The sequence below is a fragment of the Schistocerca nitens genome, chromosome 6 (assembly GCF_023898315.1).
Source record: "Schistocerca nitens isolate TAMUIC-IGC-003100 chromosome 6, iqSchNite1.1, whole genome shotgun sequence".
NCBI classification, from domain to species: domain Eukaryota; kingdom Metazoa; phylum Arthropoda; class Insecta; order Orthoptera; family Acrididae; genus Schistocerca; species Schistocerca nitens.
In genome coordinates this window covers 679,466,488-679,610,666 of record NC_064619.1, presented here as the reverse complement: position 1 = coordinate 679,610,666, position 144,179 = coordinate 679,466,488, and the positions used below count along the sequence as shown (strand labels likewise).

At 45.1% G+C, this 144,179-nt stretch overlaps 1 protein-coding gene across 1 annotated transcript; it reads right to left on the bottom strand.

Moving 5' to 3' along the window:
- Positions 1 to 25,403: 25,403 nt before the first annotated feature.
- On the bottom strand, positions 25,404 to 140,638 carry LOC126262414 (UDP-glycosyltransferase UGT5-like). Its single transcript, XM_049959042.1, has 7 exons — positions 140,604 to 140,638; positions 127,978 to 128,291; positions 97,650 to 97,901; positions 83,274 to 83,594; positions 78,268 to 78,490; positions 47,763 to 47,982; positions 25,404 to 26,054 (listed from the first exon to the last, which is right to left on the bottom strand). The coding sequence occupies exons 2-7, from the start codon at positions 128,248 to 128,250 to the stop codon at positions 25,763 to 25,765; spliced, it is 1,581 nt and encodes a 526-aa protein (XP_049814999.1). The 5' UTR covers positions 128,251 to 128,291; positions 140,604 to 140,638; the 3' UTR covers positions 25,404 to 25,762.
- Between the last annotated feature and the right edge of the window lie 3,541 nt (positions 140,639 to 144,179).

Sequence of the window (144,179 nt, the reverse complement as noted above, 5' to 3'; positions counted from 1 at the left end):
TGCACATTAATGTACTGCATTACTTAGGAAGAGTTTACAGGTCTGTAGGCTGTGTTGCATGTGTCAGATCACGTGTTTTGTATCAGTGTGATGAATATACTATCTAAAATCTATCTCTAAATAAATTATTCCAAAATAAATAACCTACACTTCTTCTTCTCTCCAGCAGTGCAGTGCAGGCTGAGTCATTTTCCTCTCCAGACAGCCATCTTGGGTTATGTCACAGAACGGATGACATTGCCCTCTGGTGGTAGCACTGTGTACTAGATCGGTAGGACTCCAGACCCCATAGTGACCAGTTTCCCTCCATTTTCCTCACCATCTACGATTATGTTTCTGAACGGACAACAGTCCCTCTGGTGGCAGTACTGTGTACTAGGTCATTTTGACTCTGGAACCCATGGCAACCAGACTTAATGGTGGTACTACCTCTAATTGTTTAAATAAATGGTGCATGCAAAATGAAGACTTATGTCCAGCACATGTCGAGTCGTCCTCCTGCCAATCCCTAGGAGACGTTGCCTTTCTTTACCACCAAAATTCGAACTTCCCACCAGTTCCTTGGAAGAGGTGGAGGTTGGATGACTTATTTTAGTGGAGGTAGCCCCAGTGACCTGTCTTCCCACCATTTTCTTATGTTAGTAGAGGTGTGTTGCATTGCCCTGATGGAATTTGAACTTCCCACCATTTTCGGTGGAGGGAAGGGGAGGTGGTGTTACATTAGTGGAGGTAGCCCAATTGACCTATCTTCCCACAAAAAGCCGCTATCTTGGATGTCACAGCCGCTATCTTGGATGGCGTCATTGCCGCCACCTTGGATACATCTGCAACATTGGAGAGTAGGGTAGGATATACTTTGTCCTTCTACTTGCACTGCCCATAAGCCACGGGCCTGCAGTCGGTGTGGTGGCTGGAGTGAATCAGTGATATTGATAACAGTACTGCAGGTGCAACAACAATGTAGGGGTATCTGTTGAGAGGCCAGACAAACTTGTGATTCTTAATGAGGGGCAGCTGCCTTCTCAATGGTTACGGGAGCAAAATTGTGAATGATTGACCGTTGTGGCATTGTATCATAAACCGAAACGGCTTTGCTGTGCTGGTATTATGAAGTGCTGAAAACAAGGGGAAACTGTTATTTTTCCTGAGGACCTGCTGCTCTACTATATGGTTATATGAGGATGGCATCCTCTTGAGTAAAATCTTCCGGAGGTAAAATAGTCCCCCATTTGGGTATCTGGGAAGGGACTACCCAGGAGAATATCGTCATCAGGAGAAAAAAAAAAAAAACTGGATCAGAGTGTGGAATGTTAGATCCCTTAATCGTGCAGGTAGGTTAGCAGATTTAAAAAGGGAAATGGGTAGGTTGAAGTCTGATACAGTGGCAGAACAAACAGGACTTCTGGTTAGATGAATATGGGGTTATAAATACAAAGTCAAATAGGGACAATGCAGGAGTGTAATAATCAATAAGAAAATAGGAATGCAGGTAAGCTACTATGAACAGCATAGTGAACGCATTATCATAGCCAGGATAGACACGGACCCAGCACATACTGTAATAGTACGAGTTTATATGCCACTAGCTCAGCAGATGATTAAGAGTTCGTAGAAGCATATGATGAAATAAAATATATTTTGAGATAGTTAAGGGAGATGAAAATTTAATTGTGACGGGAGACTAGAACCCGATACTAAGAATAGGAAGAGAAGTAAAAATAGTAGGTGAATATGGACTGGTGGAAAGAAATTAAAGAGCAAGCTGCCAGGTAAAATTCTGCACAGAGCACAATTTAATCATAGCTAATACTTTGTTTAAGAATCAGAGAAAAGGTTTTATACTTGGAAGATACCTGGAGACACCGGAACGTTTCAGATTGATTATATAACGGTAAGACACAGATTTCGGAACCAGATTTTAAATTGTAAGACATTTCCAAGGGCAGATGTGGACTCTGATGGCATTTTATTGGTTATGAACTGCAAATTAAAACTGAATAAACTGCAAAAATGTAGGAAATTAAAGAGATAGGATCTGTATAAGTTGGAGACAGAGCATTAGGCAATGGTTGACTAGAACAGGGGAAAGGAATATTGTAGCAGACGAATGGGTAGATTTAAGAGATGTAATAATGAATGCATCGGAGAATGAAATAGGTAGAAAGACTTATCTTAGAAGATAAGTTAAGGAATGGCAAGCCTACGTTTATATCATTTGCAGACTTAGAGAAAAGTTTTGACAATACTGTCTGGAATACTCTCTTTGAAATTCTGAAGGTATCAGGGGTAAAATACAGTTAGCGAAAGGCTATTTACAATTCGTACAGAAACCAGATGGCAGTTATAAGAGTCGAAAGCGACGAAAGGGAATCAGTGGTTGGTAGCATATCCCCTATATTCTTCAATCTGTACGCTGAGCAATCAGTAAAGGAAAGCAAAGCAATATTTTGAGTAGAAATTAAGGTTTGGGGCGAAGAAATAAAAACTTCACCAATGACACTGTAGACGGCAAATGACATGGAAGAGCAGTTGAACGGAATGGACAATGTCTTGAAAGGATGATATGAGATGAACATCAACGAAAGCAAAACAAGAATAATGGAATCTAGTCAATCGAATTAAATCATGTGATACTGAGGGAATTAGATTAGGAAACGGGACGAAGTAGTACATGAGTTTTTCTATTTGAGCAGCAAAGTAACTGATGATGGCCAAAGTAGAGACGATGTGAAATTTAGACTGAGAACGAGAAGAAAAGCGTTTCTGAAGAACAGAAATTAGTGAACATCGAATACAGACATTCGTGTTAGGAAGTATTTTCTGGAGTTATTTGTCTGGAATGTATGAAGATGAAACATGGACGATAAACAGTTTAGAGAAGAATAGAATAGACGCCTTTGAAATGTGATGCTAGAGGAGAATGCTGAAGTTTGGATGGGTAGATCATGTAATTAATGAGGAGATACTAAACAGAACTGGGAAGAAAAGAAAACTGTTGCACAACCTGACCAGAAGGATGAATCTGTAGTACTGGAGGGCAGTGTGGGGGGTAAAAATCGTAGAGGGAGACCAAGAGATGAATATAGTAAGCAGATTAATAAGGATGTATGTTGCAGGAGTTATTTTGAGATGAAGAGGCTTGCACAGGATAGAGCAGTATGGTGGGCTGCATCAAACCAGTCTTCGAACTGAAGACAACATCATCAGCAACAACAACATGTAATTGCGTGGACATGGACGGTCGGAAGATGGTTTTACTACACGATGGAACTGCGCTCTACGACCAATGTGATGAAACAGAGCAAATGGGCAGGTACTAATAATCGCCATCAGAGAGCAGCAGCTGGACCAGAGAGATTTAATGTTCCAAACGGAATCCGAAAGGCCGCTGTAATAATTGTCAACTACCAGGGATCGTGCTTTAGTCGTCTGTTTACTCGCAAGAAGCGTTTGCTGTTATATCTGTGTCCATTCGTCGGTATCTAACAGTCACAAGACGGGTGTTCACACTTCTCTTTGTAGTACCGATGTAAACCTGTCCACAACTACAAGGAATTTTATATCCCCCCGGTGTAGCCAAAGGGTGCCGTGCATCTTTTGCCGACCTTAAAAATTCTTTTATTTTCCTAGTAGGTCTGAAAATAGTTTCCACCCCATACTTGCCTAAAACTTTCCGTCTTGTCGAACATAAGAGGAATTGCCGCCTAGGTCACACGGATAAATCGGCCGTAGCGGAACATGTTTACCAGGAAGGTGATCATGAAATAAAATTCAGCGAGACGAGCGTCATATCAAAAACCTCGTATTACTATGCACGCTTGTATAGAGAGGCTATCGAGATTGATAAACATCGTAATAATTTTAACAGGAAAGACGAAGGTGTTAAACTGGATAAAATTTGGATGTCAGCGTTGTACCGCAAGCGTGACGATCGATTGCTTTCAATCGAGAATGTTGGCATTACCAGAGACAATCTCATAGCCGACGCCACGTGATCGACAGTGGCGCCCTCTGTACTGCCTATATAATCAGCGCCTCCTCGAGTCCTCTTCGCAGTTCGCCGCTTTACCTCCGAAGATGTCTCCCGCAGTCGGAGACGACACGTTAGGAGACAGTTTTATACTTCGACCACGGCCTATCAGCCCGGAGGTTTTAAGTGATAACAGGAACGAAGAAAGGGAGATTGACATCGAGCTCATTAGAGGCAGAGCAAAAGCTTGTATTGTGTCAAGAGCTGGGAACGATACTGGTAGTGCCCTTTCAAAGGAACTATCGCGACATTTGCCTCGAGCGGTTTATGAAAAGCACGGAAAACCTAAATGTGGATGGTTTGAACCGTCGTCCTCCCGAATGCGAGTCCAGTGTGCTAACCACTGCGCCACCTCGCTCAGTGGCTGTGAATAAAGAAGGTTCACATTGCACGTCCGTCAGCGAGTATTTGAAACAGATCCTAGTGCAGCTGTGGTTTCACACAGCGCTCGTGCAAATAGGGACAGTATTGACTTGGTGTCTACATCTAGCTGCGGAGCCCTGTGAATAAAGAAGGTTCACATTGCACGTCCGTCAGCGAGTATTTGAAACAGATCCTAGTGCAGCTGTGGTTTCACACAGCGCTCGTGCAAATAGGGACAGTATTGACTTGGTGTCTACATCTAGCTGCGGAGCCCAGACGTCACAGAATCTCGGTAACAGGCGCATTACCTACCAACTCCATATGAATTTATCATGTTTACTGCAGAGACGTAATATAGTATCTAAAAAGAGGTTACAGAATATTACTGAAATGTCTGTCTGATTATTTGGTTTGGTAGAAAAGGATCTGGCCACTAGTTAATGTTGCCCTAGTTGTAGCCCACACTACTGTGTTTACAAGGTGCACAGACTCTTTATGTAACTGATGAGGATTCTCAGATCAGAAACTTCGATTGTTATCCAAGTTCACATATACTGATAGATACATCTGCGCTGCATCACCGAGGTAGAACGTTAGGATAAAGGTCTCCATCATGCACGGCACGCAACATCCATCTGCAGTTCGTCGAGCAACGACACAGCGATAGACGAACAGATCAGTCGGTAACCTAACGGATTTTATAACGTTTCAATATGCGTCCGTGCGCGGCAGAAGCTGCTGACACACCATGAGTAGGAAACGCCTCACTGATTTTCTCTGACTTCTTTCCAAGGTTGCTTCTAACTCGTTAAGGCTTATACGTTACTTGCTGCATCATTATCCCAGCAATGGCCGCTGCGGCATGTGGGAATGGACTGGGGCTACAGGGATAACTGATTGCCACGCAGCGCCACAGATTACTTGGGACTGTATGAAAATCTCTTTCCGAATACGCCTCCTACGTTTCTTTTCTTTTGGGATGGGGGTAGGCTGAGCGGGAGGGGGGGTCGAGATTTTCACACTTCTGATTGGTTTGTTGTGGCCTAACAAGAATCCCTCTCAGGCGCCAGACTCTTCGTCTAAGAGTAGCACTTGCACCCAACGCGCTCTGTTGTTTGCTGAACGTATTATAATCTCTGTCTTCCACCACACTTTTTAACCTTTACATCTCATTCTAGCACCATGCAGGTTCTTCCGTCATGTCTTAACACATGTTCTATCATCGTACGAACGTACATTCTCAGAAATTTCTCCCTCAATGTACGGTCGAAATTTATTACCAGGAGATTTCTCTTGACCATGAACGCCCTTTTCACTCTGCTGGTCTGCTTTTTATGTCCTTGCTCTGTCCGTCATGGGTTATTTTTCTGCCTAGGAACGAGTTTTTCAAAAAATGGTTCAAATGTCTCTGAGCACTATGGGACTTAACTTCTGAGGTTATCAGTCCCCTAGAACTTAGAACTACTTAAACCTAACTAACCTAAGGACATCAGGACATCACACATATCCATGTCCGAGGCAGGATTCGAACCTGCGACCATAGCGGTCTCGCGGTTCCAGACGGTAGCGCCTACAACCGCTCAGCCACCGCGGCCTGCGAACGAGTTTTTCGCTGCTCTCATTTGTGTTACTTCATTTTACTTTTCTCTTTTTTCGGGTTACCGTCAATCGATATTCTGTACACATTAGACTTAATTCCATTCAAGAGATACTATAAATATTCTTCACTTTCAGTCAGTGTAGCAGTCTCTGAAAGGCTTTCACTATCATACACTCCTGTGCTCCAGAGGTGCATTTTCAGAAATTTCTCCGTCAAATTGAGGCCAAGGTTTGCTACTAGTGCGCTCCTGTTGTCCATCAGTGCCCTGTTTGCCTGTCCTTGTCTGCTTTCTATGTTCCGCTTTACTTCGTCTGGCATGCGTTACTGTCCATTCAAGGTAGCAGAATCCTTCACTTCGCCGTCAGCTATTTTGATCTTAGTTTTGTAGCTAATTTGATTTCTGCCACATCTTATTATTTTCGTATTTGTTAGGTTTATTATCAATGCACACTGCGCATGCATTGGCTGAGAATTCCATCGAGAATATCTCGTAATTCTTCTTCACTTTCACTAAGAATGGGAGTGTCATCAGCATTCCTTATCACCGATATCCTTTCACCCTGAATTTTAATCCCAGTTCTCAATCTACACTCCTGGAAATTGAAATAAGAACACCGTGAATTCATTGTCCCAGGAAGGGGAAACTTTATTGACACATTCCTGGGGTCAGATACATCACATGATCACACTGACAGAACCACAGGCACATAGACACAGGCAACAGAGCATGCACAATGTCGGCACTAGTACAGTGTATATCCACCTTTCGCAGCAATGCTGGCTGCTATTCTCCCATGGAGACGATCGTAGAGATGCTGGATGTAGTCCTGTGGAACGGCTTGCCATGCCATTTCCACCTGGCGCCTCAGTTGCACCAGCGTTCGTGCTGGACGTGCAGACCGCGTGAGACGACGCTTCATCCAGTCCCAAACATTCTCAATGGGGGACAGATCCGGAGATCTTGCTGGCCAGGGTGGTTGACTTACACCTTCTAGAGCACGTTGGGTGGCACGGAATACATGCGGACGTGCATTGTCCTGTTGGAACAGCAAGTTCCCTTGCCGGTCTGGGAATGGTAGAACGATGGGTTCGGTGACGGTTTGGATGTACCGTGCACTATTCAGTGTCCCCTCGACGATCACCAGTGGTGTACGGCCAGTGTAGGAGATCGCTCCCCACACCATGATGCCGGGTGTTGGCCCTGTGTGCCTCGGTCGTATGCAGTCCTGATTGTGGCGCTCACCTGCACGGCGCCAAACACGCATACGACCATCATTGGCACCAAGGCAGAAGCGACTCTCATCGCTGAAGACGACACGTCTCCATTCGTCCCTCCATTCACGCCTGTCGCGACACCACTGGAGGCGGGCTGCACGATGTTGGGGCGTGAGCGGAAGACGGCCTAACGGTGTGCGGGACCGTAGCCCAGCTTCATGGAGACGGTTGCGAATGGTCCTCGCCAATACCCCAGGAGCAACAGTGTCCCTAATTTGCTGGGAAGTGGCGGTGCGGTCCCCTACGGCACTGCGTAGGGTCCTACGGTCTTGGCGTGCATCCGTGCGTCGCTGCGGTCCGGTCCCAGGTCGACGGGCACGTGCACCTTCCGCCGACCACTGGCGACAACATCGATGTACTGTGGAGACCTCACGCCCCACGTGTTGAGCAATTCGGCGGTACGTCCACCCGGCCTCCCGCATGCCCACTATACGCCCTCGCACAAAGTCCGTCAACTGCACATACGGTTCACGTCCACGCTGTCGTGGCATGCTACCAGTGTTAAAGACTGCGATGGAGCTCCGTATGCCACGGCAAACTGGCTGACACTGACGGCGGCGGTGCACAAATGCTGCGCAGCTAGCGCCATTCGACGGCCAACACCGCGGTTCCTGGTGTGTCCGCTGTGCCGTGCGTGTGATCATTGCTTGTACAGCCCTCTCGCAGTGTCCGGAGCAAGTATGGTGGGTCTGACACACCGGTGTCAATGTGTTCTTTTTTCCATTTCCAGGAGTGTATATTTTACTACTCTCACGCCTTCTTTGATCTACGGATCGATCAGCAGGGCGAACAACAGCATCTATCTTACAGAGTTCTTGATATTCCATCCTTATTGTTCCTTCTAGTTTCCTACACATGTTGCTTATTCTAAGTTTGTTGAGAATTTCGAACATCTTGCACCATTTTTCATTATCGAACGGTTTTCCTAGGTAAACAACTCCTATGAAGGTGCCTAGATTTTACTTAAGACTTGGTGGTGGTAAGTTCGTATGGGACCAAACTCTGACCTAAACTAACTTATGCTAAGGACAAGACACACAAGCATGCCCGAGGGAAGACTCGAACCTCCGACGGAGGGAGCCTTGGGAACCGTTGCAGCTACCCCGCGCTTTTATTTTCCTAAAGCCAAACTGACCGACATCTAACAGATCCCCAATTTTCAACTCTTCGGTGCATTTTTCTTGGCAGCATTTTTAGTGCAACAGCTGCTGTACTGGTTCAACACAAACTTGAACAGTGGTTTGGTTGCCATTTCCCCCTAAGTTTTTAGAGATTCCGAAGGAATGCTATCAATGCTTTCTGTCTTCAACGCAGTATCCGAAGCTATTTTAAGCTGTGTCTCTAATATAGGATCACCTGTATTATCCATGTTGAGTCCCACTTCTTGTTGTGTGTCTCAGTTAAGATGTACGATTACTGTGCAAATAATCCCTCGCTTTGGCCCTTTGCCCCCACAGTTTTCCTTGCAGAGTAGCGATGCGCCACTTGCACCTCCTCCCGGCAGGCTGTGCTGAGGGAGGCGTTCCTGTTTACACGGCGTCTCCTGCCGAGACAGCAGCAGGGGGAGGCAGGGCGCCGCTTGCTGGTCACGTGCTGGGACAATGGGCCGCCCTTCCACCTCCACCCGCCCCGCATCGCTATGGAAATGCGCCTCTGCCGGACAGCGGCCGGCGGTAAAAGTCCAGCGCCCAACTTTACGCCTCCCCTAAAAACTCTGGATTTATTGTTTTCCAGCTGCTCCGAGGCGGAATCGGGCGCTGCTGTCAATAGCCGTAACCCTTGAGCCTCGCCCCCAACAACTCATTCTGTCCACGCATCCACTGTCACCGTCAACAGACGCTTATCACGTGTCTGGCTCCATGAGTGCTTCTCAGTGCAATACGCTAATCCTTGTCGTCTATCTTTAATGACTTTAAGAACACGTTTAATAACGGTGAAGAAAAGAGGACACATAATGCCCTGACCCATTCCCATGAGAAATAACGGAACAACATACTGTTTCCTATCTTTGGTGGCACGGTTGGTACTAAAACAATATTAAAAAATTACCTCCTCAGAGAAAATGGCTTTTCTCAATTTAAAAACCACCTGTGACGAAGGTACATCTTTCTATCTTTACTTTCTCTTACTAAATGTAGAAAGAGAGAAGGGAGACCGTGAAAAATTTGAACACGTCATACTCAAAGTTATAGTTTTTGTAAATGCTACAAGCCTTTACCAGAGAAAAAGAGAATCAAAGCATTTGTGATGTGGTGCTATGGCAGGATTATCAAAATTAAGCGGATGAGAAGTGAGAAGCTTCTCAACGGAATCTTCAAGTAAAATAATATGTGAAAATACAAACTAGAATAAGGAACAAGATTAACAGTACACTTTCAAGACTTTGGTGCATAACTTCCGTGGTACTACAGCAGGGGTCTCCAAACTACGGCCCGCGGGCCGAAACCGACCCGCGAGTCGGCAAACCGGCCCGCGTTAGCTGGCCGGACATCCCCGGTATCCGGCCCGCCAAATATTTGAGGTGGTACCTATACTGCCAACAATTGAGTTTCGAAGCCTATCGCGACCAATACACCGCGACATTGGCTCTGCTACTCGCTACAAGACTACATAACTAAACTTATTGTTGCGCCGCTTGAAATAACAATGCGTTGACATACTCTACCTCTGTTACGTCTTGCAGTAATAGTGTTGCTAACAATGATTTTGACATTTCGTTAACTTTGCAGGACGCTTTCGTGAAGAATGTGCAGTGACATACTTTTTTGTTGGTGAAATTCGCCAGAATAAAATACGCCAGGATTTCGGTCAGTAACGTCCACCAATCAAAATTATGTAATTAAATATCGTAGTTCGTTTCAGTGCTAGCTACTCCCACAACCTTAGATTTTGCGATTTCATCTTTCCTTTAGCCTTACATTACGGTGATCATGGAGTTCTAGGGTGCTTTAATCCCACTAGGTAGATCTTGGACCTTATGACTTCGTGGAGGAGTCAATGTGGCCCGCTGACTAAAAAGTTTGGAGTCCCCTGTACCAGAGGAAAATGTAGAAGTAAATTATTACAGGGAAAGTCAGACATTAAAATTTACACACTAAATACTGGAACACACTCTTTCAGCATCTGAAAGCAGAAGGAGTAAAATTGAGGAAGCGAAAATTATGCATTCATAGGAGCCGAAGGATATAGTTGGGAATCAGTACCTGAGAAAGAAGTGAGATGGGGTTGTAGCCTCTATGTTATATTATTCAATCCACACATTCACCAAACAGTATAGGATACTGTGGAGGAATTTGGTGAGGGAATTAATATTCAGGGAGAAGGAATAGAAACTTCGAAATTTTGCTGATGACATAATTTTGTCAGAGGCAGCAAGGGCCTTGAAAGATCGGTCGAACGTAAGGAAGAATGATTTGACAAAAGATTTAAGATCAATAAAAGTAAAGGAATGGCGGTGGAATGTTGTCGAATTAAACATGATGATGCTGATACAACTAGATAATAAAGTGAGACAGTAACGGCGTTCGGTGGTCTATGCTACGTATTTGGCAGTTTGACCAGCAAAACAGCAAAATAATTAACAATGGGCATATCTGGCTATCATGTTTGCCTGGAGATGTGTACAGCATACAAGTCCGGCGCAGTGGCCGTCACGGCTTCGCCCCACCCCCACCCCCCTCCCCCTGCTCTGGCCCCACAGATTTCACTGCATGACACATTTCTCTAGTGTGGCCCTGCGACAGTGGCCTTGTCTGCGAGTGAGGAAGATCAGAAAAGTTGCATATCTCAGGGAACGGATATTTTGACGCTTGCGCTCTCATTCCGGTACATGTGTTGTAGGAAGTCCATGAGCAGTGGGTGAAGCGGATAATAACAAACCTGCGGCAGCACAGCTCACCATTGGGGTACAAACGTCCTACCACGGGAAGGACCTGATCAGAGAAAATGCTCACATAGCCCTTGGCAGTAATGCAGAGCAACCAGGGAGCCCGTGGAGTACCACGATATCGCAGACCAATCATTACAGAACCCCCACATCTTTCACTCGAGGAATATGAACTCAGATAGAAGTTGGAATCAGAGTGAAACGAGACACATCGGACAAAATTACTTTCTTCCATTGCTCCATAGTCCAGGTTTTATAGCTTCAGCATTATGTTTTCCTGTTACGTTTGCATTACTTACAAGTGTGAAAGGTCGACATTAGAATGGTCATTTATCCTCGGATAGTTTCAGAATGAGTGGAAATTTTATGTTTCGAGAGCGAAGCAGTCCTATATGACATCTCTGGAATAGCTGGCTTACAGCAGTGAGAATAGTATCTCTGAACTTGTGTATCTTTGGCTCTGTTGTAGAGCGGAGAGTAGTCTAGTATCGGACATGGAGTTAGCTGGCAGAACTTTGAGCGTAGTGCACATTGGAGCAAGACTTACTGAAGAATTATTAATCTGTTGGAAGGACTTAAAGACGCGACATTTATGGAACAGAGAGAATGGATTTGCATAGTAGATATGTTTTTAAGGTAACAATTTTTGCTGGCGAGTACTGATAATGTCAGCGATTCTTGCAACAGAATAGTCCACATCCCAGGCTCAGCTTAAGTCATTTCAGTTTAATTCATTTCAGTTCGCATAGTCGTGAAAGTATCGCCTTGTAAGACTTTTCTAAAGAATGTAAAGTTTTTGGTTTTCTGTGAGTCTTATCCTCTTGTGAAATAAGAGTTTAGCATACAGCGTTGTCATTATAATAAACGGACTACTATTTTCGTTTCACTTAACAAGTCTTTTTTATGAGAAAATCATCTCAATCTTTCTCCCAGTACTTTAGTTTTACCTTAGCATATTTAAGCTGGCGCGATTTCTTCATGCTGTACTGCTACTGCTGATTTTGCTGTAATTTTTCTAGGGAGATTATTTTCATATTTTGCCGGTTCTTTCATTTCTCATATCGCGTTTCCATTGCTCAAATTATAAGAATTTTCCTTGTAATTCAGTTTTTTAATGAGCCAGTGAACAGTGAATGTTTAATAGTGTTGCTACGTAATTTCAGTGTTTCAATTTTTCTTCGCAGTGCACAATTTGATTGTGGTAATGGTTTTTGTGTAACAGTTTTGAATTAATTTCCTACACACTGAACACCAGTTAGTTTTGTCTTTATGTGAGTGCCTGCAATGAGACGCGCTGTTCGCAATAACAAATTCAGTTCAGTTTATAACAGAGGACAGTACATTCAGTTTCTAGTAGAAAGCAGGCAAACAGTTTAATGGTCATGAATGAGCAAACGATCGAGTCAGAGCAAGTAGCTTTCACTTGTCTACCGCTGCTTCGGATTGTCCGCTGGCTCTTTTGAAAAGCAGTCAGATAATTTTTTCCTTTTGCTGCAGCACACGGAACAGCGCATGTTCATGTACTAATAATTTCATGTTTATTTACCTGAAATAGAATAAAATTCCGAAAAGAGATATTGCTGTCAAACCTAACAGGAATCGTTAGACGATTTGTAACACAGAAACCGGACCACAAACAGTGAATAACACAGATAGGGATATGCAATTGAATAACACAGATACAGATTTTGAATAGTTTGTTTCCGTTAGATCGGCCCCTGTCACTATGTGGAAATATACGAATTCAGATCGAAACGCAACATTGATGTTTCAAACGCTACTTGAACAGCTTAAGCAGTCGCAACTGCTACACGAGCGATCAAGCGAACAGATGAAACAGACGCAAGACAAGAAAGTAATGCACAATTCCAATATCTGAGAGAAGACTGTAAGCAGTCACAAGAACAAACTAATGTGCAGTTTAAACAGACACAAGAAAAGATACAACACTTATCAGGCGAACTCCCGGAAGAAATAAAGAAAAATTTCCAGCTAATGTCTCACGGTATTACTAAGCGATTACAAGTTTTGGAAACCGACATTGAGACAGTTAAAAACACACAAAAAACCGGCCGCACAGAAATAATGGCAAAAAATTTGCGAGGTCTTCTCCAACGAAGTAATTACCGAGGTAAAAGAGCAGTCCGCATTATTACAAGAGAATGTCAAAGAAATTACCAAAAAATACGGTACCTTAGACTCACAACGAGAAGTATGGAAAGAACAAATAAGTACCATCTGTGAATGAATAGATGAACTATGCACAAAATGGCGAATTTGCCTGCCAACAATACTCGTGATTCCGATTAAACACTGCCCGTGCACTTCACAGACATAGTCGAATATAAATGTTTGAAATATTTAAGAGAAAATCGGATGTTGTTGTTGTTGTGGTCTTCAATCCTGAGACTGGTTTGATGCAGCTCTCCATGCTACTCTATCCTGTGCAAGCTTCTTCATCTCCCAGTACCTACTGCAGCCTACATCCTTCTGAATCTGCTTAGTGTATTCATCTCTTGGTCTCCCTCTACGATTTTTGCCCTACATGCTGCCCTCAAAAACTAAATTGGTGATCCCTTAATACCTCAGAACATGTCCTACCAACCAATCCCTTCTTCTAGTCAAGTTGTGCCACAGACTCCTCTTCTCCCCAATTCTATTCAATGCCTCCTCATTAGTTATGTGATCTTCCCATCTAATCTTCAGCTTTCTTCTGTAGCACCACATTTCGAAAGCTTCTATTGTCTTCTTATCCAAACTATTTATCGTCCATGTTTCACTTCCATACATGGCTACACTCCAAATACTTTTACAAACGACTTCCTGACACTTAAATCTATACTCGATGTTAACAAATTTCTCTTCTTCAGAAACGCTTTCCTTGCCATTGCCAGTCTACATTTTATATCTTCTCTACTCCGACCATCATCAGTTATTTTGCTCCCCAAATAGCAAAACTTCTTTACTATTTTAAGTGTCTCATTTCCTAATCTATTTCCCGCAGCATCACCCGACTTAATTCTACTACAGTCCATTGTCCTCGTTTTGCTTTTGTTGATGTTCGTCTTATGCCCTCCTTTCAAGACACCGTCCACTCCTTTCAACTGCTCTTCCAAGTCCTTTGCTGTCTCTGACAGAATTACAATGTCATCGGCGAACCTCAAAGTTTTTATTTCTTCTCCATGGATTTTAATACCTACTCCTACGGAATCCAAACTGACCTTCCCCTAGGTCGGCTCCTACCAGTTTTTCCATTCGTCTGTAAAGAATTCGCGTTAGTATTTTGCAGCTGTGACTTATTAAACTGATAGTTCGGTAACTTTCACATCTGTCAACGCCTGCTTTCTTTGGGATTGGAATTATTATATTCTTCTTGAAGTCTGAGGGAATTTTGCCTGTCTCATACATCTTGCTCTCCAGATGGTAGAGTTTTGTGATGACTGGCTCTCCCAAGGCTGTCAGTAGTTCCAATGGAATGATGTCTACTCCAAGGGCCTTGTTTCGACTTAGGTCTTTCAGTGCTCTGTCAAACTCTTCACGCAGTATCATATCTCCCATATCATCTTCATCTACCTCCTCTTCGCTTTCCATAATATTGTCCTCAAGAACAACGGATAAATCGGATAAAAATCAATAAACAACAAAAGAATGACATGGCAACGGTACAGTCACAACTTAAATGCATTTTAGAAAAACTGAATAATAATAATAACTGACGACCGGAGTTTATACCTAGTAAAACAAGTCTTCACTGTAAAAACCTAGACGCCAATAGTAACTTACGGCGTTTGGGAGATTACCAACGTGGACCGTCGAGACGTGACAGCGAGTCGAGCTCTTGGCGCTACCGCGAAATCGCCGCGCCAAGGCGCAAAGACACGTTTGATTATAGACACTTCCTCACTGTACGAAAGTTCAAAGTTTTTTGAAATTTCGCAAACAAAATTCATCCTAAGGCATGGCTTTATTAATTTATCTATGCTTTACCACCAAACTGACCCCTTGAACAACCCCTTGAACACAAGCTAGATTTCATGCGCGGATACCTAGAAAATAAACCATCAGTCACAATGTGGTCGATTATAAGAGACTCTCAGTCAAAAGAGGACTTTTACAAGGTATTTTTAACTGCACACTGGTCTCCATCAAAGCAGGATACAATGAAGAACAGTATAATCATGTTGAACAGCTTTGAACAATCGGAATTCTCAAATCCAGTACAGTATATTGACGACATGATACGGAGGAACGAATACATGTACCATCTGTCCAGCCCCTCACGAAATTACATACCCATTTACTTCAAATAATCTTGGCAAACAGGTGTAAGGATGATTTAGAATAATTTTTGCGTCTTTTGCAAGAGCTCGAGTTATGTAGTGATCATGCTCTAACAGGAAAATGAGTTGATCCCAAGTTTGATAACCACAATTGCTCATTCTCACGACATGACAATGGGAGCAATGGTATATCATGTAATAAACCTCATGGTAGAAACAATCACAATCGCGATCATAGACACCATCCTTGCGACGCGTAAGTCTGGCACCAAAACAACTACAAAGACAGGGGCGATTTCAGAAGCCACGATTCATATTCTAATTCCGGAAATAAACATCGTTTTGGAGACAATCATAAATAAAAAACAACCACAATAATAATCACGGACATTCATGTAATCAGCAATGTAATGAGTGGGGTCAAACCAACACCTTGCATAACCATGGAAATTCAGGCAACAAAAAATATCAGACTAACACTCAGCAAAACAAGTCTATATGGCAAAACTCTGGCAAATCGTCATCACAACGGCAGGTAGAGATGGTCGAAGTTACATCACCGACCCCTAATTACAGTCAGCGATAGGGTAAAATGAATAAACGATGACTTCGGGTCCCTGCAGCTGAAGCGAAAAGACAACGAAGAGATAACTCTGTTGCCGTAACTATTAACTTTATGCAACTGGAAAATATTAGGGACATTCTGCTCCAAGAAAACTAAGTTAGACCTAAACAAATTGTGACGTGTGCGAATAACAATGTTAACGCAGTTTTGGATTCAGGTAGCGCAATATCAGTTATTAGCGAGCCAGCATATAACAAATGTACTATAACAATACTTCGTCCGACACTCCCTCATTGAAAAATTAAAATACAAGGTGCCATTTCGGGAAGACCGGTTGATGTTAAACATGCGACGTTTCTGGAGTTTACTTGTCAGGGACATAGTTTTGCTATGAACTTCCTCATTGTCCCGTTGCCCTCTACTCAAATAATTTTAGGTATTAATTTCTTTGATCATTATAAAGCAGTAATCAACTTTTTTTACTTTTTTATGTAATGAACGTTTGAGTTTGACAGAGCACTGAAAGACCTGAGTCGAAGCAAGGTCCCCGGGAGTAGATAACATTCCATTACAACTACTGACAGCCTTGGGAGAGCCAGTCCTCACAAAACTCTACCATCTGGTGAGCAAGATGTATGAGACAGGCGAAATACCCTCAGACTTCAAGAAGAATATAATAATTCCAATCCCAAAGAAAGCAGGTGTTGACAGATTTGAAAATTACCGAAGTATCAGTTTAATAAGTCACTGCTGCAAAATACTAACGCGAATTCTTTACAGACGAATGGAAAAACTGGTAGAGGCCAACCTCTTGGGAGATCAGTTTGGATTCCGTAGAAATATTGGAACACGTGAGGCAATACTGACCCTACGACTTATCTTAGGAAATAGATTAAGAAAAGGCAAACCTACGTTTCTAGCATTTGTAGACTTAGAGAAAGCTTTTGACAATGTTGACTGGAATACTCTCTTTCAAATTCTGAAGGAGGCAGGGGCAAAATACAGGGAGCGAAAAGCTATTTACAATTTGTACAGAAAGCAGATGGCAGTTACAAGAGTTGAGGAGCATGAAAGTGAAGCAGTGGGTGGGAAGGGAGTGAGACAGGGTTGTAGCCTCTCCCCGATGCTATTCAATCTGTATATTGAGCAAGCACTCAAAGAAACGAAAGAAAAGTTCGGAGTAGTTATTAAAATCCATGGAGAAGAAATAAAAACTTTGAGGTTCGCCGATGACATTGTAATTCTGTCAGAGTCAGAAAAGGACTTGGAAGAGCAGTTGAACGGAATGGACAGTGTCTTGAAAGGAGGATATAAGCTGAACATCAACAAAAGCAAAACGAGGATAATGGAATGTAGTCGAATTAAGTCGGGTGATGCTGAGGGAATTAGATTAGAAAGTTAGACACTTAAAGTAGTAAATGTGTTTTGTTATTTGGGGAGCAAAATAACTGATGATGGTCGAAGTAGAGAGGATATAAAATGTAGACTGGCAATGGCAAGGAAAGCGTTTCTGAAGAAGAGAAATTTGTTAACAACGAGTATAGATTTAAGTGTCAGGAAGTCGTTTCTGAGAGTATTTGTATGGAGTGTAGCCTTGTATGGAAGAGAAAAATGGAGGATAAATAGTTTGGACAAGAAAAGAATAGAAGCTTTCGAAATGTAGTGCTACAGAAGAATGCTGAAGGTTAGATGGGTAGATCACATAACTAATGAGGAGGTATTGAATAGGAGAGGAGTTTGTGGGACAACTTGACTAGAAGAAGGGCTCAGTTGGTAGGACATGTTCTGAGGCATCAAGGGATCACCAATTTAGTACTGGAGGGCATCGTGGAGGGTAAAAATCGTGGTGGGAGACCAAGAGATGAATACACTAAGCAGATTCAGAAGTATGTAGGCTGCAGTAAGTACTGGGAGATGAAGAAGCTTGCATAGGATAGAGCAGCATGGAGAGCTGCATCAAACCAGTCTCAGGACTGAAGACCACAACAACAACAACAACAACAACAAACATGAATTTTTATAATGCAGCAATTAATCTAACAATTTTGTTTCTACATGTCGTTCTAAAATTTGAAGATTGGTTAAGTTGACAAGAATAAATCAATAGCCTACGTTTCCTGTATAATTATACACTGAGTCATCAAAAGAGCGAGGAAGGAGAGGATTGTAATGAACAAGACAGGAAAGAACTTGCGAAATTGTACAAGAACATGCGGTAGCTTTAACACATAGACTCAATACCAGTTTCAGGTTCGGGAGCACATCAATTTCTGTGTACAGTCTTATGTAATACCGGTTCATTTCCGAGAAAAGGTGAAAGCTGAGATACAGTCGACGTCAGAAAACTGCGTTATTGAGCCAGCTGTCAGTTCCTACAAAAGTCCATTGTGCGTTGTTAAAAAAAAAAAAAAGAAATGGTTCAATTAGTTTGGTCTTGGACTCACCTCAGATCAATATATTCATTCTTCTGGGAACAGTCAGCCCCCAAACACTTGACGAATGTTATAAAATTTCTATGTCATACAATTATTCCAGTTTTTGGAAGACAGAGTTACATTCTGACTGCAAGAAGTATACAGCTTTTTTATCCTTTGGTACATACTCTGTAAATTGCCTTTTCGTTTGAACATTTCATCAGCAGCATTACTTCCTGGACTACACACTATTCTTCCAGACCATCTAATGAGACACATCACCACCTACAGCGACGATACGTATTTCGGTAGCAGAACCAAGGTGGCCAATAAATAACAAAATCTTAGACATTTTTGGGATATTTTAGAAGATTCGAGCTTGACACTAAACAAAGGAAAAATCACATTTTGGTAAGACGAGTGTAAAATTTTTAGGCCATCTCATTTCAACAGAAGGTATTGCATCCGAACCTGAACAACTAGATGCAATCACAGAAATCCCATAACCTACTACTAAACGACAAGTCAGAAGCTTTTTAGAAGTAGTAAATTTTTACTGTAGATGTTTGAGATTGAAAATTTTGACCACACCAACATTATGTCCTTTGACAGGCAAAAACACCTTTTGGCCCTGGAATGATCAAGCAGAGTTCGATACGCTGAAAGAGGCAGTGCTAACCGCACCTATTTAGCTCATCCTGCTCTCTCTGATAAGATTTCTGCTTATCTACAAATTCTTCCAAAACAGGAGTCGGAGCTCAACTGTCTCAAGAGCACACTGAGAATGGAATCATTGTCCAAAATAGTGTTACGTTTGCCAGTTAGTGTTAAGTGAATCAGAAAGAAATTACTCAATCACAGAAGTAGAGCCTCAGCCCTTGTCCTGGCGTTTACTAAATTTATGTGCTATTTATTTGGCAAGCATACAGAAGTTTATTCAGACAACAAAGCTTACAGACTCTAATGACCTCCAAGTTAAACTACAAAGGTTACGTCGTTGGGTACTGATTTTGCAGGAATATAATTTTATTATCTGTTACATTAGAGAAAACGACTACATTATTGTTGATGCTTTATCTCATACCCCATTGGCTTAGCTGATAACAAAACATATACTTTACAGTACACAAGTTTTAGCATGCTTTACCTACAAAGAAACAGCTTTCGAAAACTTTACGTCAAATTCATTACTCGACATAGCAGAAGAACAAAATAAAGATCCAGTTTGGAATGACATTAAAGGTAAATGGAAAGATAGGAGAAATACAGCTATCAGATAGTTTTATTTGGTCAGAAACGGTATCCTCTTCAAACGTAGTTCTGTAAATGGTACACTTTGGGTGGTGTATATTCCAGAGGAATTTGTCAATAACCTGATATGGAACACGTACTTATGCACCGCGCATTTCGGTCCATGGAAGTGTTTCTACAAATTACGGACCACGTGCTGTTTTAACACCTTGGAGAAAAGCATACGAAAAGTACTTGGGATGTGTAAACTCTGTCAAAAAGCCAAACATTTCACCATCTGACATTGTATCCTACTGTTTCCAGTCTTACCATCCAAGCTAAAGGAATTAACAGGCATAGATTTAATAAGACCACTAGTTAAATCCAGAAATGGCTTTTCTTGTGTTTGCATCGCAGTGGTGTTGACGTCTAAATTTGAATCACTCACCCCTTTACCTAAGACTACAGTTGAAACAGTGTCCAAAGCTTTCACTAAGAAGTTGTATGACATGTTGACAAGGTCATATCAGATAACGGTCCTTAGTTTCGATCCAATGTTTGGCTACGTGCATTAAAGAGGTACAAGATCCAGTCAATATTTATTTCATTATAGTCTGCACATTCAGATCCATCAGAACGTATAATGAAAGAGATTAACAGGTTGTGTAGACTCTGTTCCACAGTCGTCAGTTAGCTGGTACTGCAAAACTGATGCTGTTATTCATACTTCATTTTTTGCAAAGCGGGAACATGGTACATAATTTTGCCACCTATTTCATTCTCATGCAAATCAACAACATTGTGTGTATTTTTGGTATTCATATATTTGAGTTGTTTTAAACCTACATGCAACCCACTGTAATTGCTTTTGTTGCGTCCATTGCATCAGAATAATAACGTCTTAGCTGCCGCGTGAATGCACAGGTCGCACGTTTCTTTCTGGTGACACAGCGTAACCTTTGCGTGCAGTGACTCTACAATCTCTGTTTTCCCAGTCACACGACGAATTTGATTAAACAATACCTGTACGTTTACTGATGTCGTTCGTCACAGTTTCGATTAGTATTCCGGCAAATTTCCTTACTTTTTCCTCAGTGTCTCTCAAATTGACTTGAATCAAACTGAAAAGTTTACATTGCTCCTCAGGGACTAACACAATGCTACTGCACTTACTTTGATTATTTGTAATTCAAAGTTTACTGACCTGACTTGCCGTCCCAGCAATTTAATTAGCCTTACAATGTAATGGCCCAAAGTCAGCGTGAATTACCTTCATACCATCTTTACTAACTGATTCTATGTTAGCAACGTTAGAGTTAATATCACGTTGTTTGTCAGACACTGAAGCAGGTTGTGTCTAGTTCCGTGTGTAGTCTGCGTTACAGATCTCATTGACATTACTTTGTAAATCAACAACACTGCCAATTTCAGAATCTAACTGATTCCTGCGAGCTGCATTGCTCATTACAGCTGTTTATTAGAAATCTTAGTTTGATTATTTATCTTATCCTGCTTTTTATCCTGACATTAGGTGACATTTTCTATCAGCTCTTTCCTCTCTGGCGACAGATTTTGGTTTTGTTTTACTACAGTATTATTTTACACGCAACTACTCTCATTTTGCAAAGTGTCAACAAACTCATCATCATGGCTTAATCTGTATTACAATCCTCTCGGTTCATTTGAAATGTCGAAGTCACAAAAAAATGTTCAAATGTGTGTGAAATCTTACGGGACTTAACTGCTAAGGTCATCAGTACCTAAGCTTACACACTACTTAACCTAAATTATCCTAAGGACAAACACACACACACACCCATGCCCGAGGGAGGACTAGAACTTCCGCCTGGACCAGCTGCACAGTCAATGACTGCAGCGCCTCAGACCGCTCGGCTAATCCCACGCTCGAAGTCACATTCAGCGTCTCTGGCGCCATGATTCAAATCTTCAACACAGTCATTTGCTACAGACCCCGCACTTCCAAGCACATTATCCCTAATTATACCACCTGTGGCTTGTAGCTGATGTACGTTACAAATATTACCGAATGGTAACTGCAGGTGAGTGCACAGTAAAAAGTGTCCGATGGGTCCATCGTTCGGTTTCGTCCCATATCGGATATGTCGGGAACACTTCATGTAGACTTCCCTGCTTTTTTTTTTATCTGCGCAAATGCCAGCAGTTGTAGTGTCAAAATTGCGTGGCTAAGCTAAATTTTGGTTGTTGGTTGTTGATAGCGCCGGGCGCCGGTTACGTCAGCACTTCCCTTCACACGTCGCCGCCCACCGCAAAGACCAGTCTCGTCACTTACAAGGGAACCTCCCCATCGCACCCCCCTCAGATTTAGTTATAAGTTCGCACAGTGGATAGGCCTTGAAAAACTGAACACAGATCAATCGAGAAAACAAGAAGAAGTTGTGTGGAACTATGAAAAAAGTAAGCAAAATATACAAACTTAGTAGTCCATGTGCAAGATAGGCAACATCAAGGGCTCTGGGAGTGCAAGAGCGCCGTGGTCCCGTGGTCAGCGTGACCCACTGTAGAACTAGAGGTCCTTGGTTCAAGTCTTCCCTCGAGTGAAAATTTTACTTTCTTTATTTTCGCAAAGTTATGATCTGTCCGTTCGTTCACTGACGTCACTGTTCACTGTAATAAGCTTAGCGCCTGTGTTTTGCGAACGCATCGCAAAACCGTGCGATTGTTATTGAAGGCCCGAGCTATATTTGCTGGATTCATATTGCCCACGGAATACATATCACGTATTTAATGCACACTCGTCCAAAGTAGTGAACAGTAAACTGCCAACCAGGGAATACTCTCTTCCGTGCGCTGTAGTCGACTGACGTGTGTTTCGATGTTTGTTGTAGGTGTGGCGTCCCCATACTACGGCGCAGTTACCTTGCATCGGACGGACGGACGGATAATGATTGTCTGAAAATAAAAAAATTAAACTTTTGAGTCGATGGACGACTTGAACCAAGGACTCCTCATTCCGCAGCCGCTCACGCTAACCACGGGACCACGGCGCTCTTGAGCTCAAATTCTCCTTGATGTTGCCTATGTTGCCCATTGACTACTCAGTTTGTATATTTTGCTTATTTTTTCATAGTTCCACACAACTTCTTCCTGTTTTCTCGATTGATCTGGATCCAGTTTTTCAAGGCCTATCCACTGTGCCAACTTATAACTAAATCTGAGGAGGGTGCGATGGGGAGGTTCCCTTGTTAGATCTTTGTTCGTCAGTTTCAGCAACTGTTTGTGAAGAATGCCGATGTGAAGAACTAGCACACTAGTTGCGTTAATAGTTGTTTTTTTAACGCAAGTGGTTCGCTGTTTCTTCACATCGGATATCTTGTTATTCCACTCACACCGCCGCCGCCGACTGCAGTCGGACTTCTCCTTTGTACCTTCTATACTTGCTTCACACAGTCAAAGAAAAGACCGGACGTGACGAGAGCTCAAAAGGTAGTAAGATCTCTTCACACAGTGAAACCAAATTATGTTCTACTACAATTTCAAAAGAACAACTTCAAATATTTATCGATAACTGCGAAAAAAATGTAATACAAGATAAAAATATCGGCACTCGGTGTTCCCATATCGATATCGATAGATCGTTATGTCAGAGAAGGGAATCTGCAGCGTCCATGCCCTGCTGAGTCATGAGCGAACCTCTCGGATAACTCAGATTTCTATACCAGAAACCTCATACTAGCTGTTGTTTCCACACCAGACGGTCACAGGCAGCGGTGTTTAGTGACTTCCGAAAATATCAGCCAAATGTTGATGTGTCATCATGGGCTCCTACCACAAGCAGGTGGATAACAAACCTCTTCAGTAATCTTTCCTTACAAAAGGAATGTAGATGGTCTCGCTAGTACCAACTTCAAGTTGCTGCGCTGAAACGGTAATCACTTGTCTAAGCAAACATGACGTACACATGTCGCCAATTTTGAGTTTTCTGTATTCCGTATTCATGATGTTTCAGTTTTAATGTGTATCTCTGCACTTTTTGCTAGGACATTTAATCAAGCCCGTATGCTAATGGCGAAAACGGGTCTCTGGACGATTTACCCGAAATAATGTTGGGGCACAAAGTGCCAGAGCACACTGCACGTGTACAGTAAACTAAATACACTCCTGGAAATGGAAAAAAGAACACATTGACACCGGTGTGTCAGACCCACCATACTTGCTCCGGACACTGCGAGAGGGCTGTACAAGCAATGATCACACGCACGGCACAGCGGACACACCAGGAACCGCGGTGTTGGCCGTCGAATGGCGCTAGCTGCGCAGCATTTGTGCACCGCCGCCGTCAGTGTCAGCCAGTTTGCCGTGGCATACGGAGCTCCATCGCAGTCTTTAACACTGGTAGCATGCCGCGACAGCGTGGACGTGAACCGTATGTGCAGTTGACGGACTTTGAGCGAGGGCGTATAGTGGGCATGCGGGAGGCCGGGTGGACGTACCGCCGAATTGCTCAACACGTGGGGCGTGAGGTCTCCACAGTACATCGATGTTGTCGCCAGTGGTCGGCGGAAGGTGCACGTGCCCGTCGACCTGGGACCGGACCGCAGCGACGCACGGATGCATGCCAAGACCGTAGGATCCTACGCAGTGCCGTAGGGGACCGCACCGCCACTTCCCAGCAAATTAGGGACACTGTTGCTCCTGGGGTATCGGCGAGGACCATTCGCAACCGTCTCCATGAAGCTGGGCTACGGTCCCGCACACCGTTAGGCCGTCTTCCGCTCACGCCCCAACATCGTGCAGCCCGCCTCCAGTGGTGTCGCGACAGGCGTGAATGGAGGGACGAATGGAGACGTGTCGTCTTCAGCGATGAGAGTCGCTTCTGCCTTGGTGCCAATGATGGTCGTATGCGTGTTTGGCGCCGTGCAGGTGAGCGCCACAATCAGGACTGCATACGACCGAGGCTCACAGGGCCAACACCCAGCATCATGGTGTGGGGAGCGATCTCCTACACTGGCCGTACACCACTGGTGATCGTCGAGGGGACACTGAATAGTGCACGGTACATCCAAACCGTCATCGAACCCATCGTTCTACCATTCCTAGACCGGCAAGGGAACTTGCTGTTCCAACAGGACAATGCACGTCCGCATGTATCCCGTGCCACCTAACGTGCTCTAGAAGGTGTAAGTCAACTACCCTGGCCAGGAAGATCTCCGGATCTGTCCCCCATTGAGCATGTTTGGGACTGGATGAAGCGTCGTCTCACGCGGTCTGCACGTCCAGCACGAACGCTGGTCCAACTGAGGCGCCAGGTGGAAATGGCATGGCAAGCCGTTCCACAGGACTACATCCAGCATCTCTACGATCGTCTCCATGGGAGAATAGCAGCCTGCATTGCTGCGAAAGGTGGATATACACTGTACTAGTGCCGACATTGTGCATGCTCTGTTGCCTGTGTCTATGTGCCTGTGGTTCTGTCAGTGTGATCATGTGATGTATCTGACCCCAGGGATGTGTCAATAAAGTTTCCCCTTCCTGGGACAATGAATTCACGGTGTTCTTATTTCAATTTCCAGTAGTGTATTAAAGTTTCGTAAACGAGTAGAGTTACAGTATTAAACGACTCACGCAGTGCCTCAGAGATGGTCAACTTTCATTAAGGATATCATAGAACAAGGCAAAGATAAATGGTATGAAGCAGTCGGCAACTGATGAACTACGACTATCACACCATTAGTCGTCCGAGCAGGGCTATTATTTTTGTGTCGAGAATTATACAACAGATCATTTCAGTGCAAGTGGCGCTGTATCTGACCGACACATACGACTCTTACTGTAAGTACGCTTTATTTGTTCTACTCGTGAAAGTGTTTTAATACCAGAGTGCGCGGGAATAGTAAGTCAGTCCATCTGCACTGTGAGATGTTAGACCCACTGTCACACGCTAGCACCAAGTATTTTACAGGCAATCTCATAATATTATTGGCGGTGCTCCAGAATGTCATCGGCAACTGGTTCAAATAAATTAGCACAGTTCTTTTTGGCCGATCTTCTATCTACATCAGTCCCAAATACAGCCTCCTCGAAGATGCGACTGTGGATGGCACATTTAACTGTTATCGTGGCTTGTGGTGTGGATCGTCTCAGTTCCTCTTCTTCCCCTTCGGCACGGGGCGAGAGGTCCCCACGAAGCAGGAGGATATTTTTCGAATGACGAGGTACAGTACGAGCAGCACGGCGACCAGCGTGGCCACCACGAAGGCAGCGACGTCTAGCAGCAGGTACTGGTACCAGGCCAGGTCCAGCGCGGCGGACCTCAGGTGCGGCGCCCCCTGGTGCCTGATGACGTACTCCACCCAGTAGACCGCCTCCTCCAGCGGCGGCCGGGGGCGGTCCCGGAACAGCCGAGACAGCTGCTTGGCGCGCTCGTAATATCTGTAACGACAGGAAGGACAGAGCATAGTTAGAACAACATCTGACAACATAATACTTCGGAGAAATTAACCAATCCCAAGATCCTAAAAACAATGTGTCCTCACTAAGTAAGATGTTGTTGTTGTTGTGGTCTTCAGTAATGAGACTGGATTGATGCAGCTCTCCATGCTACTCTATCCTGTGCAAGCTTCTTCATCTCCCTTTACCTACTGCAACCTACATCCTTCTGAATCTGCTTAGTGTATTCATCTCTTGGACTCCCCCTACGACTTTTACCCTCCACGATGCCCTCCAATACTAAATTGGTGATCCCTTGATACCTCAGAACATGTCCTACCAACCGATCCCTTCCTCTGGTCAAGTTGTGCCACAAACTCCTCTTCTCGCCAATCCTATTAAGTACCTCCTCATTAGTTATGTGATCTACCCATCTAATCTTCAGCATTCTTCTGTAGCACCACATTTCGAAAGCTTCTATTCTCTTCTTGTCCAAACTATTTACCGTCCATGTTTCACTTCCATTCATGGCTACACTCCATACAAATACTTTCAGAAATGACTTCCTCACACTTAAATCTATACTCGATGTTAACAAATTTCTCTTCTTCAGAAACGCTTTCCTTGCCATTGCCAGTCTACATTTTATATCCTCTCTACTTCGACCATCATCGGTTATTTTGCTCCCCAAATAGCAAAACTCCTTTACTACTTTAAGTGTCTCATTTCCTAATCTAACAACCTCAACATCACCCGACTTAATTCGACTACATTCCATTATCCTCGTTTTGCTTTTGTTGATGTTCATCTTATATCCTCCCTTCAAGACACCATCCATTCCGTTCAACTGCTCTTCCAAGTCCTTTGCTGTCTCTGACAGACTTACAATGTCATCGGCGAACCTCAAAGTTTTTATTTCTTTTCCATGGATTTTAATACCTACTCCGAATTTTTCTTTTGTTTCCCTTACTGCTTGCTCAATATAGAGATTGAATAGCATCGGGGAGAGGCTACAACCCTGTCTTACTCCCTTCCCAACCCCTGCTTCCCTTTCATGTCCCTCGACTCTTATAACTACCATCTGGTTTCTGTACAAATTGTAAATAGCCTTTCGCTCCCTGTATTTTACCCCTGCCACCTTTAGAATTTGAAAGAGAGTATTCCAGTCAACATTGTCAAAAGCTTTCAGTAAGTCTACAATTGCTAGAAACGTAGGTTTGCCTTTTCTTAATCTATTTCCTAAGATAAGTCGTAGGGTCAGTATTGCCTCACGTGTTCCAGTATTTCTACGGAATCCAAACTGATCTTCCCCAACGTCGGCTTCTACTAGTTTTTCCATTCGTCTGTAAAGAATTCGTGTTAGTATTTTGCAGCTGACTAAGTAAGATACAGTTGCTAAATTATACGCAGCGGATAACGATACTCATTCAGTATTGAAGCTTGCGATACACCAGATGGCTTACGACTACTCCTGACTTCGTTAGGGTCCTGTATGTAACGAGCAGCTAGGCCACTGAGGTGCAAATAAAACAGGCCTGTTATTTTCAGAAGACAGAAAATAAGGCGATAAGCGTACAGTTATTACATATTTACTTTGTTTTGCTTTGATCTGGATATCTGACTGAAATCGCCGTGTGTGTCTGTACATTTATCCCAGAGTGAGACAAGACGTTCAGTGCCTACAAGGAAAAATGTTTGCAGTTGCCTACGTGAAACATGATTCTACACAGCCGTGCACCTCTTCGTCCGAGGCAAATTGTTGGACACGAATGTCTTTATTCAGGGCTCCAAATGGGGAGAGATCGGGACTGCATAGAGGGTGTGGGCGGACCACGTGTCCCCAAGGTTGTTTTGGCTATGCAACAGAAGTCTCCATGGAAAGCGGGAAAGCCCTTACACATCCTCCATGCGATTTTTATAGTTTTGGAGCCCTGAAGAAAGACAGTGGTGGCCATCGATTTACTTCAGACAAAGAGGTGCACGCCAGGGTGCAATAACTGCTCCGTGAGCCGAAAGGTCAGTTTTCATTACAGATTTTTATTCATTTAGTTATTTAAAGCTTTTTGATCCGGATCTTCTTAACTTCGTTCCACGAACGTTTGTTCACCCGTTTAAATTTCATCAGCCAAAGTAACTAAAAATATTTGCCGTCAGCGCGCCTTCTTGATATACGCTACGTAATGCACAAGAGCTACATCTATTTGCGGAGTACCAAATGGTAGATCTCATAAAAATCAAAATAAAAGTCCGAAACAACATATGCTGATCTTGTAATTATTAATTATTTTTGGCATTAGAAGTCACCCATTTTAGAACCTACAGAGCAGTAAAAGGATGATTGCGACTTAAGTGTTACGGACAAACATATGCTCTCGCGGACTCTTTTGGAGGTCTACATTTCAGTACTAAATCAAATGATTTTGCTGTAATAGTTTAGGCTGCCTTTTGCAAGAGAACGCAATGACACCCCATTTTCTTCCGACCTCATTTCGATTTATCGCTATTTCTTTTATTCGCGTAACCTATATTAGTTAAATATACAGGGTGGTCCATTGATCGTGACCGGGCCAAAGATCTCACGAAATATGCGTCGCCGGCCGCGGTGGTCTCGCGGTTCTAGGCGCGCAGTCCGGAACCGTGGGACTGCTACGGTCGCAGGTTCGAATCCTGCCTCGGGCATGGATGTGAGTGATGTCCTTAGGTTAGTTAGGTTTAAGTAGTTCTAAGTTCTAGGGGACTGATAACCACAGCAGTTGAGTCCCATAGTGCTCAGAGCCATTTGAACCATTTTGAAATATGCGTCAAACTAAAAAACTACAAACGACGAAACTCGTCCAGCATGAAGGGGCAAACCAGATGGCGCTATAGTTGGCCTGCTAGATGGCGCTGCCATATTTCAAACGGGTATCAATTGTGTGTGTGTGTTTTTTTAATAGGAACCCCCATTTTTATTATATATTCGTGTAGTACGTAAAGAAATATGAATGTTTTAGTTGGACCACTTTTCTCGCTTTGTGATAGATGGCGCTGTAATAGTCATAAACAAATGGCTCACAATTTTAGACGAACTGTTGGTAACAGGTAGGTTTTTTAAATTAAAATACAGAACGTAGGTCCGTTTGAACATTTTATTTCTGTTGTTCCAATGTGATAGGCCCACATGTACCTTTGGGAACTTATCATTTCTGAGAACGCATGCTATTATAGCGTGATTACCTGTAAATACCACATTAATGCAATAAACGCTCAAAATGATGTCCGTCAACCTCGATGCATTTGGCAATACGTATAACGACATTCCTCTCAACAGCGAGTAGTTCGCCTTCCGTAATGTTCACACATGCATTAACAATGCGCTGACGCATGCTGTCAGGCGTTGTCGGTGGATCACGATAGCAAATATCCTTCAACTTTCCCCACAGAAAGAAATCCGGGGACATCAGATCCGGTGAACGTGCGGGACATGGTATGGTGCTTCGACGACCAATCCACCTGTCATGAAATATGCTATTCAATACCGTTCCTACTGCACGCAAGCTATGACATCCATCATGTTGGAAGTACATCACCATTCTGTCATGCAGTGAAACATCTTGTAGCAACATCGGTAGAACATTACGTAGGAAATCAGAATACAAGGCACCATTTAGATTGCCATCGATAAAATGGGGGCCAATTATCCTTCCTCCCATAATGCCGCACCATACATTAACCCGCCAAGGTCGCAGCCATCGTGGATTTTCCGTTGCCCAACAGTGCATATTATGCCGGTTTACGTTACCGTTGTTGGTGAATGACGCTTCGTCGCTAAATAGAACGCGTGCAAAAAATCTGTCATCGTTCCGTAATTTCTCTTGTGCCCAGTGGAAGAACTGTACACGACGTTCAGAGTCGTCGCCATGCAATTCCTGGTGCATAGAAATATGGTATGGGTGCAATCGATGTTGATGTAGCATTTTAAACACCGACGCTTTTGAGATTCCCGATTCTCGCGCAATTTGTCTGCTACTGACGTGCGGATTAGCCGCGACAGCAGCTAAAACATCTACTTGGGCATCATCATTTGTTGCAGGTCGTGGTTGACGTTTCACATGTGGCTGAACACTTCCTGTTTCTTTAAATCACGTAACTACCCGGGGAACGATCCGGATACTTGGATTATGTCGTCCAGGATACCGAGCAGCATACATAGCACACGCCCGTTGGGCATTTTGATCACAATAGCAATACATCAACACGATATCGACCTTTTCCGCAGTGGGTAGACGGTCCATTTTAACATGGGTAATGTACACGAAGCAAATAGGATAATGCATCACGAAGCAAATACTGTCCGCACTGGCGGAATGTTACGTGATACCACGTACTTAGACGTTTGTGAATATTACAGCGCCATCTATCACAAAGCGAAAAAAGTGATCCAACCAAAACATTCATATTTCTTTACGCACTACACGAATATGTAACAAAAAATGAGGGTCCCTATTTTTAAAAAATGCAGGTGATATCCGTTTGACCTATGGCAGCGCCATCTAGCGGGCCAACCATAGAGTCATCTGGTTTCCCCCTTCAAGCTAGACGAGTTACGTTCTTTGTAGTTTTTTCGTTTAAGCCAGCCGGAGTGGCCGTGCGGTTCTAGGCGCTACAGTCTGGAACCGAGCGACCGCTACGGTCGCAGGTTCGAATCCTGCCTCGGGCATGGCTGTGTGTGATGTCCTTAGGTTAGTTAGGTTTAATTAGTTCTAAGTTCTAGTCGACTGATGATCTCAGAAGATAAGTCGCATAGTGCTCACAGCCATTTGAACCATGTTTTTCGTTTGATGCTTATTTCGTGAGATATTTGGCCCAGTCACTATCAATGGACCACCCTGTATACTAAAACATAGTCAGTGAATATATGTGTGAATTAGTAAACAAAGAAGCACGTAAAATGCATAAGCAAAAAACATCTATCAGCAGAATTTCCTGTTTTGTCCCAGAAAGTACTGCTATGCATCTAGGGTGTAGTGTCAATCGTACCGTGTATGCTACTAAAATAAGAAGTTCAAAAAGTATGAAATTAAGTAAATAAAGAATACATCTAAAAATGATAAAGGATTAACTTTAAATACAAGTCAGCTGCCTATGAAACGTAGGTAAATCTCAAAACAACAATATCAAATCGTCGAGGCAAAGTCTAAATTAATGTACTCCGGAAAATTCACAGAGACCAGAGGTCTACAAATTCTCCTACCAGCTTGGCTGCCCCTATCTCCGCAGCAACCATTACAGCTGCTCAGCCTGCTGCAATAGACACCAGAATACATGTGTACCGAAGCACAGTGGTTACAGCAGGGCAGCTCGGGCTTCCGTAAGCCTGGCAGGCTTCCTGGGGCCTGTTCGGCCTGCTCCAGTCCAATGAATGTGTCTGCGTACGTATTTTTACTGCGGATCAATTACCACGATGGCGGGAGCAGCATTGCACAAATAACCCTCAAATGAGACTGAGGAGAAATTACGAATTGGGAAAAATATACCAGTCACGGAATAGGGTCCAGCTGGGAAAAAGTTGTGTGTATATCAGTCAGCTTCAAATAAATCAGAAGGTGTTTCGCAATGCAACCTCGAATATGTTACGAATTATTTGTAAAATTAATCATCAGTTTGCTTACTCCATATACATTTTGAAACCAGACAGAGGATTACTGGCTGACAAGTGTGTGGAAATGTGTTCCTAGGACTTGAGGCCATTGACCAGGATATAGGCTTTCTAATTTTAGGGGAGACATTGATTGAGATAAGAATAAAATGGGGCCCAGTGGATATTAAAAACCACATTCTGGTGGTATGCAACGTAGTGCGACGAAAGCATAGTATGAAAGAAAAGGATAGTCTTTCATAAACGTGCTTTTTATATTCGTATAATACGAGAAACGAAGTTAGTCTTTGCTAAAATGCATTGGGAAATTTAGAATGAACTACTTTGCCCAATTTACGGCGTTGAGTGTAGTAGTCTTAAGTGTATAGGATCTCGACATCCGGAGATGGTTCTGCTTACTACGGGGCCATGTATCAGAGGGACCTGATAGCTGTTCGAACTGAGTATAGCCACTACTAGTCGAAAGAGCGTGAAATTAAGAGAGAACCGTTCATATTTAAATAAATACATAACTAAGCCCGAAACACTCCGACAAATAAAACAGGACATATAAAATCCACCGTTATCCGGCCTAAAATGGCTCAGAATGACTATATATTTAATTGAGCCTAGTCTGATGATACTCGGACAAAAAAGTTCAACTTCCAAGCCCTACTCATTACACTAAAATGAAAGCGTGCAGAATAGACGGCTACGTAGCGTAGCACAGCGGGAAGACGGGCGGGCAAGCAATGTTCCTTTGGACTGCTTGGGTGGAGCAAACTTGGCTGGGAGTAAAGCAGGCTGCTCGTTCTGTGACGTAACGTACGGCAGCTTACCAGGCAAGCACGGGCAGGTTAAGAGCGGAGTGTGTAGATAGAGACACGACTGCCCTGCCCTCACGTGACCGCCCGTTCTGGTCGCCGCACTCGGCCACCTCACGACCAGCGCGACGCCGTTGAATGGTGGCTGAGTTGCACGCTAACATCAGACCACTGCAGGACATGGGCCTCCTAAGATAGATTAATGATTGAATGTACGTGATTACTTAAAAATATGATATAAAATGATAAGGTAATCTGTTCTTTACCAATGAGGGGCTAATTAAAGACGGATTGGTTTTCATATCATCTATATTCCACACTTGGTGCCACGTATATATATCCTCTGTGACTGTGACTTCAAATCATTTCCGAGTGCAATATATTTCTTAGTTTATTTGAACCAAATAGCTGTTACATCCTCGAACACTCTCGGACATCCGTATTAACGTCGTTGTCAAGAAACTTTTGCCCGAGTGAGACTTGGGCCGTCTACAAATTGTTAAAGAAGACGTCATGTTTTTACCCAAATCTGCCATCGGCTCCTATCGAGATGACATGACCGAAAGAACAGAGACGACGCATTCATATGACTGAGTCGCCTCCATGGGTTATGAATCCACCACCTCCAGTGTGAATGCACAGCCACGTTCGACTCCCGCGGCAGTCTCAAAGTAAAGAGCATGGAGGACATGGAGAGGTAGTGCGGGTAGGTTGCGCTGTATGGGAATGTGGGTCCGCCGGCCGGGGTGGCCGAGCGGTTCTAGACGCTACAGTCTGGAACCGCGCGACCGCAACGGTCGCAGGTTCGAATCTTCCCTCAGTCACGGATGTGTGTGAAGTCCTTAGGTTAGTTAGGTTTAAGTAGTTCTAAGTTCTAGGGGACTAATGACCTCAGAAGTTAAGGCCCATATTGCTCAGAGCCATTTGAACCATTTGGGAAGTGGGTCCCCGTTATTTCAATAAACATCGTGTCCGGGTGGCACAGTGGTTAACGCAACTATCTATCAAACAGGAGATCCGGGTTAGAATCCTGGTCCAGCACGCATTTTCACTCAGCGCCGCTGATTCCGCTTACAGTCCCGATGCAGCTGACATCATGATTTCCTTCTCTTCCCTTTGTTTCTCCCCCCGTCCCCTTCAATTCACATAATACAAAACACAGGTGTGGATTCCGCGTGGTGTCATTTATTTCAGACATGTACAAAAGAATTCTGGCACTCTGATGGCCAAGTCGGAGCTCTTTCGGCTGATCACGCGGGGTTCTGCCTTTGCATGCTGCGTCCCTTCGAACTTACTTTTGAGGTACCACAACACGTGGTCGTATCTGCCTCTCGATGGTACAGAAAAATCATCAGTCAAGTCGCAGAAAATTGGCAAAACATCGTGACCTACCACATTTTAAATGGCGTGCCTCAGATCAAACTTAAACTGACGAAGCACATTCCTTGTCAATTGATGATTGGCCTCGAACTCGTGCGGGCTGTGGCCGGGAGAGCGACGTCCAGTCGGCTTGCCTCCACAGACACCTGATTCAGACACCTGTAAGAGATGTCGTAGCCCCGTGACACCAAGAGTACCATCCGTCACCTTCGCTGCTCTTGCGGAGGTATCAGATGCACTGATCCAAATTTCTTCCGATCTGCCAGCGTTCCCTTGCACTGACCGGACGGCGAGTCCATCCCCTCAGGAGGGAACAACGTCTTTGGACGCCGTCAGAACCCGAGAAGCAATGTTGTAGTTGCGATGGATATCGACTCAGGCGTCGTACCCACCTCTGATTTCCTTCTGGTTGGGGCGGCGTCAGTTAGTGACCAGTCACACTCCAATACGGAATGAGTTTGGAAGCAGAATTCACCAGCGAAGCGCAAGAAATGCAGTCGTACGCCACCTGGCTATTGTCTCCTCAGGATGGCCACATAGGGTGGTGAACCGCCGTCAGAAAACGCATCTATGTTGCGATTGACTCCTTACCCACCTACGTCAGTGGTTTGTGCTCCACAGCCTGTGACGCTTTCTCCTCCACCGCCTGTGACCTGTGTTGACAAGGCGTGTATGGAGGTCGCTGAAATTTAGTCTTGATGATTCTACCACTCGAAAACGATCTAGTGTTGCTTCTCTTTCTTGAATGGACGACGTAAAGGAGCAATTGGAACAGGCTGTGAATATTGTGGGTGGGTACGTTCCACCAGTATGCTCCCCCCCCCCCTTCCACATAGTAACCACGAAGCCATCGACTGTCTTTTGCGGTCGGCCCCAGCTGGGTGCCACCCATGTCTTGGCAGCAGGAGTGCCAGAACACTCGTGTCGCCTAGCTACGATCAATGCCAGCGCTATCTGTGTTCCACATAGAAATTGGTGATGCTCCACGATACACTTCGAGTGGCAGATTTAGCTGTGGCCCTCTTACGAGAAGTGCATATCGATGGTTTCCTAACCGGTCTGGGTGTATTCCTTTCGTCTTCCACGTGCCAGATACTGGTAACAGGGTGGGGATTCCCATCCATGAAGTATTACCAATTGACAACGTCCAATATCTTCCGGATGTGAGCGACACGGCTCATACGCTCATTGGTGTCTGAATTATTAACATCCATGTTCCTTCAGGATCAGAGAGGAGAAGGAAACGCTCCACCTTCTTTGTGTAGGGGAGACCTTACGCCTTTTCGTTGGGCGGCAGAATGCATTGGTGCTGGACGGTTATTTCAATTCCACCATCCACCCCAAAGATCAGCTGCTGCATCATTCGCCTTGGGCAGTGCTTGCCACGATCTTCGACCATCTCCAACTTGTGGACTCACGAGAACAAGTTTATGACGACCGCCCCAGTTTCACACAGCACACCGTTCCCAGTCGCCTTGATTGCTTTTATATCTCGCGCTCGTTGCTGGAAGGAACCCAACTGGCTGCGATCTGGCCTGTCACTTTTTCCGACCATGCAGCTTATGTGTGCGCAGTCACATTTGACCACCAAAGGTGTAGCATGGAAGGGGTGTTTTTAAATGAATGTGGTTCTACTGGCGTCTCCTGACTGTCGGCATCTTATCAAGGTGACTTGGGATTCATGTCGCCCCTGCCATAGCGCTTGTTCGTCTATGTCGTCATGGTAGCTGTCTGGTGACAAACCTGCCGTCCACTGGGCCTTGATGGTGTATAGCAGAGACTCGGCGGTTTGGAGGAGGCAATCCACGAACTTTTATTAACAAATACTGAGGGACTGCCCTGTGATGCCTCTTTCCCCTTAAAGATGTACAATAGTGAAATTCACCAAGGCACAGATTTCCGCCCACGCATGCCACCACCTTGAATGGAAGGTGATGCTAGCCTGCCTTTGGATGTTCCATTGATGTACTACCTTCTAGCAGACAGGCGACGATATTGCCAGGCCTTGATTCGTACCATCGCTAATGAGGATGGCAGGCAGCACCCAGTGGCATTGGATGCAGCCTCCATGTCCATTATGGTACATTGCAACACTTACATTCACAGCTGTTATTGAAGAAGTGTCTCAGAACATGTTTGGCAGAGTATAAAAAATTCCGACAGTCCTCTGCTACTACACAGACCTGATCGCCCTCACTTTAGATCCGCCTGCAGCTTTGGCATGATTAGCCTTCAGCCAGGCAGTTAATCAGGTCGATCACTCTTTTCTTACAGCTGTCCTCCATCGAGGTGATTACACGTCTCCTGCACAGTGCGACATCCTTGGTGCTGTATAATTGTCGGTTTATACAACAAATTCTTATTGGGCGTCTGGTGCGACAGGTGTGCCCCCTGTCTAAGGTGCTGCACGCCTTCACCCCATAGTTATGTGGACTATGACCACGTGTGATGAGAACGTACATAGTTGGACATCGATGTTGTTGCACCGACTATGCAGACGATTTGATCCTCTGTCTTTGAAGTGCTGAGAATACCCGTGTGGTGCTTGCATGGGTGGGGACCTACAGTGAGGTGTCAGGTAGCTCCCTCAATGTACATTAACTGTGAGCTATGTTTATTGGTACAGACCTGCCTGAGAACCGAGCGTGATTCCCCTAGATCACTTCAAGAAAATGCCGGAAAAGTTCCTTTGAAAGGGCACGGCCGATTTCCTTTCCCATCCTTCCCTAATCCGAACTTGTACTCCGTCTCAAATGACCTCACTGTCGATGGGATATTAAACACTAATCTCCTCCTCCTCCTCCTCCTCCTCCTCCTGCCTGAGAGAAGTGTTGACCCACTCAGTGTTAGCAGTACCTTATGCTGTCCCTGGTATCGGTTTTATGGCTGACATGCGGTGTTCTGGAGCCTTGAATTGCAAATAGCACTGCAACGGACCACGTTTTGACTCACTGAACACCGCCACCACTCCCTTGACTTCCTGCAATGCATGTGCTATGTCACTACCTACATAGCATTGCAGATTCCTTATGTGGAGCAAACTCTTCCGGCCCTGTACACCCTGGTTCGATGCAGGTTAAGTGAGTCCCTTTGTTAACCAGGGGATGACCTACAAGGTTCACTATGTGTTCCTTACCCTTCTCCAGGCTCAATGATGTGTGGGTCTTTACCATGTTCTGGGTAGACTTCGGCCCTTTTGTCAGTTCACGGTCGACGATGTGGTGGTGTTGCCTGACATGTCTTACCAGATTACTGTTTGATGCATGTGCGCCAGCCTCGTTGGTTGTTTCAGCAATGTCTTCCGACATCCCAGCGCCTTTCTATCACATTGGACGCATTTATCTGGAGCACAGCTACCTAACTGCCTCTCTACCGCCAGTGTGTTTGTTGTCGTCGAAGGCAGTCTACACTGGATGCATGTGGCCTACACCGCCATTGTGATCGAACAGAAGTACCTGCGCAACTGGTGGCGGAATGTGTGGCGGGCGGTTAGCGTCCCTTTTTTTGCCACTGCAGCACTTTCTGCGTAGTATGTCACCATCAACTGGATACAATCGAATCATTCTCATCTCGACCAAGTTCACCTCGCCAACTCCCCACTTTGTGCCACATGCGGGGTGCCTGACACGGACGATCATCGCTTGTGGCCTGGCACTAGACGTCTGGTGCTTGGTCCATCGAATTCTGGCATTCCTCACAGAAGTTACTCCCGGCCGAATAACAATGGGATCAGTCACGTTCCTGGATGACATTATCTACCCACAGATGACGGCTCACTCTGTGAATTGGTTCTGTGTCACTGGAATTCGATATTTTTTTGCCACAGGTAAGAATAGTTTCCCGATTTTTGAAATTATGCGAACGAACGACATTGCGCCATTGTCCATAATCCGAAATACAGACAACATTTTTCCATCTTCCTATTCTGTGATGTAGGAATTTCCCTGCAATGAGCGGTTGATCTCATCCACAGTTTTTAATATTTTTTTACACTGTGGTCCCAACGGTGCTCCGTTCTGTTTCGAGGAGACGTGCTTGAATTTCTCCACAGCTACCAGTGGCTTTTATGCAATTCACTGCGCAGGTCCGAAGGAAAAAAAGGAATTCTCTAATTCTCTGGTACATACACGTGTATCGCCTCCATACATTTCTTTCCTCCTTTCTTAGTTTAGGTAGGACTGTTGCGATAGTCGTAGTTAGGGGCCAATGACTGAAGCAATGCAGTTATTTTTGTTTTTAAGTTACAAGTAGCGGTGGCAAATGGACCCCCATTTTTATAGGTTGCTTTATACACAAGAAAGAGATAGAAGAAAAAAAGTGTGTTCTGAAATGACGAAAAAAAAGTAAACAGGAGCCCCAGGTTCAAACCCTAATCTGGCACAAATTTTAAGCTTGCCCCACTGATGTAAATCAATGTACACTACCAGCTAATGTCTCGATTCCTTTGTGTCTTGACTCATTGTGGCTGCAGAGTCAAAATATTGTCACCTCTTTCGAACATGTCCAAAGGAACGTAGTATACCACACACTTTATATGTATTTAGTCCTTCGCGAGCTCGATGCGCTGCCCGTTTTGTAAATCCTCGTCGCCAGTTTTGTAAAGGCCTCGTCGCTTCTGTTGTGGAGGCCGTGTTGCCACTGTTGTTACGGTAGACCGAGTGTGTGAGGTCGTGAAACGGCTTTTAGTGCAGTACAGCGCTAAGACAATTTCTCCCTGCCACTGGATCCAGCAGTCTGCAGTTAGTTCCCATAGGCGGGGCCGAGGTTTAGATGTAGTTAGGATAGCAGCGCCGGAGGAAGGATCAGCTTATTTTTGTTTGATAGAGTCACAAGCGGCGTAGCCCCGTAGGATTTTTATTTCTTCTTTTGTTTTCTTTTGCTAGATGCCCTTAACACACAAATTTTTAAAAAAAAGTGAATAAAAAGGAAGCGAGCAAGACATCAAACTACCAAACCGCTAGTCCAAGTCGTCAGTCTTTTCCTCATTCGCTATTTTTTTCGGTGTATCTGATAACCAGAATACTTTTTTTTGCTTTTTTCTGAAATAAAACTTCGGAAGCTATTTTCGTTGTGATACTTAATACTGTATCATAGAACTTCTGTAGATGAAGGTATTCAATCTATGTGGAAAAGAAAGGTCAGTAGATGACTTGCCCACAAAAAGCAGAAGTCCAGAGTTCCCGTCTCGAATTAGCAAACAGTTTTAGTATGCCACTAAGATTTATATCAGCGCAGAGTCAAAATTTAATTAAATGATTTGCTCACATCGTTTCTTCATCAACAAGAGAATTGTACTAAGTATCTATGAGAGACTATAACTGACTTAAATAGAAACAGTCTTTCTAAAAAGACGTTAGAATCTAGAGTCAATTCTGTAATCTACTTTGGTCGTCCTGGAAATACTTTCCTGTTGACGTAAACTTGGTATTAGTGAAAATGCTAGATAAGTGCTTGTCATGTTGTGAATGTTTGAAACACACAGCATGTATCATAACTGATATTCAACAACGACTTAAGAGAAAATATACGACAGCAGAACTAAAAATGTAGCATTGAACATGGGTCCACAAACAGCCATTTGCATGATAACTGTGAATGTCTAGTTGTGAGTCCCCACTGACTCCAGCATAGGCCATCTGACAAGGAGAGGTAACCCAGTGGTGACCCTTAACAGACTTACAAATGTTATATTAGAGAGATTGGTTGTGTGATTCGCCAAAGCACGAATTCCTTAATTTTAGTTAGTTTAGGAAAATGGACGGTCTCTTTGTCAGAATTTGTCCCTTCCAGAATGCGGTTTTCATTTTAAATACAATCGCACCAGATCAGAAATAAGTTGTTTCTCATCTTGCAGTGCCGTACTGCGGGCAGTGTGCAGTCAAGTTCACCTGAAACATGAGGTCTGTAACCCATTCCGTATCTTCTAATTTTTGTTTTGGGTCTCCTTTTTCCATTGTGACAACAGCGGATTCTAAACCGAAAAATCGTTCCAGGTATGCCCCTTGACTTAATGAGTGCACTTCGCAGTACTATGTCAACTCTCTATATTTTTCATTCACTGTCGTAGAAAACTGTTGTGGACGGCAGTGGAATAATGTGTGCGATTTCAGAATGCTTACTGTTTGCATCACCAATTCCTTCACATGCTTCATGCCTGCAAATTTAGCACAAAGTGCTCATAGATGTACAGAGCAATCAATTCTGTCTGTCATTTATTGTAAATTTTTGCTTTTTCGTCATCAACTAAATCTTAAAATTCTTTTGGCATGGTGTTTTAATGTTATCCCATAGCAAATTTTCAGTGCCTGTCGATTATGCAACTGTGTATCTAACAATAAAAACAGAGAATTCTTGGACTTCTCTTCTGTCACTACTGTTCATTTTTTAAGGTTTTTGACAATAGACAATTTTCTGCAAACAGCCACTTGACCTGTGAACTTCTTTTACATCACGGACAAATAACAAAGGGTAAACGACGCTGGCACCACGAAATGCCGAGCTGAAGAAAGTGTGCCGACAGAGAAATGTCGTAACGCGGTGCTAAGTGAAATGTCACGCTGTACTGGAGACCGCTCCGCCAATCTGCGTGCAGCCCGCGCATCGGCCTCGCGTGTGGTTGGCCACAAAATGACCAATCGTGACCTACTGGATAACGTTGGAGGCCTCATAAGGCTGTTTGCTGAGTGGCAGTCAAGCGTGGAGCATCTGTTCCGCTTACTCTCTTACGTTCAGCCATAGGCCACCGCTTGCACGGGCGTCGAAACAGGAGTCTCTTCCGTCTTTGCTTTTATTAAAGCATTGGCGGGCTCTCACATCGAGGTCTCGGAGCATAGCAAAACGGCACTCGGCAAGTTCTGCACGGCGTCATCCGGCAGCAGAATTGTCGTGTCTTCTCGTTGAGGTGGGATGTCGGGCTTGGATGGTGCCTTGGGGTCGCGGAGGTCTCATTCCGCCGACGACACGAGGCACGTTCACTTGTTGCCACGGGCCGCGCCGCTTGCCTTTTCGAGCATCTCGGCTTCCTCCATCCCCCCCCCCCCCAAAGAATAGGGAAAAAGTAGGCCAGGACCTGGAACCAAAGACAGGTTTACCGCAGCCTCCGTCCAGAACTCCAGGACTCCTATCGTGCTATCAAATAATTACTTTGTCAGTATTTGCGATCCCCTCCCTCCATCCCCTCTCCTGAGTCACCTCCTGCTTGCCAACGCCCAAAGCCGACATGCCCAACCCATCCTCGACCTAAATGATGGCAAGCAGAAGTCCTGTCAACCAACTAAAATCCTCCTCAAAGACACGACACCCAACACCCAACCTGATCCCAATTCCTCAAATCCCCCCAATCAAGTACACATCCACGAAGCAGCGACGTGCAAAGAAGGACAGACAGGACAGACATAAGAAGATCAGGAATCCCACCCCGTCCCCCCAACCCAAATCGCCTCCCCCCCCCCCATACCTGAGAATCCTATTGTTCCTGAACCACTTACAGCACCTTTTGTCGCCCTGGAAGGGAACCAGGAAACCGGTGCCCTGGAAGAGAACCATGAAACCCGGGAGAATTCGGAGGGCTTCGTGCTGGCGAGGAAAACCTTTCACCAGCCGAGACTTCCACGTGTTCGGGGAGTGGAATCCACCCCAAACAGGTTTCAGGCTGTGGCCGATGCATCAGACGAACCACACGAAACAACAGCACAGAATCACACATCGCACCACCTCCCACCGATCATCCCGGAGTTTCCTCCCAATTATGAGGAACTCCACGACATGATCAAAGCACGAGTCAATGAGAAATGGTTCAAATGGCTCTGAGCACTATGGGACTCAACTGCTGTGGTCATCAGTCTCCTAGAACTTAGAACTACTTAAACCTAACTAACCTAAGGACAGCACACACATCCATGCCCGAGGCAGGATTCGAACCTGCGACCGTAGCAGTCGCACGGTTCCAGACTGTGCGCCTAGAACCGCGAGACCACCGCGGCCGGCTACGAGTCAATGAGGACAACTTCAAAGCAAAACCAACGTGGGGGACAAAATAAAGGTGACACTACACGACATAGAAGACTACAACACCATAAAAAATGCCCTCACAGACAAAAATATACCACATTGCACGTTTCCCACCACCAAGACAAGAAACAAAAACATCGTCATTAGGGACCTCCTAAGACGGCTCTCTGCTCAGCAGTCAGACCTTACTGCCCAGGGATTTTTTGGAAAAACTGTCGAGCAGATGGACAAAAATGGGGCAGAGAGTAAGTGACCATTATTTCAAGTCACTCTGGCGGACATACCGCAGAACAAGCGCGAGACCAAAGCTGAACTGGCAGTCCCTGTCACCACGGAGCCGCTCCGCCACAAGAACAAAGTGCCGCAATGCTTCAGGTGTCAGGGACTGGATCACATAGCCGCCAATTGCCATATGCCCGTGCGCTGCAGGAAATGCGCCGAGCTCCACGACACCAGGACTCGCACAATAAAACACATGGACCCACAGATAAGGTACACGCTGTGTGGGAAAAACCACACAGTAGGGTTCCAAGGCTGCAAGGTCCACAAAAAACACACAGAGAAGGCAAAGCGTGCGAAGGCCGTCCCCCACACACGAAATCAAGACACCACCACCCCATCATACCATACAGAGAGACAAAACAAGGAGCACACACACACAAACCTTGAGCAAAAGCCCGCATCTCGTGGTCGTGCGGTAGCGTTCTCGCTTCTCACGCCCGGGTTCCCGGGTTCGATTCCCGGCGGGGTCAGGGATTTTCTCTGCCTCGTGATGGCTGGGTGTTGTGTGCTGTCCTTAGGTTAGTTAGGTTTAACTAGTTCTAAGTTCTAGGGGACTTATGACCACAGCACTTGAGTCCCATAGTGCTCAGAGCCATTTGAACCATTTTGAGCAAAACCACGGCCAGACACACCTAGGGCAACATATGTGGAAGTGGTCTCTCCAGCAAAGAGCCGCGAAAACGTCGAGAAATCGACGCAAGCCCAGTCACCACAACACCAGACCCATATGCAAGAACAACACTGGGAAAAACACAACAATGACCAGGTCCAGCACGACAGAGGAAGTTCTAGGGAACCCCACACTCAGTCCACGCTCTCAGATCAATAGTTGGGCGTTATGGTCCAGACCATGAACCTCGTCATGGAAATGATGAATGAATTCATGGAGGCCCTGAGGCAGAACACTCAGATCCTCGTTGCTCTTCAGGCAGCAGTCCATCAGTCGCTCCCCTCTGAGCTTCCTCAGTAGTTTCAAAACCCCATCATGGTTAGACGACCAAATATCCAAGGCCTGACAATGTGCGTCTTTAACATAGATGGCATTGTTAATCAAGATGTCGAGTTTAGAGAACTCATGAAGGAGTTCTACATCGACATATGCATGATGGGGGAAACACACCTAAAACCAGGAATAAAAGTGGCAGTTCCCAACTACGTTAGGTACTGTAAAGAAAGGCCAACCCAAGCCGGAGGAGTGGCCATATACATAAAAAGTGGGATCTGCCACCACCAGATATTCTTACCACCTACCAATAAGATCAAAGCAGTGGTGGTGGAAATAACCACTGCCACCGGACCCCTAACAATTGTTGCTATCTACCGACCCCCACAAGACGAGACAGACGAGGGAGACATAGCTGCTCTAGGGCACATTGAAGGCAAACACATAATAGGATGCGACTTCAATGCCAAACGCCCCAATTGGAACTCTAGAGTAACCTCCAGAGCAGGCGCCAAACTGCAACAACTAGCGCGCTATCATCACTTCGAAACATGGGGTCCGGTAGAGCCCACACATTTTCCAAAATATGGAGGTAGGCCCGATGTGTTAGACATAGCCCTCACTTGGAGGATCGCAGGGTTTATGGCCACAAGGACAATCAACAGAATGTCCCCCGACCACAACCCAGTGATTGTAGAGGTCGATGTGGAAGAATGGGTAGCACTCACACGGTACCAGACGTCTTACAAACGTACAAACTGGGAGCTATACCGAGAAACTGTCGCCTCTGATATAGCTCGCACTCAGCCATCTACTGCCGAAACAGTAGAACAAGTGCTACAAGACCTAACAGGTACCATCTTACAGGCAGCGGATGATGCCACTCCCCCACAATGGGATGGACCGACCTGTTAGTACAAGTCCCAGAACATTTGTTAGCTCAAATCCGACAGGAGAACAGAGTGGCGAAAGAGTGGAAGATCACCAGAAATCAGGCCACCAGGAGGCTGCTCAATCGTCTACAGAGAGAGCTGAAGGTAGTGCTCAATGAACACAGAAATTAGCAATGGCAAAACCACCTCACAGCTCTCGATCACACGCTAGGGCAAACAACCAAGCAATTCACCAAAAGACGCATTAGGATTCCGCCACTGCACGGCGAGCGGGGTGTGGCCAACAGCCATACTGAAAAGTCCAACGCCCTCACCGACTCCTTCGAGAAGCAGTTTCAAGCGGCAGAACCCCATGATAACGAACTCGAAGAGATAGTCCGTCGTCAAACGGCTGTCTTCCTTAATGCTGAGGAGGACCCAGAGGACGAACCACCACTTTTCACCCCCGAAGACGTGGCAAAAGTAATTAGGTCCTTCCCTATATAAAAGCCGCCTGGACACGACAATGGCCGGCCGCGGTGGTCTAGCGGTTCTAGGCGCGCAGTCCGGAACCGCGCGACTGCTACGGTCGCAGGTTCGAATCCTGCCTCGGGCATGGAAGTGTGTGATGTCCTTAGGTTAGTTAGGTTTAAGTAGTTCTAAGTTCTAGGGGACTGATGACCACAGTAGTTAAGTCCCATAGTGCTCAGAGCCATTTTGACACGACAATATCATCAACCAGCTAGTTAAAAAACTCCCGAACTCAGCTATCGAACACCTCGCGAACGTCTTCTACGAGATTACTCGTACCCGCGAGTTCCCAGCTTACTTGAAACATGCGGAAGTGGTCGCGATACACAAACCAGGGGAAGACCCTTTATTTCCGCAGTAGTACAGGCCGATTAGCCTCTTTCCAACTCTCAGCGAGATCTGTGAGCGCCTCCTGCTTGTTCCCACACGAGACCATATTACCAAAGCGACTTCTGCCGGATTTCCTGTTCGGGTTCCGACAGAAGCACTCTGGCCCACAACAGATCATGAGACTGGTGGGAGCAGCCAAAGAGGGCTTCAACCACAGAGGCTACTGCGGGATAGTGCTACCTGATGCAGCCAAAGCCTTCGACTCAGTATGCCATAAGGGTTGTTATGCAAGTTATATACACAGGGGTTCCGAGGGAGCATAGTCAGGTTAATCTAAAGCTATCTCACGAACTGAACTTTCTCTGTCGAGGTAGAAACAGCTACCTCCACCAAAAGGCGTATTCGTGAAGGGGGTGCCACAGGGATCGGTCCTGGGGCCCATTTTGTACAGTCTGTACACTGCGGACACTCCCACAGACCCCCTGGTGCACACCACACAGTATGCTGACGACACAGCCTTTTACACTCGTAATGGGAACATCGACCTGGCCATTCGTAGGCTACAAAGGGCTTTAGATAACACAGAAACCTGGGCCCATTGCTGGGGCATCACCATCAACCCTGAAAAGGTACAGGCTATGCTGATCACCTGGAGACTCGGGAGACGTGGACCCTTCAATGTCTCTCCCTTCACCTGCACCTACGTGGATCCCGAGTCCCTTGGCGCAGATCTGCCAAGTATCTCGGCGTAACCTTGTACTCGAGAGTAACGTAGAAACCCCACAGACGACGTCCACAGAAAGGTCTGTGACAGAATGTCCATCCTATACCCAGGACTCAACACAACCAACTCCATTCCTTGCTCTGTAGGAGTAAATGTCTATCAGGCCCTTATACGGCCAGTAATGGAATATGCGTGCACTGCCTGGGGATACGTGGCGAAGCAGCATCTGCACAAACTCCAGAGGCTGCAGAACCGCTCCCTCAGGAGGGCACTGCACCTACCCATGGGATTCCCCACCGACGATGTGCACGCCGCAGCCGAAATCCCACTCCTCAAAGAAAGATTCCAAGATCTGGAAAGGGCTTTCTACGAGAGCTCTACCAGATCTGTAAATAACCTCGTCCACTCCCTAGGTCGGTATGACATGTCCCGTGATAAGCACAAACGCCCTATGACGATCTTCGACGACTAAGTCGAAGAGGAAAATCTCAAAATCCACCAGTCCTAACACCAATCCCAGGCTAGTACAAGACACCACCAGAACACCCCCTCAATACACAGACAGCCAAAACAATGAAAGATAGTGTGTTAAAATGTGTGTGAAGTCCTAAGGGACCAAACTGCGGAGGCCATCGGTCCCTAGACTTACACACTACTTAAACTAACTTATGCTAAGAACAAAACACATACACACCCATGCCCAAGGGAGGACTCGAACTTTCGACGGGACGGGACAAGCAATGCGTGACATGGCACCTCAAACCGCACGGCCATTCCGTGCGGCTAATCAACGATAATCACACACACCCAACACACATTGTGGAGTAAAATCTAACAGGCTATAAACTCCTCCATACACTTCCCCAAGGAGGGGAAAGTAAAAGGTGAGAGAGAAGCCGGCCGCAGTGGCCGAGCGGTTCTAGGCGCTTCAGTTTCGAACCGCGCGACCGCTACGGTCGCAGGTTCGAATCCTGCCCCGGGCATGGATGTGTGTGATGTCCTTAGGTTAGTTAGGTTTAAGGAGTTCTAAGTTCTAGGGGACTGATGACCTCAGCTGGTAAGTCCCATAGTGCTCAGAGCCATTTGAACCATTTGAGAGAGAGAGAGAGAGATGTCTGTATCAACGTTGCCCCTCCAGACGTGGCGGGATATAGGAAGACCTGCAGAGCATTGACAGATGGTGCAAGGACTGCCAATTGATGCTGAAGGTAAGTAAATGTAACATTGCGCATAAAAAGACGAATAGATCTTCTGCTGTCCGATTACTCCACCAGCGACGAATCACTGGGAACAGTAACTATCATAAAAATACTGAGGAGTAAGGTTTCGGAGCGATCTGAAGTGAAATGACTACATAAAACAATGTTTTGTAAAGACAAAAAATGGTTCAAATGGCTCTGAGGTCATCAGTCCCCTAGAACTTAGAATTACTTAAACATAACGAACCTAAGGACATCGCACACATCCATGCCCGAGGCAGGATTCGAACCTGCGACCGCAGCGGTCGCCCGATTCCAGACTGTAGCGCCTAGAACCGCTCGGCCACCCCGGCCGGCTTTGTAAAGACAGATGAAGGCTGAGATTCATTGGAAGGATACTGAAGAAAAAGCAGTTTTACCAATGAAGAATTTGCTTACAAAATTCTACCGATTCTTGAGTACTGTTCCTCAGTCTTGGAGGCATACCATGAAGGATTAATAGAGCAGGAGCATTATGGAGATGCTCAAAGAACAGTGGCAGATGCTACAAGAGAGAGATTGTCTAGTTCGGAGAGTTTTATTATTGAAATTCCGAAAGAGTACTACTTCCTCCCACGTACATCTCGTGAAATGATCACGACGTGAATATCAGCCAAATTAGATGTCATATAGGACTGTACCAACAGTCATTCTTCACTAGCAATATTGCCGACTTGTGAACAGGAAAGAGATGAAAAGCGATCAGTAGCAGGAGTGTCCTCCGTCACACACTGTATGGTGGCTTGTGGCGTGTGGACGACTATGTAGATATTCAGAAGATCTCATAATGTTACCGCACCAGGGAGGATGGTCGTCGTTAAGCCCCAGTTCCGTCACTACCTGTTTCTGTGTTCCCTCGGTGTCACTTATTTCGACTTTCGCAACAGGAAACTCGTACAGAATTAGAAAATATTTCGTTACAGAGAAGTGTGAAGGGGTGCCAGATTGGAGGCGGCTCACCTCGGGTCGTTGAGCAGCTGGTTGAGGGCGGCGGCCAGCGTCCCTCGGCTGAGGTCTCGGTAGAGCAGCTTGAGGCCGCTGCCGCCGGCCACGACGCGGTCCGCGTTGAGGAACTGGTCGCCGAACATGGGCATGGCGAGCATGGGCACGCCCGCCGCCACCGCCTCCTGGGTGCCCATCAGGCCGGAGTGCGTGATGAAGACGCGCACGTTCGGGTGGTCTGCAAGCGGGAACACGTTCACTGACCAACTGGAGCAAGTTTCGAGTACTTTTAACAAACACCTGCTACATGTAATAACACAATGTGGTTTTATATTATACAGACTATAGGCCAAGAGAACATATTAAAAATGTTATTCCATAAAGCTTTAAGCAACTAGAACAAGCACCAATGTCCTTCACCGAAATGAAAACATCTCTAAAAAAACCAAAAGCTCGTGTGATGTTGATAGAATTTCGCACAGAATAATGAAAACTTCTTTTGAACTTAATAAATAATGTCCTTAATAATATACGTAATGCATCACTAGCAAAAGGAATTTTTCCAGATACCTTTAGGTATTCCATTTTTAAATCACTTCATAAGAAAGGTGGCAAGAAAGGCAGTTATCGTCCAGTTTTGCCGGCTGGTGTGGCCTTGCGGTTCTAGGCGCTTCAGTCTGGAACCGCGTGATCGCTACGGTCGCAGGTTTGAATCCTGCCTCGGACATGGATGTGTGTGATGTCCTTAGGTTAGTTACGTTTAAGTAGTTTTAAGTTCTAGGGGACTGATGACCACAGATGTTAAGTCCCATAGTGCTCAGAGCCATTTGAACCATTTGAACGTCCAGTTTTCTTACTGGCGTTTTTTCCAAAAATTTGAAAAAATAATTTACTGAAGAGTAGGCTAACAGTTAATTAGAAACAATTTACTTAGCATATCATAGTTTAGATTCCACGGACGTTTCTCGACTGAGAAAGCTATTTATACATTCACTCATCAAATAGTACAAGTCTTAAATAATAAAATATCGTCAGTTGCTATTTTTGTGATCTTTCCAGATATTGATTCAGAGACTGCGGTAATTTGCACTGTACCATGCATCCACAGTTACAGCATGTGTTGAAAATGGTTGCCATGTGCCTCAATGCAGTCACGTACACGCCATAGCATGTTTGGTCTCACACATTCACATCGGCCAGGCTGCATCTGAGCAGTGTAAAAGGCAGCATGAATACGCTGCTCCACATCTGAAATGGGCTCTGCATACACGATACTTTCGAGACAAAGTATGATTCAATAGCATGGAAACCATGCATTTTAGGACATAAGTTCATTAGACTTTTTTTTGTTACGTATCGTCTTATCCATCAATCCCTAGGGTTCTACACAATGGAGAAAATCACACTATATATGTTAATGATCTCCTATCTAACATTAAATATATATTGTTTCCAGACAATACTACTGCTACGATAAACGCCACTGGAGGGACAGCAACAGTGGCATTATTAACCGGTTCTCAGAAAAGATACTCTCTCCAAATCGAAAAAAGAAACACTATATCAGTTCTGCACAGGAAATACAGTCATACAAAAATTGATGACGCATATGAGCAGAAGTCAGTAAATATGGTCGGACGCTCCAAAAGTTTGAGTGTATGTATTTATTCTAGCTTCATCTGGAAGAAGTATGTTACTAAGCTTGTGAAATAGTTCAGCTAGCTGCTTTTGTTGTTTGTACAAAACCTAATCACGGAAACAAACGAATTAATCTCGTGACATAGCTTGCAAGGTACTGATTGCACAAAAGCGAGCAATAGGAATAATATGTGGTATTCACCCATAGACATCATGTAGCTATCTTTTCCAGGATCTAAACATTTTAATTGTGGCTTCACAGCACATACACTCCTGGAAATGGAAAAAAGAACACATTGACACCGGTGTGTCAGACCCACCACACCTGCTCCGGACACTGCGAGAGGGCTGTACTAGCAATGATCTCACGCACGGCACAGCGGACACACCAGGAACCGCGGTGTTGGCCGTCGAATGGCGCTAGCTGCGCAGCATTTGTGCACCGCCGCCGTCAGTGTCAGCCAGTTTGCCGTGGCATACGGAGCTCCATCGCAGTCTAACACTGGTAGCATGCCGCGACAGCGTGGACGTGAACCGTATGTGCAGTTGACGGACTTTGAGCGAGGGCGTATAGTGGGCATGCGGGAGGCCGGGTGGACGTACCGCTGAATTGCTCAACACGTGGGGCGTGAGGTCTCCACAGTACATCGATGTTGTCGCCAGTGGTCGGCGGAAGGTGCACGTGCCGTGCATCGGACCGCAGCGACGCACGGATGCACGCCAAGACCGTAGGATCCTACGCAGTGCCGTAGGGGACCGCACCGCCACTTCCCAGCAAATTAGGGACACTGTTTCTCCTGGGGTATCGGCGAGGACCATTCGCAACCGTCTCCATGAAGCTGGGCTACGGTCCCGCACACCGTTAGGCCGTCTTCCGCTCACGCCCCAACATCGTGCAGCCCGCCTCCAGTGGTGTCGCGACAGGCGTGAATGGAGGGACGAATGGAGACGTGTCGTCTTCAGCGATGAGAGTCGCTTCTGCCTTGGTGCCAATGATGGTCGTATGCGTGTTTGGCGCCGTGCAGGTGAGCGCCACAATCAGGACTGCATACGACCGAGGCACACAGGGCCAACACCCGGCATCATGGTGTGGGGAGCGATCTCCTACACTGGCCGTACACCACTGGTGATCGTCGAGGGGACACTGAATAGTGCACGGTACATCCAAACCGTCATCGAACCCATCGTTCTACCATTCCTAGACCGGCAAGGGAACTTGCTGTTCCAACAGGATAATGCACGTCCGCATGTATCCCGTGCCACCCAACGTGCTCTAGAAGGTGTAAGTCAGCTACCCTGGCCAGCAAGATCTCCGGATCTGTCGCCCATTGAGCATGTTTGGGACTGGATGAAGCGTCGTCTCACGCGGTCTGCACGTCCAGCACGAACGCTGGTCCAACTGAGGCGCCAGGTGGAAATGGCATGGCAAGCCGTTCCACAGGACTACATCCAGCATCTCTACGATCGTCTCCATGGGAGAATAGCAGCCTGCACTGCTGCGAAAGGTGGATATACACTGTACTAGTGCCGACATTGTGCATGCTCTGTTGCCTGTGTCTATGTGCCTGTGGTTCTGTCAGTGTGATCATGTGATGTATCTGACCCCAGGAATGTGTCAATAAAGTTTCCCCTTCCTGGGACAATGAATTCACGGTGTTCTTATTTCAATTTCCAGGAGTGTATATTCCCTAAACATATTCATCATAAATAATCCACCACAATTTAAGAACACCAGTGAGGTACATACCTACAACACTTGATGAAAAGTGACCATTATTATCTGTGTCAGTGGTTCAGAAAGTAGCTCAATGCCCAGCAACGAACATCTTTGCTCACTAACATAAAATTTACAAATGTAACCTTAAAACAGGAAAACGCATATTCTATGGATACACTGTTGTTTAAAAACTGGTAGCTTATGTGGATAAATAACTTTAGGATAGAAATCGATCTGGCTCAAGCCGGTCTGAACTCACATCATGTAAGAATTTAAAGGTCGATCAGAACTAATCACTGGGCTCTTGCACCCAAAATTATTCCTAATCCAAATTCGAGGTCGTAATCTGTTTTGTCAGTATCAGCTCTCGAAAACAATTAGACTGTTACCCTAAGGTAACTTAATCTTATGATCGTAACTTATCGATAATGTTAACAAATATAAATCAATTATTTCATAATGAAGAGTTTATTTATATGCTTGCAGTACTAACAGTTGGATTGAGTAACCCAAAAGTGCTGCTGCCAGTCCCAAGCCTGCATAAAGGAGGAGGATTGACACCCAAATAAGTCGTAAAAAACAAGCCAGGTCGCATCTCAGGGCACCTTTGGGGCTAAGTACCCCATTTGTAACCCTGTCAACGCCTAGGTGTTGACCCCAACACAAATCATTCGATTCAGCATGACGGCAATTTCGCTTATAGAAAGCACTATCCCAGGTGGTAACCAATCCACCGTTGTCAATGACAACGTTAGTGAGCTAATTGATTCTGCGGAGCTCACACCAGCATGTGAGAAACAGAAAAGTAAGAAAGTGTCATACTTTGCTACCTTCAATGTCAACTCACTCTTCAAAACTGGAAAACTGAAACATCTTACTGATACTTTGGCCAAGCAAAGAATCATTGTAACTGCATTACAAGAAACAAGACATACAGATGAAGCAGAATTTGAATCGGAAGGGTATCACATTCTGAAGCGAAAACCCGGCAAGCGAGTAATGAAGAATGTACGTCAACTGGTCACTCGCCTTATAATCAATAAACAAATACTGGGAGCCATCATTGACTTCAGCTCCAGAAACAGTAGACTTTCTATGCTTACCTTTAGGGGAGCAAATAAGATATAGTGCCATGGTCAATGCACATGCTCCCACAAAGGAGACTATTAGAAGCGACGCAGAGAAAGTAGAAGAATTTTGGGAGTAGCTGGAGGAAACACCTTCCAAGATTTGAATTAAGAATGTTATCATACTACTTGGAGATTTCAGTGCTCAGCTAAGGAAAAAGAGAAAGTTCAGAAATATAATTGGGAACTATCCAGTCCAGAAGAGGAGTAACCGGAATGGCGAACGATTAGTGGAAATTTGTAACACCTTTGACCTGATAATGAAATCAACGGTGTTTGAACACAGAAAACATGAGTATCTCCCAATCCATTACTAGGAGAGTTTCTGCTTCACCATGTACCGATATCAAGACATTCAGAGTTGTTGTTGTTGTGGTCTTCAGTCCTGAGACTGGTTTGATGCAGCTCTCCATGCTACTCTATCCTGTGCAAGCTTCTTCATCTCCCAGTACCTACTGCAACCTACATCCTTCTGAATCTGCTTAGTGTCTTCATCTCTTGGTCTCCCTCTACGATTTTTACCCTCCACGCTGCCCTCCAATGCTAAATTTGTGATCCCTTGGTGCCTCAAAACATGTCCTACCAACCGATCCCTTCTTCTAGTTAAGTTGTGCCACAAACTTCTCTTCTCCCCAATCCTATTCAATACCTCCTCATTAGTTACGTGATCTACCCACCTTATCTTCAGCATTCTTCTGTAGCACCACATTTCGAAAGCTTCTATTCTCTTCTTGTCCAAACTAGTTATCGTCCATGTCTCACTTCCGTACATGGCTACACTCCATACAAATACTTTCAGAAACGACTTCCTGACACCTAAATCTATACTCGATGTTAACAAATTTCTCTTCTTCAGAAACGATTTCCTTGCCATTGCCAGTCTACATTTTATATCCTCTCTACTTCGACCATCATCAGTTATTTTACTCCCTAAATAGCAAAACTCCTTTACTGCTTTAAGTGTCTCATTTCCTAATCTAATTCCCTCAGCATCACCCGATTTAATTTGACTACATTCCATTATCCTCGTTTTGCTTTTGTTGATGTTCATCTTATATCCTCCTTTCAAGACACTGTCCATTCCGTTCAACTGCTCTTCCAAGTCCTTTGCTGTCTCTGACAGAGTTACAATGTCATCGGCGAACCTCAAAGTTTTTACTTCTTCTCCATGAATTTTAATACCTATTCCGAATTTTTCTTTTGTTTCCTTTACTGCTTGCTCAATATACAGATTGAATAACATCGGGGAGAGGCTACAACTCTGTCTCACTCCTTTCCCAACCACTGTTTCCCTTTCATGCCCCTCGACTCTTATAACTGCCATCTGGCTTCTGTACAAATTGTAAATAGCCTTTCGCTCCCTGTATTTTACCCCTGCCACCTTCAGAATTTGAAAGAGAGTATTCCAGTTACCGTTGTCAAAAGCTTTCTCTAAGTCTACAAATGCTAGAAACGTAGGTTTGCCTTTTCTTAATCTTTCTTCTAAGATAAGTCGTAAGGTTAGTATTGCCTCACGTGTTCCATCATTTCTACGGAATCCAAACTGATCTTCCCCGAGGTCCGCTTCTACCAGTTTTTCCATTCGTCTGTAAAGAATTCGCGTTAGTATTTTGCAGCTGTGGCTTATTAAACCGATAGTTCGGTAATTTTCACATCTGTCAACACCCTCTTTCATTGGTATTGGAATTATTATATTCTTCTTGAAGTCTGTGGGTATTTCGCCTGTCTCATACATCTTGCTCACCAGATGGTAGAGTTCTGTCATGACTGGCTCTCCCAAGGCCATCAGTAGTTCTAATGGAATGTTATCTACTCCCGGGGCCTTGTTTCGACTCAGGTCTTTCAATGCTCTGTCAAACTCTTCAGGCAGTATCTTATCTCCCATTTCATCTTCATCTACATCCTCTTCCATTTCCATAATACTGTCCTCAAGTACATCGCCATTGTATAAACCCTCTATATACTCCTTCCACCTTTCTGCCTTCCCTTCTTTGCTTAGAACTGGGTTGCCATCTGAGCCTTTGATATTCATACAAATGGTTCTCTTCTCTCCAAAGGTCTCTTTAATTTTCCTGTAGGCAGTATCTATCTTACCCCTAGTGAGACAAGCCTCTACATCCTTACATTTGTCCTCTAGCCATCCCTGCTTAGCCATTTTGCACCTTCAGTCAATCTCATTTTTGAGACGTTTGTATTCCCTTTTGCCTGCTTCATTTACTGCATTTTTATATTTTCTCCTTTCATCAATTAAATTCAATATTTCTTCTGTTACCCAAGGATTTCTATTAGCCCTCGTCTTTTTACCTACTTGATCCTCTGCTGCTCTCACTACTTCATCCCTCAGAGCTATCCATTCTTCTTCTACTGTATTTCTTTCCCCCATTCCTGTCAATTGTTCCCTTATGCTCTCCCTGAAACTCTCTACAACCTCTGGTTCTTTCAGTTTATCCAGGTTCCATCTCCTTAAATTCCCACCTTTTTGCAGTTTCTTCAGTTTCAATCTGCAGTTCATAACCAATAGATTGTGGTCAGAATCCACATCTGCCCCTGGAAATGTCTTACAATTTAAAACCTGGCTCCTAAATCTCTGTCTTACCATTATATAATCTATCTGATACCTATTAGTATCTCCAGGATTCTTCCAGGTATACAACCTTCTTTTATGATTCTTGAACCAAGTGTTAGCTATGATTGAGTTATGCTCTGTGCAAAATTCTACAAGGCGGCTTCCTCTTTCATTTCTTCCCCCCAATCCATATTCACCTACTATGTTTCCTTCTCTCCCTTTTCCTACTGACGAATTCCAGTCACCCATGACTATTAAATTTTCGCCTCCCTTCACTACCTGAATAATTTCTTTCATCTCGTCGTACACTTCATCAATTTCTTCATCATCTGCAGAGCTAGTTGGCATATAAACTTGTACTACTGTAGTAGGCATGGGCTTTGTGCCTATCTTGGCCACAATAATGCGTTCACTATGCTGTTTGTAGTAGCTAACCCGCACTCCTATTTTTTTATTCATTATTAAACCTACTCCTGCATTACCCCTATTTGATTTTGTATTTATAACCCTGTAATCACCTGACCAAAAGTCTTGTTCCTCCTGCCACCGAACTTCACTAATTCCCACTATATCTAACTTTAACGTATCCATTTCCCTTTTTAAATTTTCTAACCTACCTGCCCGATTAAGGGATCTGACATTCCACGCTCCGATCCGTAGAATGCCAGTTTTCTTTCTCCTGATAACGACGTCCTCTTGAGTAGTCCCCGCCCGGAGATCCGATTGGGGGACTATTTTACCTCCGGAATATTTTACCCAAGAGGACGCCATCATCATTTAATCATACAGTAAAGCTGCATGTCCTCGGCTGTAGTTTCCCCTTGCTTTCAGCCGTTCGCAGTACCAGCACAGCAAGGTCGTTTTGGTTAATGTTACAAGGCCAGATCAGTCAATCATCCAGACTGTTGCCCCTGCAACTACTGAAAAGTCTGCTGCCCCTCTTCAGGAACCACATGTTTGTCTGGCCTCTCAACAGATACCCCTCCGTTGTGGTTGCACCTACGGTACGGCCATCTGTATCGTTGAGGCACGCAAGCCTCCCCACCAACGGCAAGGTCCATGGTTCGTGGGGGAAGACATTCAGAGTAGGAATTTCAAAATGTCAAAGTCCTCAGGGGTGCAAATTTAGACTCAGATCACTTACTATCCAAAATAAAAATAAAAATTCTATCAAGAGCCCATCAGACTAAAAACACTACCCATATTGTGAAGTATGATACAGAGGAAATTAGAATTAGCAAATATTTTAATGTGACCTTGAATTAGAAGAACTATCAAGGTTGGGAACAGTTGAAAGATGCACTGATTGACAGCGCGAAGGAAACAGTTTGCCTGGAGGAGAGGAAGAAACATTGCATGGTGCTCGGTAGAAGGAGATAAAGAAATCGAAATGCATCGGAAAGCATGTGTTGGTTGGTGCTCTAATAAAACACCAGAAAATCTAAAGAACTTCCAAGAAGTGAGGAAAACCACTGCTAAAACAATCAGAAGTCTCAAGAGGAAATATTTGCAAGAACGTGTAACTAAAATAGAAGACGACTGCTGGAAGAACAGCACGCGAGACTTCTATAGAACATTCAAGACCAACTTAAGCAGATCTTGGATGAATACTTTGAAGACCTCTTGAATTGTGAAGCCGCATCCGAGACATTCAGTTACGATGAGAAAGAACCAAACCCCGACTCGGAACCACCGACTATAGAGTAGGTAAAGAACATTATAAGAATATTGAAAAATAACAGAGCACCTGGGAATGACGGGATCGTCGGAGGTTAAAGTATGCACATGAGAAAGTGATCATAGAACTAACACAAATTATACGAAAAATCTGGGAAGAAGAGCAGCTTCTATAAGGTTGGACATCGGCACTAATACATTCTATACACAAGAAAGGCGATAAGACGGAACCTGGGAATTACAGGGGAATTTCTTTAATACCTGTGACCTATAATGTATTCTCGAAAGGACTGCTAAATTGAGTGGAAGAACAACTAAATCCACCAATTGATCAGCACCAAGGAGGCTTCAGAAAGGGGAGATTACGCGCAGAACAAATCCTGAATCTAAAACTGATGATCGCTTATCAAAAACAGAGGAGCAAAAAGTTCGTGTTCATAGACTTCAATAAAGTCAATGATTATGTAGGCTGACACACACCGTTCCAAAATTTAGGGGAGATGAGTTTGTATAGAAAATCCAGTGAACTGGTTTAACAGACCCTAGGCAACACAACATCCTAGGTCAAGTTCAGAGAAAGGCTGTCAGAGCCCTTTAAGATTAAAACCAGGATGAGACAGGGAGACGGACGCTCCCCTTTGCTCTTTAATTGTGTCCTCGATACGGTGAACAGAGAGTGGCGACAAGGAATGAAAGGACTGGGTAGAATACGACTGGGTTTTAAGAATAAAGGAGTACAGGTATATTGTCTAGCATTCGCAGATGACACTGTGATCTTGTCCAAATCACTAGACGAGGCAGTTAACCAAACCACAGAACTGCAGAGACAGGCAGCTAAAGCATGCCTATAGATAGATCTCTATCGAGAAGACAGAATATATGAGAAGCATCACGACAGCTCCTAGGTGGATGGCAAGAGAAGGAAGGAAAATGAAGAAGGCGGAGGGATTCAAATACCTACGAGAATGGACAGACATTGGACTGACCGAAAAAGAAACAATGGGAGCACGAATAAACAAAATGAACATAGCAAATAAATTATGAACACCTACAATAAGAAAAATATTTCGACAAATCCAAAACTGAAACGTTACCAAACAATGATCCGCTCTGAAGCTCTATACACCGTAGAAACTCTCAACATAGCAAGAACCGGAGCGATCAAGAGGCTAGAACTGATAGAACGAAAGATTCTCAGGAGAATATTAGGACCTCGAAGAACATAAGGTGGTCAGTTTAGAAATGGAGCCAACCGGGAACTGTATACTAAGATAGAAAAAATTTCTGACGTCATCAGGAAAAGAAGGAGCACGTTCCTCGGACACATCCTCAGAATGGACCAGGGTTCTCATGAACAAGAAAACCAAAATACGATGGATGCAAAAGATACAAAGAGATCTGTGAGAAATGAGAATACAGGAACCAGAGATATACAACAGTGTAATTTTGAAATTAAAAATTCAGGGCTTCAAGGATTTCGAGGACAGAACGAGACCCAGAGCAAAATGATCTTGGACAGAAGAACGAAGAAGGTTGAAAAGTATGAGAATGAAAGAATATTGAGAAAGACTAAAGACCAGTAGAAACGAAGCTGCAGCGAATTAACGTGGTCCAAAGACGGTCAAAACGAAAGAAGAAGAAGAGTTTATTTAATCTTCACCTCAACTGAACAAAACATTATCATTAATATGGAAAGACCAACCAAGAAGTCTATAAAAGTAAAATGTTAAGCTCTACAGGGTCTTCTCGTCCTAATGATAAAATTACGCCCTTTGCCTTAAAAGTTAAACTCAAAAATTTATTAAGAGACAGTTGATTTCTCATCATGCCACTGATTAAGAGACTAATCATTATGCTACCTTTGCATGGTCAAAATACCGTGGCTGTTTAAAAAATTACGAAGTGAGCAGCCTAGAACTCAAAATATTATCAAGAGGACATGATTCTGACAAACAGGCAGAAATCGATGTTACCTAGTTCCTTACAACAAGTTAACAGTAGCAGATATTAAATACAAGTAAATATACTAAAATCATCATTGCTGCAAACATTATTAAATTAAATCTGAAATCTTAACTAAACACCCAAATTTATTATCGAATCAGATTCTAAAACAATGAACTGAAACATAATCTTAAAGATAGCTAGTTTAAAGCTTACTATTATATTCTAAAGTAAGTACGTTATAGGGTAATAATTTGAAAACTTATCCGTTAAAGAATAAATAAGTTAATATTTGTATTTAAATTATTAATTAGGTATAAATATATTAAATTTAAAAAATTAATTTTTTCTTAACAAACTAGATATCTTAGGAAACGATTAACGTATCATTTCTACAAATAACTTAACAATAGTTATGACATATTAACTATAAGTTATTTGTAAATCAACCTAAATCGAGATAAGCAAAATAATTGCTAAAATTTTTATAAAACCCGGTACCAAAGGCACAACAAATGGAGTCTACTTTAACACATTTAATTTAGTATTTCAGAAATCACTTACATCACCAATAAACTATGATGTAAATAAATAATAATACAATATAATACAATGAAATAATTCAATACAATACAGTCTATAATCAAGATGTTCTGATCTAAAAAGAAAAATTTTCAGTGTAACTAAAATAGTTCACTAATATATTATGTCTTGAACCTCTTCCTAGATAAAGTTTCCAATAGCTAGGCCGGTATACCATGGACGTGATGGAAGCTGGTTTTCATGGAACGAGGCAGGAACTGACATTATTCATTGCATGATTTCACTGTGCTTTACACCAAAAGTCATGGGCGGTATAGTTGGTCTTTCCTTGTCGCCCCCTAAGTATAACTCACATAATGGGAGAGGCGTTATTGGTGATTGTTTGCCTACTGGGTTAGTGCATGTGCTGTTGTGCGCGTATGAAGTCCACAAAATAGTGATGTGAAAACTGGGTTATAGTGTATTTCTGATATCAAATCATTTTCACCTAACTGCGGAGTGCTAGCTGTGTCGTTGGACCTCACGCTGATTTTTCTGTATCCTGCTGGGGAGGAGGAACTCTATTGTAGAGTATCTACCTGTTATCCGAGTGGACAATAAACAGAAAGGTCCGAACACGTCACGGCAGCTAGACAAGTGGAAGTGTACCATACGTGATAGAAGATGGTCTTTACATTCTATATTAATGTGCTTTTAAATTTATTATTTTATGAAGATGTAGTTTTGAATTTTAATAATGCTACCGGTGGTTTCAGATTTTAGTAACGCAATTGCTGGTCTTACGTGAAAATTTTCAAATAAGAGTGTAAGGGGCTCCATGTAGAAAATTATAACATTGTGATGTGTGGACATAGAACAACTGCGAGTACCTGAAAGGTTCACATTAAAATATATGTTGGAATAATTCTGATCTGGGTTCGACTTGCAGCCATATTTGTTCTGTCAGTATTAGGTTTTTTTTTTTTTTTTACACACATCAAAAAAAGTTTTGCATCACTTCGGTTCCGAGAGTTCCGGAACCTGTACAGAAAATTGGAATACAGACCTACATAAACATCATTCCCGCTCTTTTTATTGCTCATGAAAACCACACACTGCATGTTGTACCACCATACAGTGAAACTTTCAGAGGTGGTGGTCCAGATTGATGTGCACACCCGTATGTCTGATACCCAGTAACAAGTCGTGTTGCACTGATGCATGCCTGTATTCGTCGTGTCATACTGTCCACAACTTCATCAAGGCACTGTTGGTCCAGATTGTCCTGAACAGCGATTCGGCGTAGGTTGCTCAGAGTGGTTGGTGGGTCACGTCGTCCATAACAGCCCTTGTCAATCTATCCCAGGCATGTTCGATAGGGTTCATGTCTGGAGTACATGCTGGCCACTCTAGTCGAGCGATGTCGTTATCCTGAAGGAAGTCATTCACAAGATGTATACAATGGGGGCGCGAATTGTCGTCGACGAAGACGAATGTCTTGCCAATATGCTGCCGATATGGTTGCACTATCGGACGGAGGATAGCATTCACGTATCGTACAGCCGTTACGGCGCCTTCCATAACCACCAGCGGCGTACGTCAGCCCCACATAATGCCACCCCAAAACAGCATGGAATCCAACCTTGCTGCACTCGCTGGACAGTGTGCCTAAGGCGTTCAGCCTGAACGGGTTGACTCCAAACACGTCTCCGACGATTGTTTGGTTTGGAGGCATATGCGACACTCATCGGTGAAGAGAACGTGATGCCAATTCTGAGCGGTCCATTCTGCATGTTGCTGGGCCAAAACAGCATGGAATCCAACCTTGCTGCACTCGCTGGACAGTGTGTCTAAGGCGTTCAGCCTGAACGGGTTGATTCCAAACACGTCTCCGACGATTGTTTGGTTTGGAGGCATATGCGACACTCATCGGTAAAGAGAACGTGATGCCAATTCTGAGCGGTCCATTCTGCATGTTGCTGGGCCCATCTGTACCGCGCTGCATGGTGTCGTGGTTGCAAAGATAGACCTCGCCATCGACGTCGAGAGTGAAGCTGCACATCATGCAGCTTATTGCGCACAGTTTGAGTCGTAACACGACGTCCTGTGGCTGAACGGAAAGCATTATTCAGCATGGTAGCGTTACTGTCAGGGCTCCTCCGACCCATAATCTGCAGGTAGCGGTCATCCAATGCAGTAGTAGCCCTTGGGCAGCCTGAGCGAGGCATGTCATCGACAATTCCTGTCCGTCTGTATCTCCGCCACGTGCGAACCACATCGGTTTGGTTCACTCCGAGACGCCTGGCGCCTGGACACTTCCCTCGCTGAGAGCCCTTCCTGGCACAAAGTAACAATGCGGACGCGATCGAGCCGTGTGGTACTGACCGTCTAGGCATGGTTGAACTATAGACAACACGACTCTTGTACCTCCTTCCTGGTGGAATGACTGCAACTGATCGGTTATCGGACCCCCTACGTCTAATAGGTGCTGCTCATGCGTGGTTGTTTACATCTTTGGGCGGGTTTACTGACATCTCTGAACAGTCAAAGGAATAGTGTCTGTGATATAATATCCACAGTCAACGCGTATCTTCAGGAGTTCTGGAAACTGGGGTGATGCAAAAGTTTTATTGATGTGTGTATTATCGCTGTGAAACGTGGGATATGTTATATATCTGCAATTAATGTTAGGAAACCCGTGTGGTATTGCTTTCGAAGTGAAGTGGGGCTCAATCACCACGACTTTTCTGTAACATCTTATTGCCTATATATTGATCATGCTCTGTAACCTAATCTTGTCATTTTTTCTATGAAGGTTATGTTATGGGGATTTTGGTAACATACAACATAGCTGTAATGTTAATGTTTTAATAGATGTGACTCTGCAGGCTTTTTTCCGAGTTCAGTTTGAATAACTCAAGTTCCACGGCACAGTACGCAAGTCTCGTAGGGTCGTTATGTTCCTACTTGGCGTTGAGTATGGTCCTACTTATCATCGATTTAACATTTTGTAATTACGATTCCAAAAACGCTGCTAAGTCAGACCGTATTAATCGGTACAACAGTCCTGTGAGCAAATAGTCATCGTCAGGTCATCTGTAAGTAAACGGTACATAATTCCGGTACAATATTTCTAATATTACACGTAAATAATAACTATAAAACATTACTATACTATTTGTTACATACTTGATGTGGCTGTGACATCAATACGTTATAGTGGTTACGTCACTGTGTCTTTATTTTAATTACAATCTATTTGTGTTCTTGGAGTAATAACGGTTGGTTGTACTAAATCTGACTTGTCATCAGATAGAATTTTCAAATTGCCTTTCCTTTCTTTAGAGCAACTATTATGTAATAGTTTATTTGACAGATGTACGGTTGCCATCAGTTTCGCTTATCAAGCTGTAATTTCGGTTGTATTTACGAGTGGTATCGTTGGTGCACAGACATACATTAGTAGGCTGCCAATGGAGCATCTTTTACTGAAACCTCAAGTTTTTCTTTAAGTAAGAGCGCGCCATCAGGAAGTTTGTTTGTGGTACTACTACTATTTTCTGAAACGAAATTACGATGTGAGCTTTACGAGGCGATCTAAATAAATTCCGCAACTGAGTAAATATCTGCGTAACAGTTGATTTTCTTAATACGATTTTATAATGTATGTGTTAAACTCAAGTTACACGTTCACAGGTTTAAATCACACAATAGTTTTCGTAAGAACACTCAAATGAATTAACACACTTGCTATCAACGACAAATAGCACGCTCTGCTTATAGGAGACTGCCATAACGAGCATTCTATTCGAAGAATAGCCGAAGTTAATCAGAACTGGTTAAGAACATATCAATGAGCTACGTTTCTTAAAACCCGTTAAAATGTATAAATTATTTTTTCAACATTGCCGGTATTTCGGATAAGACAAACTGTATTATAATTGTGTTACTTCTGCCAGTACCTCGTCTCCTACCTTCCAAACTTCACAGAAGCTATCCTGTAAACCTTCCAGAACTAGCACTCCTGAAAAGCAAAGGTCTCGAGTTCGAGTCTCAGTCTGGCACACAGTTTTAATCTGCCAGGAAGTTTCGTATCAGCGCACACTCCGCTGCAGTGTGAAAATCTCATTCTGTATTACAATTATTTATGGTTACATACAATACAAAAACAAAAATATGGAACTTGTTTCTAGTTATGCTTACAATGAGACATGTTCCTTCTCTTGTGTCATCCGTCTGCTGTACGAAAAATTACAGCCAAACACGACGCATTTTTCTAGATGTTACGAAACTCGAAAAATGGTTCAAATGGCTCTCAGCACTATGGGACTTAACATCTGAGGCCATCAGTCCCCTAGACTTAGAGTTACTTAAACCTAACTAACGTAAGGACATTACACACACCCATGCCCGAGGCAGGATTCGAACCTGCGACAGTAGCAGCAGCACTGTTCCGGAATGAAGCGCCTAGAACCGCTCTGTCACAGCGGCCGGCAACGAAACTCGAAACGTAACGTAGTTATATCATTTTGTCCCCATTTTGACGACTGTTTTATCAGTAAATAAACAGCCGTTTACACGTTCTTTGTATTGGCCTTCACACGGCAATTCTTCGGTGACACCAGTGGTACTGTATAGGGTAAAGCCTGTATAGTAATGTATGTCTGTGCGTTGGTGGCCTTGCGTAATCTCTGATTGTTTCGTAATATTTTGTGTCTCTATCCGTTTTATTGACTGATAATTTCAATGAAGTCGTCGGATCCCTATAAGCGAGAGCAGCAATATCGCGGAACGATAGATCGTTATCTCAACAGGACCACTTGCTACCACTGCGAAATTCGGACACGTGCTGCTTTACGCATCTCCTTCATACACGAGACGTAACACGAGCTTCTAGCAAGCAAACGACAATCAAAGGGCCTTTCTGAACACGAAAACCGCTGCGTAATGTTCCCTTATATGCAAAATGTAGACAGTGTCACTCGCACCTACTGCGTGCAGTTACTAATCATTTGCATATCAAAACATATAGTACACAAGGTGGTGCCAGTTCGACTTTTCTTGCATAACTCTTTTGTGCTGTAGCAACTGTCTTTGCTAGCTGTGCATACAGATGTAGGGAAGGAGGGGAGAGGGAGAGATGGAGGGAGGGAGGGAGAGAGAGAGAGAGAGAGAGAGAGAGTTAGGCGGGAGGGATGGGGGAAGAGAGTGAGGGATAGAAGTTCTGAAAGAATACTATATGATGATGAATATTAAACACATGTTAGTACTGACCTCCTAATGTACCGTTAACGCGAAAATGACAGCAATAGAATGGAACTGAGCTTTCAACAGTGAAAAAGAGTGTGTTGAACTTAAATCTTCATTCTGTCGATTTTGCTAGGGCAGTCGTCGCCAAACTGCTGCTGGCTAGCCACGTGTAGCTCTCTGGTCCACGGAGAGTGGGTCTTCCACGTGAGGGCGTGCGGCTGAAACTTGGTGGCCCATGTGCATCTACTTTTGCCCATGTGCAAAAGAAGATTTTTCGGCCTGAGCGAGTCCATTTACTTCGTTGTAGACGTTACGTCTAATCTAAATCAGCTTAATAGTAACCCACAGGAGAAAGTAAACACAATTCTGTTGGCTTCTGTCTCGGGCTCTTCGGCCGACGTTTGTTTGACGATTTTTCTTACACTTCGTCTGCAAGAGTGGCTCGCATTTTTAAATTCCACCCGCCATTGCTGGCGAAGAGTGGCTGGCGTTGGTAAAACTTCACCTCCATTGCTGATGGTGGGCTAGTGTCGAGCTCGCGGCCGCAGATTGTGCCAACGCCCAAGGGCTTTTCCGTGGTCATTACTGCTGCGGTTCTCCCCCTCCTACCTTCAACGTTCGTTCGTTGCAGCACTGGAATCAGGTTCTGTTTACCCTGAAGATTTCTTCTTTCTTGTTTGAGGTATTGTCGTGTTTGTGTTTTTGCATAGCTTCCCTGAACAAGCAGGTGTGACAGCTCTTTTCTACACGATGAAATTCCTTGTCGGCGAATTTTACTATGTGGCCAGCCTCACACAGCGCGTGCCCGCTACGGCCGATTTGGCCACCACCTGCAATGCCGCTTACCTTAGGTGATGACTGATCGTCCAGTCATACCAACACAGATTTTTCCACATGTACATGGTACGCGGGATATTCCCGACATCGCAAGTGGGGTCTTCTCTCTTTCCAATCTGAGACACTCTTTGAATTTGTTTATAAATAGCCTTTACGCTGTGTTTCCACAATACATATCCGATTCTGCCGGTCACCCTGGGAATGTACGACAGAAAGGCTGTACCCGACATGTCTTTTTCCGATGTGTCACGTAGCCCAGTTCTTGATTTTATGACGCTTTTTATGTAACGAGTGGTACTCACAGAATTAAACAGGGAAGCAATGCAGATACACAAGCATGACAGTAGCTTCAAGAAGAAGGGAGAAAGCCTCAGGGTGAACGGATCATGGATTCCCACGCTACAGCAAACGTAGCAAGGGGAAACCCGCAGTAGTAATGACTACGGAATAGCCCTTGCACTTTGGCGTGCCAGGTACATACAGTCTGCGGCCGCGAGCTCGACTTCAGTCCACCACCAGCAATGCAGGGTGAAACCTTGACAATGGCAGCCATTAGTGCTGGCTAAACGTCAGGAAAATCTCATCAGACAAACGTCTGCCGAAGAACCCGTGACAAAAGCCAAGTGGCAGTTTTATAACAGGTGGCCACGAACTGTAATTTTGTTGATGTTAGAAATTATTTCATTTGAAAATAAATTATATCTTTTTGTTTAAGGTTTAGAAAGAGAAACTTTGATTCACTTTCTAATTACTTCAGAAGGTCTCCTAGAAAATAATTCTGATACTGAGATTTGCTAATTGAAGCAACACTTTTAACTATGAGTGAAACTTTTCTCATCAACTTTCAAAAATTCAAAATCAGCAAAGTGACAGTCTTTGTTTAAAAACCGATTGATAGTACTGTACCACTATTAAATTTTTATTTCTGTGAAATTGACACTGGAACTTTGAAATGCAGTTGCTGGATTAAAAAAAAAAAGTAATTGTGAAGCTCCAAATTTTGACGTCTGTGCTAATATACACTCCTGGAAATGGAAAAAAGAACACATTGACACCGGTGTGTCAGACCCACCATACATGCTCCGGACACTGCGAGAGGGCTGTACAAGCAATGATCACACGCACGGCACAGCGGACACACCAGGAACCGCGGTGTTGGCCGTCGAATGGCGCTAGCTGCGCAGCATTTGTGCACCGCCGCCGTCAGTGTCAGCCAGTTTGCCGTGGCATACGGAGCTCCATCGCAGTCTTTAACACTGGTAGCATGCCGCGACAGCGTGGACGTGAACCGTATGTGCAGTTGACGGACTTTGAGCGAGGGCGTATAGTGGGCATGCGGGAGGCCGGGTAGACGTACCGCCGAATTGCTCAACACGTGGGGCGTGAGGTCTCCACAGTACATCGATGTTGTCGCCAGTGGTCGGCGGAAGGTGCACGTGCCCGTCGACCTGGGACCGGACCGCAGCGACGCACGGATGCACGCCAAGACCGTAGGATCCTACGCAGTGCCGTAGGGGACCGCACCGCCACTTCCCAGCAAATTAGGGACACTGTTGCTCCTGGGGTATCGGCGAGGACCATTCGCAACCGTCTCCATGAAGCTGGGCTACGGTCCCGCACACCGTTAGGCCGTCTTCCGCTCACGCCCCAACATCGTGCAGCCCGCCTCCAGTGGTGTCGCGACAGGCGTGAATGGAGGGACGAATGGAGACGTGTCGTCTTCAGCGATGAGAGTCGCTTCTGCCTTGGTGCCAATGATGGTCGTATGCGTGTTTGGCGCCGTGCAGGTGAGCGCCACAATCAGGACTGCATACGACCGAGGCACACAGGGACAACACCCGGCATCATGGTGTGGGGAGCGATCTCCTACACTGGCCGTACACCACTGGTGATCGTCGAGGGGACACTGAATAGTGCACGGTACATCCAAACCGTCATCGAACCCATCGTTCTACCATTCCTAGACCGGCAAGGGAACTTGCTGTTCCAACAGGACAATGCACGTCCGCATGTATCCCGTGCCACCCAACGTGCTCTAGAAGGTGTAAGTCAACTACCCTGGCCAGCAAGATCTCCGGATCTGTCCCCCATTGAGCATGTTTGGGACTGGATGAAGCGTCGTCTCACGCGGTCTGCACGTCCAGCACGAACGCTGGTCCAACTGAGGCGCCAGGTGGAAATGGCATGGCAAGCCGTTCCACAGGACTACATCCAGCATCTCTACGATCGTCTCCATGGGAGAATAGCAGCCTGCATTGCTGCGAAAGGTGGATACACACTGTACTAGTGCCGACATTGTGCATGCTCTGTTGCCTGTGTCTATGTGCCTGTGGTTCTGTCAGTGTGATCATGTGATGTATCTGACCCCAGGAATGTGTCAATAAAGTTCCCCTTCCTGGGACAATGAATTCACGGTGTTCTTATTTCAATTTCCAGGAGTGTAGAAGTAGTAGCGAAGCTCAAATGTGAATTTAGTTTACAAATGGTCTGTTTTCAAAGACCTGGAGAAAGAAGACGTGTTCATTTTTAATCTTTGTAGTACTATTCCTGGCACATAATTACAATCAGCTGGAAAAACTAGTGTTTGCTGTTCTTTCCTCATTCCAAACTGCACGTTCATCTGAAGAATCATTTTCAACCATAAACCTAATCATGAGTAAATTGAGAATTCGTATTACGCACGAGGTCCTGGAACCGTGCATAAATTTAAAACCGACAACACTCAATTTAACTTAACCGAAGGAGGAATTTTTAAATTTCACGTTCAAGAAATGTTCAAGCAGGAGAACCGTACAAACATATCGTCATTTGACCGTCGGGTGCGCTCCCGTATGAACGACATAGGAATAAGCATAACTGGCGTAGAGAGGCAACTTAAAGATTTGAAAATAAATAGATCAGCAGGTCCGGATGGAATCCCAGTCCGATTTTACAAAGAGTACTCAGCGACACTGGCCTCATACCTGGCCTGCATTTATCGTGGATCTCTCGCCCTGCACAAGAGGAAAAAGCCTTTGCCCTTAAAAGAAATTTCCGTCCTTGTACTGTTGATATTTGGCGCTGTTAACAAACGAATTTGTCGGACAATGGGCTAAGCCAGCACTATCACGGTAACGATTTACTCTTGGGCTTTTCATTCCGATCAAGCAAAAAATCTGTAGATTACCATCCACGTCGCCGGAAAGACATGGCACGTGTGTGAGACACCGGAGTTGCAGTCGTGCGGGCGGGGGTTCAAATTCACTCCCGGCTATCCAGATTTATATTTTCTGCGATTTCTGTAAATCGCTTAAGGCTAGCCCCTAGGCAGAGTTTCCTTCACACGTATCCCGATCCCGAGTTAGTGTTCCGTCTATAATGACATCATCGTTGACGTCATGTTTAAAGCTGAACTTCTTCCTTGTTTACCATGTACGTCATACACGTTGCAGATTTACCTGTAACAGAGAGAAATTACCTTCGCTTCGCACATTCAAGACAAAAAAAGGTTCCAATAGTGCCGAAACTCTGATCAACCTCTAAATTCGCACACAAAATCGGGAAGTTTCTCGTTTACCGCCTACAGTAACCGCTGAAAAATATTGGTACCAGACCATGAAAATGGGATACTAATTGAGAGATACGTTGGTGGACATAGATAACTTTACAAGATATTTGTCATTAACTATTTTGAAAGACCCCACGAACCATGGGGCGTGCCAAGTTGAGGTGACTTGCGCACTTCAACCATACGCAAGTACACTGAGATGACGAAAGTAATGGGATAGCGATACGCACGTATACAGACGGCAGTAGCATCGCGTACACAAGGTGTAGAAGAGCGGTGCATTTGCGGAGCTGTCATTTGTATTCAGGTGATTCATGTGAAAACATTTCCGGCGTGACTACGGTCGTACTATCGAAATTAACAGACATTGAACGTGGAGTGGTAGGTCGAGCTAGATGCCTGGGACATTCCATTTTGGAAATCGGTAGGAAATTCAATATTCCCGGATCCACAGTTTCAAGAGTGTGCCAAGAACACCAAATTTCAGACATTACCTCTCACCACGGACAACACAGTGGCCGACGGCAGCGACGTTGGCGTAGAATTGTCAGTGCTAACAGACTAGCAACACTGCCTGTAATTACTGCAAATAACAATGTGGAACGTACAACGAACGTATCCGTCAGGAACGTGCGCCGAAATATGGGCTATGGCAGCAGAAGACCGACGCGAGTGCCTTTGCTAACAGCACGATGTCGCCTGCAGCGCCTCTCCTGTGTTCGTGACCATATCGGTTGGACCCTAGACGACTGGAAAACCGTGGCCTGGTCAGATGGATCCCGACTTCGTACGATAAGAACTGATGGTTGGGTTCGAGTGTGGCGAAGAACCGACGGAGCCAAGTTGTCGACAAGGCACTGAGGGAGCTGGTGGTGGGTCCAGAATGCTGTGAGCTGTGTTTGCATGGAATGGACTGGATCCTCCGGTCCAAATGATCTCCCTGATTGGAAACGGTTATGTATGGTTAATAGGAGACCATTTGCAGCAATTCATGGGGTTCATATTCCCAAACAACTATGGAATTCTTACGGATGACAGTGCACCATGTTACCGGGCCACTACTGTTCGCGATTGGTTTGAGGAACATTCTGGACAGTTCGAGCGCATGATTTGGCCACCCAAAACGCCTGACATGAATCCCACAGAACAACCACAGAATCCCACGTGTACAACGACGACATATCTGTGGAGAGGCAGACATTGACGTGTTGTCCTGAACAGGGGAAGCAACCTTTTTAGCAACTGCAGAGGCAACGGCCTCGATGATAGACTGATCTGGCCTTGAAAGATTGGCCGAGAAGGTTTCGCTGTGCCGGTACTGCGAACGGCGGAAAACCAACGGGAAACTTCCCAAGAGCATGCAGCTCTACTATATGGCTAAATGTATTTGGTTCTCAGGACGTCGTTATCAGGAAAGATATTTCTCTGGAGTGTAGCGTTGTATAGCAGTGAAACGCGAACAATAAGCAGTTCAGTCAACAGTGAACAGAAGATTTTGAAATGTGGGGCTACAGAAGAATGATGAAGGTTAAATGGATATACCGAATTAAATGGGAAAAAAGTCAATTTATGGCACATATTGACTATAAGAACGGATTTGTTGACAGGACACACCCTGAGACATCAATGAATTGTCAGTTTGGTAATGGAGGATATCAAATGCCAGCTGCACGACTGAAGGACTGTGACCTTGCGGACGGGAAGCATTGCGAAAGTGCATACCTCCAAGGCGTCGACTCCAAGCACTTCTACATCTACATCTACATTTATACTCCGCAAACCACCCAACGGTGTGTGGCGGAGGGTACTTTACGTGCCCTTTCCTGTTCCAGTCGAGTATAGTTCGCGGGAAGAACGACTGCCGAAAGCCGCCGTGCGCGCTCGAATCTCTCTAATTTTACATTCGTGATCTCCTCGGGAGGTATAAGTAGGGGGAACCAATATATTCGATACCTCATCCAGAAACGCACCCTCTCGAAACCTGGACAGCAAGCTACACCGCGATGCAGGGCGCCTCTCTTGCAGAGTCTGCCACTTGAGTTTGCTAAACATCTCCGTAACGCTATCACGCTTACCAAATAACCCTGCGACGAAACGCGCCGCTCTTCATTGGATCTTCTCTATCTCCTCTGTCAACCTGACCTGGTACGGATCCCACGCTGATGAGCAGTTCTCAAGTATAGGTCGAACGAATGTTTTGTAAGCCAGCTCCTTTGTTGATGGACTACATTTTCTAAGGACTCTCCCAATGAATCTCAACCTGGCACCCGCCTTACCAACAATTAATTTCATATGATCATTCCACTTCAAATCTTTCCGCACGCATACTCCCAGATATTTTACACAAGTAACTGCTACCAGTGGCCGGCCGCGGTGGTCTCGCGGTTCTAGGCGCGCAGTCCGGAACCGTGCGACTGCTACGGTCGCAGGTTCGAATCCTGCCTCGGGCATGGATGTGTGTGATGTCCTTAGGTTAGTTAGGTTTAAGTAGTTCTAAGTTCTAGGGGACTGATGACCACAGCAGTTGAGTCCCATAGTGCTCAGGGCCATTTTTTTTTTTTTTTTTTTTTTTTGCTACCAGTGTTTGTGCTGCTATCAGATAATCATACAATAAAGGATCCTTCTTTCTATGTATTCGCAATACATTACATTTGTATATGTTAAGGGTCAGTTGCCACTCCCTGTGCCAAGTGCCTATCCGCTGCAGATCTTCCTGCATTTCGTTGCAATTTTCTAATGCTGCAACTTCTCTGTATATGACACCATCATCCGCGAAAAGCCGCATGGAACTTCCGACACTATCTACTAGGTCATTTATATATATTGTGAAAAGCAATGGTCCCATAACACCCCTCTGTGGCACGCCAGAGGTTACTTTAACGTCTGTAGACGTCTCTCCATTGAGGACAACATGCTGTGTTCTGTTTGCTGAAAACTCTTCAGTCCAGCCACAGAGCTTGTCTGATATTCCGTAGGCTCTTACTTTGTTTACCAGGCGACAAAATGGTTCAAATGGCTCTGAGTACTATGGGACTCAACATCTGAGGTCATCAGTCCCATAGAACTTAGAACTACTTAAACCGAACTAACCTAACGACATCACACACATCCATGCCCGAGGCAGGATTCTAACCTGCGACCGTAGCGGTCACGCGGTTCCACACTGAAGCGCTTAGAACCGCACGGCCACACCGGCCGGCTATCAGGCGACAGTGCGGAACTGTATCGAACGCCTTCCGGAAGTCAAGGAAAATGGCGTCTACCTGAGAGGCTGATCTAATATCTTTTGGGTCTCATGAACAAATAAAGCGAGTTGGGTCTCACACGATCGCTGTTTCCGGAATCCATGTTGATTCCCACAGAGTAGATTCTGGGTTTCCAGAAATTAGATGATACGCGAGCAGAAAACATGTTCTAAAATTCTACAACAGATCGATGTCAGAGATATAGGTCTATAGTTTTTCGCATCTGCTCGACGACCCTTCTTGAAGACTGGGACTACCTGTGCTCTTTTCCTTTCATTTGGAACCTTCCGTTCCTCTAGAGACTTGCGGTACACGGCTGTTAGAAGGGGGGCAAGTTATTTCGCGTACTATGTGTAGAATCGAATTGGTATCCTGTCAGGTCCAGTGGACTTTCCTCTGTTGAGTGATTTCAGTTGCATTTCTATTCCTTGGACACTTATTTTGATGTTAGCCATTTTTTTCGTTTGTGCGAGAATTTAGAGAAGGAGCTGCAGTGCGGTCTTCCTCTGTGAAACAGCTTTGGAAAAAGGAGTTTAGTATTTCAGCTTTACGCGTGTCATCCTCTGTTTCAATGCCATCATCATCCCAGAGTGTCTGGATATGCTGTTTCGCGCCACTTACTGATTTAACGTAAGACCAGAACTTCCTAGGATTTTATGTCAAGTCGGTACATAGAATTTTACTTTCGAATTCACTGAACACTTCACGCATAGCCCTCCTTACGCTAACTTTGACATCGTTTAGCTTCTGTTTGTCTGACAGGTTTTGGCTGCGTTTGAACTTGCAGTAGTTTCCTAACCTTGTTGTTGAACCACGGAGGGTTTTTCCCGTCCCTCACAGTTTTATCGCCACGTACCTGTCTAAAACGCATTTTACGATTGCCCTGAACTTTTTACATAAACACTCAACATTGTCAGTGTCTATTACTCTTGCTAAACAGATAAACCTTCTTCCCTTTTTTATATTCCTATGTACTTCCATATCAGGGATGCTACAACGGCCTTATGATCACTGATTCCCTGTTTTGCGCTCCCAGAATCGAAAAGTTCGGGTCTGTTTGTTATCAGTAGGTCCAAGATGTTATCTCCACGAGTCGGTTCTCTGTTTAATTGCTCGAGGTAATTTTCGGATAGTGCACTCAGTATAATGTCACTCGATGCTCACCCGTCCTAAACATCTGAGTGTCTCAGTCTATATCTGGTAAATTGAAATCTCCACCTAAGACTATAACATGCTGAGAAAATTTAAGTGAAATGTATTCCAGATTTTCTCTGAGTTGTTCTGCCACTAATGCTGCTGAGTCGGGAGGTCGGTAAAAGGAGCCAATTATTAACTTAGCTCGGTTTTTGAGTGTAACCCCACCCATAATAATTCACAGGAACTATACACTTCTACTTCACTACAGGATAAACTATTACTAACAGCGACAAACACGCCACCACCGGTTGCATGCATCCTTTCTAAACACCGTCTGTGCCTTTGTAAAAAAATTCGGCAGAATTTATCTCTGGCTTCAGCCAGCTTTCCGTACCTATAACGATTTCAGCTTCGGTGCTTTATATCAGCGCTTAAATTTCCGGTACTTTACCAACGCAGCTTCGACAGTTTACAATTACAATACCGATTGCTGCTTGTTCCCTGCATGTCCTGACTTTCCCCCGCACCCTTTGAGGCTGTTGCTCTTTCTGTACCTGCCCGAGGCCATCTAACCTAAAAAACCGCCCAGTCCACGCCACACAAGCCCTGCAAACCGTGTAGCCGCCTGATGGGTGTAGTGGACTCCTGGCCCATCCAGCGGAATCCGAAACACCACCACCCTATGGCGCAAGTCGAGGAATCTGCAGCCCACACGGTAGCAGAACCGTCTCAGCCTCGGATTCAGACCCTCCACTCGGCTCTGTACCAAAGGTCCGCAGTCAGTCCTGTCGACGATGCTGCAGATGGTGAGCTCTGCTTTCATCCCGCTAGCGAAACTGGCAGCCTGCACCAAATCAGACAGCCGCCGGAAGCCAGAGAGTATTTCCTCCGATCCATAGCGACACGCATCATTGGTGCCGACATGAGCGACCACCTGCAGATGGGTGCACCCTGTACCCTCCATGGCATCCGGAAGGACCCTTTCCACATCTGGAATGACTCCTCCCGGTATGCACACGCAGTGCACTTGGGCTGCTAGCGAGGGTCTCATCGCAACCAGAGGTCCTGCTCTCAGCGGATCCAGTTGACGATTTCTTAGTGGAGCAGAATAAGCTTTCTGGGCGTGCGCCTATGCAATGGCTGCTGCAGTTCTATAACAACTGTCTTCCTAAAATCTGGAAGAGGAGAACGATCATCGCCACACTGAAACCCGGCAAGCAGCTGCTATGCCAAGAACTTTCGCCCTATAATGTTCGGAAGAATATTACTTAATCGTCTCGGCCGTGTCACCGAACCACAACTGGTCCCACAATAATCTGAGTTTGGTGCTATAAAAATTGCACAAAATGAGTTAGAGCGCGGTTTGGTCACAAGAGCAGTGTTTGTGGATCCGTCCGCAGCTTACGGTGCTGTGCAGCACAATACCGTGTTCCAAGAACTATATCGATTAATAACGATTTTTGGTACCTGTAACACTTGAAAATCCTCTAAGGCCGAAATCTAGATTGTGGAATAAAACCTGTTGTACAGTCAAACGACGGTTAAATCTGTCAAAGAATTAACGAGAGATTTTGACCTTACCGAATTAATGGGAACTGTCCTTTAGGACCGTAGATTCTACGTCAAACTAGATGGCGAGGAAAGTAGATGGAGAATACAAAAACGCGTTGTACACCAAAGTAGCGTCATAGTACCATCCTTGTCTGAGATGTAAGAGTAACGATTAGCCACAACTTTTTAACACAAAAATCTTCAATTATGCTGCCGATCTGGCGCTAATGCCTCCAGTCAAATATTCCGACTACACACCCTCGCAGGGGGAGTACTAAAATAAATACGCGAAACCGAAACCGGCTAAAACTAAAGTATGCGCTTTTCATCTACGAAAAAAAGACGAAAATAGAAAATTAAAAGATGTATGGGATGGCATGGAGCTGGAGCACTGTCATAATCCAAAATACATGAGGGTGGCTCTGGACCGTGCGCTGACGTTCAGGCAGCAGTGTCCAAACTTTAAACAAAAACTATGCGCCCGCAATAACATAATCAGTAAGTTCACAAGCAGTGGATGAAGTGGCCAACCGACAGAACTCAGAACATCGGCACTTTCATTACGTTACTTTGCCGCTGAATATCCCTGCCGTCTTTGGTACAGTTGTACCATGTGGATGTTGCCGTCAACGAGACATATAGAATGTCTTCAGAATGCTTGAGGGCCGCTGCTACCTACAAACTCTGCAGTCTGGTGGGGATAGCCTCGCCAGATATAAAGACGGTAAGTTACCGCTAACACAGAGAGATGCAAAATGGAACTGAAAGCTGCTCACCCATTGCATGGACACCAATGTCCGCTAAGCAGGCTGAAATCTAGGAAGAGCTTACCAGAAACTTCCGTCCACGAGAGAGCATCACCGTCAATGGCACGACAAAACCTGTGGTCAACCAGAAACGCAGATATCGCATCATGGATCCCAGCTTCGGAGGCCCTACCCTCAGTAGAAAATCCGCAATGTAAAACGTGGAAGTCCCTCAACAGACTGAGAAGAGAGGTGTGTAGAATAAAGGATAATATGGCCAAATGGAACGAAGTGGGGGTGCATAGAACACAGGATAATATGGCCAAATGGAACTGTCTTGGGGACCTGTCAAACCACCTAGCCCCTCTGCAGCTGTGGCAACTTTCCTCTCGGCTGGAGGATTTACTGTGGGCCAGAGAGAATGCCGTCGAAGTCGCTAATTTTTGGTCTGACTACATTTAGAGTTTGTAATGTATTTATTTACAACTATTATTATATGGCTCTAATTGTCTCATAGTATATATACGAGGGTTATTTTTTAAGTAAGGGCCGTTCGCGCGTATAGTCCCGTAGTTCGCGCGGACGCCGCAACAAGCCACCCCGCCACTTGCCGGCATCCCTCCCGTTCACACTGATGCAAGTTGCAGCTCTGTAGCTGACGTGTACGCATCGCTGTGCTACTTTACAATGTTTACGATTACTGAATCGCCCGCCGCGTGTGAGATACGGTCAGTGATACGTTTTTTGACCGCGAGAAGCCTATCAGGTGCAGAAATTCATCGTCAGTTAACAGAAGTTTATGGCTTGAATGCAATGAGTGAAGGTAAAGTGCGTCAATGGGTTAGAGAGTTTAAAAATGGCCGTCAAAACGTCCATGACGAAGAACGCTCAGGCCGGCCCTCTGTGATCACTGATGATTTGGTGGCTGCAGTCGAAACAAAGATTCGTGAGAACAGAAAATTCACAATTTCCACTCTTTCTTTGGAATTTCCACATGGGTATCCCATATCGCTCCCGAAAGCAAGCGACAATCGATGGACTGGCGACACACAAACTCACCCATCAAGGTCAAAGGCAAACAGACGCTGTCAAAGCGCAAGATTATGGCCACTGTGTTCTGGGACCGGCGCGGTGTTTTGCTAGTGGACTTTATGCCACGAGCAACGACAATCAACTCAGATGCCTACTGTGCAACTCTAAAGAAGCTCCGCAGAGCAATTCAAAACAAAAGGCGCGGCATGCTGACAAAAGGAGTTTTGCTCCTGCACGATAACGCTAGGCCTCACACCTCTCAAAAGACTCGGGATTTGATTGTTTCTTTTGGCTGGGAAGTTTTGGACCATGCACCATACAGCCCCGACCTTGCTCCTAGCGATTTTCACCTTTTCCGGTACCTGAAACACCATCTTGGCGGGCAGCGCTTCAATGACGACGATGAAGTGAAAGCGGCCGTGAACTCTTGGCTGTCGGAGCAGGCGGCCGAATTCTTTGAAGAGGGAATTAAAAACTTAGTTGTACGGCATGACAAGCGCTTAAATAAACAAGCCAACTATGTAGAAAAATAGGTAAAAGTGTGTAGAATCAGAAAATAAAAGTTTTTTTACTAAGGTATTTTTATCTTTTTTTAAAAATAAAAACGGCCCTTACTTAAAAAACAACCCTCGTATATATATTCTCTTTATGTATTAATTTTATATATTTAGTCTCTTTTCGTCTTTCTGTCTATTTGGTATGCAACGCTTTTGACACGAATAAAAAATAACTTCCCTCCGCCGTGGAAACAGCTCCAGCAGTATAGCTCCAAGCACGGGCTATTTATAGCGGCGCAGCTACACCCATTGGCAGATTTCCGCCTATGCTATGGGCCAACTAATGTGCCGGCTAATCGTAACCCTTCCGTCAGGGGCCGGTATGAGCCACCGACACAGGACTTTGCACCTATCCAACGTCACCTCCGGGAAGTATCATCGGCCAGTTGCTGCCGAGTACACTCTCCTTCCTTCCAGTGGAGAACTTCGTTGAATTAGTCTTTACTTTCTTAATCTTAACTAACTTTAAGTCATACATGAATGACTGACATTGATTGCGAGTGGGTGTTGATGTAAATCAATGGGGGAAAGATGAAAATGTGTGTCAGACCAGGATTCGAGACCGGGTCTCGTGCTTACCAGACAGTTGCTCTGACCAATAAGCCATCCGGTCACAGTGGTTAGTGCATCTGCACGGCCTACCCTGGTACTCCTCCCGTCAGACCCAAATTTTCAACTTATCCACACACTACGAATACAGTGCCCATTGTCCACTATCCTTATTACTCATGGCATTTCCCTGATTCTCGTAATAGTTGGAGCCTGGTGTGCATCCGAACCGAAGAGATCATTGTCCGTTTCGTCTTAATTATATATATATATATATATATATATATATATATATATATATATATATGTGTGTGTGTGTGTGTGTGTGTGTGTGTGTGTGTGTGTGTGTGTGTGTGTGTGTGTGTCGTCTATCCGAAAGAACAGCCACTAAATATATTTAAGTAACTTTTTAGTTTTCCAGGCGAACGCCTGATAGAAGTCTGTGAGAGTTCGGTATTAAGTATTGTAAGCAAATGTTTTTTTGTTTAGCTGTTATCCTATTGTGTTGTAATAAACATTCCTCTAGTTGACTTGGAACGTGTGGTTTCTCAGGCATCTAACTACGTGAGATTTACCAGACAAAGTGTGGAAAATACATCAGAGTGGGTCCAAGGCTTGAGAACAGAAAACAGATTCAAATGGATGTAGGTTGCGACAGTTACGCAGAGGTGAACGGGTTTGCGCAGGATAGAGCAGCACAGAGAACTGCATCACACTAGTCCTCGGTCTAAAAACCACAACCAAATTTTCAAGGAAGTGGACTACTACTGCAAACCAGCGTTTCTCACGACTGAAAAACATTTCCCAAAAGGGTGAAGCGTATAGCAGCGTAGCAGCTTTCACCGCCCATGGAAGCGGAGTTGAGACAAGCAGGAACGTACTGAGGACGTCGTTCTGCGGCATCCACTTGCTGGCCATCACGTTGGGCGGCAGGCGCGGCACCTTGGCGGGGTCCACCTTCCAGAGCACCCTCTGCGGCAGCTCGGCGAAGACGTCCAGCAGCGCCTGGAGCTTCTCCGGCGCGAACGTGTCTGGCCGCACCATGGTGCCCAGGCTGAAGTACACCACGCCCTGCGGGCTGCCGTCCAGGAACTGCTGCAGCTCCTGTAAACGAGTACCAGCCACGAAGGTGAGTAGGGAAGGCGCCGAGCTCTCGCCAGAGTACAGTGGGTGTTGGCACTTTAGTGGGTCAGTGGTGACTTCATATAAATTACTAACGAACAGAATGGGCGAGCTAGGAAGGTCCCGGAAAGTATTTCATGCACCTTAAGAGAGGCAACCCAACGTACATAATCTGCTCTGGGTTCGGATGATGTCGGTTGGGTCGCCTGTCTTAAGCTGCGTGAAGTATGTTCCGGGACATTTTTATTTTGAGTACCCTGTAGAAAAAACATATTACAGTGCCAAACATAGTGTCATTTAACCAGCTTTGCATTTGAGTCGAACTGAAATATTTGCTTCACGATGATACCATCTGTGTCACATTAGCATGTCACATTGCTTCAGTTTGATTATTAAATTAAAATCGTAATTTCTCATTTCTCTCTCCGATACAACTAAAATTCTACGATACACATTTATTCCGAGCTTGTCTGCAGTAAAGACGATTTACAAGAAATTCTGTTTTCAAACAGTCTCCACATACTTCGAGAATCTCTCTCTCTCTCTCTCTCTCTCTCTCTCTCTCTCTCTCTCACACACACACACTATTGTGAATTTGAGTAGGTTCAAAAAATGTTCAAATGTGTGTGATGTCTTATGGGACTTAACTGCTAAGGTCATCAGTTCCCGAGCTTATACATCACTTAACCTAAATTATCCTAAGGACAAGGACACACCCATCCCCGAGGGAGGACTCGAATCTCCGCCGGGACCAGCCGCACAGTCCATGACTGCAGCGCCCCTGACCGCTCGGCTAATTCCGCGCGGCATTTGAGTAGGTTTTCTATCTACTTGATGTACTGCATGCAATTACAACAAGTAAGTTTAATCCCCTTTTATGTCTGTATGACTTAGGATATTGCACCATACCGCATGTTCTACATCTACACCACACTCCGCCAAGGCACCTAATGGTGTGTGGCGGAGAGAATTTTCGGTACCACTATCTGATCCCTCCACACCTGTTCCACTCGCGGATAGTGCGTGGGAAGTATGATTGTCGGTAAGCCTCTGCATTGGCTGTAACTTCTCAAATTTTCTCCTCGTGGTCAATACGCGAGATGTATGAGGGGGGAAGTAATATGTTGACTGACTCCTCCTGAAAAGTGCTGTCAAGAAATTTCAATAGTAAATCTCTTCGTGATGCACAACGCCTCTCTTGTAACGTCTGCCAGTGGAGTTTGTTGAGCATCTCCGTAACGCTCTCTCGCTAGCTAAACGATCCCGTGACGAAACGCGCCGCTCTTCGTTGGATCTTCTCTATCTCCTCTATCAGTCCTACCTGATGGGGATCGCAGATAGATGAACAATACTCAAGATTCTGGTGAGCAAGCGCCTTATTTCTTTCGTGGAGGAGTTGCATTTCCTTAAGATTCATTCTATGAATCTGAGTGGCCTCTGCTTTTCCCACTATTTGTTTTGTATGGTGATTCCACTTAAGGACACTCTGGATAGTTACGTCTACATATTTTACGGCAGACGTTGTCTAGAGCTGTTTGTGATGAATAATGTAGCTGTACAGTTGTGGATTTGTTTTCCTATGTATGCGCAATATTTTACATTTGTTTTATCGCTAGCTTTTTGGGAGTAGTAATTTTCTTAAGTTCTCAGTTAGATTTGTTTTTGACATATTCCACGTAAAATTTGACAAGTGAACAGTTAAAGTTTTGTATTAGTCTACAAGCAAATACAAGAACTAATTACTTCAGTTAAAAGTCATCCATACTAAAATCGCTATTCAGTATTAAAAGTAACTGAATAAAACAGTGATCATAAAAAGTGGTTATACGACATTAAGTTTAAAGGCCCATGTGATTAATGACCTGTATCACATGTACATAAAAGTGTTTATTTTCATATATTTGTGTTTAAAAAGTGTTTCCATATTCTGTCTAGCCGGCCGGAACCGCGCGACCGCGACGGTCACAGGTTCGAATCCTGCCTCGGGCATGGATGTGTGTGATGTCCTTAGGTTAGTTAGGTTTAAGTAGTTCTAAGTTCTAGGGGACTGATGACCTCAGAAGTTAAGTCCCATACTGCTTAGAGCCATTTGAACCCTTATTCTGTCTTTTCCGAAGTGTTAAGTTCCGATCTCAGTCAACTGATATAGTTTCTGGGTTCCCATACTAAGAGCCAATGTTACTATGATTTCTTATAGTGAAAGTACTTAGGAAGTGCAACAGTTATTTTAACAGATTTTGTGATATTAAAAGATGTGCTGCCCAAGACTGTTCAGTCTGTAACAGATTCAGGCACCTCATGTTTCACTTAATCTCTCTTTAATGCAAAGAAGTATATTGTACCAAACATAACATATAGTAATCGTATCAGTTAACATACCAGTTTAAGGATCTGTTACTTTGTTTTCGCAGAGTTACTAGGCAAAAGCACTTCATGTCCATATTAGTTATGCTGCTCCCTTGTTGAATGATTTTGTGTAACGAGCCTCAGCTTGTTTGAGTTGAATACAGAAAGCAGACGTTAAGGAGAGCCAGTGTATTGCCAGAACCTTTTCAGTTTCAGTCTGTGCTGCTCATAGAAAAATTAATGTTACAAGAATTGCTAGATTGTGGTACTGTTTCGCCTCCTACTTGCAAAACAGAAAAATGGTTCAAATGGCTCTGAGCACTATGGGACTTGACATCTATGGTCATCAGTCCCCTAGAACTTAGAACTACTTAAACCTAACTAACCTAAGGACAGCACACAACACCCAGTCATCACGAGGCAGAGAAAATCCCTGACCCCGCCGGGAATCGAACCCGGGAACCCGGGCGTGCAAAACAGACTCTAGTGCCAAGTAAAGCCATGCACAATGGTCAATTTTCTTAATGAACAGTATAATCTCATGGTACCATTTCGTCTAATTAAGCTGGGAGCAATTTTTCTTTCCCTTAGCTACAGTTTACTTTATGACCACCAGAACCTTGGTCCCATTCCCGTTACTACAAATATGACTCGCTGTCGAAACATAACCTTTTGTATAACGAAGCATAGTCCGATACCTTAACCATCAGCACAGTTACATGGTAACGGGAGTAACATTATTTGTGAATTGCTGTAATAGTAGTAGCCAGCTGTGATATACCGGGTGATCAAAAAGTCAGTATAAATTTGAAAACCTAAGAGTTTTCGGGCGCTGATAACCTCGCTGTTGTGCGCCCTAAAAACGCTAATAATCATCATCATAATAATCATTAATAGAAAACCTAAGAAATCACGGAATAATGTAGAGAGGTAAAAATTGACACACATGCTTGGAATGAAATGGGGTTTTATTAGAACAAAAAAGTATTGCTAGATCTCTTGCGCGCGTCGATTGATGATGATCGAGTACTCAGCCGCCACTTTCGTCATGCTTGGCCTCCCAGGTCCCCAGACCTCAGTCCGTGCGATTATTGGCTTTGTTACCTGAGGTCGCAAGTGTATCGTGATCGACCGACATCTCTAGGTGTGCTGAAAGACAACATCCGACGCCAATGCCTCACCATAGCTCCGGACATGCTTTATAGTGCTGTTCACAACATTATTCCTCGACTACAGCTGTTGTTGAGGATTGATGGTGGGCATATTGGGCATTTGCTGTAAAGGACAGCATCTTTGCTTTGTCTTACTTTGTTATTTAATTATTGCTATTCTGATTAGATGAAGCGCCATCTGTCAGACATTTTTTTAACTTTTGTATATTTTTTTGTTCTAATAAAACACCATGTAATTCCAAGCATGTGTGTCAATTTTTACCTCTCTATCTACATTATTCCGTGATTTATTCAGTTTTCAAATTTATACTGATTTTTTGATCACCCAGTAAATTTTCTCATATAATAATTTTTATATACAATTATCATTGATTTAGGACCTATCAGAGGTTAAAAAGAAAAGAAGAAACTGCCCTCGTGTATTGGAGCACCCACTAAAATGTGTGCTCTTTCAATTACACAATTAGGAGTATGAGGAAGGAGGGAGGAACATACGTGCAAGTACTTCCCATCATGTCACTACTTCAGGTAATATGTGGAACAAGGAGAATAAAGTTTAATATGCAGGTGATATTGGCGAAAAGGTTGCCTTTGGCTGACAATTTCCACAATAGATGCGTTCTTTATCGTCCATTTTCAGTATTGTATCAGTGATGTAGCCCACTATACTATATTTTTAACATATGATTAGTTTTGGTTTTATAAGATTTCCTTCTGATGGTGTGTGGTTCGATTTGTTTTGCCATGGTAAATACTTCGTTTCTATGACTGTCTTTTCTTCGGTACTCTAGTGAGAAACGCCGGCCGCGGTGGTCTCGCGGTTCTAGGCGCGCAGTCCGGAACCGTGCGACTGCTACGGTCGCAGGTTCGAATCCTGCCTCGGGCATGGATGTGTGTGATGTCCTTAGGTTAGTTAGGTTTAAGTAGTTCTAAGTTCTAGGGGACTGATAACCACAGCAGTTGAGTCCCGTAGTGCTCAGAGCCATTTAACCATTTAGTGAGAAACTATTGACATTGGACATCGATATTAGTCGAATTGTTGATCACAGTGCAAATATGACTGTTTGTTGACATGTTAGCAGTAGCTTACATGTTATGCAATATATGAGTGTTGATCTCAGCTGTCAAGCTGCCATTCGCCTGCGGCACGGTGGCCATCCACAGCGGAGCCCCCACCATACCGCCGTCCCCTCCCCTACTGCACTGCCTGTGCCTGTACGCGCCAAGATATTTTGCGCGCCCCATACCTGTGGCAGAGGCCTCGGCTCCTTGACGTGCAGGCCGCCCACCTCGACGAGGCCCGGCACCGTGGGCATAGGGTGGCCGGCGCTCCAGTGGCTGTTGACGAGCAGCAGGCTCGTGTTGCGCACTATGTCCCTGATCGGGGGCACCGCATCGCCGAACACCTCGCCCAGCAGCTGGTCCATCCCTCGCTCTGAGAACCACCAGTCGCAGAAGCGGGCCGCGACGTGCAGGAACGAGTTTTTCACCCTCTGCCAGAAGGTGAAGGGCGCCGAGTTGGGAGAGAAGTACGAGTCCATGTAGGCGGGATGGTCTGGGTTTCCCATCTGTAGCAGAGTAAAAAAAAAGGTTGTAAAATGTATTTCTTTTCATTATTTAAATTAACGTTTACAGTACAAGAAAGGGACTCATTACATCTGGTAATCTACTGGCATCTAATCTAGTCCAGACTCACAATACTGTTCGTTGCATGATGTAACAACATGTATCATGTTGCATCTGCATCACAGAGTCTGCACCGTTTTGATGCTTTAGTTTACGGGTTTTATTTGAACAGAGGTCGCAAGGTGGTCATTAAGCCAAAGAAATAGTTATTTCTCCATATACAGGCAAAGTGCTGCTTTGAAACATGGTTCTGCTGCAACTAGCTTCAACTATTACATCATACGGCAGACTTTAAGCTCACAGTGGTATGCTACTACTACTACTACTACTACTACTACTACTACTACCATGTGATCAGGCCCAGGGGACCGCACGCATCTACAAGTTTCCTCCTCCACTGTATTCTGTCCATTGCTACTATCCGCCATCCGTTCACATCTATTGACACTTGGTTTAAATCTTCATGGAGTCCATCCCTCCAACGCTTCTTGGGTCTCCCTCGCGGTCTCTCTCCTGCAGGTGTGAAATCCAGGAGCTTCCGAGGCCATCTGTGATCCTCCATCCTGGCCACATGGCTGGCTCACTGCATTCGTTAGGCTTTGACAGTTCCTGCTATGTTGGGCTGCTGGTATAGTTCCTCAAGCTCTTGGTTGTATCTGATCCTCCATTCCCCTGTATCTGCATCTTCTGAAGCATGCATCTGTTAATATATGTACCATGCATCATGTGTTAATAACACCAATAACTAACACAGCGCTTTCTTTCTGGGCCAGTTTCCGTTGAAAAAAAGGCGGAATTTGCCGTGGGACATCCATCGTGGAATATAACCGCTTGGGCCACTATAGATTCATGAAGTCCCCGTACGTGGCAGCACTATATGTAGCCTTCAAAATGGCGTCTGTAACGAAGGTGCATTCCAAGCAGACAGCTGTCACTGAGTTCCTTTTGGCGGAAAACCAGAGCATCACAGACAATAATAGAATGTCTACAGAGACCTTACAGTGAAGAAAAGCATGGTTAGTCGTTGGACGACACAGCTGTCATCATCGCGAGGAGGTCCCGTACACTTGTCCAGTCTCCCGTGTGCTGGCCGGCCGCACACTGCTGTGACTCCTGAAATGTTGGAGCGTGCGGACACTCTCATCTGAGATGACCTACAGGTCAAAATCAAACACTCCGCTGCTCAGTTGGACGACTCTGCTGCTAGCACTGACACTCTCTTCCACCTGTTGGGGTACTGAAAGGTGTCTGCTCGCTGGATTCCTCGCCGCAGACCATAAACAGCAGCGAAGGGCCATCTTTGAGGAGTTGCTTGCACGTGTCAAGGCAAATCGTGACAATTTTTTGTCGAATATCTTTACAGGCCATGAAACATGGGTTCATCATTCCGAAACAGAAACAAAACAGCAATCCACATAGTGGTGCCAACTCTCTTCCGAAGAAGGTCAAAGCCGCACCCTCAGCTTGTAAAGTCATGGTGACGGTCTTCTGTGACTACAAAGGGGTCATTCTGTTTTATGTCCTCGTTCATATTGTAATGATCAACTTTGAATTGTACTGTCCTACCCTTAGGAAATCGAAGAAACGATTTCAGCATGTTCGTCGGCACAAAATTGCGAACGAACTTCTCCTTCTGATTGACAACACGATTTCTCACACACGTCTGAGCACCTTATAGGACCTCACAAAACTTCATTGGACTGTTCTTCTTCATCCACCCTACAGCCCCGATCTCGCACCTTTCGACTTCCATGTGTTTGGCCCAATGACGAATGCACTGCGCGGGAAGTAGTACATGAACGATGGGGAGGTTACAGATGCACCAAGACGTTGGCTCTAGCGTCGATCAGTACAGTGGTACGACGCGGGCAGAGATTGTTTTGAAGAATCGGATTTTGTAACCAAAAGAGTGGGGAATTTTGTGGTATATTGGAATCCTGAATGAAACCAACCTTCTTTTTAAAAAAGTGTTGCTTCACTTATTGTACGCCTCTAGTACGTTAAATTTATCGTTAATGCAATGGAAGTGGTCTAGTCTGCGTCATGATCAAGTTCGCATAAAAAATTGTACAAAAAAGATATAAATGTACCTGAGTGATCACTGCTCTGAGCCAACAAGAACCAGCTACAAAGAACCTAAAACATTCATTCTAAAAGCCCAAGCTAGGTCCAGACACAGCACAAACTTCAAATTTTTATCTTCTTCATCTCATCATCGTCTAAAACCCACGGTAGGGCCTCACTTAAATTTGCTTCTATGTTCCCGTGAAAATATAGAAAAAATGGTTCAAATGGTTCTGAGCACTATGGGACTTAACATCTGAGGTCATCAGTCCCCTAGAACTTAGAACTACTTAAACCTAACTAACCTAAGAACATCACACACAGCCATGCCCGAGGCAGGATTCGAACCTGCGACCGTAGCAGTCGCGCGGTTCCGGACTGAAGTGCCTAGAACCGCTCGGCCACCGCGGCCGGCTAAAATATAGAAATACACCCAGTTCATTTGTGTAGCTCAGTGATTTATACAACACTAGCGACATACAAGGCAAAAGGGCAAGTAGGGGTACATGAAGATGGATAGGAAGGAGGAAGGGAGAGAGAGCGTAAAGCTGTGTATTAATGGACAGGGTCCTTACCAGAGGAGTGCCTTCGTGACTTCATCCGGTCGAGTTACTGATATAAGTTAATCCACAGCCCAACAGCTGGCTTCACCGACTGTAGCCGAAGTGGAGAGGATACTAAATTCAGACTGGTAATAGTAATATAATTGAATAAAACGATTTCGGTTTTCAAGCCATCGTCGTCAGGAATTCACTGACTACCGGGGCTGCTATGGTTACTCGCTTATATAGGCATGATGACATCATCAGCAGCCAATCAGATAGACCCAATGTGACGCGCGCGCGTAAGTCGGCCCAGTAAGCTAGCGGAGCTATTGCCCGCGGCAGCACCGGTGACGTCAGGTGGCGGTATGGGCAGGCGCCACGTTTGAAACTGCCGCTCCAGCGTCGCGGATCTGTCTTTGCTTTCTTTCGATGTCCAACGCCCGCCCCCATGCCCTGCTGAGTGTCTACCCCTATGTTGAAATTGCTGTTGTTCAAAAGAAATCTCGGCCGCTTGCTTTATAACTGTGTCCCAAGATCTAGACGCATGAGCCAACATTTTTGTATTTTCGAATATTTTTTTATGTCCGTTTTCGAGGCAGTGCTTCGCTATGGCCGACTTGTCAAGCTCCCTTTGTTTTATATGGCGCTTGTGCTCAGCACAACGTTCAGCAAACGTGCGAATTGTTTGTACGATATACATGCTGCCACATTCACAGGGTACACCATACACGCCAGACACTGGAACAGCAATGTCGTCTTTAACAGGGCGCAACATATCTCGTATACTGGGGGAGGACCGGAACACTAGTCTTAGCCCATGTTTGTGCAGCAGACGTCCTAACTTAGGGACAATTGCTCCACAGTGCAGACACTCTAATTCGACATGATCGACGGCTCACGATCAAACACCATGTCGTTCAACTCGCCGTCTCTGCTGCCAATGTTGACACACTCTTCCACCTGCTGGTGTACTCAACGGTGAAGTAACTCCTTCAATGTTGGAACGTGCGGACACTCTCACGTGAGGTGATAGACGGCTCACGAGCAAAGAACTTGTTGCTCAACTTGCCGTCTCTGCTGGTAGTGTTGGTACACTTGGCCACCAGATGGGGTACTGAAAGGTATATGCCCGCTGAGCAGCATAACACCAGACTATGAAGAGCAATGTGCGTTACAAAGCAAAACGTGACAATTTTTTGTCGAACATCTTCACAGGCTATGAGGCATGGGTTCATCAGTCAAAAACAGAAGCAAAACCGCAATCCAGTGAATGGCGCCACGGAACCTCTCCTCCGAAGGAAAAGTTCAAAGCTGCGCCCTCAGCCGGTATTCTGTTTGATGTGCTCCCTCATGGTGCCACGATCAGCTCTGAAGTGTACAGTGCTACCATCAAGAAACTGATGAAACGATTTGAGCGTGTTCGTCGACACAAAAATGCAAATTAATTTCTCAGTTTCCGTGACACCGGAAGGCCTCGCACAAGTACGCACACACCCGAGAGGAGCTGACAAGGCTTCGTTGGCTTGTTCTTCCTATAGACCGGATATCGCACCTTCCGAATTCTATGTTTTTGGCGCTATGAAGAATTCACTCCACGGCAACCAGTACCTGACTGTTGGGGAGGTTATTAACGCAGCAAGACTTTGGCTCCAATGTCGACCTGCGAGCGTAAAGGGTCTCCCAGTAAGGTGACGAATTGTCGTCGTATTGAACGGAGATTATGTTCACAAATACGGTTTTGTAGCCAGAAGAATGGCGAATGAAAACAACCTGCTTTCAGGGAAACAGTGCTGCATTACTTTTTGACCGCCCTCCGTATTTAAGCGCAAGTCATTCAGTTTCATCTCCCTCCTATTCATCCTTCACCAGTTTTACCTTCGTGTTTAAATGGAACGTTTTCAACGGCTTTCTCACTGGCATATCTTCTGCACTTCCACGTTAGATGCAAGACCTTCTCTGTAACTGGTTACACGATTAAACCACGGTTAACGATATATGAAGTAGAGCTCCGCGTGCTAGCCCTGTTGGCCATTCGGTACCGACCGACCGACTGCAGTGTCATCCCCTGATAAATGCGGCATAGAGGGGCGAGGGTTCAGCACACCGCCCTACCGGCCGCTGTCTGCTCTCTTGGCCCTGGAGAAGCTACTTCTCAATCAATTTCTTCCTTAGTCGTCAACACGGTGCTCACTCCGCGCCGTTCCTGTCCTCTCACAAGGAAAAATCCCCGGTAATACTAGGATTCGAACCCGGGTCTGCCACATAACGGCAGTGCTGATCATTGAGCTGCTACTGAGTTGGACAATAGGGTACGCAATTGTAAGGTGGCTATAATTTCGCACCTTACAAGCACTCATCTACATACTTTGCCGTGATTTACAACCGCAGTTAGGTATCATTTGATAGGTTATATATCGTATATATGAATATTTAAAGAAGACTGACATTGTCCCGTACAGCTTGTAAATAGTTGTTAACGCTTATTGCACGAAAGCTGATGGTGTGTCTTTATTATCAAAACGGCGTCGTGAATGATTGCCTGTACAAGTAGAGGTTGGAACGCCAGTAGAAATGAAATGGCAGGCGTAACTCAAGCTGTGGGTGGAAAATCCCGCACAGGTGTGTTGGTCCTGCTTCACACAGGAAGTTCCAAGACGGACGGTCTGGGCACCTGGGCGCGGAAGCACAATACAGCGGCGGCCGGCTGGTGTTGTAGTAGGGGCGGAAGGATAACTGGATAATACTTCAGAAACTCTGAAAATCTTGGACGCAGCAGAGAGGAACGAGGAAACGTTACCCACCACACTGGGTTATTTCCGAGGATTTTTTACTCTGAGAAGTGTACCATTGTATGAGTATAGGTATTTCCTCGTAACCTTTCCGCGCTCGACGACAAAAGATTAAAATATGGTTGGTCGGCGTTCGAAAGCATCTGTAGAGGGAGAATAATGCGTGGTTTCGAGAGTATGATTCGTCTTCTGAATTACGCGAGAGGGGAGCCGAGCTTTGCTGGGAAGCCAGCAGTGGAGATAAGTGGTCTTACGTTTGGAGCACACAGGTTTGACGGTCGCTCAGTATCAGCTTTTGTTGGTACAGAGGGACTTGTTGTCTTTGCTCTCACTGTACTGTTGCGAACTTATACGATTCTGGACTTCGCCTCCTGGTAGGCAGTCGTCGTTGAATAGGCAGCGTTCAGTGATTGAGAGGCGTTATCTGAACTCCATCCTTGTGGCTCGGAGTTCGCGTTCCTCGTTTGTCGAACACCGAGACGAGAAGACATTATTAGATTATACTAATCAGAGGATCGTCTTCTGCCGTCGTAGTGTTTGAATGAGCGTTTTTGATATTCTGTGGCTGTGGTTCTTCTGTTGTCGCAGAGGTGTACGAGAACCATCACTCCAATGCACCGGACGCATATAGTTAATTGCTTCGGCTTATACGGGCTTTAAACCTAGACAGCTATGATCACGTAAATTATATTTCGACTGAGGTTGCACGCCACTGTAGTTTATCTTACGAAAGTAGGGTCTTCTAGTGTTTGGTATGTAGATGATGTCAGTCATCTCGGGTTATTTATATTAGATCGCGTAGCCATAAAAAGGGGCAGATTTGGGCAATTGATCAATCATATTAGTTACGAAATTCATTTGCATCTCTCTTTATGTCCATTGGACATTGACATATAGACATTTGCAATAAAGGGGTCTTAATCTACAATAGTCCGCCTCCGTAGCGTAGCGGTAGCGTTACCGTCTACCACATAGGAGACCCGGGTTCGATTCCCGGCAGGGGACTGAGTGTTGTGTGTCCTTCATCATCATCTTCATCATCATTGACCCGCACGTCACCGAAGTGGCGTCGCCTGAAAAGGACCTGCAATACGTCGGCCGGACTCCCCCGAATGGGGCCTCCCGGCCAATAACGCCATACGATCATTTCATTGCCGGCCGGAGTGTCGGAGCGGTTCTAGGTGCATCTGGAACCGCGCGATCGCTACAGTCGCAGGTTCGAATGCAGCCTCGGGCATGGATGTGTGTGTGTGTGTGGTGTCCTTAGGTTAGTTAGGTTTAAGTAGTTCTAAGTTCTAGGGGACTGATGACCACAGCAGTTGAGTCCCATAGTGCTCAGAGCCATTTGAACCATCTTTGTCGTATCCCAGACATATTTTTCTTGATTCGGTAGTGCAGCTACCAAATCGCTACAAGTTGAAACGATGTGCGATCTATAGTTCGCGCCGCGTCTCCTGGAACACTGTCTTTTGCGTGAAGGGGGCGTGGCAGGTTTCCTGCGTATGCCGCTGAGGCTGCTTTCCTTGACAGACAGGCAGTGAAACAGTGCAGACAGCGCAGGTCTGCGGGGCAACGGGCCGGCTGTTTGTTGTACCGCACGTGTCAGTTTCAAGCTGGTCTGGCTGAGCATTTTCCGGACATGAGGGACGTGCACCGGACACACTATTCCTTTGAACGACCAGGTCTGGAGGCAAGTGGTCGGTCGCCGTCATTCCCTCATCTCCTGGTAGCTCCAAGTTTTTCCTCTGTTTTTCACTGCACAGCGGCTTTGTGTGATCGGTGATCTACTTTTAGTTCATTGCTTCAGTTCTGAGATCATGTAACATTCATAGAGACTCATCTTGCTCATTACTGTGAGCGTGATAATTATGACTGGTTCACTTCCTGCGCGTGTTTGTGCCCTGATGTTTCTATATCAGACTCAGTTCAGCTACCTGTTGTTGTTGTTGCTGTTCCCTATCACTACGTCTGGCCAGACGATTTGAGAATTACATTACTCGTATCAAAATACTGTGGTAACTGCTATAGAGTTCTCATTTGATTACGTGTTTCAGATTATCTGCGTTTTCTAAATTCCCTTTATGTTCAAAGTGTCATTATTCATGACATCCAAATTATTCTTGTTTTGCATGGTACATTGTGCATTAAATTGCCAAGTCGCTGTCTTTAGTCTTTTAGGGCCACCAAGTTTACGTGCCTTACGGGGGAATGCATGCATTTTGCGGGTTATACTTCCAAGCCAAGCTTCCGTTTACGTAGGCGAGGTTCATAAGCCAACTGTTCGCGTCCTGCTTCCTCATATGTTTTCCGTCCCGCGCAACGTGGCCGGTCGGAGTGGCCGTGCGGTTCTGGGCGCTACAGTCTGGAACCGAGCGACCGCTACGGTCGCAGGTTCGAATCCTGCCTCGGGCATGGATGTGTGTGATGTCCTTAGGTTAGTTAGGTTTAATTAGTTCTAAGTTCTAGGCGACTAATGACCTCAGAAGTTGAGTCGCATAGTGCTCAGAGCCATTTGAACCATTTTGAACCGCGCAACGTTTAAGTACTTGCCGTTTCCGCCTCGGGTCGTGACTTGAAGCCGAATCTTGGCTGCTGTACATCTACATCTACATCCATACTCCACAAGCCACCTGACGGTGTGGCGGAGGGTTCCTTGACTACCTCTATCGGTTCTCCCTTCTATTCCAGTCTCGTTCATGGAAAGAACGATTGTCTGTATGCCTCTGTGTGGGCTCTAATCTCTCTGATTTTATCCTCATGGTCTCTTCGCGAGATATACGTAGGAGGGAGCAATAGCCTGCTTGACTCCTCGGTGAAGGCATGTTCTCGAAACTTCAACAAAAGCCCGTACCGAGCTACTGAGTGTCTCTCTTGCAGAGTCTTCCACTGGAGTTTATCTATCATCTCCGTAACGCTTTCGCGATTACTAAATGATCCTGTAACGAAACGCGCTGCTCTCCGTTGGATTTTGTCTATCTCTTCTATCAACCCTATCTGGTACGGATTCCACACCAGAGAGCAGTATTCAAGCGGTGGGTGAAAAAGTGTACTGTAACCTACTTCCTTTGTTTTCGGACTGCATTTCCTTAGGAACCTTCCAATGAATCTCGGTCTGGTACCTGCTTTACCGACGATTAATTTTATATGGTCATTCCATTTAAAATCACTCCCAATGCCTACTCTTAGATAATTTATGGAATTACCTGCATCCAGTTGCTGACCTACTATATTGTAACTAAATGATAAACGATCTTTCTTTCTATGTATTCGCAGCACATTACACTTGTCAACACTGAGATTCAATTGCCATTCCCTTCACCATCCGTCAATTCGTTGCAGATTCTCCTGCATTTCAGTGCAATTTTCCATTGTTACAACCCCTCGATATATCCAGCATCATCCGCAAAAAGCCTCAGTGAACTTCCAATGTTATCCACAAGGTGATTTATGTATATTGTTAATAGCAACGGTCCTACGCACACCTGAAATCACACTTACATCGGAAGACTTCTCTCCATTGAGAATGACATGCTGTGTTCTGTTATCTAGGAACTCTTCAATCCAATCACACAATTGTTCTGTTAGTCCATATGCTCTTACTTTGTTCATTAAACGACTATGGGGAACTGTATCAAACGCCTTGCGGAAGTCAAGAAACACGGCATCTACCTGGGGACCCGTGTCTGTGGCCCTCTGAGTCTCGTGGACGAATAGCGCGTGCTGGGTTTCACACGACCGTCTTTTTCGAAACCCATGCTGATTCCTACAGTGTAGATTTGTAGTCTCCAGAAAAGTCATTATACTCGAACATAATACGTGTTCCAAAATTCTACAACTGATCGACGTTAGAGATATAGGTCTATAGTTCTGCACATCTGTTCGACGTCCCTTCTTGAAAACGGTGATCACCTGTGCCCTTTTGCAATCTTTTGGAACGTTACGCTCTTCTAGAGACCTACGGTACACCGCTGCAAGAAGGGGCGTAGTCTGTGTAAAATCGAACTCGTATCTCATCAGGTCCAGCGGCCTTTCCTCTTTTGAGCGATTTTAATTGTTTATCTATCCCTCTGTCATCTACACTCCTGGAAATTGAAATAAGAACACCGTGAATTCATTGTCCCAGGAAGGGGAAACTTTATTGACACATTCCTGGGGTCAGATACATTACATGATCACACTGACAGAACCACAGGCACATAGACACAGGCAACAGAGCATGCACAATGTCGGCACTAGTACAGTGTATATCCACCTTTCGCAGCAATGCAAGCTGCTATTCTCCCATGGAGACGATCGTAGAGATGCTGGATGTAGTCCTGTGGAACGGCTTGCCATGCCATTTCCACCTGGCGCCTCAGTTGGACCAGCGTTCGTGCTGGACGTGCAGACCGCATGAGACGACGCTTCATCCAGTCCCAAACATGCTCAATGGGGGATAGATCCGGAGATCTTGCTGGCCAGGGTAGTTGACTTACACCTTCTAGAGCACGTTGGGTGGCACGGGATACATGCGGACGTGCATTGTCCTGTTGGAACAGCAAGTTCCCTTGCCGGTCTAGGAATGGTAGAACGATGGGTTCGATGACGGTTTGGATGTACTGTGCACGTGTCCCCTCGACGATCACCAGTGGTGTACGGCCAGTGTAGGAGATCGCTCCCCACACCATGATGCCGGGTGTTGGCCCTGTGTGCCTTGGTCGTATGCAGTCCTGATTGTGGCGCTCACCTGCACGGCGCCAAACACGCATACGACCATCATTGGCACCAAGGCAGAAGCGACTCTCATCGCTGAAGACGACACATCTCCATTCGTCCCTCCATTCACGCCTGTCGCGACACCACTGGAGGCGGGCTGCACGATGTTGGGGCGTGAGCGGAAGACGGCCTAACGGTGTGCGGGACCGTAGCCCAGCTTCATGGAGACGGTTGCGAATGGTCCTCGCCGATACCCCAGGAGCAACAGTGTCCCTAATTTGCTGGGAAGTGGCGGTGCGGTCCTCTACGGCACTGCGTAGGATCCTACGGTCTTGGCGTGCATCCGTGCGTCGCTGCGGTCCGGTCCCAGGTCGACGGGCACGTGCACCTTCCGCCGACCATTGGCGACAACATCGATGTCCTGTGGAGACCTCACGCCCCACGTGTTGAGCAATTCGGCGGTACGTGCACCCGGCCTCCCGCATGCCCACTATACGCCCTCGCTCAAAGTCCGTCAACTGCACATACGGTTCACGTCCACACTGTCGCGGCATGCTACCATTGTTAAAGACTGCGATGGAGCTCCGTATGCCACGGCAAACTGGCTGACACTGACGGCGGCGGTGCACAAATGCTGCGCAGCTAGCGCCATTCGACGGCCAACACCGCGGTTCCTGGTGTGTCCGCTGTGCCGTGCGTGTGATCATTGCTTGTACAGCCCTCTCGCAGTGTCCGGAGCAAGTATGGTGGGTCTGACAAACCGGTGTCAATGTGTTCTTTTTTCCATTTCCAGGAGTGTATTTCGATATCTACAATTTTGTCATCTGTGCGACAATCTAGAGAAGGAACTACAGTGCAGCCTTCCTCTGTGAAACAGCTTTGGGAAAAGACATTTAGTATTTCGGCCTTTGGTCTGTCATCCTCTGTTTCAGTACCATTTTGGTCTCAGAGCGTCTGGACATTTAGCTTCGTGTAATTTTTGTTTGTCTGCAAGGCTTTGGCTATGTTTATGTTTGCTGTGAAGTTCCCTTTGCTTCCATAGCAGTTTTCTAACTCGGTTGTTGTACCACGGTGGCTCTTTTCCGTCTCTTACGATCTTGCTTGGCACATTCTCATCTAATGCATATGGTACGATGGCTTTGAACTTTGTCGACTGATCATCAACACTATCTGTACTTGAGACAAAACTTTTGTGTTGAGCCGTCAAGTACTCTGAAATCTGCTTTTTGTAACTTTCACTAAACAGAAAAATCTTCCTACCTTTTTTAATATTTCTATTTACGGCTGAAATCATCGAAGCTGTAATCGCTTTATGATCGCTGATTCCCTGTTCTGCGTTAACTGTTTCAAATAGTCAGGGTCTGTTTGTCACCAGAAGGTCTAATATGTTATCGCCACGAGTCGGTTCTCTGTTTAACTGTTCAAGGTAGTTTTCAGATAACGCACTTAAAAAAATTTCACTGGATTCTTTGTCCCTGCCACCCGTTATAAACGTTTGAGTCTCCCAGTCTATATCTGGTAAATTAAAATCTCCACCCAAAACTATAACATGGTCTGGAAATCTACTCGAAATATTTTCCAAATTTTTCTTCAGGTGCTCTGCCACAACAGCTGCTGAGCCAGGGCCCATAGAGACATCCAATTACCAATTCTGAGACTGCTTTAACTGTGTCGGGCCTAGGGAGGGAATTCTCTAATCGAAAACACCCACATGTGCACTCCACACGTACTACGCTACCCTTGTAGCCGCTTCCTGCGTGTAGTGCACACCGGACCTATTCAGGGGGACCCTACATTTCTCCACCCGATTGCGGAGGTCGAGAAATTTGCTCCTCAGATCTCCGCAGAATCGTCTGAGCCTCTGGTTTAAGCCTTCCACTCAGCTCCAAACCAGAGGACCGCGATCGGTTCTGGGTTCGACACTACAAATAGTTAGCTCAGATTCCACCCCGAGAGCGACGCTTTCCGGCTTCACCAACTCCTCCAACCGCCTGTATGAACTGAGGATGACCTCTGAACCCAGACGGTAGGAGTCATTGGTGCCGACATGAGCAACAATTTGCAGTCGGGTGCACGCAGTGCTCTCTATCGCCGCCGGCAGGGCCTTCTCCACATCTCGGATGAGACCCCCCTGCCTAGCAGACAGAGTGAACACTGGCTTCCTTCCCCGACCTTACCGCTATTTCCCTAAGGGGCTCCATCACCCGCCTAACGCTGGAGTTCCCAATCACTAATAAACCCTTCCCCCCCCCCCCCCCCCCCCGTGTGCCTGCTCGGACCTTGCTGTAAGTGGAGGTGGTTATCTTTTAGCAGCTCTTCACAAAGTAATCTGATTTCTTAAGTTTTTAATCGTCTTACTTAAAAATTACTTCTCTGTTCATCAGGCTATCACTGTTTGTTTGTGTCCTGGGGCAAGTTCCCATTGGTTGCCTAGAAAGGAAGGAGTATATAGTGTATCGGGACGACCTAAGTAATTTCTGGTCCATTCGACTGGTCCACACTGCCCGACACACAGTGGTTTCATATCAAGCAGTTTGAATTGTTTTTGCATCCTTTTAATGAATTTAAGGTAAGCCTCAATTATTTTTTGTGTTTTACTCAAACACATTCTTGGATGTTTGTGGACTGCCTCTTTTGAGGTCTGTTTCCTTAGAACCTTTGAAGTGACAATTAGTGAAATATTATCTTGATTCTCTTATTGAAATTTGCTGTAAATATTTCAGCAACAGAAAACAGTGGCGTACTAAGTTTTTATATTTTTGGAAAGAGAATAACATTTGTTGTAAACTTAAACTTTCATACTTTATGGTCCTATGGATGACTTTTGGAGAGTTGAGAGCAAGTATTTGAATTAATACTATAACCTTTTTGTTATTTGGTCTCACTTAAATATTTGGTAACATTGTTGATCGATCGTCAGTAATCGCTCTTCAATGATTCTATCTAACTGCGTAGTTTTATCTTAATGTGTCAAGGTCCTGTAGACCAAAATTGGTAAATTTATTTTTCCTGAGGAGTTTTAATAAAGATCTTGATACAACTGATGTTCAGTCCTTATTTTGCCCAGCCTTCCTAGACAACCTTACGCCAGTTATGCATACCACAAGTAATATCTAATACGTTCTTATTTTATACCTTAGACATATGTACACGGTGTAATGGGCATATATGCAGAAATTTTTATAAGTGGTACCTTAATACGTATATATGTTAGTGTGTTGAAAGTTTTTTCGCTGTATCAAGCTGTCTTCCCACAAATACAACACAAACTTTATGACGTGATATTTTCTGCACAGTCGTAAATGTACCACAAAGTGAACTACACCTGTCAGTATAGATTAACCGTTTCACGTCTGTGCTTCCACACTTCAACACCTGACCTGCTACCCACGGGAAAATAAACATTAATGGCTTGCTCTTGCCACGTGTGCTTGGAGGTACTAACCAACCTAAAAGCATACTACTCCTAACAGATATGATACTGGTTTAATATTGTTCAGTACACTGACTCCAGTCCCTAATAGAAACATCTGCATTTACACTGTTACACACTGTATAAACCATTTAAGCTACTCATACATAGAAATTTGGGAGTGGTAAGTGGTACTTCTATGCTGCTATTTCCAGCGTGAATGTTAAAAAACCTTCAGAATCAGATAACACATGGTCACAGCCTAATTCACATATAAAATAAAAGAAAAATATCGGTTTGACGTGCCTCAGAGATAGAGGGAAGCAACTCATGTGTACTGATATTGCTTCTGATCATTTTCTGGGTAATTATGTCTCTCATTATAAGTAGACTAGAGAGAGAGATGTAAGGCGCCTTGTTGGAAAGTAGCAGGCGTAATTCCATAATACCGGAAAATGTCTCAGAATTTTATCAGTATACTCAGTACTGTACCCTGTCGTAGGCGGTTGGAAAGGCCATGCTAGTAACGATGCCAACAAGAGGAGCGCGGAACTTGTGCGCGAACACGGCCATGCAGTCGACGTAGAAGATCTCCGCGATCACCAGGTCGTAGTGGTCTTGCGAGTGGACCAGCTTCTCCACTTCTGGGTGTTCGTAGACGGTGCGGCAAGCGTCCATACAGAAGTGCCAGTTGTACAGGAGCCCAAACGGGCCGGACACCATCTCCACAAGGTCCATAGTCAGCTAAAACGGCAAAAAAAGAAAACATCGCTATAAAATCGCAGAAACTTCATTGCAGCATTATTTCTTTCAGAGTTACAAATAATTCCATTCGACGTGACGAACAAAAACACAGTGCGTGTTTCTCAAGTGAACATGAAAGTAGAGTGTTCCATACTGGAATCCAATTTGCATGTGCCACACATCTATCACCAGTTTGTTCTCCCCAAGTACCTACAGGACTCTCCCATGTGGGTAAAAAAATGAGATATATGAGTAGCCACTACAGGAGTTCAACGAAAATGTAGGGGGTATGAACAAAATTCGTAATCTGGCAGACCCCTCATGTAAAACGGCTGTACTTTTGTGAAAGTGAAACAGAAACGTCCTATCCAGACGGTGATTAGAAACTGATGCATTGAGTTGTAAGGATGACATAAAGGATCTCCAGAAAGGCATACAACATGAATGCTGCTATCAGTCGATATCTATCTCGATTCTGAAGAATCAGATGAGCCTGGTACATTTTTTTTTTTTTTTTTTTTTGTCATCAGTCTACTGTGCTAACCTCTTCATCTCAGAGTAGCACTTGCAACCTACGTCCTCAATTATTTGCTTGACGTATTCCAATCTCTGTCTTCCTCTACAGTTTTTGCCCTCTACAGCTCCCTCTAGTACCATGGAAGTCATTCCCTCATGTCTTAGCAGATGTCCTGTCATCCTGCCCCTTCTCCTTATCAGTGTTTTCCACATATTCCTTTCCTCTCCGATTCTGCATAGAACCTCCTCATTCCTTACCTTATCAGTCCACCTAATTTTCAACATTCGTCTATAGCACCACATCTCAAATGCTTCGATTCTCTTCTGTTCCGGTTTTCCCACAGTCCATGTTTCACTACCACACAATGCTGTACTCCAGACGTACATCCTCAGAAATTTCTTCCTCAAATTAAGGCCGGTATTTGATATTAGTAGACTTCTCTTGGCCAGAAACGCCTTTTTTGCCATAGCGAGTCTGCTTTTGATGTCCTCCTTGCTCCGTCCGTCATTGGTTATTTTACTGCCTAGGTAGCAGAATTCCTTAACTTCATTGACTTTGTGACCATCAATCCTGATGTTAAGTGTCTCGCTGTTCTCATTTCTACTACTTCTCATTACCTTCGTCTTTCTCCGTTTTACTCTCAAACCATACTGTGTACTCATTAGACTGTTCATTCCGTTCAGCAGATCATTTAATTCTTCTTCACTTTCACTCAGGATAGCAATGTCATCAGCGAATCGTATCATTGATATCCTTTCACCTTGTATTTTAATTCCACTCCTGGGACCTTTCTTTTATTCCCATCATGGCTTCCTCGATGTACAGATTGAAGAGTAGGGGCGAAAGGCTACAGCCTTGTCTTACACCCTTCTTAATACGAGCACATCGTTCTTGATCGCCCACTCTTATTATTCCCTCTTCGTTGTTGTACATATTGTATATGACCCGTCTCTCCCTATAGCTTACCCCTACTTTTTTCAGAATCACGAACAGCTTGCACCATTTTATATTGTCGAACGTTTTTTCCAGGTCGACAAATCCTATGAAAGTGTCTTGATTTTTCTTTAGCCTTGCTCCCATTATTAGCCGTAACGTCAGAATTGCCTCTCTCGTCCCTTTAATTTTCCTAAAGCCAAACTGATCGTCACCTAGCGCATTCTCAATTTTCTTTTCCATTCTTCTGTATATTATTCTTGTAAACAGCTTCGATGCATGAGCTGTTAAGCTGATTGTGCGATAATTCTCGCACTTGTCAGCTCTTGCCGTCTTTGGAATTGTGTGGATGACGCTTTTCCGAAAGTCAGATGGTATGTCGCCAGACTCATGTATTCTACACACCAACGTGAATAGTCGTTTTGTTGCCACTTCCCCCAACGATTTTAGAAATTCTGATGGAATGTTATCTATCCCTTCAGCCTTATTTGACCGTAAGTCCTCCAAAGCTCTTTTAAATCCCGATTCTAATACTGGATCCCCTATCTCTTCTAAATCGACTCCTGTTTCCTCTTCTATCACATCAGACAAATCTTTACCCTCATAGAGGCTTTCAATGTATTCTTTCCACCTATCTGCTCTCTCCTCTGCATTTAACAGTGGAATTCCCGTTGCACTCGTAATGTTACCACCGTTGCTTTTAATGTCACCAAAGGTTGTTTTGACTTTCCTGTATGCTGAGTCTGTCCTTCCGACAATCATATCTTTTTCGATGGCTTCACATTTTTCCTGCAGCCATTTCGTCTTAGCTTCCCTGCACTTCCTATTTATTTCATTCCTCAGCGACTTGTATTTCTGTATTCCTGATTTTCCCGGAACATGTTTGTACTTCCTCCTTTCATCAATCAACTGAAGTATTTCTTCTGTTACCCATGGTTTCTTCGCAGCTACCTTCTTTGTACCTATGTTTTCCTTCCCAACTTCTGTGATGGCCCTTTTTAGAGATGTCCATTCCTCTTCAACTGTACTGCCTACTGCGCTATTCCTTATTGCTGTATCTATAGCGTTAGAGAACTTCAAACGTATCTCGTCATTCCTTAGTACTTCCGTATCCCACTTCTTTGCGTATTGATTCTTCCTGACTAATGTCTTGAACTTCAGCCTACTCGTCATCACTACTATATTATGACCTGAGTCTATATTTGCTCCTGGGTACGCCTTGCAGTCCAGTATCTGATTTCGTAATCTCTGTCTGACCATGATGTAATCTAATTGAAATCTTCCCGTATCTCCCGGCCTTTTCCAAGTATACCTACTCCTCTTGTGATTGTTGAACAGGGTATTCGCTATTACTGGCTGAAACTTGTTACAGAACTCAATTAGTCTTTCTCCTCTTTCATTCCTTGTCCCAAGCCCATATTCTCCTGTAACCTTTTCTTCTACTCCTTTCCCTACAACTGCATTCCAGTCGCCCATGACTATTAGATTTTCGTCCCCCTTTACATACTGCATTACCCTTTCTATATCCTCATAGACTTTCTCTATCTGTTCATCTTTAGCTTGTGACGTCGGCATGTATACGTGTACTATCGTTGTCGGTGTTGGTCTGCTGTCGATTCTGATTAGAACAACTCGGTCACTGAACTGTTCACAGTAACACACCCTCTGCCCTACCTTCCTATTCATAACGAATCCTACACCTGTTATACCATTTTCTGCTGCTGTTGATATTACCCGATACTCATCTGACCAGAAATCCTTGTCTTCCTTCCACTTCACTTCACTGACCCCTACTATATCTAGACTGAGCCTTTGCATTTCCCTTTTCAGATTTTCTAGTTTCCCTACCACGTTCAAGCTTCTGACATTCCACGCCCCGACTCGTAGAACGTTACCCTTTCGTTGATTATTCAATCTTTTTCTCATGGTAACCTCCCCCTTGGCAGTCCCCTCCCTGAGATCCGAATGGGGGACTATTCCGGAATCTTTTGCTAATGGAGAGATCATCATGACACCTCTTCAATTACAGGCCACATGTCCTGTGGATACACGTTACGTGTCTTTAATGCAGTGGTTTCCATTGCCTTCTGCATCCTCATGTCGTTGATCATTGCTAATTCTTCCGCCTTTAGGGGCAATTTCCCACCCCAAGGACAAGAGAGTGCCCTGAACCTCTATCCGCTCCTCCGCCCTCTTTGACAAGATCCTTGGCAGAATGTGGCTTACTTCTTATGCCGGAAGTCTTCGGCCGCCAATGCTGATTACTTATCAAAATTTAGGCAGTGGTGGGGATCGAACCCAGGACCGGTGACGTTTTGATTATGAATCAAAGACGCTACCCCTTCTTCTTTTTTTGTTTTTTGTTCACGTTTTGTTCGTTGCATCTGCTCGGGGCGGACGTCGTAAGAAATCCGTTTAAGTTCGTTGTTGATCGATTAACTCAGTTTTTTTATTACAGAGGGCAGCTAACCCTCTGACCGAACACGCTGAGCTACCATGCCGGCTATCCGTAGACCACGGGTATGGTACATTACTAAGCTTCGTTTAAGCGCCGTTCTCGCAGAGACGATGCGCTACAGGACAGATTTTATTATTATTATTATTATTATTATTATTTTCGATTATTCTCATTTAAGAGAGCGTTTGAACTTGAATTCCTTTATGATGATTGTTTATGTTTCTTCTGAACCCAAATTTTCTTCATGTGTTCACTGTGTTGTTTCTTTCGCTCCGCTGTCCATTTGCATCCTGGTTTCTTCTGTGTTGTGGTGTCAAATTTATGTTTTTTGATGATGTTCCTGAATTCAGTTCTATTTTCTGCATCATTTACTGTTATGTGTGCTTGCCTGAGGTCCTCTTCAACTTCTTTTATCCATTTTTTTTCCCTGCCTGAGTTGATGACTTTAAGAATTCGCTTTGAAATTCTGTTTTCATTCATCCTGTGGATATGTCCGTTGAACTGCAATCTTCTTTTCCTTATTGTATCAGTAATCTTGTCTGTGTATTTATATAATTCTGATGTTGCTCTCTTCTTCCAGATTCCTTGCTCTTGTATCGGGCCAAAAATTTTCCTGAGAATTTTCCTTTCTTGTTTCTCTATTTCTTTGACTTTAGTTTTCCCACCTATTTGTGTTGTTTCAGATGCATACTGTGCCTCCGGAAGTACGACAGTGTTGTAGTGCCTCAATTTTGCGTTAATGGATATGGGCGTTTTGTTATAATAGTTCCACGTGAGTTTATATGCTTTCTGTAGTTCTTTTATTCTTTCCTCACTGGCCTTTAGGTTGATCCCTGATGGCTGGATGATTTCTCCCAGGTACTTAAAATGTGGTACTTGTACGATTTTCCCATGGGTTGTCACAATAGGCAATTTGTCTTGTGGCACTCTATCTATGTACTGGGTTTTCTCTTATGGGATTACGTCTTTATTATTATTATTATTTCATTATTATTATCAGTCTTCTGATTGTTTTGATGTGGCCCGCTATGGAATCGTCTTCTGTGTCAAATTTTTCATCTCAGAGCAGCACTTGCAAGCTACATCTACAATTATTTGCTGGATGTATTCCAGTCTCTGCCTTCCTCTACTTTTTTACCCTCTACATTTTCCTTTACTACCATGGAAGCTACTCCCTGATGTCGTAACAGATGTCTTATCATCCTGTCACCTCATCAGCGTAATCCATACATTGCTATCCTCGCCGATCCTGCTGAGAACCACCTCATTCGTTACCCTATCAGTTACCCAATTTTCAACCTACGTCTGTAACACCACTTCTCAGATGCTTAGATTCTCTTCTATTCCGGTATGCCCACAGTCCATGTTTCACTGCCATATGATGCTGTGCTACAAACGTACATTCTCAGAAATTTCCTCTTCAAATTAAAGCCTAGGTTTGATACCACTGGACTTCTCTTGACCAGGAATGTCCTTTGTGCCAGTACTAGACCGTTTTTAATGTCCTCATTGCATCGTCCATCATGGGTTATTTTACTGCTTGGGTAGCGGAATTACTTAATTTATTTAACTTCTTGATCCTCAGATTTGATGTTAAGTTTCTCGCTGTTCTCTTTTCTGCTACTTCGCATTGCTCTCGTCTTTCTTCGGTTTACTCTAAATCCATATCCTTTACTCATTAGACTGCTTATTTCTTAAAAAACACATCCTGTAATTCTTTTTCACTTTCACTGATGATAGCAATATCATCGGCGAACCTTTTAATTGATGTCCTTTCGCCTTGAATTTTAATTTCACTCCTGAATCTTTCTTTGATTTATGTCATTGCTTCTTTGATATATAGACTGAAAAGTAGGGGTAACGGCTACATCACTGTGTTACATCCTTTTTAATCAGTGCACTTCGGTTTTTTTCACCTTCCAGTCTTGGTGTTGCTTCTCGGATCTTGTATATATTCTTCGTCACCCGCCTTTCCCTACAGCTTACCACGAATTTCCTAAGAATTTCGAACCTCTCATAGCTTTCTACATTGTCTAACGACTTTTGCAGGTCAGCAGATCCTGTGAGAGTATTACGATTGCTTTCACCATCAACCACGACGTCAGAACTTCGTCTCTCTTGCCTTTACCTTTCCTAAAGCCAAACTGGTCGCCCTCTAACAGACCCTTAATTTTCTTTTCCATTCTTGTGTTTCTTGTCATTAACTTGCATGCATGAGCTGTTAAGCTGATTGCCCGATGGTTGTCGAACTTGTCGGCTCTTGTTAACTTCGGAATAGTATGGATAATATTAATCTGAAAGTTTGATGGTATATTTCCAGTCCCATACACTCTAGAGACCAACGTAAATAGTCACTTTGTTGCCCCTTCCCCAGTGAATCTGGAAATGTCGCGTGCTTGTTATCTATCCCTTCTGCCTTCTTTGATCTTACACCGCTAAAGCTCATTTACTTCCTGTGTCTAATACTGGATCCTCTAGCTCTTCCTTGTGTATCTTCTTCCATCGCGACATCACACAACTACTCCCTCACAAAGAGGCCTTCAATGTACTCTTTCCCACCTTCCCCCTTCTCCACCGCATTCAACAGTGGAATTCTCATTGCATTGTTAAGAAGAGGCTACGAGGAACTTAGCTGAACAGGAAAATAATAAATGCACCATTCCAATTGTATGGCTGCACGTATTCAGCTCCCTTTTTTCTTTAATTTTCACAGGCACGAAGCTACTTTGTTTCTCTCAATTAAATTTTACGGCTGAGAAGTAGATTATATTAAGCTTTATTTTCTCATAACAAAACAAAAGACGACAAACTAAAATAAAAGAAGGCAGTTCTTAAAAGAACAAGCGACATTTCCAAACAAATGAAAGCAGCAATATATTATCTTGGAATGAACCAAATTGTGCGGAAATGCGGAAATGTCTGTGATAGGAACTGAATTTAACTATTTGGGAATGTTTTTGATTGGATATGAGAAGATGCAGTGAAAATTTAATAAGAGAAACAATTATGAACAGTGAAAATATTCAAAAATTAAAGCTTAAAATTAATAATGTTTTAATAGTTGCTGTTATCCATCCTCAGTTGGTACTTCAATTAAGTCTGTTAAACAGATAGCACAAAACTATTCGTTTCTTTTTTATCTGAAAGTTGATTTTGCTTTTAGAAAACTTAGTTCCCTGTCCCATATTAAGCGCCCTAGGAGATATAATAATTTAACAACACATAAATTACTTTATTTTTTTTCGGCAAGGAACAATAGCAGTAATGGTGATTATAGTGGTACGTTTATAGAGAGCTACAATACAGATGTAGTAAGTACTCGTGAGAAAATGAATATTTATGTACACGCTCATATGGGAATCAAAATATTGCTGTAGTTAAGTCATTTCGCATACAGTTCTTCGTTAGCTTTTGTAGGCCGTCAGCGTTTTGCGTGGTATCCATCATAAACTCATGATCAAAAGTATCCGGACAGCCCCAAAACATACTTTTTCCATATTAGGGGCACCGTGCTGCCACCTACTGCCAGGTACTCCACATCAGTGACCTCAGTAAACATTGTGAGAGAGCAGAATGGGGCGGTCCGCGGAGTTCACGGACTTCGAACGTGGTCAGGTGATTGGGTGTCACTTGTGTCATACGTCTGTACGCGAGATTCCCACACTCCTAAACATCCCTAGATCCACTGTGATAGTGAAGTGGAAACAGGAAAGGACACGTACATCGCAAAAGCGTACAGGCCGACCTCGTCTGTTGACTGACAGAGACCGCCGACAGTTGAAGAGGGTCGTAATGTGTAATAGGCAGACATCTATCCAGACCATCACACAGGAGTTCCAAACCGCATCAGGACCCACTGCAAGTACTATGACAGTTAGGTGGAAGGTGAGAAAACTTGGATTTCATGGTCGAGTGGCTGCTCATACACCATACATCAAGCCGGTAAATGCCAAACGGCGCCTCGCTTGGTGTATGGAGCGCAAACACAACGATTGAACAGTAGAAAAGCATTGTGTGCAGTGACGAATCTCGCTACATAATGTGGCGATCCTATGGCAGGGTGTGGGTATGGCGAATGCCCGGTGAACGTCATCTGCCAGCATGTGTAGTGCCAGCGGTAAAATTCGGATGCGGTAGTGTTATGGTGTGGTCGTGGAGGCTTGCACCCCTCGCTGTTTTGCGTGGCACTATCACAGCATAGCCCTACATTGATGTTTTAAACACCTTCTTGCTTCCCTCTATTGAAGAGCAATTCAGGGATGGCTACTGCATCTTTCAACATGGTCGAGCACCTGTTCATAACGCAAGGCCTGTGGCGGAGTGTTTACACGACAATAACATCCCTGTAAGGGATTGGCCTGCACAGACTCCTGACCTGAATCTTATAGAACACCTTTGCGATGTTTTGGAACATCGACTTCTTTCCAGGCATGACCGACCGACATCGATACTTCTCCTCAGTGCAGCACTACGTGAAGAATGGCCTGCCATTCCCCAAGAAACCTTCCAGCGACTGACTGAACGTATGCCTGCAAGTGTGGAAGCTGTGATCAAGGCTAAGGGTAGACCAACACCATACTAAATTCAAGCATTACCGACGGAGGGTGCCACGAACTTGTAAGTCATTTTCATTTTCAGCCAAGTGACCGGATACGTTTGATCACTTGTATAATGCAGACTTACACAAAGTACATTTATTGATGTCACTTATCGCCACGAACACTTTATTTTTAATAATGTTACCAGAAAACACATCTCATTAACATTCTGAAATAATTTTTGACGTAAAACACGCGTATGTCACCATAGATATAGGCAATTCATCCTAAATAATGAAAAGTGTGAGGTCGTCCACATGAATGCTAAAAGAAATCCGTTAAACTTCTGTTACACGATAAATCAGTCAAATCTAAAGGCTGTAAATTCAAATGAATACCCAGGGGTTATAGTTACGAGCAACTTAAATTGAAAGGCACACATACAAACTCTTCTGGGGCAGGCTAACCAAAGACTGCGTTTTATGGGCAGGACACTTATAAAATGTAACAGATCTACTAAAGAGACTGCGTACACTAGGCCTGTCCGTCCTGTTTTGGAGTACTGCTACGCTGTCTGGGATACTTACCAGATTGGATTAGCGGAGTGTATCGAAAAAGCTCAAAGAGGATCAGCACGTTTTGTATTATCGAGAAATATGGGAGATAGTGCCACTGACATGATAAAGGTTTTGAGGTGGACATCATTGAAAGAAAGGCGTTTTTCGTTGCGGCGGAATCTTCTTACGAAATTTCAAATACCAACTTTCTCCTTTAAATGCAAAAATATTTTGTTGACGTCGAGCTACATAGAGGGAAATGATCATCATCATAACATGAGGGAAATCAGAGCTCGTACGGAAAAATACGGGTGTTCGTTTTTACGCTCGCCCTTCGAGATTCAAATGATAGAGAATTATTATGAAGGTGGTAGGATGAACCCTTTGCAAGGCACTTAAGAGTGATGGGCAGAGTATCCTTGTAGATGCAAATGCGGTAGGAATTCGGAAACGTCAACAGCTGCAGTGCTGTTGTTGTTGTGGTCTTCAGTCCAGAGCCTGGTTTGATACAGCTATCCAAGCTACTCTATCCTGTGCAAGCTTCTTCATCTCCCAGTACCTGCTGTAACCTACATCCTTCTGAATCTGCTTAATGTATTCATCTCTTGGTCTCCCTCTACGATTTTTACCCTCCGCGCCGCCCTCCAACACTAAACTGGTGATCTCTTGATGCCTCAGAACATGTCTCAGCAACCGATCCCTTGTTCTAGTCAAGTTGTGCCACAAATTTCTCTTCTCCCCAATTCTATTCTATACCCCCTCATTAGTTATGTGATCTACGCATTTAATCTTCTGCATTCATCTGAAGCACAACATTTCGAAAGCTTCTATTCTCTTCTTGTCCAAAATATTTATCGTCCATGTTTCACTTCCATACATGGCTACACGGCATACAAATACTTTCAGAAACGCCTTCCTGACACTTAAATCTATACTCGATGTTAACAAATTTCTCTTCTTCAGGAACTCTTTCCTTGCCATTGCCAATCTGAATTTTATATGCTCTCTATTTCGACCATCATCAGTTATTTTGCTCCCCAAATAGCAAAACTCATCTACTATTTTAAGTGTCTCATTTCCTAAACTAATTCCCTCAGCATCACCCGACTTAATTCGACTACATTCCGTTATCCTCGTTTTGCTTTTGTTGATATTCATCTTATATCCACCTTTCAAGACACTGTCCATTCCGTTCAACTGCTCCTCCACGTCCTTTGCTGTCTCTGATAGAATTACAATGTCACCGGCGAACCTCAAAGTTTTTATTTCTTCTCCGTTGATTTTAATTCCTACTATGAATTTTTCTTTTGTTTCCTTTACTGTTTGCTCAATATACAGACTGAATAACATCGGGGATAGGCTACAACCCTGTCTCACTCCCTTCCCAACCACTACTCCCCTTTCATGCCCTTCGACCCAGTGCTATGGAGTGAAAAAAATACAATTTTTACGATCAGGTAAATATTTCTGGCCCTTCAGCGATACAGAAGTATTCTGCAATCCGTACATCAAATTTAGGAAATACCAGTATGATTATCATTATTACTGTTGGTTCCTTCTGAAGAAAAATGCTTCGCTGTAGCGATACAGATGTGTGTTCGGTGGGTAGAAAACAATGATGAGAGTCGAATGCAGTATGGGGAGACTTACAAGGGAATGGTCCAATTCGACATATAAAAATATACCCTGAATTTTTTTGTATGGGAAGAATATATCTTAAGAAAGACCATGTCAAAATTTTAGCTGCTAAGACGCACTGCAAGTTTTTGAAAAGAATGTTGAAAATTGCCAAATTCGTAGCTAGCCAGCCAGATAGAGGAATGTACAACCCTACCGGAGCTGTATAAAACTGCACACGGCAGGCGCATATCCTTGGTTAACAGCTAACAGGACGCGGCGCGATCGTAATTTGCAAAGCGAATTTCAGTTTTTGTTAATAATTTCTCTAATGCAATTGTCCATAGTTAATGTTAGTTCATATTTTCAACACATTTAATGTCCAAAACAATTACAACTTGTTTTTGTGGTAGTATAAGCGTTAACAATGGAGGTAAAACTGAATTAACAGATTTGTGCATAAATTCGTAGCGTTTATGTTTCGCATGTGGTATCCCGGTTGCGATGGGTTTATTACCAACTGTCATTTTTTATTTGTGGTTAACTGTTACTACACTCCTGGAAATTGAAATAAGAACACCGTGAATTCATTGTCCCAGGAAGGGGAAACTTTATTGACACATTCCTGGGGTCAGATACATCACATGATCACACTGACAGAACCACAGGCACATAGACACAGGCAACAGAGCATGCACAATGTCGGCACTAGTACAGTGTATATCCACCTTTCGCAGCAATGCAGGCTGCTATTCTCCCATGGAGACGATCGTAGAGATGCTGGATGTAGTCCTGTGGAACGGCTTGCCATGCCATTTCCACCTGGCGCCTCAGTTGGACCAGCGTTCGTGCTGGACGTGCAGACCGCGTGAGACGACGCTTCATCCAGTCCCAAACATGCTCAATGGGGGACAGATCCGGAGATCTTGCTGGCCAGGGTAGTTGACTTACACCTTCTAGAGCACGTTGGGTGGCACGGGATACATGCGGACGTGCATTGTCCTGTTGGAACAGCAAGTTCCCTTGCCGGTCTAGGAATGGTAGAACGATGGGTTCGATGACGGTTTGGATGTACCGTGCACTATTCAGTGTCCCCTCGACGATCACCAGTGGTGTACGGCCAGTGTAGGAGATCGCTCCCCACACCATGATGCGGGGTGTTGGCCCTGTGTGCCTCGGTCGTATGCAGTCCTGATTGTGGCGCTCACCTGCACGGCGCCAAACACGCATACGACCATCATTGGCACCAAGGCAGAAGCGACTCTCATCGCTGAAGACGACACGTCTCCATTCGTCCCTCCATTCACGCCTGTCGCGACACCACTGGAGGCGGGCTGCACGATGTTGGGGCGTGAGCGGAAGACGGCCTAACGGTGTGCGGGACCGTAGCCCAGCTTCATGGAGACGGTTGCGAATGGTCCTCGCCGATACCCCAGGAGCAACAGTGTCCCTAATTTGCTGGGAAGTGGCGGTGCGGTCCCCTACGGCACTGCGTAGGATCCTACGGTCTTGGCGTGCATCCGTGCGTCGCTGCGGTCCGGTCCCAGGTCGACGGGCACGTGCACCTTCCGCCGACCACTGGCGACAACATCGATGCACTGTGGATACCTCACGCCCCACGTGTTGAGCAATTCGGCGGTACGTCCACCCGGCCTCCCGCATGCCCACTATACGCCCTCGCCCAAAGTCCGTCAACTGCACATACGGTTCACGTCCACGCTGTCGCGGCATGCTACCAGTGTTAAAGACTGCGATGGAGCTCCGTATGCCACGGCAAACTGGCTGACACTGACGGCGGCGGTGCACAAATGCTGCGCAGCTAGCGCCATTCGACGGCCAACACCGCGGTTCCTGGTGTGTCCGCTGTGCCGTGCGTGTGATCATTGCTTGTACAGCCCTCTCGCAGTGTCCGGAGCAAGTATGGTGGGTCTGACACACCGGTGTCAATGTGTTCTTTTTTCCATTTCCAGGAGTGTATTTAAGTTTACACATTGTCATTTTATCATATGGAGATAACGAGTTGAGCTGAGGGCGCTAGAAAATGGAGTTCCCAGTGAGGAAATTGGGAAAATTTCCGACATTGTGCTCTGTTTGAGTTCAGTAGAGGGGTGACAGCAGCGGAGGCAGCCAGAAACATTTGCACCGTGCATGGGGATAATGCCACTGGAAAGAGCACGCACGGCAAGAAAATAGCTTTCTCGTTTTAAGGAAACTCGTTTTGACATTAGTGACTCTCCATATTCAGGATGACCTTCGGGGTTTGGTAAAGGTCGTTTAAACGCATTAATCCACAGTCATCCACGTCAGCACACTCGAGAGTTGGCAAATGTTATGAATTGTGGTGATTCCACCAATGTGCGATATTTACCTGTAATGTGCGAAGTTCAAAAGTCGGATGCATGGGCACCACGTGCTCTAAGCCAAAATCGCAAAAATCGGCAGGTGGCCACTTTGTAACAACGACTCTGTACTATTGTACATACAAGTAGTTCTTTTCATCTGATTTTACGATAAATTTGTGTAATTGATGTTCTGATTTCATTTCTTTTTTTTTCATGCCATTATGCTAACAAAACTGTAAATAAGTTTCAATGTGAATATTAATGTTTATGTCAAATGTCAAGTAATGTTGTAATAAAATTGAAATATAACAAATGTTGAAACTGTTGTAAGATGTTTAAAATTGTAACTGTGCGTCTGGTCCATACGTAGGCAATGTGTTAGGATATGTAGAATGCAAAACCTCGGGTGAATACCCGGTCTGTCAGGGAGCGGTAAAAGGTGGATGGCAGGCGAGCGCGGGAAAATGCGCGCGGGCACTGCACGGCACAACGGACTCAGTAGTAGTTGGAGTTTGGCACTGGTTTGAGTAACACCTTCTGGAGCGAGGAGGCTCTCCTGGAAGACATAGCTTCACTGAGCCTCGGGTATGCTGTTCCATCGCCCACACAGCATGGTAAAATTCCATAGGCACTAAATGGAAAAGTATTGCGACGCTAAGAAGAATTAAACTACCGATACGTCAAGAGCCATAGCAGTGGTTGTATGTGTGCTCTGTGCCTCGCCATCTTGCCACCCGCCAACCGCCGCATCGATACTAGCAGATTGAAACTTTTAGTACTATATTCGTATGTATCAGAGAGTGAACTGTTTGTTTGGTGCAATAATAACCCAAATTTTACCGGAACTTTTCCATCATTTAATTATCCTCACAACTAACCTAGACAGGGTTCTTTCCAAACGTTGTGCAATCCGAGTGTCCAGAAATGAAAATTAAAAATTGTTTTAATAATAATTATTTGCAGAACTAGCTATATTAGAACGGTGTTTAAAGAAATGTTTTGTTAATGAACCAGTAAATGAATAGCGAAGGTCTAACGAAGTCCAAAGATAACTTTAGTATTGATATAGTAATGAAGTTTATTATTTCGAGACAGATTTAAAGGCATTTAAATGAGCAGTAAATGAGACGAAAAGAGTAGTAACTTATATACTGGAAATCGTAAATGAATAATAAACTCAGTAATCAATTTTTTTTAAATACAGCGATCATAACAGTTTCAGGGTCCCCGCTTCATTCACTTGAATTCTGAAGTGTTCTAAATTGGTTTGACCAGCAAAAGTTAAAGTCAATATAAAAGTCAAAATTTATCAGTGTTTTATCTTTATCATAATTGACATTTTGTGTGTGACATGAAAGAACAATTCATAGGTTAACCTGTGCCCGATTTTAATCAGATTAATAGGCAGTATAAAGTTTTGTAGTAAACATTATAGTGTAGTGTTATGTACTGATGATTTTCCATATCAGAACAGAACTTGAAACTATCAGTTCAATAGATTTTCTGGTTCTAAAATTCTATTATATTATCCAGTGTTACAACTTGTTGTCTTGCATGAATATATACCAACTTGTACTGGGAAGAAAGTTAATGCCTATTTAGGCTGGCGACCGTAGTATTGTCACATTGGTAGCATCCTCTGGTTTGATTTTGATCCATCCTGACGTGTGATTACATTTCGAACTTACTTGACGGATCATTGTTATTACAGAGTGGATGTACGTCTGATTTGCCACCATTCAGGTACACGCGGTCGATATCTATGGGAAAATCCTTTCTCGTAAGGTGAAGCCCGCTCACTTACCATGGCACAGGCTTTAACGAGTACTGTGTCAGGGATTACAACTTGCGCATATCTTCATGCCCGTCATCTGTTGGCTTGTGAGCAACACCGTCCACTCGTATCCTGTACCGTTACCGATGACTAGAAATGGTGTCTTTATGGTAACGTGAGAGAAAAAAAGGAATGATTGAGGCCAAACGAAGCCACAACTCCCCATACAAAGACTTGCGAGCATCTGCAAAACATAATGTTATGCATCTGGTGGAACAGCCACGGTGTAGTGTACTATGAATTGCTTCGTCGGGATGTAAGCATCACTGCTGACACGAGTTGTCAATGACTGAGACGTATTGCAGACGCAGTTCAGGAAGACTGCGTGAAGTGGTGCCCCCCTTATTCTGCTAGACTGACAAAAAACACTATACAGGAGTTGGGTTGGGAGGTCATTCCGCACCCACCTTATTCACCTGATCATGCGCCCTCGGATTTTCACCTTTTCCACTCTCTGTCTGACAACCCTCAAGAAAGTTACTTTCCTGAAGAAAATGTGCTCAAAAATGGCTCGACGGGTTCGTCGCCTCAAAACCACGTGATTTCTACAGTCGCGGGATCAGAAAGCCACCCCAGGGTTGGCAGCCTGTTACAAATTGTGGTTTTCTTTTCCATTCCTCTATACGTTATTCTTGTAAGAAACTTGGATGCATGAGCTGCTAAGCTGATTGTGCGATGTTTCTCGTACATTTCAGCTCTTGCGATCCTCGGAATTGTGTAGATGGTGTTTTTCCGCAAATCGCCAGAATGGTAAATTCTACACACCAATGTGAATAGCCCTTTTGTTGTCACTTTCCCAAAGGATTTTAGAAATTCTAATGAAATGTTATCTATGCTTCCGCCTTATTTGATTTTAAACCGCCCAAAGCTCTTTTGAATTCTCATTATAATACTGGTTCCCCTACCTCTTCCATATCGACTGCTGTTTCTACTTCAGACAACTCTTATACCTCATAGAGGCCTTCAGTACACTCTTTCCACCTGTCTGGTCTGTCCTCACCATTTAACAGCGGAACTCCCTTTGCACTCTTCATATTACCACCCTTGCTTTTAAAATCGCCGAAAGTGATTCCGAGTTTTCCATACGCTGACTCAGTCCTTCGAAAATCATTTCTTTTTTTTTCATAGTTTTATGCAGCCATTTCGCCTTAGCATCCCTGATCTTATTTATTTCATTTCTACGTGAATTTTAGCGCTGTATTACTGAATTTCACTGAACATTTTTGTGCTTTCTTATTTCATCAACCCACTGAAGTATCCCATCTCTTACCTACCGTTACTCCGCAGTTACCTTCTTTGTATCTATGGTTTTCTTTCCAACTTCTGTGACTCCCGTTTCTAGAGATGTCAGTTTCTCTTCAACTGATCTGCCTACTGAGCTTTCCGTTATAGCAGTATATATAGCCATAGAGAACTTGAAGAGTATCTCTTCATTCCTAAGTACTTCTGTATTCCACTACTTTGCACACACATTCTTCCTGCTTAGTTTCTTAAACTTTAGCCTACTCTTCATCACTACTAAAATGTGACCTGGTCCACATCTGCTCTTGGGTACGCCTTAAATCCAGTACCAGATTTCAGATCTCTGCCTGACTATGATGTAATCTAACTGAAATTTTCCCTTATCTCCCGGGAGGCCTTCTCCAAGTATACCTCTTCCTTTTGTGATTCTTGAACAGAGTGTTCGGCATTACGAACTGAAATCTATTGCAAAACTCAATTAGTCTTTCTTCTCTCTCATTCGTAGTACCAAGACCACACTTTCCTATAAGCCTTTCTGCTATTCCTTCCCTTGCAAGAGCAATCCATGCCCCATGACTGTTAGATTTTCATCTCCCTTTGCGTACTCTATTACCCGTTCAATATCCTCATATACTTTCTCTGTCTCTTCATCTTCAGCTTGCGGCGTCGGCATGTATGCTGAACCATCGTTGTCTTGATTTGTTGCCGATTCATGAGAACAACCCTACCAGTGAACTGTTCACAGTAACACACTCTTTGCCATACCTTGCTATTCATAACGAATCCAACCCCCCTTACACAATTTTCTGCTGCTGTTTATATTACCCCAAACTCATCAATATTACCCCATACATATCTGACCATAAATCCTTGTCTTCTCTTTATTTCACTTCACTGGCCCCCACTACATCTAGATTGAACATTAGCATTTCCCTTTTCAAATTTTCTAGCCCCAGCACCAAGTTCAACTTTCTGAGATTCCACGCACCATTTCGTAGAACGTCACCGTATTTCTCATGGTCACCTCCACAGTCTTTTTATGGTCACCCATCACTTGGCAATCCTCTCTTGGATATCCGATTGGGGGACTAGAAGGGAACGTTTCGCCAATGGGGAGATCATCATGACACATTTTTCAACTACAGGCCACATTTCCTCTGGATGCACATTCTACGTCTTTAACACAGTGGTTTCCGTTGCCTTCTGCATCCTCATGCCGTTGCTCATTGCTTATGCTTTTTCCGCACGACAAGGGCAAGGAAGTGATCTAAACCTTGGTCCGCTCCTCCACCCTCTTTGACAAGGCTGTTGGATGAATGAGGGTGTGTCTTCTCATGCCGAAAGTCTTCGATCAGCATTGCTGGTGATTTTTGTTCAAAATTTAAGCGGACTTGGGCTTCGAACCCGAGACTGAGGATGTTTTGATTACTAATCGAAGACACATTCTTAGTATATTAATTTATGTTCATTTTATTTACATGCAGGCAGGACGCCAGTAACGACGAAAGCACAAAGGTGATTCCTTTAATGGATAATTTAAATCACAATACAGAAACAGAAAGAAATGAGGCAAGACTGGCGGTGTAGACGTAAAGTCGAGCGTTAGAGTCCACTACATCCTCAGTTATATACTTACGAATACTTTAAATTTAGGAGTACTTTATAATTCTCATCGTCCTACTAAGCTAATTTACCACGAATTAAAATTCATGAAAGGACAGGATTCGAACACCCTATCTGCAGAGTCTCTCTCTCTGTCTACTTGTCTCTCTCTCTCTCTCTCTCTACTTCTCTCTCTCTCTCTCTCTCTCTCTCTCTCTCTCTCTGTCTCTCTCTCTCTCTCTCTCTCTCTCTCTAAACCTCTTTCACTTTCGGTGTTGGCTCCTAACACCCATACTACCCCCAAAATCTACCTAACCTACAAATACCCCCGCCACTTTCAGCCTAAAAGATAACTAGAAGAGATTTTTGCCACAATTTCAGGTTCTGGTCGTGAACACAAACGAAATACGCCTCAGATTGTTGTGTTAAAAATAAGGAGTGATCGTCGAGGATTAAACACCGTATAACTACCGTTGATACCTCAAGTCCATACCCTGCTAGATCTTCAATCTCTTCCCACAGCTGGTAATCCCCAATGCTGTGGAGGATGCATGAACAGTGATACCAAATAATTTACAAGGAGCGAACTATACGACGCCCTTTGCATAAAAGCGTGTAGTTGCCCGTTAAGTTGTGCCAAATCTGTAACAGTTCTGCAACGCCCCCACTAGAAAGGTATGAGAACGTCACACCTTTAACCCACACCTTGACAATGTGTGGAATAACAGGGAAGTAAGCGACCTAAGACTGAATCAGTTTGGTGGTCTCTACGGACTGCGCCGTCCGATGCAATAACAACGCCACAACGGCAACGCTCGGCGTGTGCTGCCAATCGTCGACAGCCGTATCACAAACGAAACGGTGCATGTCGGAGCCGACACAGGCGCATGTGGGACACAGAGCGTCCTCGGCAAGATTTACTGTGTAGTGTACGAAAGTTGGTAGGTGGGGAATTTTTCAGTCGCTATCACATACCACAACGCCCTCGTTGCGGTGGAAGGAATGATTAGTGTGTGTTACTCCACACGCGCTTCCAACCAACCGCCGGACGTCGGCGTACAATCACATTAGCAGGCAATGTCTGTTGAAAGTAACGCTGGAAGTCCCCAGTGCGAATGTGACATAGTGCGATATGTCCAACAGGAACTGGTGGCCTAAGGGACTGAGGTGCCACCTCTACGCTTAGTGTGCTGGTGAGGGGGCCCTTGTCCTAAACATGTAGATGATGCATCATCAGCAGAAAGAGAGCACATACATCATACCAACGCCGCCCGCATGTGTGGGCAACGTCAGTGTGTCTTAATGGGTATTGAACACCCAACCATCGATTAACAATGACCAAAGGTCGCCTGGTAGTTGGCAGCCACCGTTGCATCACTCCCAAACGTCTCGTCATTGGTACCTTATTGAGGACGCTGGCATGCTGATGATCAGTGCTCTGGCCATGTCCACGCAGTGCGGCTACTGTAGGACGATATGGCTGCTCGCCACCTTGTCGAAGCTTCAAGCCACGCGATTCCCGTACATATGTCTCCTGCTTATCTTGTCAAGAAAACTATATTGTCAGTGTAGGCGCAATAAGTAAAACGCAAGTTGCGGAGGCAAATGCCCTCCAAACGCTGGCACAGACCATGAAGTGCAGGCTCGATAGCGACGGCGAATAGATAGGCTGACAATGGGCAGCCTTGTCTCACTCAGCACTCAATAGTAAGTGGAAACAAGTGGTGGCTATTGAACAGGACCGTCAAAGGGGTCCCACAGATGAGACAGAGAACTACACCAGCTGATACCTGGGACATACTCATCTTCTCTAACGCAGCCCGCCAGAGACAGTGCTCAACTTGGTTGAACGCGTGATCTAGGTCGGCCGCCACGACGGTATCTTCCAAACGACATGCAGACATCTCTACAACAACTAAACGTAGGTTGTATTTTACTGTCACTTCCCAGACATGTTTCATCAGCCTGAATACCATCCTTGACAGTAGTGAGGAGGTGAGCATGAAGAATGCATCTAATCCAAATTCATTTACGATAGCGGATGGCAGTCTTGCGGTGTGCTCCTTACTTTTGGTTTTGAACATGGATTACCGTGCCCTCCAAAAATTCGCATGGGAAGCGAATCTACAGATCAAGAAGTTCGCAGCACATCTGTCGCCAAACTTCCACTGGCAGGTCAGACAAGGTGCTATAAAATTCAAGCGGAAGACCATCAGTTCCAGAAGACTTGCTTCTCGCACCGTGTAACAGGGCGACACACAACGTATCCAGTGTGACGGCCTCCAAGAATGTATAGTCTTGTAGTGCCCTTCCCAAAGGCGAAAGGTCGGGAAGGACGTCCTCAACTTCACTGACCCGCCAGATAGAGGGCGCAGTAATAGTATCTGACAAGGGAGACGGCGATCTCTGTCTCTGCAAGTTGCCTGCCCACCTCAGTAACTGCTGTGATGAGTCACGTTTTACGATGTCTCCGTTCCTTGACGACGTGATGCAGCCCGCTCGAACTTGCATTCCTTCCAATCTGGCTGCCGTGATATGCAGGAGCTGCGCCTGTGTCTGGTGGACGGCCGTTTGGCGCTCCAACAATGCTGGTTGCGACACTAATTCCATCCAGAACGCAGAGGTCGACCGTCGTCAAGGCTGTCTGTCACGCCCACATAGCATGAGCGTGTAATAAATAGGTGGTTCGGCACAATAAGTTCACCACCGTACCTCAGAGTCATAGGTATGACATCGTCCTTCACATTTGTGCCAGGTATTGATGACGACTACCCGACAAGCCTCTTCCCGGAGAATGTTGGTGTTAAGAGTCCATGATCCTCTACTACAGCTTGTCCTTTGTCGAGGCAGGGCCATGGCGCAGATGGAGGCCTGATGGTCAGTGAATGCAGTGGACACTGACAGTCCCTGCCTGAAGATCTCGAGAAACGTAACTCTTGTCCAAACTGCTGGTTAAGTGCAAATATACGCGTCATTCACCATGGATGAGAGTTCTTGTATGGTGCAATGCGAGATTTCCGACCATCGCTTGAAGGACCGGACACGTGACATGGTGATGGAGCTCTTCCTCAGGGCGTAACAAGCTGTTAAATTCCCCGCCCGCCACTGAATGTTCCGTGGAACCGTGAAAAAACAGAGCCACCTCGGTGAACAGGCTGTTCACACTCTACGCACTGTCGTCGGTTGCGTTGTCGCGTCAGCACGAGGTATCTGGACGAGGCATCTCTGCAGGCATTCCAAGTGAACATGCCCTCCTGCTCGCAAGCCGAGCGAGTCCGCGATTGATCGTCATTAATAGCGATCGCTCGACAGCCATTACCGCGACCGCCATCCATCAGGGGATGTGTTCGCACTGTTCTATTCGCTCCTGACGCACTCTATTCAGAACAGGATACATCTCGAACGTGCGCCACTTTTCTTCCACATAAGGACCTAGTGCACAACAAGTGATGGTGAAACTTCAAACGGCAGCTAGAAGATTCGTATGCTCCGAACCTCGAGTCCTGTGTAATCGACAGTCACTACACCGAAATTGTCATCCGAGTGACAGAAATGATACTATCGAATAAGCCGTTCGCACACTGCTTCAGCGACGAATTTCAGGTAAACAGTTCTGCAGACGATGGAGATATGTATTCCGAGGGGTTCCTGTCGATCGACGTGCATTACTTCGCTCAGAAGTAGCTATACTTCGTATGCCTTAGGTCGTGCGTACCGGACATGGAACGTTACTTTTATCGTGGTCTTTCTGTGCGAAAGCGACATCGTCGGTCGAGGTGATCTATCGAAACTACCGTACCACTGTTCGCGCTAGTAAACAACGGCCTGCACAGAACCCCGCACCCATCCGCTTCGGAACACGTCTGAGAACCGACTGTCCCCCAGACAACGGCTAGAGACTGCCTCTCATTCTAAACATCAGTGACACACCGCATTAGGTGTATAGTTTAAGTTCTGAGAATTGGCTTGTGTCAATTCGGATGTTAGCACTAGACAGTGCTGCGCTCTCTTGTCACGGGTGACAGAGCAATAGGCAGAAGGACTTTAAAAAACGCTGTAAAGAGCGGTTCTTTGTGCGACAAAAACCAGTAACTTCAACAATTTTTAAAAAATACTTGGAGTGGTACTTAGCGTCTAAAACTTAGACACTGGATTTATCTCGTTGTGTTCTTCCTTCACGATAAATTTCAAGGTGGGTTTCGACATATAGATTTTAACCGTGTGAGACCTTAACTTTTACCGGCGAATCGAATGTTCAAATAACTTATGGGTTTGCTGCCGGGTGACGTCGTCGAACACCGCGGTGTTCGACGACGTCACCCGGCAGCAAACCCGTAAGTTATTTGAACAGTAGATGTGAACTGAACCGTTCCCTTGTTAGTCTCCCATCTTAGCTAGTTCCTCTTGTCACCGTTGCTCAACCACTGGTGCCTTCACACGGCATCCAATAGGGAGGTCAAAGTTTCAACCTCGATTTGTCCTAAACGCCGGAAAAGCACATCGTATTGAATTAGCATTTGGTACATCTAAGTTTGGGGTATAATCGTGCGAAATGGGGTAAAAATCAGTTACGTTTTACACGTACGCATCTCTTCTTAAGCCTTCTTTGCACCGGAGCGAATGGAAGCGAACACTAGTGAACGAGAATCCGCAGAAAACTGATCAGTGTCCACTACGCCGGCCGCGGTGGTCTAGCGGTTCTAGGCGCTCAGTCTGGAGCCGCGCGACTGCTACGGTCGCAGGTTCGAATCCTGCCTCGGGCATGGATGTGTGTGATGTCCTTAGGTTAGTTAGGTTTAAGTAGTTCTAAGTTCTAAGGGACTGATGACCACAGATGTTAAGTCCCATAGTGCTCAGAGCCATTTGAACCATTTTGAAGTGTCCACTACCGTTCGCTTGTATTTGCGAACGAGCATTTACGTTAGAGGCAACGGCAGGGAACAGGAGATATGCGAGTATAACCTATACTGACTTGACAGAAGTGGTGGAACAGCGAAATGCACATATAAAGATGGCGGTAGTATTACGAACAGAAATTATTTCGTTCAAATGGTTCAAATGGCACTGAGCACTATGGGACTTAACTTCTGGGGTCATCAGTCCCCTAGAACTTAGAACTACTTAAACCTAACTAACCTAAGGACATCACACACATCCATGCCCGAGGCAGGATTCGAACCTGCGACCGTAGCGGTCGCGCGGTTCCACACTGAAGCGCCTAGAACCGCTCGGCAAAGTTTTCGTACTCAGGTGACTGACATGAGAAGGTTGCCGACGTGATTATAGCCGCACAACGGGAATTGACAGACTTTGCACACGGCATGGTGGTTGTGGCTACATGCATGGGACATTCCATTTCGGAAATCATTAGGAAATTCAATATTCCGAGAGCCTCAGTGTCAAGAGTGCGCCGAGAATACCAGATTTAAGGCATTACCTCTCGCAGTGACCGACGACATTCACTTAACGACTGAGAACATCGTCGTTTGTGTAGAGCTGCCAGTACTAATAGACAAGCAAGGCTACGTGGGATGTACGACAAACGTATCCGTGCGGCGACATCTGTCGTTAATATACACTCCTGGAAATTGAAATAAGAACACCGTGAATTCATTGTCCCAGGAACGGGAAACTTTATTGACATATTCCTGGGGTCAGATACATCACATGATCACACTGACAGAACCACAGGCACATAGACACAGCCAACAGAGCATGCACAATGTCGGCACTAGTACAGTGTATACCCACCTTTCGCAGCAATGCAGGCTGCTATTCTCCCATGGATCGTAGAGATGCTGGATGTAGTCCTGTGGAACGGCTTGCCATGCCATTTCCACCTGGCGCCTCAGTTGGACCAGCGTTCGTGCTGGACGTGCAGACCGCGTGAGACGACGCTTCATCCAGTCCCAAACATGCTCAATGGGGGACATATCCGGAGATCTTGCTGGCCAGGGTAGTTGACTTACACCTTCTAGAGCACGTTGGGTGGCACGGGATACATGCGGACGTGCATTGTCCTGTTGGAACAGCAAGTTCCCTTGCCGGTCTAGGAATGGTAGAACGATGGCTTCGATGACGGTTTGGATGTACCGTGCACTATTCAGTGTCCCCTCGACGATCACCAGTGGTGTACGGCCAGTGTAGGAGATCGCTCCCCACACCATGATGCCGGGTGTTGGCCCTGTGTGCCTCGGTCGTATGCAGTCCTGATTGTGGCGCTCACCTGCACGGCGCCAAACACGCATACGACCATCATTGGCACCAAGGCAGAAGCGACTCTCATCGCTGAAGACGACACGTCTCCATTCGTCCCTCCATTCACGCCTGTCGCGACACCACTGGAGGCGGGCTGCACGATGTTGGGGCGTGAGCGGAAGACGGCCTAACGGTGTGCGGGACCGTAGCCCAGCTTCATGGAGACGGTTGCGAATGGTCCTCGCAGATACCCCAGGAGCAACAGTGTCCCTAATTTGCTGGGAAGTGGCGGTGCGGTCCCCTACGGCACTGCGTAGGATCCTACGGTCTTGGCGTGCATCCGTGCGTCGCTGCGGTCCGGTCCCAGGTCGACGGGCACGTGCACCTTCCGCCGACCACTGGCGACAACATCGATGTACTGTGGAGACCTCACGCCCCACGTGTTGAGCAATTCGGCGGTACGTCCACCCGGCCTCCCGCATGCCCACTATACGCCCTCGCTCAAAGTCCGTCAACTGCACATACGGTTCACGTCCACGCTGTCGCGGCATGCTACCAGTGTTAAAGACTGCGATGGAGCTCCGTATGCCACGGCAAACTGGCTGACACTGACGGCGGCGGTGCACAAATGCTGCGCAGCTAGCGCCATTCGACGGCCAACAGCGCGGTTCCTGGTGTGTCCGCTGTGCCGTGCGTGTGATCATTGCTTGTACAGCCCTCTCGCAGTGTCCGGAGCAAGTATGGTGGGTCTGACACACCGGTGTCAATGTGTTCTTTTTTCCATTTCCAGGAGTGTACTATGGCACCAGCACGACATCGCCTGCGTGCTCACCTGGGCTCGTGACCATATTACTTGGTCCGTCAAAGACTGCAAAACCGTGGCCTTGTCAGATGAGTCTCGATTTCAGGGATAAGAGATGACGTTAGGGTTCGAATGTGGCGGAGACCCCACGAAGCCATGGACCCAAGTTACCAACAAGGCACTGTGCAAGCTGGTGATAGCTCCATAGTGGTGTAGACTGTTTTTACATGGAATGGACTGTATCTTCTAGTACAACTGAAAGCGTCATTGAGTGAAAATGGTAATTTTAGGCTACTTAGAGACCATTTGCAGCTATACATGTTCCCAAACAACGATTTCATGTCACCGGGAAACAAGTCTTCGTAATTTGTTTGAAGAAGTTTCTCGATAATTCGAGTGAATGATCTGGCCACCCATATCGCTCGACATGAATCCCATCGAACATTTATGGGACAAAATCGAGAGGTCAGTTTGTGCACAACCTTCGTCAGCAACACTTCCGCAATTGTGGACTGCTATGGAGGCAGCATGGCTCTATGCTTCTGCAGGGGATTTAAAGCGACATATTGAATAGATGCCATGACGAGTTGCAACACCAATCCCAGAAAAAAGGAGGTCCGATATGGGGAAGTGTTCCAACGACTTTTGTCCTATATATAAACGCTGCATTACTGTTTACCGAGCGAGGTGGCGCAGTGGTTAGACACTGGACTCGCATTCGGGAGGACGACGGTTCAATCCCGCGTCCGGCCATCCTGATTTAGGTTTTCCGTTATTTCTCTAAATCGCTCCAGGCAAATGCCGGGATGGTTCCTTTGAAAGGGCACGGCCGACTTCCTTCCCCGTCCTTCCCTAATCCGATGAGACCGATGACCTCGCTGTCTGGTCTCATTCCCCAAACCACCCAACCCCCCCCCCCTTTACTGTTTGTTGAAACTAATAATCAGCACAGGGGATAGAACACTACACATTTAGAGTCGCATTGCAAAATTTTGATATTCTGAGAGGGCTACTTTGCATGTTGACAGTATTCTTTTGGACGAAGCAAGGGAAACGGTGTATGCAAGGAAGAATTACGTGACTGAATTTGTACGTAAGCGTGACATACGAGATGATAGTGCACTTAACCCTGAATTTGCGACTTCTTAGTATTACTTCAAAAGTTTCCACAGATTTCGGTTGATGCTTTTCACTGGCTTCTCCTTAAAACCGAGGAGATAATTTAAAAAAAGAACACTAATTACTGACTACCAACATAACCTGAAGAAAGGCTAGCATTTACACTCTGGTAGAAACTTGGGACATTTCCTTTACTGCAGTGCTTGTACAGCATTTTAGTAGCTGTTGTATCAAAGATGTCTGCAGTAGCACACGTGAAGCAGTCCAAGGATTTTATTACAGTACATATAAAGAAGACAGTATCAATAAAACGTGAATAATTGAATGTGACATATACAGACAACCTGTCACATAGCCTACTTGATAAAACCTGCTATATATTTTGATAGAGGACAAATTGCATTATTTCAGATAAATCATTTTCATTTGTCATCGGAAATCTCTAATGTGACAGTGACGAGTAAGCCATGTAATTACAGGTAGCATGAGCGTTAACAACGAGAAAGAACAGGTCTTTCGTATATTTTCAATTTTAATCAGCATAATAGATACATATTCACACTTGTTGACTTTCAATTAAATTTATTGTACAACTCATTTTTAACCCTCGAGCGGCGCGCCTATTTATAAAGTGCGCCAACCAAAAAATAACATTATTTTGTATTTTTCCATTGTTGTATTTCAGTTGCGAGACTGCTTCTATTTCTTCATTATTCCTAACACAGTGATAAGCCCCGTTGTTATACATACACGTGAACAACAGTAATATGAAATACACAGCGAGCAAGATGAGAAGAAGATTACGATCCTTTCAAGAAAATGATCCAGACTGAGTGCTAGCAGCACAAATCCCTAATGAGGCAGTTGTCTATGAGGTAACTAGTAATCTAAACAGTGTTTGAGGAGGATCTGATGCAACAGCGCTGTTTCATGCTTGGTGTGGCTTATTACTGTGCGGTAACACATGTACGCGGCAACAGAGTAATAGAGTGAAAGTTTACTTTATAATTGTTTAATTAAACAGTGATTGAGCTCACATAATACAAGTTTATTTTATTGTTGTTTAATTAAACTAAGATTAAACTGTGATTTTGCCCATACATGTTTACCTTGGTAACATAAAGACAGATATGCTTTGCAAGTATGTAAGGTACGCCTCGTGCCCGCTCGTGACATGAAAATAATCGCTCCCGCTCCAGGATTAATAAAATTAAATACAAAGCATGTGGTCATGAACTCTATTTCCCGCTGAAGTAAGTCCATAATGAATTTATCGTTTTCCTCATATCCCCAGTTGCACCTCTCAGTGCTTCGGGGGAATCTTCTACCAATCATTTTCCTTTTCTTTCGGCACTTGTGCTGCGGATCTCTTGGATCCCAGGAACGCGTATGACTCTACAATTTTTTTTTCTATCAGCAGCATAACATTCTCTTCAGACCATTGCATCGCTCACGCAACTCATGTCAGCACCAGAAGCAGACAAGACAGTAGACGAAAGTTTCCAGAACTCCTAGGGCCGATGTGTAGAAGACGCGATCTTCCTCTGATGGTTCGCTAAAGAACCGACAAGCAGCGGAAAACGAGCAAACACTGATGAACGCGACCCACACAGGACCGAATGTTGTTCGCTCGCGCTCGCCTACCGTTTACACTAGAGAAAATTGTCGTTCGGTGATGCTCGTTCTTTTGTGTTCGCTCCGGTTTGAAGCAGGCTTTAGGAGCGTTTCTACTCTCCAGGTGTCCTCCAGGAGCATCTGCAGTCTTACGTGGGAGGAACCAACTGCATGTAACACTTAACCAGCACCACAGTAACTCTTGTGCAGTGACAATATCGATGTGAATTATAAAAACTGATCCACGTATGCACAGGTATGTATGTATGTATGTATGTTCCACATATTCACCTAAAGTAATCGACCAGTTCCAACCAAACTTGGTAAACATATCACTTGATGTCTGAAAATAATCAGTGTGGGGGTAGAACACCCCTGTATCAAAGTGGAAGGAGTGGGGGTCAAAACTCAGTGTAGCCCACGACCTGAGAATAGCCATATACGAGGATTGCCCAGAAAGTAACGCACCGCATTTTTTTTTCTTCAGTAATTCTTTATTGGACGTAATGAGAATTTATCTACACACCTATTTTTCCACGTAATCTCCATACCGTTCTATGGCCTTCCTCCAGCGCGAAACAAGGTCGTGTATGCCCTGTCGGTACCAATCCTTGGCCTGTTGGAGGAGCCAGTGCTCTACTGTGTGAATCACCTCCTCATCGTCCTCAAAATGTCTTCCACGAATGGTATCCTTTGATGGCCCAAACAAGTGGAAGTCTGAGGGGGCTAGGGCAGGGCTGTCAGTGTAGCAGCCGTGGGTGGTCCCCCGTACCGCTGCAAATCGTGGAGCTCCGCCGAACCGCATTCGGATGACACCACCCTCCGTGCCCAGCGACTAACTGTACTTCTGTCGACAGCATATGCTCCATAGAGTTTGCACAAGCGTTTGTGAATATTCCCCACAATTTCTCTGCAGTGAGAAATTCAATGACGGCACGTTGTTTGTTACGTACATCATATACACACTCCAATTTGAAACTGTCCTGCAGCTACGCTATCTGTCGGAAGTGACAAAAATATATCATTATGCGATACATAATTCAGAAGATATGACGTCATATACTGAGATGACAGGAAAACTGCCGCATTTCGTTTTAATTCTAGTAATTCTATTAGCAAGACTATTCGCACACAGTATCCGCATACGCTGCTAAATATACCTACAAAAGTATATCACTGTACGACACGGGAGATATGACGTCACAAACGGTGAGATGTGTGGGAAACTGCAACCGCTTGGAGAACATTTTCATTTATTACTTCTTCAATACTTATTCAATCCACGACACATTTCGCAGACAATAGACACATACACTACTAGATGTACTTGCGAAGTTCTATCACTGTACAGCACACTTTCCTTGTCAACTCCTGTTAACTCAGACACTGCTCTGATTGTTAAACGGCGATCTTGTCGAACAAGTTTACCGATTTTTTCAATGTTTGCATCAGTTTTTGCTGACAATGGTCTGCCAGTGCGACTGTCATCACTGGTGTCTTCGCGGCCATCTTTAAATCATTTAAACCACTCAAACACTTGTGTTCGCGATAAACAATCATCGCCGTACACTTGTTGAAACATTACAAACGTTTCACTTGCAGATTTTCCTAGTTTGAAACAAAATTTGATGTTAACACGCTGTTCTTTCTGTACACTCAACATTTTCCGACGCACAGACAAAACGTCAACTACTTAAAACAGACGCCACGGGCAGACTGAGTGCAGGAGGCAGATGAAACTCGAGCAGTAGGCGGAGCGAGAGTCACGTGACAGGCCACGCGACTTTCAGCCTTATTGCATTCGTTTTATTGTTTCAGCAGTACTAGTCCGGTTTTTTTCTAGCCACACCTCGTACACATTGAGCTACGTGAAAATGAAACTACAGGACGAAATTCGCTAGACATACGATGAAATATGTGTACAGTACTCCTGAAGTATTTTAAATATGTGTGAAAATAGAGTTGACAAGTGCCTATGTGGACGAGGCCACGGGTAAAAAGCTCATCTAAGCCCCTGCAACGATTTCAGTCAAATTTGGACAAATATTAGTCACATTCTGGAAAGAAGTACTGTAGGAGTAAGAACTTCTAGCCTCCTATTGCGGTGAATGTAACAGCTCTGAGAGAGAGAGATAGGCGATGGGGAGGAGGAAATAGAGACAGACGGGAGGAGTTGGGGAGACATGCTAATGGAGGGGACAATGGACAGAGAAGGGAGATAGAGAACGAAGGAGTTGGACAGAGACAGGTGGAAGAAGAGATAGGCAGGGACATGGAGCGGGGAAGATGACTGGACAGAGGGGGGAAGCAAATGGAAAGAGAAAGAGATGAGGACGAAATGGACATAGAGTTGGAAGAGAGGGAGATGGACAAGAAAGGAAAGGCGAGGAGATGGAGAGTGAGAGGGGGAGGCAGAGAGAGATGGAGAAGAAAACTGACAAAGAGAGGGAGAAGAGGATATTGAAAAAGAGAGGAGGAGGAGATGTACATAGGTGGAAGGAGCAGACAGACAGAGGGGGAGCAACAGATTGAGAGGGGCAGGAGGGGGGAGTGGAAGACCTAGACACGGAGAGGGAGTTGTCGAGACGGACAAAAAGAGGGGAAAGGAGGAGATGGACTAATAGAAGATTGGAGTAAATATATACCCGGACAACGTCGAGTGCTCAGTTAGTAGAGAAATAAAAACACCTGAAAGCTACGCACCTTGTCGGCGTAAGAGGGCAAACTGCCGGCGATGCTGATGTCGGTGTAGTTGGGCTGGTGCGCCTGCCGCGGGAAGTGGCTCAGCACGGTGACGTTGTGGCCCCTGGCGGCCAGCTCCGAGAAGAGCCGGCCCAGCATGACGAAGTGGCTGGGCGAGACGAACCAGACCGGGGCCAGGATGTTGGCGGCGCCGGCGACCGGCGCGTTCTGCAGCAGCAACAGAGGCAGCAGCAGCAGCAGCAGCGCGGCCCACAGTGGGCCACCGGCCTTCATGGTTGCAGGACGCTAGCCTGGTCCGCGAGCGAGTGCGGCTTCTGAGACAGACAGGCAGAGGTCGCCGACTCCAGAGATAACCTACCGAGATAAGCTCTCCCGCCTCTTATATCGTTGTCAGTGCGATAAGCTGTCCCGAGGCGCAGACGGTCCCATATCGAGCTTAAAGGCAGTGTACCGTTACAACAGTACCTACACCCTCCATCTGTGGTACATAGCGTCTCCCTAACATATGCTGCGGAACCTTTTACTTAAAACACCCTACAAGCTAACCGTTGTGTTGCGACTCTGACCTTAATGTTTATTTAAGATTTTGAACCTCCTTGCTAATCATAATGTAGAATTGTACTGGATCTGAAAAAGTCAGTTTGAAAAAGGCATATAGCCCGCGAAAAATGACTTTACTACTCAAATTGCTCACTTGACGAGTTTCGGATTTATTTCCAAAACATTCAAATAGTTCAAATGGCTCTGAGCACTACGGGACTTAACCGGCCGAAGTGGCCGTGCGGTTCTAGGCGCTGCAGTCTGGAACCGCGAGACCGCTACGGTCGCAGGTTCGAATCCTGCCTCGGGCATGGATGTGTGTGATGTCCTTAGGTTTAACTAGTTCTAAGTTCTAGGGGACTAATGACCTCTGAAGTTGAGTCCCATAGTGCTCAGAGCCATTTTTTGAACTACGGGACTTAACATCTCTCGTCATCACTCCCCTACAGCTTAGAACTACTTAAACCTAACTAACCTAAGGACATCACACACATCCGTGCCCGAGGCAGGATTCGAACCTGCGACCGTAGCGGTCACGCGATTCCAGACTGAAGCGCCTAGAACCGCACGGCCACTCCGCCCGGCATTTATTTCCATCACCAGATATCTAAATTGTAAGATGTCAACAAATTTGTACATGGAATATGAAAAATATAACAGACATTAACGAAGTGCAAAATTCATACATGGAAACCTACTCAATTGGACAGAGGGTCACGCGGTACCAGCGTTTCTAGACGTATGTGTAGCATAAGCTGACAGATTGCTAGTTCTCATAGAGACACGGAGGGGGAAGGAAGACAAGTTTGGCTACTAGACCGCAGGAGATACAAGATGGCGCCATGAGGGTAATATCTGAGTTTTCGTATGCAAAAATTTCAAACTGTTTTTCTCTCAAAGGTTAAAACTATATTGTAACTATAAGCATGAAATGTACAAATATCAACTGAAAATTTCGTGACTCTTAAGCTGTATAATCATACATAACAATCGCGAAGAAATGTTACGGTCCATGTCGTAAGGCTGAACGAGAGTATAAACCTATACTATAGAGAAAAATAAGTGGTGGCAAATATTGTAAAGACGACTGTGATTCATTAGTAACTGATATCTATTATCATTACGAGGTAACTGGTTCACAAAAATAAACAAGGAAAAAAAAAACAAGACTTGATATGCACAGAAGCTCTATCTGAACAGGCCGCATATTTTTAGTAACAATACTTAAATTATACTTACGTGGACAACACGCATGGAGTAGAATAACATAGTGAAATCCAATGAAATTGAATGGCTTTACTACAAATTTATTGTGAGAGGTGAAGGTCTTGTGATGTCATGGCGTGCAGGTAAGAAATAGGGTGGTATGAGACTCAGAAGGGGGGGGGGGGGGGGAGGTGGGAGGAGATTGCGCAAAGAGGGCCGGGGAGAGATAGCGGAAACCGGATTCAGTGAATGTCGAAGCGACCTATTTGGCTCCAAGGCAGTACTACGTTATACGTAGTAATACAACCATGGTAACCTGTTTTCTACGAGATTTCATGTCTCAACCAACTAACCTTTGTAACCAATGGACCGACATGAACCAAACTTCGAACACATATGACTTATTGTCTGAAAAGAACCGCTGTGAGGTAAGGACAACTTACCTATGAAAGCGGTAAGTGGTGGAGGCGGAAAATAAGTGTATCACACGACCTGTGAATATCCAGACTTTATACGAGTATTTGCGAATGAGACCAGTTAGCGATTTGCAAGGAACTTTATACATAATTACAAACCGCTAAGAAACGTTTTCTTGTTGACAACCTGCATTTTCGATGTTTATGCAGTCAAACTTTTGCATCAGGATTGACATTTTAATTTATTACTTCTTTACTACGAATTTCGTATTTCGCAGACAGGATCCACGTATGCCGCTGAATTTACGTACAAAATAATATCATTGTACGACACATAGCTCAGGAAGTATGACGTCATAAAGATAGAACTGCTTGAAAATTAAACTGCAGGGCAAAATTCGCTGAAGATTCAGGTGAAATGTGTGTACAGATATGTGTGAGATACGCTAAATATTTGTGAAATATATGTGACATCTGCGTGCTCTGTCAGACCCATAGGAAAAATGTTCCTCCTAAACCTTTGGATCGATCTCAACCAAACTTGGTACACTTATTACTCAATGTTTTCCTGTGGAGGTAAGAATCACCATCCTGCAGTTATGGTGGGGATGGTAACTTGGAGACGGAAAGAGAAGTTGTGGGGGAGGAGAGAAACAGAGCAGGCGGAGATGCACACAGATAAGGGGAGGTGGAGGTGAACAGAGGAGGAGGAGAAAATGGACAGAGAAAGGGAAAAGGATGAGATGAATGGAGAGAATAGGTGGAATACAAGGACAGAGACAGTAGGAAATACGGGCAGAGAGAGGGGGGAAGAGGAGATTGCCAGAGGGGGGAGATGGACAGAGGGAGGAGGGAGGAGATTGACAAACGGGGAAGGACGAAGTGGACTGACAGGAGCCTGGAACAAATACGTGCTTCGTCAACGCCGTGTACTAGGCCCGTTAGTTAATACTAACAAGGGAGATTTGCAAAGGTAATAGATTCTTAATGTAAAGACGTTCATCTTACAGACAAACACTCGTACAGTGCATATGTATGTCTCAACTAGCACTTAAATCAAAATTATTCGCCAGAAAAATATTAACCTGTAACTTCTAGTGACCTTCGACAAACTTATTTGGAGATCTGATCTGAAAAACAGAGCTGTTGGCGGAACTGCATTCATCTACAAAGTAAAACACATATAATTACTGAAAGACTGAAAGGCTGCGTAAATCAAGACAGTGACGTGTGGCACAAAGAGGGGAGTGTGTCGCTTGTTTAAACAGAGCTGATAGGTAAACAGGAAAAGGAGTCAAGATATGACCAAAGATGGTCGTGAACATGATTAACCACTTGTTTGTTCCAAGAACAAAGGAAGTTTCAACGCAGTAAACAGACGAATGTCTACACTGTTGTTAAATCAGTCTAGTGTTTGCTATTTGACATACATAATAAGTAACTCTCGACAGGAAACTACATCCAGTCTCAGATAGTACACAAAAGAGCATCGTTTACCACATTTATCCATAAATTAACTCACCAAATCTGTTTGCTCCGTATTACTCAATGAGATAGATACCGTAAGCTACGAATGCTCACGGATGAATGAAGAACCACTTTATACCATTATCCACGTTCCCACACAACTCTGTACTTAACACAAAGGAGAGCTAAGTTCTATTTCAGTTTGAATAGGTACGCTGCACAAAAATTTACTTCAGTTAACCATGATATCGAGAAACGAATCCTTTTACGTGCATGCGCAAGGACACCCGTCAAAAGCGGGCTTGATAAAAAACTACGTTCTGATTTCAGCCAGCACGTATAATGCAGCATGGTAAAGACCAAACTCAGCAACCACACCTCACAGGAGGGAATTATTCCCGAGATAGGTCCGATCGAACAAGAAGTAAGGGTTCTACCGCAATGGCGTACAACGGCATTCATTGATCTACACTCCTGGAAATTGAAATAAGAACACCGTGAATTCATTGTCCCAGGAAGGGGAAACTTTATTGACACATTCCTGGGGTCAGATACATCACATGATCACACTGACAGAACCACAGGCACATAGACACAGGCAACAGAGCATGCACAATGTTGGCACTACTACAGTGTATATCCACCTTTCGCAGCAATGCAGGCTGCTGTTCTCCCATGGAGACGATCGTAGAGATGCTGGAAGTAGTCCTGTGGAACGGCTTGCCATGCCATTTCCACCTGGCGCCTCAGTTGGACCAGCGTTCGTGCTGGACGTGCAGACCGCGTGAGACGACGCTTCATCCAGTCCCAAACATGCTCAATGGGGGACAGATCCGGAGATCTTGCTGGCCAGGGTAGTTGACTTACACCTTCTAGAGCACGTTGGGTGGCACGGGATACATGCGGACGTGCATTGTCCTGTTGGAACAGCAAGTTCCCTTGCCGGTCTAGGAATGGTAGAACGATGGGTTCGATGACGGTTTGGATGTACCGTGCACTATTCAGTGTCCCCTCGACGATTACCAGTGGTGTACGGCCAGTGTAGGAGATCGCTCCCCACATCATGATGCCGGGTGTTGGCCCTGTGTGCCTCGGTCGTATGCAGTCCTGATTGTGGCGCTCACCTGCACGGCGCCAAACACGCATACGACCACCATTGGCACCAAGGCAGAAGCGACTCTCATCGCTGAAGACGACACGTCTCCATTCGTCCCTCCATTCACGCCTGTCGCGACACCACTGGAGGCGGGCTGCACGATGTTGGGGCGTGAGCGGAAGACGGCCTAACGGTGTGCGGGACCGTAGCCCAGCTTCATGGAGACGGTTGCGAATGGTCCTCGCCGATACCCCAGGAGCAACAGTGTCCCTAATTTGCTGGGAAGTGGCGGTGCGGTCCCCTACGGCACTGCGTAGGATCCTACGGTCTTGGCGTGCATCCGTGCGTCGCTGCGGTCCGGTCCCAGGTCGACGGGCACGTGCACCTTCCGCCGACCACTGGCGACAACATCGATGTACTGTGGAGACCTCACGCCCCACGTGTTGAGCAATTCGGCGGTACGTCCACCCGGCCTCCCGCATGCCCACTATACGCCCTCGCTCAAAGTCCGTCAACTGCACATACGGTTCACGTCCACGCTGTCGCGGCATGCTACCAGTGTTAAAGATTGCGATGGAGCTCCGTATGCCACGGCAAACTGGCTGACACTGACGGCGGCGGTGCACAAATGCTGCGCAGCTAGCGCCATTCGACGGCCAACACCGCAGTTCCTGGTGTGTCCGCTGTGCCGTGCGTGTGATCATTGCTTGTACAGCCCTCTCGCAGTGTCCGGAGCAAGTATGGTGGGTCTGACACACCGGTGTCAATGTGTTCTTTTTTCCATTTCCAGGAGTGTAATTACAATTTTGTCGGACAGGTGGTCATTAACCAAGATACGTGATGTGGCATTGGAAATGACGTGCTGCAACAGTTTGACGGATTGTTGTCCGAAACCGGTCTTCACTGGTAGCTTAATCAGATATTCATGGTTTATGCGATCTAAGTTTAAAAATAGTAGCGCGCCGGGTCTTTATTGCCCGCCAGTGTACAGATGACACCCCTTACATCACAGTAGATCGCAGGCAGCTGATATTACAATGCGTCCAGGTACCGCAAGATATTAGTGTTTTCCTAGTATTTTTATGTAATACCGGGTGCATTCGCTGCTTCACAGTACGTGTTATGATTTTAAAGTCTGTGTTAAGTAAGGTGATAGGGCGCATTTCGTGTATCCTTTTACAGTTTCCTTCTTTGAGTTCCTCTGATACAGATTCAGGCTGCCACAATTCATTAGCAAGTTGAGTTAATGCTGGGGCCAAAATATTCCGGTAGTATTGATAAAATTTCGCACCGAGACCGTCGGGTCCAGGAGAGTTTCGCTTCGCGGCGCTGAACACGGCCTGTTTTACATCGTCTTCACTGAACTGTGGCTCAAGCGTATCATTGTCGTCACTAGACAATATGGAAACTATTTCATCGAGTAATTCGGTTCAAAGAGCGTCACTGATCTCCTGCCTGTAGTGAAGTTCTGTGTAGTAGTTACACGCTTCTGACAAGATATCGCGTTGTAACGACAGCCCCTGTTCCATCAACAACTTCTTCAATTACTGTCACATTCTGCCGCCGCACTGTTCGTAAAGTCTGATACAGTGAGACTTTTTCCTCTGATGTGATGTCTTTTGGTTGGGATCGCGTTATCGTGCCTTCCATTTGTTTGTGATTCAGATTTGTAATTTTCGTCTAATACTTCTTTACACAGCGATAAGCGATAAGCTGTGATGTCGGTGGCGTGGTATAGTTCACGGAGACTTGAGAAATAAAATTTTATTATTTGTCTGTCCTAATAGACTAATAACTTCTTACTGTTTTTCTAAGTTTCTGTTCGGCTCTATGTAGCCACCATTTAATAGTCGATCTGTACTGGGTTTTGGAGCGCTTTACTTGCTCCCATGACCGGATGTCTGCACCCAGTTGTTTGTCTTGCAACAGGCTGATGTTCATTCTCCGGTAGTCTCTGCCGTGAAACACTTCTGGCCATTGGAGGTTCATGTAGCATTGATGGGCACTGTAATGAGAAAAGCCAACTGGAGCAATACCGCTCTTCACTATATTACGGCCGACAGCGGCAGAGACGTATATGCGGTCTGTTCGGCTGGCCGAATTGCAGGCTATATGTGTGTGAATGCGACGCGGTTCCCGTGTATTTTTTGTCAGGTGTCAAGTAGTTTCAATCCATAGACGAGGTGGTCGAGAATTTCCCATTTATTGAAGTTCAGTTTTTGCCGAGATAATACAGTTACAACCTCCGCTTATGATACAATTCGCGGCATACTCATTAATCAAAAAAGGCACGTCATTTTTATAAAAATAAGAACGTTCCTCTTGGGGGTTACTGCCGGATGCTGCGTATAAGCTGACAACCTGAATGCAATTGGCTCGACAGGATATGCCCCGTCCATTTGTCAGCCGTATTATGTTCGAGTGATGGATACCGTCTCGTAGTAGGATTGATGTTCCTATTTAGTCCTCTTTGCTGATGTTCGTTCTGTTCTACGCAGACATCTTGTAAGAGAGCGACGTCTACATATGTGACATATACGAAGTCTGTATGCGCTCTGAATATTACTTCACTCTGAATTCAGTTAATGTTAATCATTGTTATGATGTACGTGAAAGTATCGGTCATTGAGAAGGAAATATAGCTGAACCACTAAATGCCGCTCTGTCCACACATTGACATTAGCACATACAGTTCAACATAAAAATACGGTTGGCCCTCATTTCTGTCCGCTTCACCGTCCATCCTCCAAGAATCAGCCGGTGGTATGCTTCGATTGTCGTCGGAGTCCTTGGGTTCCCAGGTGGCAGTTGCGGAAGTTGCCTTACTTTAAGATTGGCTGTTTTTCAGTCTTTCGGCCACTTGTTGGGCTACCGGCGTTAATTGTTCTGCTGCCTGAGTTGTTCTTCCGCGGGCAATGCGAAGTATCTTTTTGTCAGGCGAGGAAATCTTTCTGGGACTCGGATATGGGCTTTTTAGAATTTTTTAAGTAGGAACTGCTTGTTCGGTGACACCCGAAAGTTCGTGACACGTCAGAGTGTGATCTGTGCCATTGTCTGTAACCTGTGGTGTCATTTGTCGGTCGTTGTCGTTTGTGGTGTTACATTTATTCAAAGAGTCGGTTGCAGGAGCGTTGGATGTGACAGCAGTGTTGTGCGACGGTGCACAAGATGTGGCTTCTTCCTGTGCAACAGATTCTTTCGAAACTGAATCATCTATGAAGCATGAGGGCGGACTGGCTAAGATCAGGAACATTAGATTGCGAGGTTATTGAAATGTTTGCTTGAACGTCGGACATTTCCACGTCAGCGCTCACAGGGAGTACACTGGCTTGCGACACAGTTACGAGAGCTTTGAAACCACACATATTGATAAAGGACGGTATGTGAGATTGTAAATCGTTTTCAACAGTTCTCACACCATTATCCACTTTTTAGTGTGTGTTACCGCCCCACCGGTCGGCAGTTACTACGTACACTACTAAATTTAGAAAGGGCCTGTTTAGTGTACGCCAGGCCTAATTCTGAGACGTAACCCAGCGTAACCAATGGTAACGTGACTCACCTCGCCTGTGCTTGTGCGTGGTATCCCCATTCGCCATTTTCATAATCCTTTGGCAGATTTCATCGTTCCTCAATTTCGCGGTGTATACGTTACTCAGAAAATCCTGTGCCATTCCAAAAACGTCTTCTACGTCTACATTTATACTCCGCAAGCCACCCAACGGTGAGTGGCGGAGGGCACTTTATGTGCCACTGTCATTACCTCCCTTTCCTGCTCCAGTCGCGTATGGTTCGCGGGAAGAACGACTCGCGGGAAGCCTCCGTGCGCGCTCGAATCTCTCTAATTTTACATTCGTGATCTCCTCGGGAGGTATAAGTAGGGGGAAGCAATATATTCGATACCTCATCCAGAAACGCACCCTCTCGAAACCTGTACAGTAAGCTACAACGCGATGCACAGCAGCTCTCTTGCAGAGTCTGTCACTTGAGTTTGCTAAACATCTCCGTAACGCAATCACGCTTACCAAATAACCCTGTGACGAAACGGGCCGCTCTTCTTTGGATCTTCCCTATCTCCTCCGTCAACCGACCTGGTACGGATCCCACACTGGTGAGCAATACTCAAGTATAGGTCGAACGAGTGTTTTGTAAGCCACCTCCTTTGTTGATGGACTACATATTCTAAGGACTCTCCCAGAGAATCTCAACCTGGCACCCGCTTTACCAACAATTAATTTTATATGACCATTGCACTTCAAATCGTTCCGCACGCATACTCCCAGATATTTTACAGTAGTAACTGCTACCAGTGTTTGTTCCGCTATGATATAATCATACAATAAAGGATCCTTCTTTCTATGTATTCGCAATACATTACATTTGTCTATGTTAAGGGTCAGTTGCCACTTCCTGCACCAAGTGCCTATCCGTTGCAGATCTTCCTGCATTTCGCTGCAATTTTCTAATGCTGCAACTTCTCTGTATACTACAGCATCATCCGCGAAAAGCCGCATGGAACTTCCGACACTATCTTCTAGGTCATTTATATACATTTTGAAAAGCAATGGTCCCATAACACTCCCCTGTGGCACGCCAGAGGTTACTTTAACGTCTGTAGACGTCTCTCCATTGAGAACAACATGCTGTGTTCTGTTTGCTAAAAACTCTTCAATCCAGCCACACAGCTTCTTGCGGTACTGGAACTTCAATGTATACTTTCGCATTTGACATTCCATTTCAAATCAGACGGTAAATATCAAAACACGTGCAGAAATAAACGTCATTCAGCAGCGGTGGCGGGAGCGCTGTGGACACACAGCCAAAAGGTACGGCGGCGCGGCCGCGGCTAGGGGTTATAAAGAGTTTATTTCGTGATTCAGCAAATTATTCATTTTCCCACGGTTGGGCCTTATCATGTTACATCAGAGTAATAACTGTCACGGACAATGGTACATAAAACGTAAGAACGAAATAAGCTTAGCACCATGTGTCACTGCCAAGTAACATACACTCCTGGAAATTGAAATAAGAACACCGTGAATCCATTGTCCCAGGAAGGGGAAACTTTATTGACACATTCCTGGGGTCAGATACATCATATGATCACACTGACAGAACCACAGGCACGTAGACACAGGCAACAGAGCATGCACAATGTCGGCACTAGTACAGTGTATATCCACCTTTCGCAGCAATGCAGGCTGCTATTCTCCCATGGAGACGATCGTAGAGATGCTGGATGTAGTCCTGTGGAACGGCTTGCCATGCCATTTCCACCTGGCGCCTCAGTTGGACCAGCGATCGTGCTGGACGTGCAGACGGCGTGAGACGACGCTTCATCCAGTCCCAAACATGCTCAATGGGGGACAGATCCGGAGATCTTGCTGGCCAGGGTAGTTGACTTACACCTTCTAGAGCACGTTGGGTGGCACGGGATACATGCGGACGTGCATTGTCCTGTTGGAACAGCAAGTTCCCTTGCCGGTCTAGGAATGGTAGAACGGTGGGTTCGATGACGGTTTGGATGTACCGTGCACTATTCAGTGTCCCCTCGACGATTACCAGTGGTGTACGGCCAGTGTAGGAGATCGCTCCCCACATCATGATGCCGGGTGTTGGCCCTGTGTGCCTCGGTCGTATGCAGTCCTGATTGTGGCGCTCACCTGCACGGCGCCAAACACGCATACGACCACCATTGGCACCAAGGCAGAAGCGACTCTCATCGCTGAAGACGACACGTCTCCATTCGTCCCTCCATTCACGCCTGTCGCGACACCACTGGAGGCGGGCTGCACGATGTTGGGGCGTGAGCGGAAGACGGCCTAACGGTGTGCGGGACCGTAGCCCAGCTTCATGGAGACGGTTGCGAATGGTCCTCGCCGATACCCCAGGAGCAACAGTGTCCCTAATTTGCTGGGAAGTGGCGGTGCGGTCCCCTACGGCACTGCGTAGGATCCTACGGTCTTGGCGTGCATCCGTGCGTCGCTGCGGTCCGGTCCCAGGTCGACGGGCACGTGCACCTTCCGCCGACCACTGGCGACAACATCGATGTACTGTGGAGACCTCACGCCCCACGTGTTGAGCAATTCGGCGGTACGTCCACCCGGCCTCCCGCATGCCCACTATACGCCCTCGCTCAAAGTCCGTCAACTGCACATACGGTTCACGTCCACGCTGTCGCGGCATGCTACCAGTGTTAAAGACTGCGATGGAGCTCCGTATGCCACGGCAAACTGGCTGACACTGACGGCGGCGGTGCACAAATGCTGCGCAGCTAGCGCCATTCGACGGCCAACACCGCGGTTCCTGGTGTGTCCGCTGTGCCGTGCGTGTGATCATTGCTTGTACAGCCCTCTCGCAGTGTCCGGAGCAAGTATGGTGGGTCTGACACACCGGTGTCAATGTGTTCTTTTTTCCATTTCCAGGAGTGTAGTTCAAATGAAACATCGATGATTCATAGACAGAAGCGCCACTGTGCAGTATAGAAGGTAAAAGGAAGAAATACGCAGTGAGACGAATGACACTTCTATTCAAAGACGGTAATCACAGTGAAGTCACTGGAATTTATGATGGTCCCCCTGCACATTAAGAAAGGTGGGACGTGGTTTTCAATAGGGCTTGTGATCATCACGGTCGGCAATAATGCGCTCCCACGCTCGGCACTAGGTTCGTGAGGAGTTCTTGAGGTTTGGTGTTCCATCCTCCAACAGCGCAATTGACAACTGTTGGATGAACGTTGGCGCATATGGAAGTGCAGCAATACGTCTCTGCAACGCAACCCGCACGTGCTCGATGGCATTTAAGCCTGGGGAAAGCGCAAGCCAGTCAATTCGACGAATATCTTCTGGTTGCGAGAACTACTCCACAGTTCGACACGGCCGCGCTTTGTCAGCCATAAATGCACTCGTGAAAAGACGTACGTGGGGAAGTTGTACAGTATCACAATAATGCTGACCGGTGAGTGTAGCGTGTTCAAAAACAGGAGGTCAGTACCCCTATGCAACATTATGCCTCCCCACACCATGACACCTGAACCACCAAGACGATAACGCTCGACAGTTCTACTGGGTGTATCACCTGTTCCCACCTCTCGCCATATAAGGGTACCTCCAGCATTTATGTTTCAAAACATACAAATACATCGAAAATGTTCAAAGCATGTTGTTTTGTGAGATTGCTTTTCACATTTGTATGTTTTCTTTTATTGCATTATGCACGATACCTACTGAAATATATAGCATTATCGTATCTCTTAATTGTTGATTTCATGTTTTATTTCATTTCATTTTAGGATCGAGGAATCTCTTTGACGCTCTTTTAATCAACTGGCTTGGTTCAAATGGTTCAAATGGCTCTGAGCACTATGGGACTTAACATCTGAGGTCATCAGTCCCCTAGAACTTAGAACCACTTAAACCTAAGGACGTCACACACAGCCATGCCCGAGGCAGGATTCGAACCTGCGACCGTAACAGTCGCGCGATTCCAGACTGAAGCGCCTAGAACCGCTCGGCCACACCGGCCGGCGATCAACTGGCCTGTGGCATATTATGCACATCTCACGGGGCTATACAAAACTTTTTACTCTACCTGCAACTTTTGTATTTTACGTTAATCGACAAACTGCACTTCTCCGGGCCCAGAGTAGTGTGGGTTCTAGTAACATTTTGTTGTTAATTATGCAGCTTGTGATAGCTGTGTTTGTAACATTCGAATTTTGTGATTTTCTGTTCTGACTAGACCTAAGGACGATCTGCATTGTCCCCCCTTAATGTAGCGACCGGCTTTCAGTCTGCTCTGCCACCAGCCCATCTGGTTATAGGTTGAAGAGTTCCGGTCTCTAAAGTCCGTTGCATCTCGAACCCACTCAGTGAAACATGTTTTTAGCATTGTTTACTTACGGGGTAACCGCCTCGTGGAAGGCCCAGTACTTGCAGCTGCCCGCTCGGCACAGGTCTCGGAGAGCACTGCGCAGGCGCGGTCACTGGGAGCCCCACACGGCTCACTGCCCTCCCTTCACGGCGCTGCCACCGCCCGGGGACGGCACTCATTTAATCAGTGGCAGAGTTCCTCGATTAGCGTGTGCACGCACACACACACACACACACACACACACACACACACAAACGATCTACGCTTCTATGGCGCGACTCCCTTTGGTAAGGGCTATGTGTGCAATTTTTGCGCAGCCACAGGTCTGACGTAAAAATTAAGCTGACATTGGTGAGATGGTGTTCGTTCTGAGACAATTCCTTAGTCTGAGTTACATACATTCAGGGGCAAACTAAATTGATTTGTGACTCCCTGGGGAAAATCCGTCCTTCTAAGAAACCCCTCCCCCTCACCCTACATATCCCTCACCCCGTCAGAAATCACTTGCCGATACAATAACACCTTCGATATCAAATTAATTGACTATTTAATTAAATCGAAAAATTAACTAATCCCTTCCCCTCTGGTAAACGCTAACGCCCTTGCCGCAGTGGTAATACCGGTTCCCGTCAGATTACCGAAGTTAAGCGCTGTCGGGCTGAGCTAGTACTTGGATGGGTGACCATCCAGTCTGCCGACCACTGGTGGCAAGCGGCGTGAACGCAGCTCTTGTGAGCCAAACTGAGGAGATACTTGATTCAGAAGTTGCGGCTCCAGTCTTGGAAACTGACATACAGCGGGAGAGCAGTCTGCTGACCATATGCCCCTCCATATCCGCCTGCAGTGACGGCTGCGGGCAGGGGATGACACGGCGGCCGGTCGGCACCGTTGGGCCTTCAGGGCATGTTCGGAAGGTTGAGAGTTTCCTCTGGTATATCCCCAAGTTCCCCTACCCTCCCCCACTTGGAAACTGGCGGGAAAATACTCAGTCTGTCCTGGAGAGAAAGGATCCCATGACAGGAAATTCAAATCAACGTCAGTTACATAGCAAAAGATATACTATGTACTTATAAAATTAAATTCACAGGGGTTGGATCTCTCTTTTATTTGGTGCGGAAAGCTCATAATTCTCTGCTGTTTTGGAAAATGCAGGACTAGTAAAATACACCAAAAAGAAGTAATTAAATAAATCGCTTCATTTTCAGTCAAACAATGAATATAGTCACGAAATCGATGTCACCATAACTCGCCGCACGTAATTATACTGTTAGCCGGCCGGGGTGGCCGAGCGCTTCTAGGCGCTGCAGTCTGGAACCGCGCGACCACTACGGTCGCAGGTTCGAATTCTGCCTCGGGCATAGATGTGTGTGATGTCCTTAGGTTGGTTTGGTTTAAGTAGTTCTAAGTTGTAGGGGACTGATGACTTCAGAAGTTAAGTCCCATAGTGCTCAGAGCCATTTGAACCATTACACTGTTAAAAATCTTCCAGTCATGTCTTTGGATAGACAATAGGGCAGATGTGCCATGAGCTGTGCCAGCGAGGACATTGCGTGGTCACGTGCCAGCTGTCTCCTGGACTTAGCACGTCTCAAGTGTCGACATCCTGTTGTGTGCAAATGCATGGCAGAATTCCATCCAGCCAGTCCAGACGAGCAGACCATGGTCTCTCAGAATAATGTGCTCATTTTTTATGACGTTCTCGTAGCCACATCAACCCACAGCCAGAGTTCTTTCTGTGTGTGGTGACGTCCTTTGTCACCTCAAGTGGCTACTTCTATGTGTGCATGTGTGAACCAACCCATCCAAACATATCGACCAAGGTATCCCCGAATACTGCAATCTGATTGGTTCTCACCAAATTAGTGGGCAGAGCTTGAGTCTATATAGCCTACCCCTTCCTACCCTGGCCCCATTCTGCTATCATTCACGGTCTGGTCAGCTTCATTTAATTCCTCCATCGTGTGTTACTACTCTGTTTGGTTCGTCGTCATTTTCTCTGTACCAACATGAGGTGTGTTGCAGTGCCATCAGGCAATAGCAGTAGCAACACCAGTGGCGAAAAATGCCTGAGGAAATGTGAATTACATGCTAAGCTGATCAGCAACTGTAACTTTTTATTCCACTACGAGCTTCATAGTAGCTATATTAAATGCATTTCATCTTATTGTTTCAGTATGAGTCCTCCAAATAGTGGATGAGTTGGAGCTGGAGAGGCTTCAGTGGCAGCAACAACAGCAACAGCATTCAAAGTAGCATATATATATATATATATATATATATATATATATATATATATATATATATATATACTGTTATTTAGAAGTCAGTCTGCGAGTCTTTGCTGGTGTACATGACTTCGAACATAAAAATCGATAACTGTAACTTTTTCACTAAGAATTTCGTAGTATTGAATACAAGTTCCCTTATTGCTTCAGTACATATTCAATCAGCAGCAACATCATCCCAATAAATAGTATACATATTTCTCTCCTCATTAGTGTTGTGTATGTGTAATATGTTGCTGCTTGACAAAAATTTTATTGTACACTACTGGCCATTAAAATTGCTACACCAAGAAGAAATGCAGATCATAAACGGGTATTCATTGGACAAATATATTATACTAGAACTGACATGTGATTACATTTTCACGCAATTTGGGTGCATAGATCCTGAGAAAACAGTACCCAGAAGAACCACCTCTGGCCGTAATAACGGCTTTGATACGCCTGGGCATTGAGTCAGAGCTTGGATGGCGTGTACAGGTACAGCTGCCCATGCAGCTTCAACACGATACCACAGTTCATTAAGAGTAGTGACTGGCGTAATGTGACGAGTTAGTTGCTCGGCCGCCACTGACCAGACTTTTTCAATTGGTGAGAGATCTGGAGAATGTGCTGGCCAGGGCAGTAGTCGAACATTTTCTGTATCCAGAAAGGCCCGTACAAGATCTGCAACACGCGGTCGTGCATTATCCTGCTGCAATGTAGGATTCCGCAGGGATCAAATGCAGGGTAGAGGCACGGGTCGTAACACATCTGAAATGTAACGTCCACTGTTCAAAGTGCCGTCAATGCGAACAAGAGGTGACCGAGACGTGTAACCAATGGCACCGCATACCATCACGCTGGGTGATACGCCAGTACGGCTATGACGATACACGCTTCCAATGTGCGTTCACCGCGATGTCGCCAAACACTGATGCGACCATCATGATGCTGTAAACAGAACCTGGATTCATCCGAAAAAATGACGTTTTGCCATTCGTGCACTCAGGTTCGTCGTTGAGTACACCACCGCACGCGCTTCTGTCTGTAATGCAGCGTCAAGGGTAACCGCAGCCATTGTCTCCGAGCTGATTGTCCATGCTGCTGCAAACGTCGTCGAACTGCTTATGCAGATGGTTGTTGTCTTACAAACGTCCCCATCTGTTGACTCATGGATCGAGAAGTGGCTGCGCGAACCGTTACAGCCATGCCGATTAGATGCCTGTCATCTCGATTTCTAGTGATACGAGGCCATTGGGATCCAGCACGGCGTTCCGTATTACCCTCCTGAACGCACCGATTCCATATTCTGCTAACAGTCATTGGATCACGACCAAC

Coding starts and splice junctions, on each gene's coding strand:
- LOC126262414 (XM_049959042.1), bottom strand. CDS start 128,250: ATGAAGGCCGGTGGCCCACTGTGGGCCGCGCTGCTGCTGCTGCTGCTG. Junction 78,491..83,273: donor AGCCGAGGCCTCTGCCACAG/GTATGGGGCGCG, acceptor ACTCGTTTACAG/GAGCTGCAGCAGTTCCTGGA. Junction 47,983..78,267: donor GCCGCAGAACGACGTCCTCA/GTACGTTCCTGC, acceptor TCCCGCTTGCAG/ACCACCCGAACGTGCGCGTC.